Source organism: Mytilus edulis, chromosome 5 (assembly GCF_963676685.1).
Source record: "Mytilus edulis chromosome 5, xbMytEdul2.2, whole genome shotgun sequence".
Classification (NCBI taxonomy): domain Eukaryota; kingdom Metazoa; phylum Mollusca; class Bivalvia; order Mytilida; family Mytilidae; genus Mytilus; species Mytilus edulis.
In genome coordinates this window covers 86963583-87077991 of record NC_092348.1, presented here as the reverse complement: position 1 = coordinate 87077991, position 114409 = coordinate 86963583, and the positions used below count along the sequence as shown (strand labels likewise).

At 32.2% G+C, this 114409-nt stretch overlaps 3 protein-coding genes across 6 annotated transcripts; 1 reads left to right on the top strand and 2 right to left on the bottom strand.

The window, feature by feature from the left end:
- Positions 1–18783: 18783 nt before the first annotated feature.
- LOC139524712 (uncharacterized) lies at positions 18784–106543 on the bottom strand. Of its 4 annotated transcripts, XM_071319730.1 has the most exons (84): positions 106322–106543; positions 105611–105823; positions 104618–104848; positions 103987–104199; positions 103534–103761; positions 102831–103070; positions 101484–101714; positions 99022–99261; positions 96975–97205; positions 96614–96826; positions 95886–96116; positions 95226–95438; positions 94346–94573; positions 92421–92660; positions 90185–90415; positions 89131–89370; positions 86611–86841; positions 85800–86012; positions 85020–85250; positions 84293–84505; positions 83494–83721; positions 83040–83279; positions 82387–82614; positions 81813–82043; positions 81085–81315; positions 80190–80384; positions 79566–79796; positions 78937–79146; positions 78218–78445; positions 77435–77677; positions 76307–76537; positions 75601–75795; positions 74620–74847; positions 74054–74266; positions 73191–73412; positions 72425–72628; positions 71967–72197; positions 71293–71505; positions 70524–70751; positions 69845–70057; positions 69104–69331; positions 68462–68674; positions 67696–67923; positions 67038–67238; positions 66159–66386; positions 65465–65677; positions 64710–64940; positions 63864–64076; positions 62969–63193; positions 62312–62524; positions 60048–60275; positions 59246–59458; positions 58266–58496; positions 57789–57995; positions 56529–56756; positions 55971–56174; positions 55462–55683; positions 53893–54105; positions 52631–52858; positions 50132–50344; positions 46884–47111; positions 45975–46184; positions 44918–45145; positions 44305–44517; positions 43698–43931; positions 42900–43010; positions 42107–42247; positions 41500–41709; positions 40490–40720; positions 39225–39437; positions 38748–38969; positions 38047–38265; positions 37460–37675; positions 35377–35586; positions 34577–34792; positions 29497–29712; positions 29029–29262; positions 24996–25025; positions 24223–24422; positions 23502–23654; positions 22834–22981; positions 21093–21251; positions 20313–20357; positions 18784–19077 (listed from the first exon to the last, which is right to left on the bottom strand). In XM_071319730.1, exons 1-84 carry the CDS (start codon positions 106395–106397, stop codon positions 18902–18904), a joined length of 17673 nt encoding a protein of 5890 aa, XP_071175831.1. In that variant the 5' UTR covers positions 106398–106543; the 3' UTR covers positions 18784–18901. The 4 variants fall into 4 exon arrangements, with proteins under 4 accessions (XP_071175831.1, XP_071175834.1, XP_071175833.1 ...); XM_071319733.1 differs by lacking the exons at positions 84293–84505; positions 85020–85250; positions 85800–86012; ... (3 more) ...; positions 92421–92660; positions 94346–94573; XM_071319732.1 differs by lacking the exons at positions 86611–86841; positions 89131–89370; positions 90185–90415; ... (3 more) ...; positions 95886–96116; positions 96614–96826.
- LOC139522617 (N-fatty-acyl-amino acid synthase/hydrolase PM20D1-like) lies at positions 47419–48954 on the top strand. Its single transcript, XM_071316084.1, has one exon. The coding sequence runs from the start codon at positions 47419–47421 to the stop codon at positions 48952–48954; it is 1536 nt and encodes a 511-aa protein (XP_071172185.1).
- Positions 106544–106819: 276 nt separating the features above from the next.
- On the bottom strand, positions 106820–109009 carry LOC139525289 (uncharacterized). The gene is made up of 3 exons (XM_071320492.1): positions 108742–109009; positions 107908–108135; positions 106820–107106 (listed from the first exon to the last, which is right to left on the bottom strand). Exons 1-3 carry the CDS (start codon positions 109007–109009, stop codon positions 106820–106822), a joined length of 783 nt encoding a protein of 260 aa, XP_071176593.1.
- Between the last annotated feature and the right edge of the window lie 5400 nt (positions 109010–114409).

Sequence of the window (114409 nt, the reverse complement as noted above, 5' to 3'; positions counted from 1 at the left end):
AGCTGAATGAGAATGTTGATGAGGATGAAGAACATGATATTAATTTTGATAAAATTCATCCAGAGAATATTGATAATATTCTAAATTCTTCATTTACAGAAGACGAAATTTTGGCTGTTGTGAAAAAAAACTTAAAAACAATAAAGTCTCTGGATATGATAATATTATAAAAAATACAATTCACTTTATGGTGCCTATATACTGCAAACTATTTAATATAATATTAGATTCCGGAAAAATACCAAGCTCTAGGTCAGAAGGTATTATCCTACCAATCTTTAAAAATAAAGGTAATATTTATGATCCAAGTTCATATAGACCTATCACATTAATAGTGTCTTGTTTGGGTAAGACTTTCACTGCTATCCTGAATGAAAGACTTAGCAAATTGTCAGATGAGATAGGATTAATAACAGAAGCTCAAACTGGTTTTAGAAAAGGATATAGCACAACTGATAATATTTTCATTTTGTATGCTTTAATTTCAATCTACCAGTCACTTGGCAAAAACATATACTGTACCTTTGTTGATTTTTCAAGGGCATTAGATACAATATCGAGAGCCTCATTATGGATTAAGTTACAAAATGCAGATATAACTGGAAAAATGTTCAAAGTACTGCATAGTTTATATGATACTGTTAAATCTTGTGTAAAAAGCAGTCAAGAATGTTCTGCATTCTTTATGTGCGACATAGGAGTAAGACAAGGAAAGAATCTGTCTCCTTTCCTTTTTGCAATATATTTAAATGACCTAGAAGATTTCTTTATCCAAAATAATAATTGTAGCTTAGAAAAAGTTGAAAACTTATGTTTTGATAATCTTGATATTTATGTCAAAATATTTGCATTCCTTCATGCTGATGACACCATAATTCTTGCAGAAACACTGACCGGAGTCTTTACAAAACGCTTTGGATATCTTTGAAGCCTATTGTACTAAATGGAAGTTGAAAGTGAACTTGAATAAAACAAAAGTTGTAACTTTCGACAAGAGAAAATCCAAACATAACGTGGCCTAATTTTAAAACTTTTTGGCAATAATCTAGATATAGAAGACTCTTACTCTTATTTAGGAGTGATTTTAAGTTACAATCAGATGGTTCCTTTGTTGAGGGGTTGTAATTTAAAAATACCCATAGAAACCGGAAGGGGGACAAACATTCCTAAAGAAGAAAGAATATGCCATTTATGTCATATAGGAATTGGCACTGAATTTCATTACCTTTTTGAGTGTCAGTTTCCGACAGTCGTAAAAATACGAAACACACATATAACCTATTTACTTCACTAGATATCCATGTTATCAGAAAATGATAGGCTTATTGTCACTAAGTAATGTAAAAGTGTTAAAAGATCTAACACTTTTTATTAGTAAATTTAAGAACATTTTGTAAAATGCATTTTTTATGTGTTTTCCTTTGTTATACCCACCATTGTTTTGTATTGTTTGTATATATGTAATTGGAATTCCAATGGGGACTAACTGTGCACCACTTATTGCGGACCTGTTTTTGTATTGTTATGAGTTACAATTTATGACTAAAATTAGCAAAGACCCATCAAAACAACATTTGATACAAAAATTTAACAATACTTTTAGATATTTGGATGATATATTGGCTCTAAATAATGACGACTTCAGTATGTATACTAAAGAAATTTATCCTGTAGAACTTACTTTAAATAAAGCTAATGATAACAATGACCACTGCCCTTTCCTCGATCTTGATATCTATATCATAAACGGGAAGCTTAATACAAAAATTTATGATAAAAGAGATGATTTTTCATTTCCTATTGTTAATTATCCATTTTTAGATGGTGACGTTCCCTTGTCACCATCTTATGGTGTTTATATATCTCAACTTGTACGATTCGCTCGTGTATGTAACAATGTATTAGATTTTAGCGAGAGAAATTTATGTATTACTGAAAAATTATTACACCAGGGTTTTCGATATCACAAACTGGTCAAAACATTTACTAAATTTTATCACCGGTATAAGGAAACAATTCGTAAATATAACTCAACATGCAGACATCTTATACGTTCAGGTATTTCACATCCAAAATTTTATGGAAATATTCTTTATAAAGCACAAAAATGTCAGTATTCTCCTCAGAAACTAACAAAACCTTTAAATAGACTTATTAAAAGGGGATATAGTTACGATACTGTTGTCAGGTCATTAAAGATTGCATATTTTGGCTTTAACATTGATTCACTGATAGGGTCTTTGCATCGGAACTAAACACATTTATTTCTTTAAAAAAAACAGTTGTTGGCATGACACGGGTTATGTTCTTCTCATATATTTTATGATAGTATGATACTAAACCCCTAACGGGAGGGATTGTACCTGATATTCATATGATGAAGACATAATCTTTCAATCAGTTTAATTGAGGTCTGGAGCTGGCATGTCAGTTAACTGCTAGTAGTCTGTTGTTATTTATGTATTATTGTCATTTTATTTATTTTCTTTTGTTACATCTTTTGACATCAGACTCGGACTTCTCTTGAACTGAATTTTAATGTGCGTATTGTTATTGTTTTACTTTTCTACATTGGCTAGAGGTATAGGGGGAGGGTTGAGATCTCATAAACATGTTTAACCCCGCCGCAATTTTGCGCCTGTCCCAAGTCAGGAGCCTCTGGCCTTTGTTAGTCTTGTATGATTTTAAATTTTAGTTTCTTGTGTATGATTCGGAGTTTAGTATGACGTCCATTATCACTGTACTATTATGCATATTTTAGGGGCCAGCTGAAGGACACCTACGGGTGCGGGAATTCTCGCTACATTGAAGACCCATTGGTTGCCTTCGGCTGTTGTTTGCTCTATGGTCGGGTGGTTGTCGCTTTGACATATTCACCATTTCCTTTCTCAATTTTATGTAAATATTGTATTCCTCTTGTTACACGTATGTATTGTGTCTGAGTGATCAAATAAAAGTTGAAGTTGAATGCTATAATTATTATGCAAGCTGGTCAGATACATCCCATCTACAGTAAGTGGTAAAGTACAGAAATGCCAATATGATCCATTCACGAATAAACATAATTTGAAGACTACTTATATTTGATTTTGATTTTATGATTTTGATTAATTATCCCTGGGAACAGTATACCTCAATATATATGTTCCTGATTATCCCTATACTATGACAGGTGAAAACTGTGCACTACAAAAATACAAAATACTAGATCTACGGAAATAGCATAAAAGATTGCTATGAAGGTAAAAAAAATAAAATAGTATGACTTTTCCATATGAAAGTTTCAGGCTCTAATCAGCCTCTTGTATTAAATTTAATCAGTCATCTTTTCTAAAAATCGATCAGTGAGTAAATCAAATGTCCCAAATTCAAGTAAGAGTGCTAGAAAAATTTAACTGATATAATTACACCGCCGTGATTTGAGCGTATTTTTTTTCCTTCTGGATGTTGAACATTTGTGCATTGAAAATACAGGCTTTCTAATGCTGACCATGACTTAGAAAAGTCTCTACCAAAGATATCCAATGAATATACTGTCCCGAAAATCTCAGTGCAATACAGAAACAATAAACACATTTGAACAACCACGGGGTGTATTGTGATATATGTAAGATAGCAGGAAATCATGTTTGAATAGGGCATATAATTTAGAGATTACATGACAATTTTGATAAATAAACGGCCGATGGCGAGAACATAAAGTAGTTCGCATAAGAGATCAGTTTTATTTTAAGGATAAATAGACTATTGTAAAAATCTTAATTGTTGTAAAAATATAATTATTTCCGTACTCATGCATACCTTAAGTACAACAAAATTGGTTTTTTTTTACGTTGTATATTATTTTATTTGGCTGCATTTTGTCCAAGTTAATGGTTGTCTTTCTGATATTGTTTCAAATCAAACCTTGTTTTATACATTTTGTGTTTACATGTTCATTGTATATCATAGATCAAACTAATTCGTTCAGTGTATGTTCACTTGTTTTTGCCAATATGACGTCTTCTGATTGAGCTAAGCCATTGATATCTTATAGTTTGAATGGTTCTATACACTAGTAATTTTTTGGACCCTATAATTTATAGCTTGCTGCATGTTCGGTGTGAGTCTAGGCTTTGTATTTAAGGTTATACTTTGACCTATAATGCATGGACTGGTTTACTTTCACAAATTGTGATTTGGATGGAGAAATGTCTCATTTGCACTCGATTATACCACACCTTCATATATCTATATATCTGTAAAAAAAAAAAAAGGCAGAACACACACATTAGCTGGCATAAAAGATTTTGAAATTATGTATGTCGCTAAAAGCAGAAAATATATAAAGAACAGCATCAAAGTTATCAATACTTGACGAAGGACGAAGTTGATGTAGATTGGGACTACCATACTAACGTTAAATAGTATAATAGTCCCAGATGATGATAATAAAAACAATTGTTGCTATATGTATTATGCTATGGTATGATCATGTTATTAAATGCCCATTTTCCAAGACTAGAACCTTAGCAATTATATAAAGTAAATCGTTAAAAGGACTGTTAAAGAAAAAAAATCATTGTCTTGATTACTACCGGATTTAAAAAAATATTTGTGCAAAAACATTAAAAGGAGATGGCTAAAACATACTATCTTCATTTGTCGCTGGAATTGGTCACTAGCTTGCTTGTAGTGTGAATATACGGTAAAACAAACTGATATAGTGCGATCCTTTCTAATTATTAGTCAGTGGTTCATTTCGATGTTTAAAAGCTCGTATAAAGTCAACAGGTATCGTAAAATGATTAAGATTTATTATTCAAGTATTAAGTAAAACCGTGGGAATTTCATCTAGAAGCTCGTCATAAAATGAATAAGGATCACATGTAGAAATATAGAGTTATTTTGTTTCATATAAAGGAAAGTCCGAAATAAAATCATTTAAAGATAAGATCTGTTTAAACTTTTATTTTTTCATGTTTGATTACTATTATTAATGTTTACGAACAAAGATCGGTGAATGAAACCATAAGCAAACATATATAAAGATACAGATTTAAGAAACGATGTAGTAAGTCTATATAATATGACAACCTATAAGGTCTAAGGTTAAAATGCCTAGAGATCTGATTATATTACTAGTTTTTTTCAAGGTGAGATACGGTAGAGTATGCTTCAGTTCATCACGTTACATACTTTACATTTATTTTTTTCTCTAAATTCCAAATTCAAAACAACGGAGGACACACTGAAATGTCTCGCCTGCTTCATTGCTTATGAATGAATGATGGCATGCGAAACGTAATTGAGACCCAAGGTTTGAACTTTCACTAGAAGTATAAAAAACCTTAATATTACAATGTTTCGTAAGCAAAGGACAAGTTGGACACCGTGTCAGATGGACATGTAAATCTTACAATTACTCCATATACCATATATAGTTGATCTACAAATTTATTTAAAGAAACAGAGAAATATCACATTCACACAAAGTAAACCATGAAAATGAGGTCACTTTTCTGTTTAGTCCTATTTGACAACTTTGGAATTATTTAAAATAGTTTCAAATCATGTACCAGTTGACCCATAGTTACAGTACTGCGAAACACTTGTCAATACTGTTGGCTAACTTGAAGCGTGAAAATAGTCCGTCAGATCATAAAAGTAAAATGATATAATATTTCCATGGTCAGATAAACTATTTATAGGTATGATAAACGGAAATGCACTCCTGACAACTATTTTAAACACGGGAGATATAGCTTACTTACTACTTAAAACAAGCTGGAAAATAACCACAGGCTACTTAACAACACTATAAACATTAAGATTAATAATGAACCATAAAAATGAGGTCAAACTTCGATGAACCCTTACAGCCACAGCACATCTTTCATTTTTCTGTATACCAAATATAGGGAAAACGGTAGTATTACATTTTCCCAGCATTAGGTTGGCCTTTTGTGTACCCAAGACAGGTGAAGGAAGTCAAATTAGAAGCGCTGATTGGATGTAAGGGTACAATATATTGTTTTATATATCTATGAATAACTACAGTGTGTTAATTTACAATATAAATTTTAAAAATCTATTGAAATATTTTCTAGAGAATTATTCGAAAAGGCTTCCAAAATTTCATAAATTTGGTGCCAAATGACGGTGGGCATGGATAACATAAACCAGCTCCGTTGGAAATTGGTCATGATACTATTTGGCTTCAATTTTTAGAATACAGTAATAAAGTACTAACACCCAGGGGCGGATGCAGGAATTTTCGAAAGGGGGGTGCTAACCCAGGGCAAAGGGGGGGGTGCAGGGGGGAGGGGTGCAAAACATATGTCCCGATACAAATGCATTGATCGGCAAAAATAAAGGGGGGGTGCGCACCCCCGGAACCCCCCCCCCCCCCCCGGATCCGCCACTGACACCACACATAACTGTTTTATCCAGGTTTTTATTATGAAAACTGGTAAATTTAGAAAAATGTTAGTATTGTCGCCTATGGCAGAATAAATAGTACCGTTTTCCCTATAAATTACCTTTAAGTTACAGTATTTGAAAACTGGTCATGTAAACTTAAACCAATCATTTAATGAACACAAAAACAATGAAATTCCGGTTTACATACAGGCTTACATGTAAAAGCTAACAGTGAATCATCAGACTGAGATTATACTCATGATAACACAGTATTCTCAGATTCAGTTAAGTTATTTCTTTAGTATTCGGGAAACTGGTGTAACTACAAAATAAACGTTTCATTAACTTGTCCATATATTGTTTGTTGATATCAAAATAAAAGCGTTTATTATTTGCTTTAAGTTTGGTCAAAAAGGATAACACAAATACCGAACTCCAAGGTAAACTCAAAAAGGGGGAGAGTTCATTAAATACCGAACTCCAAGGTAAACTTAGAAAGGGGGAGAGTTCATTAAATACCGAACTCCAAGGTAAACTTAGAAAGGGGGAGAGTTCATTAAATACCGAAATCCAAGGTAAACTTAGAAAGGGGGAGAGTTCATTAAATACCGAATACCGAACTCCAAGGTAAACTTAGAAAGGGGGAGAGTTCATTAAATACCGAACTCCAAGGTAAACTCAAAAAGGGGAGAGTTAATTAAATACCGAACTCCAAGGTAAACTTAAAAAGGGGGAGAGTTCATTAAATCTGACAAAATACCGAACTCCAAGGTAAACTTAAAAAGGGGGAGAGTTCATAAAATCTGACAAAATCAAACGCTATCAATCAACGGAACAAGTGGAAACCAGCTGTCATATTCCTGACTTGGTATAGATGCTGGTACATGCTTTTTGTTATGCCCCACTTCACCCTGTCCCGTTGTTTCCGCTATACAAAGTAAAAATACCAAATAAAGTTCTATATACATATATAGTGTCAAGCACTTCCTCCGTTATCTAAACACAGTCATGTTCTTATTCTATAGCACATGAGGTTATTAATATTTTTTGCATTCTTAGCCGAGACAAAATACAGATAGTTAATGAGATTACAGCCGATTTCATGGCAAACAAATGTAATATCTTTGGTTAGCTTGCTTGCTTACAGCTTTTACATTAATGCTAGCAAGACAAATCTTTGTTTGGTTTGCTTGCTTTGTTTGTATCAATGTTTGCTCAAGCATGGTAATTAAGATAGGCGGGGCTTCAGCTTGTATACATCATACTTAAATTTTATTGGACGTTATTTTGGAGGTTAAGGACACTAAATTTTAAAACATCACATGACACATATTCTCACATGTTTCCTTACCTGTAAATATACAATACAGACAGGATTCTACTTCGTCGAAATTATCTTCCTATTACGCCAGTTCATTTTCACAATCGTAGAAATGGAAGACAATTTTTTTTTCGGAGATCCAACTTAAAGACTGTCGTTAAGCACTTTTAGTAAAATAGCTATTCGAATACACCTACTCTGATTTTGTGATCCATTGGATAGGTATTTCACTTGACCCCTATATTTCATCTTTTAGTACGGTGATTTTTTTTTATGTCAACCTGTAGCTTTGCTATATAAAATGATAGAGTCTGAAGTGAGATGATGTATCAAATACTCTTGTTTTGTACATTTTCAAGACAAAATATTCATCTCAAACACACCCTAACATAAAAAAGGTGCACTCGATTTTCTCTTTTCGATACAATTGTTTCCCATTTTTTGGAATATTTTCTTGAGTTGCATAATCGAAGGACAGACATTGAAATAACTGACTGAACTAATAGATTGATATGTTATAAAAACAATATTAGGTCAATTAATGTTGAAGGCCAGTTTCTCAGCCTCATACAAAAAAAGTTTATATTTTTCTTTCATTGATAAATTATTGTATTTTTACAGGTGAGAAAACATGTGAGAATATTTGTCATGTGATGTTTTAAAATTAAGTGTCCTTAACCTCAGACATAACGTCCAATAAAATCTAAGTACGATGTATACAAGCTGAAGCCCCGTCTATCTTAATTACCATGCTTGAGCAAACACTGATACAAACAAAAGCAAGCAAGCCAATCAAAGATTTGTCTTGCTAGCATTAATGTAAAAGCTGTAACTGAACTGTGAAGTTATTATTAGGTAAACTATCCTCCTTTCGAAGTAGCCTAGTCATACAGACTAGTGTAGTTTACATAACCTAATAATGACTTCACGGTTCATCTTACAAGCAAGCTAACCAAAGATATTACCTTTGCCTACACACTCAATGAAATCGGCTGTAAATGAAATTTCCGTCTTGTCCTTATGATAATAACGCAATTTATAATGTTGAATAGCGAGAGAACATGGATTTATTTGCACTGTTTTGAATATTCTAATTTGACATTTTATGCACATGTATACTGCACGGTGAATTACAAACGCACTGTATAGATGTTTACTGCCATAGGACTCTAAAAGTCATTGACATAAAATAAATTGATAGAACAACCCAATCTGAGTAATCTTGAGTTGTTATGTCATACATGTTATACCCACTTGTAAAAATCGAAATGCACAGATTTAATTATATATTTAACTAACATATTTCTGTAATAATAATAATTGTACCCCCCTCCCCCCCCCCCCCACAATCAAAAAAGAAAACAAAAAAAAAAACATTTACACACAATTCAAACAGTAGTCAGTTGTATAGCAGTATTGGATGTAAGAAATGTGACGAAGTATAGCAATGACTAAATTGACAAAATTTTGACTAAAAAAATATGTACCGTGTTTATGGTTCGCCGATAACGGAACTTTATAAGCGAGACGTAGGCATCATGTGTATAGTATTTTAACCAGATTGTGGTTTGACCCAGTCAGGTTTCAAAGAAGAAGTCCGGCAATATTTGATGTACAATTTTCCTCCTGGTGTTTCGCACATGAATAACTCGAGTCTACCTATAAATATGATATATTGCCGAATTTGCATTTTCTTTAACACTTGATTAATCTATATATGCATGTTTAGTCTCGATAACAGATTAATGTGCATTCATTTGTAACGAAAAATAGAAGTTTAAAGTTATGTATATGACAAAATGTGCAGCATTTTCGACTTTATTCGGCTTCGCATTAAATGCATGGAAAACGACATAACATGGGATCTAGATGAACATGGAAAATTATTATGATTGCAATAAAAGAAGTGAAAATCATTCAATCAACCGCCAATAAAGAAGCATCATTTTTATTGCAGTTCTTCATTTCGAAAATTGGACGTAATTTCAGATATTCCAGGCGCGTAGCAACCCGTACGCAAAAACGCAGTTGCGTACACATCGAAAATCGCACAAAAATAAAAATATGGTAAATCTAGTAAGAATAAAACTAAAGTGATGAAGTTAATAAAAAAAAAAAATTATACAAATATGTTAATGATCACTTTTTAGCTATATTCCTGATATTCCAAATTAACTGATGAAATAAAATATGACATTCTTAAGAGACCATGGACATCAATTCATTCTTATGAAACTGATAATGTATCTACCTTTCGTCGATCATTTGATAGCAGAGTTGAATACAAGACTTCTGACAGCAGAGCCACGTTATGCCGCACAAAAGTTAATCCCAAAAAACATTGACCAACTTACTTTAGCTGTTGGGAACATAATCTTTAATGAAATGCAGATGATGCCCATGTTACAAAAGACGAATTTCCAGAACGAAATTCGGAGATGGTTAGCAAATTGGACTGGATATTTTGATAACATTCCTAACAAGCTGCTGAGGAAACATTAAATGTTATAAACCAAGGATACCCGGGAATCTTTCAGATACTTAATGTATTTGCATGTATGCCGGTCTCGACGGCAACGCGGGCAGAACGGTTAGTACCGTGAGAAGAGTGAAGACCTAGTTAAGAAATACAATGAAAACAATTCATTTATCTGGACTCGGTTTTTTTAACATATATTAAGAAACAAATTAAAACAGACACGGTTTTGGACATCTTTATTAGAAAAAAAGAAAGGAAATGGGCATTGATTTTTCAGAATTAACTTTGAGAGAGAAAAAAAGCTGAAAAGCACTGCTTGTTCACTCATAAAATAAAACATAAAGATATGTGTTTGATTCGAATTTTTATTTATGTATTTTCTAAATACAAAAAAAATACCATTTAAGTTGCACAATGTTGGTTTAGAAATTAATTTGTTTTCTAATGTAAAGTGGGTGCAGCATGATTAGGTAACAAATAAAATATACCTAATCAAGCCATTTTAACCCACTACACATAAGAAAAGAAAAAAACAAATTGTTAAGCCAACAGTACGGGTTTCTTTGTTTTTCTCTGATCATGTATTTCCAAAGTTGATATGTTTCTCCTGAAATTAAGATTTCTGTGAGGTCATTTTAAGTACCCGAAAATTGCGAGAATGCAGGATTTTGCACGATTTACTCAAGAGCTTCTGGGGGCCTTCAGCGGCCCCCAAACCCCTGGCCGTATGACTACCTTCTCCGGCATTGCGTACACATCAAAATTGCCTAGCTACGCCCCTGTATTCGGTGTAATTTACACACAAGACATGGTTACCTTGACACATATAGCATGTTGTTGTTTGTGTATATACTTTTCTGATGCATATATATTGAAATAAATGTATGTTCAAATAACTCTCTTATCACAGTATTCCCTATAAATTGTATGGTTGCTAACTTCATCTTCCGACAGATTGGCGTAGCAAATGTAAATATTATCGTCCTTTAATACAAAACAACAACGGTTGGATATCACTGAAAAATATCTTCTATAGTCGACGCTATTTACTGCCGCGTATAATTGAACTTTTGTGTGGAAAAAGGTTCACATCATCGTTCACAAAGTTGCAATGGTTCCACGGAACCTCGTGTCTCGCCAGCAAGTGCTGTTGTCAGTGTAACTTTTGAAACATTATGTTGACAGTCAAAAACTGTTGACCGTCAAACATTGACAATCGGAAAATTATCCATACCAACCAGATGAAAAAGATTTTAAAAGTCATGAACAGATCATAGTATGGCCTAAGCCTTTCCCTGTATGCAATGTACCTCCTCTGAATTTACCACTTGTAATTTTTTTGTTATATTTAAAAAAAATAAGCGCCTAGAATATTATGAAAACAGTGTGCCAGTAAAGATTTTTTTTCGCTTTATCCTGCTTTATGACTCTTCACAAGCTATTTTTACTTAGTTTTAGGGAAACAATTTACGAACTTAAAATGAAAGGCCCCCGAAGTTGAGCATTTTTTTGTGGTTTATCAGGCTTCGTTTGGCTATGATATCCCAACCGAGCTATTTTGACTTCGTTTCAGCGACACAATTTTCAAACCTTAAAATGAAAATGCATAACTTTAATTATCAAATTCGAATTATTATATCGTAACACTGCTTATTTACACTGAAATTTTATTCGGTTATGCTTTGTTAAATGCAAGGCGATTTTTCTGTGCCCGTACGAATCCAATCTCTTTAGCACTTCTATGCATTCAATATTGCCAACTGAACAATGTCACTTCTATGTATGTGTAGCATAGCCAGACCACACACCATGCTTTCCGTCATTGTTCATCTGTTCAATGCTTCAAGGCGCCGTAGTGCAGAAAACAATCTCTCGCAGCTATAAGACCCAACTGGCAAAGCTAACAGAAGCAATAGTATTTGTTTTATATTTGGGTAGAGCTGTGTGTGTTTGATTGCTTGCTCTATTGCATATTTTGACCCAATCTAGCTCCTAAATCAAATGATAGACGTAAAAGTAACAACCATGCAGTGCTATTAAAATAATGCATGATTTTAACTCATTTTTATCTTTTCAGTGTTCCCGCAATAGGAGGCAACTGCCTACATGCCACTATGTAATTAACGGCCCTGAATAAATATATATATTTTTTTAATTTTAAATTTATAATAAATTTAAAATTAAAAAAATTAATTAATTAGCTATAAATGGCCAAGGTATGACAAACTGTGTCCAAAACAGTTCTAAGTAGAAAACTAACGGATTGATTTACACTATACAGCAATGAATAAAAGATACATTTCACCTACAACAATCAACAACTGGCAACACAGGTTTACATGTTAATTCCTGGTTTGGGACAGAAAAAAGAATGTGTCAGGGTTTAACATGTTGTGAGAGCAACCATATCCCAATTGGCCGTGACATTGTTGTTCATGATAACACAATACTAGCATAAGAAAAAAATATGCAAACGTCTATTGAAAATAGATTGTCTGAGCAGATCGGCACTATTCACAAATAAACAATTAACAAAGGTAAAAACAGGGGGAAGGTCTATTAACAGGACAAATAAAACCAGGACAGTTATTTTCGATACGTTTTTATCTGTAACTTTTGTTTTACTCAACATATTGTTAAAATTTAAATTGCATAATAAAGAACATGGTATTTACTTATATTATTTGCAAAACATATAAAAATAAATAATAACTAAGTTAAAAAAAATCTGCCAGGACAGTTTAATTTTATGAAAAAAATGGCTGAAATTGCCGAGAAAAGTTTACTTATAATTGAAATATTTTTCCCAAAACAACTGTCTGGCATAATATTTTTGTACGATTATAAAGATTATGAAATAATCATTCTAAAAATCTATAATTTAATATTTTTTTCAGCTTTTAAAGGTAAAAAAATCTGCCAGGACAGTAGCCTTTCACGTTAGAAATTTTGTTGAAATTATTCCAAATACAAATACAAAGTTAAATAACTTCTTCAAAATAAATGTCTGGTAAACAAATGTTAGTTCAATGGAAAGTTTAGAATATAAGCTTTATGAAAATATAAAATTATATGAACTTTTATGTCATTAACACCAAAAAAATCTGCCAGGACAGTAGCCTACTCCGCTAAATTTTAAGAAACAAATGGCTGAAATTGTCGAGAAGAGCTTACCTATAATTGTTATATTTTCGACAGTACAACTGTCTGGCATAATATTTTTGTATGATTAGAAAGATTATGGATAATGAGACATAATAAGTAACTGTCCTGGCAATTTTTTTTATTCACTTTTTTTTCTTAATTTTATGATTGGGTCTAGCTTTTACTTAATGGTAGTATCAAAATTGTACTTTAGACAATCGCAAAAAAAAACTATTCCAATATTATATTTATAAAAAAATAATTGCGTTGTTAATTTCTGCAATTGATTCAGAAATTTAACGGAGTAGGCTACTGTCCTGGCAATTTTTTTTGGCTTTAAGGAAATAAATGTCCATATTATTTTATATTTTCATAAAGCTTATATTTCAAACTTTTAAATGAACTAAAATTTGTTTACCGGACTTTTATTTTAAAGAAGATATTAAACTTTATACTTTGATTTTGAACAAATTTCAACAAAATTTCTAACGTAAAAGGCTTCTGTCCTGGCATATTTTTTTACCTTTAAAAGACGAAAAAAATATTAAATCATAGGTTTTTAGAAAGATTATTCTATAATCTTTATAATCATACAAAAATATTATGCCAGACAGTTGTACTGAAGAAAATATAACAATTATAGGTAAACTCTTCTCGACAATTTCAGCCATTTGTTTCTTAAAATTTAGCAGAGTAGGCTACTGTCCTGGCAGATTTTTTTGGTGTTAATGACATAAAAGTTCATATAATTTTATATTTTCATAAAGCTTATATTCTAAACTTTCCAATGAACTAACATTTGTTTATCAGACATTTATTTTGAAGAAGATATTTAACTTTGTATTTGTATTTTGAAATAATTTCAACAAAATTTCCAACGTGAAAGGCTACTGTCCTGGCAGATTTGTTTACCTTTAAAAGCTGAAAAAAATATTAAATTATAGATTTTTAGAATGATTATTTCATAATCTTTATAATCGTACAAAAATATTATGCCAGACAGTTGTTTTGGGGAAAATATTTCAATTATAAGTAAACTTTTCTCGGCAATTTCAGCCATTTTTTTCATAAAATTAAACTGTCCTGGTAGAATTTTTTTAACTTAGTTATTATTTATTTTTATATTTTTTGCAAATAATATAAGTAAATATCATGTTCTTTATTATGCAGTTTAAATTTTAACAATATGTTGAGTAAAACAAAAGTTACAGATAAAAACGTATCGAAAATAACTGTCCTGGTTTTATCTGTCCTGTTAATAGACCTTCCCAAAAACAGGTATACATAATAAAATCTTCCTCTAGATGGTATCTCTTAGATTAGCTTTTACACGAAGAATCTTTTATCAAAGTTTCGTAAAATTCCATGAAGTTTCGAAATAGGTCATTGATGCTTTCAAAATAGTCTCTAAATGTTTCATCCAAAAAGAACTTACTCCAGTTATCAGTTAATTACGAAAAGTAAAAATGGCGGGGAAATGGAAAGTAGATCATAGGTCCTTGATGATCTTTTAATTTTTTTCTGTTATCTAATATCAAACTATCATGTTATCTTCTTCAGATATTGACAATTTCTGGCATTTTTTAAAACAATTATCTTGAGGGACAGGTTACCTTAAAAATGAAAATCTCCAAGTCATCGGTGAACTCCCTTTTAGGAGTGATTCCCCTTTCAATTATATTGTTCATCCCATTTTTCAGCTCATTTACTGGTGTTTTCTTAATCATCTTAAAAATAGATATATAATCATAGAAACAAGAATATGTCCAAAGTACACGGATGCCCCACTTGCACTATCATTTTCCATGTTCAATGGACCGTGAAATTGGTCAAGTCTAATTTGGCTTTAAAATTAGAAAGATCACATCAAAAGGAACATGTGTACTAAGTTTCAAGTTGATTGGACTTCAACTTCTTCAAAAACTACCTTGACCAAAAACTTTAACCTGAAGCGGGACAGACGAACGAACGCACGAACAGACTGTAACGTGTAACCGGGTGATCAATGGATCCGTATCTGAATAAATCAGGATTTCAAGTGTTCAACTCAATTTTTCACCACAACCAGTTGTCCTATTCAAAACAATTAACACATCCTAAAATTGATTCACAACAAAAACTATATACACAGCACAATGCACATAAATCAAAATGCAAGGTGAAGTACCTCATTCACTATGTATAGACACAGTGTTTCATAACAGAATATATACACAATGTCACTATGCAATCACTATGCAACATGTATCAGACCGATTTATTCACAATGTCACTAACAGATTACTATGCAACATGCATACGGCCCTTTATTACACCATGTCACCAACAGAATTACTTTGCAACATGCATCAAGCAAGTATCACACAAAACGTATGAACACAAAATCACATATATACAACTTCTATTTACAACGTCCACCAATATTTAATATCACCTTGTTAGTCTGCAACTAACCACAATAACACAATGACACAATTACACTTGCACAATGTTTCAATTCACAAGGAATATATATATAACACAGCTGAACTCACGCACTATCCCTTTGAGTTCCCACACAATGAATATTATCCAACTGGTAAGGTTTAACACAGTGCACTTTCACTAATACACTTCCACAATATTACAACTTGCAACACCAGCAAGTAAACACCTTGTATTCTCACTAATACAAATCTATGAAGTATTCACACTTCCACATAGTACAACTTGCAACACCAGCAAGTATACACATTGTTTTCTCACTAATACAATAACCACTTATATATATATATCAGATTCACTTTACAGATTGTATCACAATCACTATTGCAATATTCACATATAAATCCGAACACTATTTATATATCCTTTGGAATCACTTTAATTCACTCTACTTACCAGTTGGAAAATAATCCCTGATGTTATCACTTCAACGGTCCACATAAAACTGACAAAGTTTCAACAACAAATGGAAGTTTTTAACGACATTGACTGGCTATACAGCCCTTGCACGGTCGGTTAACAAAGTTTCTCTGCCTTGAGCTGGCTTATATACTACCATATGGAACGGTCCATTATACGTGAAGGGGTGAAAATCAAGACTATACCAATTTTAGGGGTGTTTTTAGTAATAGATGGTGCTCCAACTATGGAGAAACTTGTATACATATAGAAGCACAATTAATAAGGAAAGACAAATGGAATTTCACATCGAAATAAATAAACTATGACCAATTTTTGTTACAAGACGAACGGCCGAACGCACAGACGGACACTTATATGGACAAACGGACGCACAGACCAGATTACATAATGCCCCTCTACTATTGTGGAAGGGGCATAAAAAGAAAATTTGTCATGTCATAAAATAAAAAGACTCAAAAATAAGTCTGTTAGTCAACAATTGTTTAAATATCTGTTCTTACATGTTCCATACCTAACAAATACTTTTGAATTCATTTTAACTATATAAAATAGTTGGAATAGCTATGACAATTTGAAAATATGAGGTATGTAAAGATGTAATGGGGAGGGGACAATTTTCTATAAAAGTTATATTTTACCAAGTTCTAATTAATGCATTAATTATTACTATGTAGTTGCTAGAATAGGAATGACAAAATGGAAATGTGAGGTCTATAGAAAAGGGTGTGTGTAATTCATTTTCAATGAGGGTCTGGGATGGGGGGGGGGGGGGGGGGCTGTTATTCTGTAAACATTTAATTTTCACCCCTTTTTTCTCTAATCTTTAAAAAATAAACCCCTTTTTTTCTCTAATCTTCAAAAATTTAACCCTGTTATTCTTTAATCTTCATTTTGTAAGGGCATTATTCTTTAATCATTTAACCCCATCCAAACCCTCTTCAATGGTAGAGTTCAAAATACCATGGTGAAGTAAAAATGATTAAAAACCTTTTGTAACATGTTTTTATCCTACTCAATACACATCTATACATAGTTTGAATTGCTCTGAACTTTTAAAATTTTAAGGTCTTCAGAGCGGGGAGGGGTTCCATTTTCTATGGTAGAGGGTTCAAAATGCCATGGTGTTATATTCCAATTAGTATCTTATATGAATTAACCAACCCGTGTTCAAATTTTCAAAGGGTTTCAAATACTATATGACACTGAAAAGTCAAGCCATTTCCAATAGATTATTTAAGTTTTTCTTACATTGTGTTGTAAATATAAAATTATGTGGTGTGGTAATTTACACCATTGTCCCAAGTTATGGGGAGGATTGATTGCTCACAATTATGTGTATCTACTCACATTCTATGTGTACTGGTCCCAAGTCAGGAGCAAGTAATTCAGTGGTTGTTTTTGGTCAGTTATACTGTTTTTGTTGTTGATTTTTGCAGAAATTAGTTGTTTTATTTTTCATTCGAATTGTTCTACATTTGGTCAAATCGAGGCTTTAACAGCTGACTGTAGGGTATGGGTTTTGTTCGTTGATGAAAGCTAATATGGTGACAGATAGCTACTTAAACAAACTTCATTTTTATTCTGGGGGATGGAAATCATACACTTCATTACATATATGATTATTCCAATCACAAATTCTTGATTTTATTGACACATATATTTTTAGTTCTATTCTATTATTAACTATGATAGTACAAATTTGTGGATCAACTTCTATCAGATGTTACTGTCCCTAAAGGATAAATTTTGAGTTGATTTTTTAAATTTGTCTTGAAACATATAGAAAGGGAGACACGTTTAAAAGAACAAGAAATGAAATTAATGTAAAATGTCAGAAAACAGCTCAAGGCTACCAATGGGTCTTCAACAAAACGAGAACATTACCCAACCAGAAGTGGGCTTCAGCTGGCCCCCTTAACAAAAATGTGTACTAGTTCAGTGAAAATGGACGTCACACTAAACTCTGACACATGTAAATGAACCAATATTAATAAAACTTACTAGACTAAAAAGACCAGAGGCTAACTTGGACAGGAGCAAACATGCAGCAGAGTTAAACATGTTTTGTGGGATCTCAACACTCCCCTATACCTCTAGCCAATGAAGAATAAACAAACATAAAGCAATACACAGAATACACACTGGCATCCATCCATCAGGTAACAATACAGATATATTGGACAACACATCTAAAAGTATTATAAATAGATATAAGAAGATGTGGTATGAGTGCCAATGAGTCAACACTCCATCATGTCTCAATTTATAAAAGTAAACCATAATAGGTCAAAGTACAGTCTTAAACACAGAGCCTTGTACATGCTTTCTTTTTGCATGTGCTTTTAAAACTTTTACTGATGATCACTGATGACTTGAATAGGACTCATCTAAATCAGTTCATTTTCAGATTTATACACTATAGTGTAAAAGTGTTCATTTTTTAAAAAGTAAAACAGTGATTTTATTCAAACAGAGAATACTGCTAAAAAAAATCATTCTTACATGGTCAAAAAAAGAAACAAACAAACAATTACAGTTCTGCCATTTTATTTCACAATCTGTCACAGAACCAGCATGCAGATTTCATAATAAAAACGAACAATAAATAGACAATAATATAAACACGATGAAGTCCTGAGTAAGATTGTTTATGGTATGGAACAATTAGATTTGTAGTCACACACTTTAAGATCACTGTTCCATTTCAGTCCTGATGGACATTTACGTTTGTATGTGATTCCCCAGTTACATGTTATATATCCAAAGCAGTCATCACAGGCTCCATAATATCCACTGCTTTTACCCTTACATGAAGTAATACAATCTGAAATATAAATAAAAACAAATTAAAACTAGAATTTGCATGAGCTGGTAGGCTAAGCATACTCAACTGACACACTCATAATTCCTAAGTATACCCTACTAATACAGCAAAGTATCAGTACACAGGATGTAGGTCTCTAACCAATATGAAAATTACTCTTGTATTAAAACTGAGTCCCGCTAAACTGATCAACAACTATTCTGTTTAGGTGTACTGTAGAAATGCGATGAAATAAGAAAATCAATTTTTAAAAATAAAGTAAAATTCAAAGTATAGAAAAATTCAAAATTGATTTCTGACCTTAAATACTAGCACATTACAACTAATTTCTGTCAAGGTGTAGGTTTTTAAAGGGCACACAAATTGTGTGCAACATTCAGAAATAAAGCTTATGTAAACCATTTTCTCCTTAAATGATTTTATTTATTTAATCTGAAATAATTTGTGCCATGAGGAAACAATGCTTGTTTTAACCTTTTCATTATAATTATTCTTTTCAATTCAAATTCTTTAAATATTTTTTCCAAACTTTTTCCAAGGTATATGTTGCTCAAGCAAAACAGCATGATTCTAGCACCTCAAGAGAGCAATGATTTAATTTTACAATTGAACTGGTTTGCATTAATAGTTTTGTTAAAAAAAATCAAAATAATTGGTCAATACATGTACTTTTGATTTTTTGTAAACACATTTTCTTAATCTGTCCATCATATATCTATACATGTACTTCAAAATGAATCATAGATTAAATACATACTGAGTAAAATATACAGAGTGTTAATATACTGAAAAAAATACTTTCCAGAATGGTATATCCTAATTTGAAGCTATTGTATGCAGCTTGTTTGAGTAGTTTTATTCATTTATAAACTGTACGATAATTAATATTTTGTTGCTTTCGTCTCAGTTTCAAATTAGAAAAAAACATTTACAACCATACTATTTATAAGCCTTAAATCAATACATAATATTTTATACAGTTTTTTAACTGCATATCAAATGGATATTTCATCCAAAATCAATAGAATATAATAGTGTTTGTAAACATTTTATTAATTTTTAATGGCAAGAGAATCTAACTGTTACAATTTTACTATTGGTGTTAGCTGCTTTTATTTCTAGAGATTGTAAGGTGTAAAAAAGTATAATAAATTAAATTTAAATGAAAATTTAAGGTTTGGTTTCCAGTAATTGGTATTGACAACTGTATAAAGATTTAAACTTTAGATACATACCAAATTTTCCTTTGCCACTGAGAGAATTCTGTCCTGTTGTTACCACTGTAATATAAAATAAATTCAAACTTAATGAGTGTTCTCAATCTTTACTACTTGTAAGCATTATCAGTGGCAGATCCAGGGGGATGGGGTTGGTGTTCCACGGGTTGGAATCCCTTTTTTATTGATGATAAAAGCATTTGAATTGGGACATATATTTGGAACCTCCCCTTTATTCTGGATTAGGAACCCTCCCCCTTTTTAAAGATGGCTAGATCCGCCCTTGATCATGGAATTATATAAATTATACAAATAGCCAATGCAACATGGCAGTGGAACCTTTTTCGAATGAAGTACAACACATTTAATGGCCCTTTCAGATGAAACACTTAGGGAGCAGTCTCCTATCTGATACTGTCACATCACAAATAACAATCATTGGCAATAATATGGTAAGGAATACAGTTGAAAATAAATCTTAAACTTTTGACAGTCACAAATGAGTTTTTTTTTATAGAGCAAGGATGTTCTTTAAAGTGAGGAATCACATTAGTTATACATGTACTAACACAGCAAGTATTTGTATCAATAACCAATTTCTTTTTACTGTTTCTTTTTCAAATAATCCTATTAACATCAAAATATATCTTGTTTGCTCATCTAAAACTAGTTACATAAGATGAATAACAAATTAAATAGAATACTACACTAGCAGCTTTTTCTACTCCCCCCTATTTTTCAGGTGTTCATTTACCAGCCAATTGAACCTTAAAAATCAACAATCAACCAATCATTTACCTGCAATAGGGCCCTGTGTAGTGACAGCAGCTGTAGCTCTCTGGGTTGGTGATGAAGTTGTCATGGGAACGGCTGTAGTAGGTGATGGTGTTGTCATGGGAACAGCTGTTGGTGCAGATGTACTTAGAGCATTGTTATTCTTGGATCCTGTTTTATTCCCTGTTTATACAAGAGAATAAGAGTTTTATAATCTTTTGTAAATTCATTTTTTTGGGGTAGTATTTTTGTATATTCATTTGTTATAATCTTCTATTGGATAATCATGTGTTGTTCATTAATTCAAATTCAATGATACAAATTTAATTAGTTGAAAATGTGCTTTTTTCTGGATTTGAACCCTCATCATTAAACTCATATACTACAATTCTAAAGTCAAAAAATAAAAAAACAAATCAATTAAATTTCCCCATATATGTTAACATACAGTTGTTATAAAATTTTCTTTAAGATAATTAATAAATTTTACAATGTTTATTATCAGTTTTATAAGACTTTTGATATTACATTAAATATCTTTCGATTAAGTTCAGCAGAGGTTCACAATTTAACATTGAATGTTTGAAATGAAATGTTTAAGATTTTTTTTTATTTATACATGTAGTACTGAATCTACTTTTAAAGTTAACTATACAGAAAAGTATTTGTAAAACGTATAATTACTGCCTGGATAGGGTGTGACAAATATCCTTGTTAAGTCTGATGTTATTTTCACATTGACAGACATACTTATGGATTGATAAGTTGAAAAAGAGGCTTATTGTTAAACACCCATCTCTCACACGCTCTAAAACTATCTAATTAGTTGCAAAGTAAATAAACTAAAAGTCTATGTTTACAGGTAAATGATGAATTTAAACCAAATAGAATTCAAAATATTGACATGGAAAAATTAACAGACAGCAGATAAAAAGTAAAAATTAGAGAATATAAATATCAGGAAAAGAATGGTCCAAGATTTTCAGGAAATATGGAACTTTTAAAAAGTTCTGAAGAAGAATCAAAAAGTTTTTTAAGTGACATGATCAACCAGTCTAGAATGATGGATAAAATCAACCTTCCATAAAAACAGGAAAATATAAAAAACACTTTTCTCACAAAAACAAACCCTATTATTATATCCAAAATCAGGGAAGTCAATAGAATTTCTTAATGCAGAGAGAAAGGCATTTCCTATGATTTGTAAGTCTATATTTGGAGATAAGATTGTGATGAATTACCAATAGTTGATTGATGATATTCATATAGAAGCTTAAAGTGAGTGCTTATACATCTTACAAACGTAACTCTAAAGACTTTTCCTTACAATAAACAGAGATACAATCAATAACAAAAAGAAATTCCAAATGGTTAAAATAAACCTCAAGATAGATATCCTATAAAAATTGTGTAGCAACATGACATAAACCCTAAATTTTGCAGGAATATGAAGGAGGGCTTGCAAATAGGTCCAAATCAATTATAATGAAAACAAGGACACCTATAATCTATTTTGAGTCTATTTTGATGAATGATATGCTCTAAGTGAAATCCTGCTTGTCTATTCATTTTAAATTATGTCAAAACTTTATTAGGTGTATTTAGAGTAGGGTGCATAACTGTAATCCAAGGAACAAATGAAACAAAAATCTCAACAGAAAGTTAATTTATTGTTCTTTTCAATGGAGTCCTTTATACTATATATGTGTCCCCATATGTGGCAGCCATATTGTTTTACGAATACTTATGGCATCTGACTAATTACCAGAATCCAGAGCACATCCTATCAGATCAAATCTCAATGCAATACGATTGCTCCATTCCAATGGATTAACACGGATACACTTGGCGATTACGGGACAATCAAACATGTTACTCTGTGGGGTATTCTCATCATCATTGCCTTTGAAGAACTGTAGAAAGTAAAACATCTATTACTACTATTACCAATTTTCTTACGTTTTAGTTGTTTACAAATTTAGATGAAAAAGATAGTCAGACAATAACAGTAACAATGTCTACAACAAATTTTGTCAGATTTAATTCTGGTAACATACTAGATAAGAAATTGCCATGGTCAGGTTCACTAGTTTGTAAATGTGTGTTTGTCTTATAAAAATAAAGCCTATGGGTTTGCAAGTTTTGAGCAATCTGTTCATATCTAATTGCTGTAAAGTATAAGATTTTTGCTTCGTTGCTTTAAACATAGTAACAGCAACATTGTTTTTTATGTCAAGAACTTTTTATTACGGGGTTAAATTGGCTAATCAAACAATGAGTGTGCCTTTCACATCTATATTGGTGTCTTGTATCACCTATTTGTGCACTGGATATTTTCCTGCATTTACCTTGATCACAAAATTAGCAAAAACAACTACCACACATGAAAATTTTTATGTTTAAAAAAGAAGAACAAAGTAAATGTGTACTTACAGTATCAGAGGTACCAAGTTGTCCGACTGGTTTCCAGTCTGTTTTACAATCAAGACTATACATGACCCTGTATTTAGTGGTCCATTGTTTACAACATCCATCACGGCCCTGTGTTGTAATACCTCTAACTAAACTGGGACTTGGCAACTCAACCTTAACAAATAAACTTATGTTTAAAGTATTGCTCTGAAAATTCAAATGCTTTTGTCTGTATTATAGGGCAGTGCAAATCAGTGACTTGAAAAACTTAAGTCAATGAAAGATTATGATTTTATTGTTAGAAATATGTTTTTAAGAAAAAAGATAACTTTAAATCATAAGGGAAAAAAGACAATTAATAAAAAATAAGAAAACACATCTAAAAAGGGACCAAGAATATTTAAACAAATATTAAAAAGAAGAAAACTGAAAATAAAAATCAAGAATGTTTCTGAATTATCTTATGAAGGACAGCAATAATAGTAGTCCTGTAACATATCATAACTTTTATACTTTACTTATTCATATTTAACTCATACCTATTATTTTGATTGGAATTTCTCAAAAGTTAACAATTTGTTTTCTATTCACAAGACAAGAAAAGAGGAGATTTTCCCTGGCTTTTACAAGTTGTCTTTCTCTACATTTAAATATCCTTGATAGAATTTTGTAAACATTTGAACCTTTGAACAACCCACAGAGTGAAGCATTACAAACAACCTATATAAAGGACTAGACTTACCTGGATATATTGGTCCACATCATTCTTACCGGCGACCCAAGCTCCTATCAATGTCTTGCCTGTATTGTCCATGACTTCCTTGTTATTAAGTTTGCCTCTGGCAGCTCCATAGTCACTGAATGGATCACCACTACCAAACTGGGAAGAAGATGTCAGTTTATCTTCTGCTACACCCGAAACCAACGAATTCTTACATACATCTGGTGAAAGGGATTAAAAAATACATGTAAAGGAAATATATTCATATGAATAGCACATACATACATAAGTATTTTAGAAAAAAATATCAACACTTTTATATGCACAACAGAAAAATTGTATGCGAATAAATTTCAAAAGTGAACTTTAAATACTTTACATTACTGTAGTAAAAATCCGACTATATAGATAAGTTAATTTTCACAATTCAATTCACTAGTTCAAGATGGCAGAGGACTTTTCCTTTATCATAAATATATAAAAGTCTTGTTTTTCTTATAGAAATTAATTTGGTACTAAAGCTATTTCCATTTATCAAATTTTGCGATCAATAAATTTTCAACTTAAAAAATTCTTATCTGATTAAATAAATTACATAGTAAAACAAACTATTTGGTTTAATTACATATAAAAGAAGGCTTTTTCGTTATTTTAGCTAATTTTTAAAGAAGCATTTACTTAGATTATTTAGTTTTATATTAAAAAGTTTAAGAGACAAGCGAAAATATCATTCTTGGCTATAATATGTGTTTTGGAGAATATATTATTGTATCTTAATAAAGTATAATAATTACCTTGTCCTTTGTTGAAAGCCAATAACAAACCTGCAAAATAAATAAATAAATATTAACATATTTCTATACTTGTATAAAAAAGGGCAAAATCATATGCTTTTCGAAAAAATACCATAATGCAGCAATGTAAATGCCAAAAAAAAGAAGAAAAAAACAACAGTATGTAAAATTTTAATAACTTTGTTATTTCACTTTGTTTTAATTCTGATGTTTGTTTTTAAAAGATTTCTGGTTAATTTGAAATCAAGTTTGATATTTTTTTTAAATATTTATCAAACTGTTAATTCTATATAATTTTTTTTAAAAACAAATTGCAGTAAAAACTTTATAAAATCAAAAGATAAATGAAAATAATTTAAAATTTAACAATTCCTCATGATTTTTAAAAATAACAAACATACCCAATAAGAACAAAATCCTCAGCATTGTTTATATTTCGAAAGACGGAACAACTTTACTACTTATCTTACTTCAGACACTGACGAAAACTTAAACTTCAGTCAGAAATTTCTAGTCTTATAGTCTTGTGGCGATATTTACAAACATGAAAGCTTCCTCCCTTAATAATTAATTACCCATTTATTAAATTATGATGATATTCAAACAGATAAATTTCAAATGAGAGGAAGTGTTAAATGGTCATTTGATAAAATCCATCTTCTTATCAATGGATATAAGTTTGTTTACTTTGTTTACACAAACAATTAAATACATATGAAACTATTTATCCTAAAATAAGGAGTAACTCTACACCCAAATGAAAACCAGAAAATGGAAAAATGACGTAAAATTGTATAGAAATTCATTTTCTTCGTGAATGGAATAAGTGACAATGCGTCAAGATTGCTACACCCGTCTTAAAAGCAAACGGATGATTAAATGAGACTGCATTCATTAATATAACATATCTGGCTTGACAAATATTTTCTAAATTCCCACTTAATAAGAAAGTTGTCAGATTTTTAGATCTTTTATACACCCAATCGAAATAGTCATCATGTTTATCATTTACTTTTGTGCCAAAAATTATCAAAACTTGTGATGATCATTCTTTTGTTATAATAAATATTTCTAAATTGATTCAAATGATAATATTTCATTTATATATCAGGTAAGGAATTTCAAATATTTTGGTTTATGGATTAATTAAACCAATTTTTCTGATTTTCAATAAAAAAAAATATAATTAAAGTCTCCTGCTTTTTTCAATCTTGCACACCATACAGGGCTAGGAAAAAAGTGAGTTCCCACTCAAAAAATGTTCTATCACTTCAACTAAAATCAATATTATTAAAAAAAATATTACCAAGTTAATTTAAGAGCGATTCTTATAAAATTGATACCATAAGATGTAGAAATGTCTGAAGTTTTATTAATTATTTGGCCATGATTTTTGTAAGGTTCTTTTTCATTATTTAATGCACAAATGCAATTTTACGATTTTTTATTTCGTCAGAATACATAGCAAATTTTTCAAGAAATATTTTTCTTTGTTTTCGCCTCATCAGAAAATTAAAATGATCATGAATAATATCATGGCTAAACTAACAATAAAACTTTAATAAATTTCTGCATCTTACAGTATTTATCTTATATAAATCAGTTATGTATTTACTTGGTAATATTTGTTTTTAAATATTGATTTTAAATGTAATGTTTTGAATGCTGTAACTTTGTGATGTGAGTGGATGTAAACAGAGTGCTTTTATCTTTTAAACTGTATCATTCTACTCAAATCATATAATAATTTACATAACATATAAAAAAAAAAAATCTGCTAAAATGAAAGAAAAAATCAGCGCAAGTAAAATGCAGATCGTGTAAATGCAAATAGGCAATTTTTTGAGTGGGAACTCACTTTTGTCCAATGACTTCACCATTACCCTTGAAATATAAATTAAAACTAGATGTGTCAAAGTGACACGAATGGCCCCGTCCCAAAAAGTTGAAAAATCTGCGATTTCAATAACACATGTGGACACAAACATGATGCCGTATAGAAAAAAATCTGTTTATCTGTGATTTTCAATAATTTATCAAAGTCCAAAGCCCGTAATTTTAGCAAAAATTAGCAGAGCGGAACAAAACTTAAACTTGATCTGTAACTCATCATGGTTAACTCACATACCAAAAATCAGCCCAATATCTGAAGGCGTTTAGTAAAAAAGTCCGTATAATTGTAATTTTCAACAATTTCTCAAAGGCCAAAGCCCTTAATTTCGTCAAAAATTAGTGGAGCGGAACGAAACTTAAACTTGATCTGTAGCATCATGGTTAGCTCACATACCAAAAAACAGCCCAATATCTGAAAGCACTTAGAAAAAAGATCCGTATAACTGTGATTTTCAAAAATTTATCAAAGTCCAAAGCCCAAAATTACAGTAAAAATTAGCCGAGCGGCACCAAACTTAAACTTGATCTATAACTCATTGTGAGTAACTCACACACCAAAAATCAGCCCTATATCTGAAAGCATTTAGAAAAAAAGTCTGTATAATTGTGATTTCCAAAGCCCGTAATTTTAGCAAAAATTAGCGGAGTGGAACGAAACTTAAACTTGATCTGTAACTCATCATGGTTAACATACATACAAAAATCAGCCCAATATCTGAAGGCGTTTAACAATTTCTCAAAGTCCAAAGCCTGTAATTTAGGCAAAAATTAGTGGAGCGGAACAAAACTTAATCTTGATCTGTAACTCATCATGGTTAACTCACAAACCAAAAATCAGCCCAATATCTGAAGGCGTTTAGAAAAAACTCCGTATAATGGTTTGTTGCGGAATGGGAATTGCGGAATTGCGGAATTTCGGACAAGGGTAAAACTATATGGCACCGACAACTTTGTTGCGGGGCCATAAAAATATCTGCTGAGCAGCGTTTGTCTTCAAATCATGTGTTCTTTCAAACAGAAATAATTTATCTTAATATTTCTGTCTATAAAATAATTTCTTTAAAAGAGCATGGTATTGGTTGCATCTAAATAATCTGGATTAAAAAAAAAAAATTGCATTATTGTAACAGGTTTTGTTATTACAGTAGACTCTGGGAAATAGGATACCCAAAATGTCAGCATAAACTATCCCATTTCTAGATATATTCAGTTTAAATAGACAATAAATCCATATTCATGGAATTTTTCGCAATATTTATTTAACCTAATCTTAAGATGTTAGTAGCCCTTAGCACTGCTATATAAAGGGGTTAAGTTGATTTTTTTCTTGATTTTTCAGGTAAATCACCATGATATTTGTGCAAAAACTTGTCAGCTGATTATGCATGATGTTATGCTCATGTTTGTTTTCTGTTTTTGAATCCTTTGTATATTATAATAAATCATATGTACTGAAATACTTAGTAAATAAATGTCTATCATCAATAGAAAATTCTTTTATGCAGGTTTAAAAAACCCATATCTGTAAATGTTTAAGATATTAATTGAGCTAATAATCATAATTAAACAACAAAGCACTTCCATACTTTCATAAATAATCTGGAATTTTTTTTAAAGCTTATTGACAATTTTTTTTTACTGCACATGATACATATAGGACAAACAGCCATGTAATATACATGTAGTAAGGAAATCATAAAAGTTAAACTAAAAATGATGTTTGAAATTACAGATTTTTGATAATAGATCAACAAAATCCTTAACATCTCAAATCTGTTTACTTCAACTATAAAAAAAAAAATACACTAAAAAAGGATTGCAGAAGAGAAATCAAACATACAATGGAAGTTTTTAATGACTTTGATTGGCTATACCGCCCTTGCACGGTCAGCAAATAATGATTTTTATCACTCTAAAAATACCTGTCCATTAGCAACACTGAGATTTCATTTCCAAGTTTGATATATTTAAAAGTATTATTCCATCTCTTCCAATGAAAAGAACTTTCAAATTTTATATTACCATGTATAAATTTAAAACACAACCATATTCTGATAGTGTTGTTCATTTTAATATTTCTGTTATCTTACTGTAGTACTTTAAGGGGAGACAAATTGTTTTAATATTTCTGATATCTTACTGTAGTACTTTAAGGGGAGACAATCCTTTACAATCTGTTCAAAGTACATTCCCTCTGAGCAATCATCTATAGCTACAGTTCTCTCCCCTTCACATGTGATGTACTGGGTTATCCTCCCTGGATCTGGATGCCAATGACGCCCATCAGACAGACCAATGCAGGAAGGTAGTCGCAACTGACAAGGGAGACAATTCTCACCATCGTCTTGGTGACATTGATTCTGAAGATATTCACCTACCGGTAGACAAAAATGTATTAATTATTGAAATTTTGGCAAAAATCATTTCAATGTTTTCTTCTAGCAGCAAAATTATGGTAAACTTATATTTTCATTTAAGTAATGTTAAACTAACTGTCTGTTTGTTTTTCAATAGAATTTGTTTTGACTATACAGCTATAAACTGATAAACAAAAGAACTATGAAAAGTAAATTTTGATTCAATTATCTTCTTAGAGCATATTACTTACAAGGGGCCTTTGGTTCATGTCTTGGTCCACAGCTGACCTGTGTAAAGTGTTTACATGTTTGTGAAGAGGCATCGTATAGTTTAGGGTAGGCACATTCTCTTAGGTAACTTCCTGTCATGTGGTTTATTTCTCCACATTGATAGAATTGGGCACAGTTATCTGGACTTGGTAACACCAAGTTAGCATTGCTTCTACAATAACTGTTGATCATGTCAGCTAAAAAATAAAAGTGACATTATACTAACCAAAAGCTCTGCCAACTAAAATTATGAAAGTAAAGAATCTTTCAAAAGAGATATATATATATATATATTAAGGATGGGTCTCATTGGGGTCTAAGCGTGCCACGGGATTGCCGATTTTTTGTAAGGGTAACACATGAAAGTCAAACTATTGTGCCGTGAAAACGTGAAATGAAGTCTAGTGGGACACAGGAAATTACAAAAAAAATGAGAATTGCTTACGTACATAGCGTAAGCAGGATACGGGGAATCTGACAGAACAGTAAGCGGGATCTAGGATCAGAACCCCCCAATGAGACCCCCTATAGGGAGTATTTAGTGAATTTTTATTGCCATCAACTGTTAAATATGAGTTACCTCCCTTTACTTACCATAATTCTTAGTTAAATTTTTTGGTATATTTCATATTAAAGGGAAAATTCACGATTTTTTACTTATGGTTTAAATATGTTCATTATGACATAATATATATATTCACAAAGTTTTATCGCTATATGTGCAGTAATAAAGGAGAAATTCAATAATTAATGAAAAAATATCAACTACTTCCTGTAGGTCGTGACGTTTTCTCCTGATTTTTGCATGCCGGGATTTAAAATACAATCATTAAAAGTCTTGGTTTTTAATCATATTTTAACGTAATCGTAAGCGCGCCGATGACTTATGCTTTATCTAATAACCATCCGATAATAAGAAGATAAAACGCACAGACGTTCAATTGTACTCATTCGTGAGATAAATTATCTATGTTAAACGTATATATTCGAATAATTTTTGTAGACAACACAAAAAGTTATAAATTTATTTTTAATAATTGCATTTTCGGACTGATAAGGTGAACAAATTAAAGTACAATAATCTGTAAAGACAATATGTTGGTGTACTGTTATTGACCTTTTACTATCTCTGCTATGGCTAGGTTTATACGATGTGTGTATTCACGGTTCTGTGGCAAAACTCGTAGATGGCTTGTTGAAAGGTAAATTGTTATTTGCACTTCGGTATTTAACCACGCCTCTAGGGCACACCTTGCCAGGTGTGACTGTCTATTCGGATCAGTGGTAGCATTTAATACACACGGCATTAAAAATACATATTCAAGTTGGTGACAAATAAAAATTGGTCGCCGTGGAATTATTTAATTATATTTGGTGCTATTATTTATTTGAATTCAAATAAGTTAATTTACTAAGAAATACACAATTTTCGGTTAAAGACGGGAAACTTAATTCATATGTCAGAATGAAATGATATACAAGTCTTGTCCTTGATTTATGTCTCATAAAAAAGGGGGACTTAGAAATTAGAAATAGCTTTACTAAATCATTTTTATTTGTCTTTATTAGGCGAAAAAATGTACGAGAACACTTACATTTAGACTTTTGAAAGCCATGTATTAATTAATATATGAAACTATCTGAAGATAACTCTACCGAAGCGGAATATAATATGTACGAATCAAGAAAAAAAATATTTTTGTAATGGAATCGAAAAATTACGAATAAATATTCTGTTCAAGTGTGATAAACGTCAACCAAATTTATTCATAATGGGGAACGTCCTTATTAAAATCTGAGACAACTATAATAATCGTCGTCTCCCAACGTATATATATACTTAAATAACTATTTGATCAACGATGTTTAAAATTAAAAGACAACGAATTTAATGTTATCTTTCCCTATTTTTGAATGTTATTATAAGTCTGTTCAACTTGCAAGAATACCCCTAAAGCGGACAAATATCCGACAAGCAGTTTATTCTTTAAATTGCTGTCATTGAATATCAAGAAAGAAAATAAATCCCGAAATTGATACTCAATAGTTTTCCTAGAAAATATTCACATTCCTTGGGGATTATTAGTGTACGTCCAGTTGCATATATTTTACATGAATGTTGGAACAATTGTGATGATGACGACTGATTTCGTCCTTTATTCGAGAACAATTTAATTGATATATAAATCTGTGAGTTTACTATGTTCTTAACTTCGATGAACCAAAGCAAGTTATAAATTGACCTGTATTTAAATCAAATTGTTTCTTTTTTTTCTTCTTCTTCTTTTGGTATACAATAGTCTATCGAATTCGTTGATTACATACTGTTGGCATACATGGACTAGTCTATTTACAAAACTTTTACCACAATTTACACAAAATGTATGTTTCTTTCTTATGTTCAATGTATACATGTATACATATTTTAAATTGCGCTACTGACTATAGTTCCGTAACTTTCTACCAGGCGTATGTATACACGAATCGTCGACAAGTGCGCACATTTTTTTAGATCAATAATTCTGGTATGTTCCAATCTGTCCTAAACTATTGACAACGAGTATATATTACATTTTCCCAAATTAACCCTTGGAAAAATATGTAAATAGATTTGTATTTCTTCAATTATTTTTTTTTGTATTATTTTTTTTTTATAAATAATATTCTTTACACCAGAAAATGTTATTTATAAACAAGCGTATGAGTTCAGTAATGACTAGTATATTATATCACTTTCGGACACGCAAGACAAAAATGTATATTATACATGCACCTGATAGTTCAAAATGGAAAGTTATAAGTAACGGTCGTGTACACTGATCAATACCTACAGAAGTGAAACGATGCATGAACTTGCAAGCCCGCCGGACAGGAAATCGATTGAATACCTGGACGTGTCACCTTACACCCCTTCCAATACCTTTGGGAGTAATACCTTTAGCCATGCTGGTGAATCCGAATTTATTTAAATAAAGTTTATTACTTGAAAGAATTATGAACGAATTAGATTTTCGAAAACAATTTCCACGGAACACTTATTTATCATTTTATGATTTGAACTTTGACTTTTTAACTAATTACAATATTATCAGTTTAAAAATAACAGACTATATGGTTATTTAAAAATATAAGACCATTTTCCGTATCAAGTTAGTCAGTCAGATAAAACAACCGTACGATTGACAAGATATCGACACGCAATTTACGACTACATCTTTTACTGTAGTTTTGTTCCTTTGTGGTTTATTGACATATCGGGATTTTTCATCGGAGAAGGTGACAAGATGGCGGAGAGTAGAGAACTGATACCCAAAATTTAAAATCGATGGTGATCTCTTATTTAGCGGAATAAAACTTTAATATCTATAAATTTGAGCATTTTTATACAGAATGGACATAATATCAATTTTTGATTTTTTTGCGAAGTTTCCCTTTAATATCTCAACATATAATCTAACCAGATGCTCCAGGGCGCAGCTATATACGACCGCAGAGGTCGAACCTTGAACAATTGGGGCAAGTATGGACACAACATTCAAGCTGGATACAGCTCTGAACTTGGATTGTGATTAAATAGTTGACACAGCATAGTTTTCTGACACAGAATGAATGTGGTCTAATGAACTTAAAATTTGTATTTGCTTTTTAGCAATTCACTATGCTGTTGAATATTAATCCTCTCAAAAAAAAAGTTTGAAAAAATTTTCTTTTTATTTCTGAAATCTGAAATGGGAAAAATGAACCCCCCTTCCTAATTTTTTTTCACCTCCCCCTTTCCCTTATTCCAAAACTGATCTCAATTCAAATTTCTAATGGAGTTTGCAACAATAACTACTCATTTAAATACATCTTAAAATATTAAAATATAAAATGTCATACAGTCATGGTTAAAATTAATATTAATTAATAGTAACTTATAAAAAAATATATGGGGAATGTGTCCAAAGGGACACAGATGATGCCCCAGCTAGCATATAATGTTATAAAGGGACATAACTCAAGAACCGTAAAAGTGAAGCTGCCAAATATTGAACTTGAACTGAGTTTAGAGGTAATAAGCATTATATACACATTTAATTAAATTTAGTTGAGACAAATCTAAGTTAAGAGAACAGAAATGAAAAAAATCTTTAATTTTTCCACTTGTAAAGGGGCATAACCCTAGAATGGTAATCAAAGTGCTTGTAATCACTGAATGGTAAAGATTGCTTTAATTTATCAGTTGGTAGTAAAAGTGAATATTGCATTTTATATTGTATATAGCATTGATTTTTAAAAATTAATTCAACTACTATTCTGAACAAAGAAAGATAACTCCAATATTCAAAGAAGATTTCATAAAGCATTGGTTTTAGATGATTCAACAACCATTCTGGACAAAGAAAGATAACTCCAATTTATTGTCTTGAAACTACAAAAATGCTTGTTTTTGGCCCTTTATTCCTAGACTGTTTGCCCCATAACCCTTAAAATATATCCCAACCTTCTACTTATGGTATTAAACATTGTGGTACAATTTCAGAACAATTGAAATCCTTATACACAACTTATTGTCCTAACATTAGATAAATGCTTGTTTTGGACCCTTTGGGCCCCTAATGCCTAAACCTTAGGACCAACAACCCCCAAAATCAATCCCAAGCTTCCTTTTGTGGTTATAAGCATTGTGTTAAAATTTTATTGATTTCTTTTCACTTATACTAAAGTTATTATCCGGAAACCATCCGTCTTCAGACGAGGCTGATGACAACGACGTGATACCAATATACGACTGCAAAAACTTTTGCGGTTGTATAAAAATGACAAAAAATGACATCATATCTTCTAGCAATTTTTTGCAGATAAAAATTGAGATCATTGAAAAACTAGGTGGATACATTGTCATTTTATCAAATTCAAAATTTCAAGACACTAACATTGTCTACAAGAGTAACCATAGAAATCTGAATTACCTTACTCCTCTCCTTCTACCAATGATCATCTCTTCCATATGCCATACCTTAAGAGCAGACAAGATTTTTAAAATAGGGACTGTCAGACACAATTAATTATGTAACTTACGTGAACAAGCCCTGCATGTCTTTGTACTAGGATCAAACAATCCTGTATTACAATGTTCAGTAGATATAGTCCTGCCATGATCACATATAATATAGTCTGGTGTCATTGGTCTGTCAGGGTAAGAGTTAGCACCATCAAAAAGGCCTACGCAACTAGGATGAGACTTCTCACATCTACCACACCCCACTCCTATACACTGGGTCTGTAGGTATTCACCTGAAAGATTTTACAAAATATCAAACAAAAGTAACTTTTACAAAATTGCATTACTATACACATGTATCTCAGTATATCTCTTTTTTTGCAAGAACATCTTTTATACAAAATATTAAAACTGAAAATAGAAACTCTATAATAAAAGTTTAGTTTGTTTGAAATCATTACTAGTATCATAAAATTTTTAAGATGTTTTGTTTAAAAATCAAAAGATTTGAAGCCAGTTTTATAGGTGGGAGAGTGGTTGAGTTTAAACCATTGAATAAGAAATTCAATCATATATTAGCTAATCAGGAACATTTTGCTTCAAGAAGTGGGAACTACTAGTGTTATGAACATAAAGGTATATCAAAACAAAACATTAGCCATATGCAGTGTATTCATTATAATTTGTGTGATTTTAAACTTTGTGGATTTTATTGGTAATGGTGAGAGAAATCACGATAATTGTCATATGTCCATGAAAATTCGTATCCTGGAATATAATGAATCCACAGTACAATAGGTGGTTTTGAAAGTTGCACAACAAATAAAAAGAACTTTCTTATCCATACAAGTTTATGCATTAAATTGACAGAACTTACAAGGTGCTTTAGGTTGATATCTAGATTTACATTCCACCTGAGAGAAATGTTGACATTGCTGTGTATCATCATTAAACAGTTGTGGGTATGGACATTCCTGTAGGTACTGTCCAAACTCTGTTACTGGACTACTACAGTCATAGTACTGGGCACAATTATCTCCCTTGGCTACCAATCCTGAGGACATACTACATACAGATGGCTTCTTCTCTGAAATATGAATCACATTGGTGAGTCTCACTATCACAGTGAAAAATAGGCCCCTTCACGGTTAGTTTGGCCATATTGGATAGGGGCAGATTTTTTTGAAAGAGGTGGAAATAGTATGAAAGTATTGGAAATCCTATGCAAGGTTCAAAGCAACTGCTCAGTTTTAATAATGATCTCCAATATTTTCCACACTATATTTACCTCAAAAATGAAAATCTGCCCCCTATCCAATATGGCTGAACTAACCGTGAAGGGGCCTAATAAATAACTTGCTGCATGCTGTGCAAGTGTTGAAACTCAAATTTGAGTTAAAACTTGTTCTATCAATATCCTAAGTTTTTCTATATTCTATCGTGAAACAACAACCATTTTTTTAAGAGTGCTCTGTGAGTAAGGGTACAAATAGTTATGCTTAAGAAGCAAAAACTTCTGCTAGATGAGGAAGATAAAGACTAGGTAACAAGTAACATTTGTCTGTCAATTATAATTTGTTTTTATTATTATTATTCTCAGGTCACCTATTTTCCACTTGTAATTAACAAAAGACAACAATTGGTTTGTAATTTTGTCATGTTGTATTGCATTCTAATAAAAGATATAAGAAATTTTGTAATTGCACACTTCCATATACTGTCTGTTCCAACGAAGCATTTTCTGATAAATAAAGCTGTCTGGTATGGGAAAAAGTGTATATTATCAGCTTATATTGTTGATAATAATGAGGATTGATCACTGAGGGGTTACGTCCTATTGGTAAGTTCACAAATGGTTATGATTTCGCGAGATTTCGTTTTCTTTCTTTTTTTATCTATAGTACAATATTAAAAAGCTTGGGGGGGGGGTAACAACTTAATTTTTATTACATATATTTGTATATAAAGAAGGTATTGGACATTTCATGCCAGTTTGGGAAAATTGGAGATTTTTTTTCTTTGTAGGGACAATAGTATTTTTTGAGAATCTGGTATTTTGGGGGAATTCAGACGTTATAGTACAGATATAGGATTCTTAAAGGAGAGGTTGAAAAAGTATATTATTAACAAGTGTAACCATATCTATTGAATGAAGAAAGAAAACACCAATGAAACCATCAATAAAGGGAGCTACTATTTGATTTTTATTGGGGAGGGGCTAGGATGAAAAATGTTGTTCTGCATTTTTTTAAGTTGAAATATCAATCCTGCGTTTTAATTTTTTCACTATATTCGGTCCTATCTTTTTCATTGAAAATAAAAGACCAAGTAAGAAGTTAAAACCAATAGAAACACATCAAAATAATGTAACTTCATGCCAACCATCACTTAATATTTTTTTCTCAAATATTCAGTGAAAGTTTGGCCTGTATTCTTAAACTGTATCACGAGCATGATATTTATATTTACTTCATATAAACGTATTTCATTTTGAATGTTAAATAAATTATCTATTTAAATAAATATTGAGGATATTTGAATATAAGCCTGCTAATTCCCCTGTATGTCATTTCTTTTTGACAAATAGTGGTGTTCATTAATGCTCATTTTGTTTAGTTTGAAAATCACACTGTTTTCAGTAATACCAATATATCGTTACTGCTAAATCGACCTTCTAAAATTTCCCTAAATTTGTGTCCGCCATATTGGGATGATCGTTGACGGGAAATTTTAGAAGGTCGATTTAGCAGCAACGATATATTGGTATTACTGAAAACAGTGTGATTTTCAAACTAAACAAAATGAGCATTAATGAACACCAGTGATGTTAAGCGTTACTATCACTATCTTTATAATGTCGCATATCTATGTAGAATATTGAACTGTACAGTAGTGTTTTCTTCAGAGTTAACCTAGTCTTATCACAACGTGAAATACACAACTCAAAACCTAACACATACCATCAACACAGTGTTTCTTGTAAGGATCAAACACTCCTGTTGTACACTTGTCTACAGACATGGTCCTGTTTTTATGACACACCAGATATGACTGTGACCACAGTTTAGTAGCTATAGGATTGTTACCATCAGGCAACTCTCTACAGCTGGGCAGTCTCTCTACACATTCTATACAGCTAGGGTCAGTGCCACTACATAAATTCTGCAGATATTCACCTGAAAATATAGTTTAAAATTATAAAATTGAAATGTCTTAACTTGTGTTTCAATATTTGTTTGTATAAAAAGGGTGATATGGTATGCTGGTTAATGAGCCAGTCATCAATACAGTCATTTTTGTTGTTGTTGAAATGTGTGAAGACAAATTTCTTCAAATAAATTTTATTGAGTTCTTTAAAAAAATTGTTATTTATTGAAGTCCATACTGCTCAGATGAAACAGTTTGAGTCCAGTAAAGCTTTTGGTAAAATTGAGTACAAATTGATCACTTGAAAAAAATTGCTAAAGATATGTATAGTTTCTCATGGTAAAGGTCCAGAAATTGAAATTATAACAATTATCAACAAGCAATATTCCATTGTACATACAAGGTGCATATGGTTGATGTCTTTTGTCACATGTCACATGTTCAAAGTCGTGACACTCCAGAGTATCTGTAGAAAACATCTGTGGATATGGACATTCTTTGATGTATTTAGTGACAGCAAAGCCTGGGCGTTTTGTTGTACAGTCTATAAACTGGGCACAGTTGTATGGGTGAGGTCTGGCTATACCTGGGTACTTGTCACATACATCATCTAAAGATTCTACAAAATAGATAGGTAGTCTTCAATCAATTTTTTTCTCCATATACATTAAAGCCTTATTCATTGTTTTTTTTTCTTATAACATAATGAAACAATCAAGAAATCATTTTTTTTGGCCAAAATTTTTCACTAAACATTGTTTGTAATTTGGAACCCTCAACTCTCAAAATGTGAAGCACTTTGATGAGAAATACAAGAATGACTGATAAACAGTTTCCTTTCTTTAACCTCAATTTCTGAACAATAAGAAAGCACAATTCTATATTGCTTTTACTTTTAAAGATTTGTTGATCCAAATGTACTGTTTAAGAAATATAGCAGTTCTATAAGTAGACTGGTCCTGCCTAGTGATATCCTTAATCTAAAAAGATATTGGCTGATCCATACAAATGGCAACCATTTTTTTTTTTTTTTTGGTTATCTTATCTGTTATGCCAAATATACTCACAAAAAAACATTATTTTTTTGAATTCTTTTCTTACCTTTATCAACCTGTATGCAAGATCTTGACACAGGACTAAATATATAATTAGATTGACAGACTTCTTGTGTGATTGTTCTGCCATCTTTACACATGACATAATGGGCAGATAACTCTACACCTGGTAAAGAATTGGCCCCATCAGGTTTACCAACACAGCTGACAAATCTCTCCTCACATGGAGTACAATCTGATGTATGACACTTGTTCAGTTCATATTCACCTGTGAAAAAATATTAGAGATTTATCAGTCTAAAAACAAAAATTTTCATTGAAGTGAAAAAAAATTTCAGCACAATTTTTGTATTTAAAAAAACATTGCAAAAATTACTGAATTTACAGTTAATGGAACCAATATAACATTGTCAAAATTGAACCATTTAATTTATTTTGAGACCTTATTCCCACAGTTCTTCCTTTGTGCATCCTTTTATATTTAGTATGTATATTCCCTAATTTAGATTCTATGCCTACTTACATGGTCCCTTGGGTTCACTCTTTTGTCCACAGTTGACCTCTGTATAGTATTTACACTGTCCAGTGCTGAGATCAAATAATTTTGGATAAGAACATTCCTCAATATAACTCCCCAGTAAGGTGTAAATATTACTACAGTTATAGTACTGTCCACAATTATCTGGATGAGGGAGAACTGCTGTGGGGTTGTGTTTACAGTAGTCAAAAACATTACCTAAAATTGATAATGTAAAAGTTAAGATATATTCAAATCAAACAAATGGATATGGTTAACAATTTTTTATATATTTTTTAGAATGATAAATAGTACAATTTGTATGATATGACTTCAAAGTAAAGCATTCCAGCATCGATTTTGTACCACTTCACTCAGGATTAAAAGATTTTTTGTATGAGTCCAAGACTACAATCACAGATTCCATTCCATATTTTGTATGTATAAGTTCATCAATGAAATTTCTATCAAAAAGATTTATCAAATGCCTCTCTCCTTCATAATAAATCTTGTATTCAAGTTACAGTATATTATTAAACACTGTGATATTGTTTTAAACCAACCTCGAACAAACATGACTTGAAGTTACTGTTAAAATCTACTGGGAAGAACCATGACTTTAGAAACCTGTCGAAATCCACTTGGAACAACCACATCCAAAGAAACTGTCAAAATCTACTGGAAATAACCATGACTTTAGAAACCTGTCAAAATCCACTAGGAACAACCATATCCAAACAAACTGTTAAAATCTACTGGAAATAACCATGACTTTAGAAACCTGTCAAAATCCACTTGGAACAACCATATCCAAAGAAACTGTTAAAATCTACTGGGAAGAACCATGACTTTAGAAACCTGTCAAAATCCACTTGGAACAACCATATCCAAAGAAACTGTCAAAATCTACTGGAAATAACCACTACTAAAAGAAACTATCAAAATCCATTTAGCAACCACGACTTAAAGAAACTGTCAAAATCTACTTGAAATAACCATGACTAAAAGAAATGATCAAAATCCATTTAGCACAACCACAACTTAAAGAAACTGTCAAAATCTACTGGAAATAACCATGACTATAAGAAACTGTCAAAATCCACTTGAAAAAATAATGACTCAAAGATACTGTAAAAATCCACTTGGAACAGCCATGATTTATAGAATCTGTCAAAATCAATTTAGAAGGCACTTAGAACAACCATGAATTATATATTAAATGCCAAAATCCAGGTATGTACAAAGACCCTTATGTCTGAAAATTGTCTTACCAACAATTGTAGGATTAACACAGAACCTCTGGTCAGGATCAAACTTTTTGTTATCTGGACAATCAGTTACTTCTATGGTTCTGTTACGATGGCACAAGATAAACTTTGGTGTCCATAGTTGTCCAGCGAATGCATGACGTCCATCAGACAGACCCACACAGCTTGGAAGTCTTTCTATACATGGTTCACATTTATTATCTAAAGCCTTGCATTTGTTTTGATCAAATTCACCTGAAAAAGTACATTGGAAGATGGTCAAGCAGAAACATTTGTTTTTGTATGATAATTGATTCAGTTTTCTATATGCATTGGTATACTTAGTCAAACCAGTTTAATGTTTCTGGGGCCTAAAATAAAATATTGTTTGTTTCCCCAATCCCGACCGACCCTGCAAAAACGGTCCTACTCATAAAATTTTATTGTCCAAACTTAGTCAAATATTATTTTATTCATTTCCGATTTTCATGCTTACCAGATCAACCGGCATTGTTCCAGCTTTTAGGAAAAAATAAAATTATTTCCCTACCTACCTACCCACACCTGGCTTGGCAGGGTAGGGATTGGGGAAACAAACAATATATTAATTTAGGCCTGGGGATGAAAATAATAAGAATAGATATCTAAATAGAAACATCCTCAACGAGATAAATGACATCTTTTTCATGAACGTCTATTTTATTCCCCTATGTAAATACTAGTTACTTAACTTTTCAAATGCCCTTATTTTACTCATTCTAAGATCCTTATCTCACTCATTTTAGATGATACCAGTCTTAAAGGGACATAACTTTCAAATGTCAGTCAAATATAAATAGCATTCAACGTAGAGTCATTCAATATCTGACTAGTTACTGTTCAATATTACTCCATGAACATGTGTGTTGTGTTCATGTAAATTGATAATAGCTGTTTTCTGCTTTTTGTTCAGGTTGTTGTGTCTTTGACACATTCCCCATTTCCATTCTCAATTTTATGGACATTTTATCATATGTTTATCTTATAAAACTTACAAGGTGCTTGTGGTTCATATCTCTGTCCACACTGTACATATTCAAAGTTCTGACAGGACCTATGCAGTGTCGAGTATAGGAATGGGTATGGACACTCTTGTAGAACTGGATGATACTTGTCAGAACAGTCGTAATACTTAGCACAGTTTGTGGGATGTGGAGCTCTTCCATTCTGTTGGTTATGACAAATGTTCATATATGTACCTGGACCTGAAAATTGAAAATGGCTGTTTTGAAAATGTTAAAAAAATAAAATGTTAATACACGTTAGATAAATAGATCTCATTATTATATGCAACTGTCACTTTCCTTCTGAAAAATGAAACTTATCAACTTTTCATCTATGAACTCATTATTATAATTTTGGGTACCAATTTTCGCTGATTTCTAAAATGTAGGGAAACCATGATTTGAATCTTCAAAGAAGTATAAATTGACAATAGGCTTGTATAAAGTTCAGCAAAATAGCAAAATTAACAGAATTTCTAGAAGTTAAAATTTCTCTACAACTAAACTGCTTTAGCTCATGTAAAAAGTCATTGGTCTTGATTCCCTACAAACCGAGAATCGTTTACAGTAATTCATTTAGACATGAAATAATACTTACGTGGTGTTGTATTATAATGACACCCTGCCTCGTCAGATTTATCACTGCACTGAATACGACCATCACATCGTGACAAAGGACTTAAACATTGTCCGTTATCACATCTCCATTCTCCTTCAGGACAAACTGTCTTAACTACACCTGAAATATACAAGTAACACATTATATTCAATATAACATTGTGACTAGAGAGGGAGTCAGAGGGGTCCTGATCCCGAAATCCCAGGCTTAAAAACATGGAATCCCCAGGTTACGAATTTAAAAAAAATTTAATCCCGACATCTAGTAATTTGAAAAAATAATTCACAGTTCCTGAGAGGATCAATCTCAAAATCTCAAGCTTCAAAACACCTGATAAAAGTCCTTCCCATCCCAAGCTTAAAAACACCTGATAAAAGTCCTTCCCCCCCTCTTACTACCCTGTCGTACAAAATTTAATATTCAGATTCTGCTTTTTTTTGGGGGGTCAGATTCCTGTATCTCACTTATCACTTTAATATTAAAGCTTGTAATTTCACAAGTCCAGCCCGATTTTGTTTCCCATTTACACACTTAATAATTTAACTTTCACATGTAACGCTTACAAAATAATCAGCCAATCATGAGTCACGCATAGACCTAAGTGAGAATAACCTAACAAGTGGAATAAGCATGATGCTGAGAGGTGACACAAGCAATTCTACAGAATACCATTACAACTAAATACTTTTATACTGTCTTCTGACCTCTAGTTATTTGAACATAAGAACTAAACACAAGTAAACTATGATTTTTTTCTGTAATAACAACTTACAATTAATTTCGTCTGAGCGATCAGAACAATCAAACTGATTATTACATCTGTCTGTGACCTGTATACATTGTCCATTGTCACATTCAAACTGATCTACACCACATGTTGGCACTAAAAAATATCATATTCAATCCAAATTATATTTAATCCAACTTAGAAGTTTAGACATCTATTGATACATAATAAACAAGAATGTTACCATCATATCATTTTTTATGTTCAATGGACCGTAAAATTGGGTTAAAAAGTCTAATTTGGCACTAAAATTAGAAAGATTATATCATAGGGAACATGTGTACTAAGTTTTTAGTTGATTGGACTTCAACTCCATCAAAAACTACCTTGACCAAAAACTTTATTCTGAAGTAGAACAGAAGAATGAACGAACAGACGGATGAACAGACCCACAGACCAGAAAACATAATGCCCCTCTACTATCCTAGGTGGGGCATAAAAACATTTTATAAAAATTCTAGAAGCTCAAATATCAAAAGCATAAATTACATGAAACAAACATACCTAAAAGATATAAAGTCCAGATATGGATTTAGGAGGGGGGGGGGGGGGGGGGGCAAGAGGGGGAACGGGGTCCCCCTTTTGTGTGAATAATTTGGTTGATTTATTTGAATTACTGAAGCATGACTGGAGCGAACCCCTCATAGGCAGTCAGTGGGACACTTATGAAAATATCTGGATCTGCCAATGAAGTCTTTAATTCTACATATTAACTAAACAGGATTCAGATTTTAAAAACATAAAGTTAAATCCTTAACCAATTGTAAATATCTGGTTGCTTACCTGGAGTGGTGTGCTGTTCTACCAGACATCTCTTTGTATGTTCATCAAAATATCCCATAGAACATTCTTTGATTTCCTTGGTCCTTTCTTTGTAACAATTGATATATTTGGTCCAATGTCTATGTCCAGGATAGGCATTGTCCCCATCAGGTAGTCCCAAACAACTAGGTAGTCTCATTGGACATGGCAGACAGGACTGGTCAGTTGATGGACACTGGTTCTGTAGATACTGACCTGTAAACACACATGAAAAGCTGTATACAGAGACTTACTACTAAAAATTTACCAAAGATTTTTAACAAAGAGGACGTGTTATGAATTTATTTATTTAAATAGGAATTGCCATTTTGGTAAAAATTTGTTTTTTTACACAAATCAAGTTTTATCAAACATTCTTGTTTAAGTGCTTAAATTTGTCCCATTTATTCTTCCCTTTAAAGTTATGGTAATAAAATACATATATTTGGAAGGAAATTACTGGATAATTTTATAGAGACCTTTACAAAAATATTCTATAAAGTGTTTTTTTTTTTAAAGAATTCTGAGTTTACTGAAGACATATTTTTTAGTGATCACATGATTAACTTTGCAATTTTTAAAAACTTACAAGGTGCTTTAGGCTCAGTCCTGGCTCCACAGGTCACCTGCTCAAAGTCTTCACATCTGAGAGTAGCTACAGAGAACAGCTTGGGATAGGTACATTCATGTAAATAGGGTTGGTAAATAGAGTTACGATTAGAACAATCATAATACTGGGCACAATTCACCTTGTTTGGTATTCTAGCAGCAGGATGATGTGAACAGAATGTTGCAATGTTGTCTAAAAATAAACAAAAAAGTCAGATATGTATGCATTCAAATGAAAAATGCTTGAAAAATATATAATGAAAGCTTATATCATTTCATTAACACCAATCTAAATATTTAACAACAACAAAATTTTAACAAAAACAGTCAAATTAAGGTAGTTTGAGTTTCTGAAAACTAATTCAATAATATCTTCAAAAATACAAAATTAAAGACACTTTAAACTAAAATATTTTGATTTTTTTTTTTAGAAGGTATCAAGAGTTTTAGCAATTTTTAATGAGTAAATAAGAAAGAGTTTTTTATTGCAAAGAAAGAACGAACAAACAAACGAACAATTATAAAGACCATCATAATTTCGACTTCACTTATTCTCGGGTTAGGGATGGTGGATTAAAGTTTATTTTTTTTACCTGTTCCCACTTGTGAACTGCACTTCCTGTTTTGAGGATCAAAGAAACCAGAACTACATTGTTTAATGGTTTTAGTTCTATTTTTGTAGCAGACAACATAATGTTGTGACCAAATTTTTCCTGCAAATACATTGTCCCCATCAGGTAAACCAACACAGCTGGGTAAACGTTCTGGACATGGTGTACACTTCTCATAGGGATCCAAACATAAGTTCTTTTCATAGGAACCTGGAGAAGAAAATGAAAATAGAGCATATTCATGCTTTTAAGTTAAATTAAGTATCTTTGTTCTGAGGATGCTTTCTAGATATGTTGTAATAAATACTTTTTGGTTTAAGAATATTTTACCAAGTATTATTCAATATACATTAGAATCATCTAAAACTTGAACTTTAAAGATTAAACTATCAAAAAATCAAGTGTTGGTATATATGTACAGCATCTGCCTGTTCAAGTAAGAAATTACAATAAAAGCATACTAAAAATTATTAATACTACCAAAAATTATTAATACTATCTTTATTCACCTTTCAACAAGCTGAGACAACACTCATTACATTAACCTCAACAAAAATGTTATATTAGCAAGAAAAGTCGAAAAGTCAATTAAATATCAATTTCTATTCTGACAGTGTCATGAAAAATATTGACATTAAATATTAGATATAAATATTGAAATTCATTTATCTTCAACCTTTGGAAATAACTGTAAACAAGAATATATCCCAAGTACATGGATGTCCCATCCACACTATCCTTTTCTATGTTCAGTGGAAAACATAAATGGGGCATAAAAGTTAAACCTAATACACATAAAAATCCTCCTTTAAACAGTTTTCACCCTATTTGATTAACAGTTTGTACATTGATATTGTTTGGTTAATTTAGTTTTCATATATAACTTTCAATTTTACCAAGGTATATAAAGTCACCCCACTTGATTAACAGAAAATAGTTCTTACATTGATATTGTTAGGTTAATTGCAGTTTTTATTTATAACTTTCAATTTCACTCTGATATATAAAGTAAAACATGTAAGGACAAAACATGACTTACATGGTGCCTGGGGTTCTGGAACTTTTCCACATGTGACTTTTGTAAATTCTCCACATTCCAATGTGTCTGGGTTGAAGAGGTCAGGGTAAGGACATTCTTTAACATATCCACCAATACGTCTGGTATATCTACAGTCAATATACTGACCACAGTGGTCAGAACTTCTGATCAGTATTCTGGGATTGGTATTACAGAACTGATTACCATCTCCTGGTTAATTATAACGAAAGTTAGATGAATGGTTCTGTTATGTTCTTTGTATGTGTTTATTTGTTTAGGAATAGTGTGGTATGTTTTACTGTCCAATGTTTCCATTTTTTATGTACTTCTATATCATATTGAAACTCAAAACAAATTAAGTTATGGAAGAAATATTAATCATTTATATATATAAGAGTAAATATTTTACTGATTTCTGTCTTTCACATGCTTAAAATATACATACACACACAAAAAAAAATTAAGCTTTTTTATCCAAGTTAAATTTGTCTGGCAAAACAATTTATTCTCATGTTTAATTTATCTGGTAGCAAACTTTCTTCAATAAGAAAAATATCTTGTTAAACATACAGTAATTAATACATCATGCAAAATCTGATTTTTGACTTTTGTCACAGATGCGTATGACATTTATCTTTTAATTATTGACTTTAATGATCTTAGCTTCAAGAAAAGATGTTCAAGGATTACACTCCTTAATAACATTTTAGAATTTCATCTAGCAAGTATAAAAATATTGGAACAAGTAGTATTCTCATTTGAAAAAGAAGACAATTTCATGGCCACATGACTGAAGGGTTAGGTTGATTAAAAAGTAAATTTCAAACCCTGAAATATATAGTCTAGTTTTCTTAATTTTTAAACACATTTCAATGGTAGTTTTAAATGCAGTGTATCTGAATTGTATACCTGACTTGATAGCTGTTACACAAGCTTTTTCCCCAGGACTAAAATATCCTTGTTTACAGTGTAGAACATGTATTGTCCTATTACGGTCACACTGGACGTAATCTTTAGACCAGAGTCTGCCTGGAATAGGGTTGAACCCATCTGGTAGTCCTACACAGCTGGGAATTCTTTGAGAACATGGTGTACAGCTAGCGTCTGTAGATTTGCATAAATTCTGTTGATACTCGCCTGTAGAGAATAGAAATAAAAGTGGATATTGGTTATACCTTTACAGGAATGAGACAGCAACCCATTGACACAGCTAGTCTAGAGGTTAACATATCTATTTCCAACTATAAATCTGTTCAAGGTAAAAACGTTCCAATACAGTTCATCTAAGAACTATTTGAGGTCATATTATTAAGTTATACATCTTATTCTATCAAAATGATTTATGCTTTGGGCTACTTTTGATCAGCGTTTAAGAACATGCTTCCTGATGATATATATATATATATATTTAATATTTTCTGGGCATTAAAGAGAACAGGTTGTCATGGAATATATACTAACGTCTGTATCGTCTTTACCACTTTTCCTACTGAACAATGCATCATTAGAGAATATTGTTCATACCACTATTTTAATTCTTTTAACATTCTGCTGTGGTGTTATTACATATGTCACTGTAAGAACATTGGCAATTGGATATAAGTCTACTAAACCATGTCAAAATATCCAATCAAGTGAAAAGGATTTTGAAATAAGTGAAACAGTCATCAGTAGATTTCAACAAGCATTACAGTTTAAAACAACATTAGGTGAATCGAAAGAGTTTTCAAACATGATACAATTCTTAAAAGAAGGTTTCAAAACTATTCATAAATCAAAATATGTCACCATGGAGATAGTAGCAGACTACAGTCTGTTGTATACAGTGTCTGGGTCAAATAAAAGCTTGACTCCTTATATGGTATTAGGACATCTAGATGTTGCTACAGCAGAACCTAATTTTTGGACTCTGCCGCCATTTTCAGGGAAGATAAAAGATGGCTACATTTATAGCAGAGGAACAATGGATTTTAAGAATGGTGTAATGGGAATACTTGAAGCTTTGGATGATTTACTAGCAAATGGTTTCAAGCCATCAAGGACAATCTATATTTCTTTTGCTCATGATAAAGGAAATGATGGCCAAAATGGAGCAACAGGAGCTAGCCAATTGTTACAAGACCGTGGACTTAAAAAACTTGAGTTTATTCTTGATCAAGGCTGTACAGTAGCAGGTGAAGTTAGTGGCATAGCACTTATTGGAGTTACAGAAAATTCTATACTTGACCTAACTCTGACCGTCAGAGGTTTAGGTGGTCACTCTGCCTTACGTTTTGGACCTACTCCATTTGGTGTATTAGCCAAAGCAGTCTCCAAGATTGAAAATCACAAACATCCCAGTATGTTGGGACAAGGACCAGAGAAAGAAATGTTGGAAAAGATGGCCCCAGTCATGAATATATGGTTTAAAATATTATGGAGCAATATATGGCTGTTTAAACCAATAATAACAACTATGTTATCTATTAATCCAAAAATGAATGCCATGATTAGATCTGTACATAATGTCACCAACATTAATACAGAGCAAATGGATATAAAGAAATACCAAATAGCCGAGAATGTCACTGCTCATGTGACGATACATGTCCATCCATCGCAGACTGTCAGTAACGTAATAAATCATTTCCGTAGAGTCATCAATGACAAACAAGTAGAGATTTCGACTATGTACAGAAGTAGGATAGCATCAATGTCACCTTATGGTGAAGGTCATTTTGGATATCAGACGGTTTATAGAAGTATCCAACAAGTTTTTCAGCCATATTTGATTTCCCCTGCTATATTTCCTATAGAAAGTAGTTCTTCAAGATACCATATGTTCACAAACAATATCTACAGATTTAGTCCTTTAATCAATGATCCTGGGGATGATCAACGATTTCATGGTAAGAATGAGATGATTTCAGTGAAAAACTACAGCAAAACTATCAATTTTTATAAACATCTCATGGTTAATGCTGATAAAGCTTCAATATGATTTATAATGTAACATAATTATACAGACAGACTTAAATAATGCTAAAGTATTTTTTCAGTAAAAATAGTAAAGCCAAATTATTAAACTCTCTGCTCTCTTGTTATTCTACATCCTTGTTCAAAAAGTTACATTCCCAATTAAATAGACTTTTCACCATCAAACGAAAAAGCAACTGAAATGCACTTTTATTTTAGATGAAAAAATTTAAAAGAATATCTGTGCAATTTCGACAATTTGTTTCAATCATAAAAGAGGTTCTAAATTTAATTCCAGGCAGTATATATCATATATCATAAGTATTTGATTGAGAGAAAAGGTCAAATGTGAAGGCGCTAGAATGTCTGTGATTCTAATAAAGCTTTTGTTGAGAGCAATAACAGTGAAAATTTTATTAATTTTTTGTTTATCTGTTCATTATCAAGTTTAAATATTGTATTGAATATTATACAATTGCTGCCTTTTTCTATGTGCAGTGGACTGTGTAAATGGGGTAAAATCTCTTATTTGGCATTAAAATTGGAAAGATCATATCATAGAGAACATGTTTCCTAAGTTTCAAGTTGATTGGACTTCAACTTCATCAAAAACTACCTCAACCAAAAACTTTAACCTGAAGCAGGACAGACAGACGGACGAACGGATGGACGAAAGAACAGACGGAAGAACGAACGAACGGACGCACAGACCAGAAAACATAATGCCCATAAATGGGGCATAAAAACCTACTAAAATTTTATCAATATGGAATTACATATGTTATTCATTAGTACTATGATTTGGGAAGCATGTCTCCGTTTCTAAATCTGTAAATGGCCTAAGAAGGTTTTTTTTTAGACCAATTTTATGAAAATTAAGAAATATTAAGTGTGAAAAGCATACCATATTAACATGTATCCTCATTTTTTTCAGTTTGACTTTGTGGAAGGACTATTTTTTTAAATTATTAATAATCATTATTTCTATTGGTAATTTTTTATTTATTTACAAAACAATTGTTTAAATTTATAAATGAAAAAAATTTCAATGCAAATACTCATAATAATGAAATTAGTGAGATAATTATCATATATATAATTATTTCATTAACTTAGGACACCAGTACTTACAAAATAAACCTATGAATAATAGTGGTGCTAGATTAGTCACTTTGTTACCTCTGAGCCAATTATCTACTTACATGGTGCCTGAGGTTCATGTCTTGGTTTACAAACAACATTTTCAAAGCCTTCACATCTTAATGTTAAGGAAGAAAATAGTTCTGGATAATGACATTCTTCAATATATCTGCCATACTTTGAGTTAGGATTAGAACAGTTATAGTACATCGCACAGTCTCCTGGGTGCTTTACTATTGCATGTGGGTGCTGCTGACAGTAAACATCTATCTGATCTAATAAATAAATAAAATTGATATAGTTATTACGTTAGTCATATTGGTATTGCATATTTGCTTCAAGTTACTCTAGTTTACTGTTTGAGATATCACAAATTAATCCTGAAAACACAGTAGTTTGAAGCCATTCAATTTTTTTTATAAAGATCTTATTTCAGGCTTGGTTTGTCAGTTGTGATTCAGCTAAATATTCCAATTAGTTTCAATTAGTTTTTGTCTGTGAAGCTTATAGCTTTAACTGTTTTCATAATAAGTTCTGTCTAATTGTAACAAAGATAGTTATAAAATTATTATTCAAACAGAAACAAACAAGAATGTGTCCATAGTACACGGATGCCCCACTTGCACTATAATTTTCCATGTTCAGTGGACCGTGAAATTGGGGTCAAAACTTTAATTTGGAATTAAAATTAGAACCATCATATCATAGGGAACATGTGTACTAAGTTTCAAGTAGTTGTGACTATAACTTCATCAAAAACTACCTTGACCATAAACTTTAACCTGAACTTCGCCCTTTCATTTTCTATGTTCAGTTGACCATGAAATTGGGGTCAAAACTATAATTTGGCATTAAAATTAGAAAGATCATATCATGGGGAACATGTGTACTAAGTTTCAAGTGGATTGGACTTCAACTTCATCAAAAACTACCTTGATCAAAAACTTTAACCTGAACTTCGCCCTTTCATTTTCTATGTTCAGTTGACCATGAAATTGGGGTCAAAACTATAATTTGGCATTAAAATTAGAAAGATCATATCATAGGGAACATGTCAGGGCTTCCAAAACGGTCATATATTCCGGTCATTTGTATAATGTCCGGTAAAAGTCCGACTGGGCAAAGCATGAAACGGTCATATACTTTTTATTTTTCAAGGCTTTTTCGGTCATTTTTACATAATTCACGATCTTTTTGACCCAACCTTTTGCCTTTAACATCAACACGTTTCCGGTCATAAATGTGACATGATGATTAATTACTATCAAAACAACACCTACTTCAATACTTTCTAATTTTAATCAAGGCTAATTAGTAGTTGGACAGCTGAAATCTACCTGTACAGGTGACAGGTGAACTATGATCAGTACCGGACATCGTATAAATTGATCGGTTTAATCACAAATATTTTCTTACATTTCAGCGGTTTGTATCTAATTGATTTCGTTCTAAAGATTAAAATTATTAGAAATTAGTTTATCAAAATGATTTGATGAAAAATTTTAAGGTTTTAAATAAAAAATCGTCAGAACTATGTCGTATGAACTAGAACACGTGTGCTCATGTGCACAGATGGGAAATTTAATAATGCATCCTACATTTCTTCAAAAATGCTAAAATTATCAATGATACCTGTATCTAACGTTCAATTCAAGTATTTTGTTGAAGAAATAACGTGGAAAGAGCTTCTTCTCTCAGTCGTGCTTTGTAAAAATACACGGATTTTACGTATCCGTTTATGGTCCATGTTTTACCATTGTCAAGTCAACATCCGGTTGAAAACGAAAGTAGTTTTTGACAATGTCATTTTGCACAAATAAAAAGTCTATGGCAGATATGAGCACACTGATGTGCACACTTTGAATGATGCACTGCCAATTTAACAGTATCATCCTAACATCAAATTCATATCATATCAAAGTAAAGTTTAAAATCGTTTTTTTTTAATGTAATGTCAATCATTGGAATGGCCATCTGATTACCATAATTGCCTTTTGTGACTAAGTCTTAAGGGATTAAAATCGGGATCAGATATGAAATGTCCGGCTGGCTCAAATATTTTTTGGAAGCCCTGGAACATGTGTACTAAGTTTCAAGTGGATTGGACCTCAACTTCATCAAAAACTACCTTGACCAAAAACTTTAACCTGAAGTGGGACGAACATACGGACTAACGAACGAACGAAAGGACGAACGGAGGCACAGACCAGAAAACATAATGCCCCTCTACTATCGTAGGTGGGGCATAAAAATAAATAGAGTATTACACAAGTAATTTGTTTTATAGCTTGCTGTTTGGTGTGAGCCAAGGCTCTGTGTTGAAGGCCTCAACTTGACCTATAATGGTTTACTTTTTATAAATTGTTACAAGAATGGAGAGTTGTCTCATTGGCACTAATACATGTACCACATCTTCCTATATCTATTAATTAATGTACCTTAATGTTTCATACATAGCATTAAGGACTTTGTAGAATTAATGTTAAACAGAAACACACAAACATGTAAAAAAACAAATGAAATAAAGGGTTTAACACTGTGTAAAAAACCAAACAATATACCTGTGTTAACAGTATCTGAGCATGTCTTCTTCACAGGATCAAACAAACCCTGTTGGCAGACCTTCTCCTCTAATGTTCTGTTCTGATAACATCTAACATACTGTGCCTGCCATTTCCTATATGTTATGGCCTGGTCCCCATTAGGTACACCAATACATGAATGGTGGACATTCTCACATGGAGTGCATGTCAGGTCTCCTGATTTACAGTGATATTGGAGATATTCACCTTTGAAAAAAGAAATAGATATAACACTAAATAAGCAAAGAAATAATTGTTTTTTAATGTATTGTTTTAATCTACATCTCATTAATATTTTTCTTTAACAGCAAAACTCACTCTTGGTTAAATTCTGTAAATTCAGAAATTATTGTGATGTTTTTATTACTGCAAAAATTGCTTCAGGGTTATAATCGTAATTATTTAAACTTGCATTTTAAAATTTCTAATATGAATTAAACAGGATTTTTCTAAATATCGCAAAAATTCAAACCTCATTTCAGTCTCAAATGACATTAAAAGCACACAATAATTTCAGAATTTACAGTAACCTCAGTATCCTAATCATAAAATGTTGTATACTGGTTCTTACCTGTTAATGGAACATTTAATCCTGTTTCTTAAAAGTTGAAGACAATGCACCTTATGGCTATTTGTCCGCCATTACCGGACATCACGCAGGTTGCCGTAAAATTTTGTTGTCATAATACAAAATATCTGACGCCACAATGGAAAAGCGGTTGTTGTTTGACGTCAATAGTTCAAGTGGGACAGATTATCGGGTTAGTTGGGAATAGCGATAAGGTGTATGGAACAAAATCATAGTATAACACTATTGCTTAAGTTAATGTCTGTGTCATTTTGGTCTCTTGTGGACAGTTGTCTCATTGGCAATCATACCACATCTTCTTTTTTATAAGTCTCTTTTCAGTTTTACCAGAGTTTCTTTCTTTGCTAAAGGTGATCTGAGTTCTACACATATATAAACACATAATACAACTTTAATTGAATTTGTTATATTCATTGAATTCATAACATTTACTTAATTACATTCTAAAAAAAAAAGAGTAAGATGTGTTTGTTCGTTCAGGGAAACTATAAATATGGTGCAAGGAAGGTTTTACTTAACATTATAAAATAGACAGGTTAGATCTAATACTTAGCATTTCACTTAAAATAAATGCATTCGGACCCTATAACTAATTAAAGTTTTTGAATTCATACTACATCTCATTATTATATATAGTAAAATAGTATCTTACATGGAGCTTGTGGTATAGGTCTTTTGTCTGGTGTGACTGTGACAAATTCTTCACATCTATAGCTGACCGTGGAGAATAATTGTGGGTAAGGACATTCCATCAGATAATGGCCATTTGGTGAGTTGTATTGAGAACAATCAAAGTACTGAGCAGCGTTCAAGGAACTGGCTATTATACCATGAGGATTGGATTGACAGTACTTCAGTAGGTCTCCTGCAAATATCAAGAAGTTTTTACACTCATAACATTCTAAAAACTTAACATCAAGATATACTTTAAATTCATTATTATTTGTTGGATACCATTTTTTAGCCGATTGGGTGGATAACAAGAGGCTGTCACAACGACAGCAAACCAGATTTATTAACATTTATTTGTGTCCTGGCAATATCACAAGAACCATTACTGATGAATGGTGAAAGTGAATACCGTCAATATCAAATTTGACCTCCATTTTGTCATCAGTATCAACATATTAAAATTTGAAAAGCTTAGATTGAATGGTTCATGAGTAAATGAAATAAAGTGAATGGAAACACCATTTTACGATCTTTCAAGAACCATAACTCCTGAACAAAATCGTCATTATTAAACTTGACCTCTATTTTGTCATCAGTAACAACATATAAAAATTTCAAAAGATTTGGTTGAATGGTTCATGAGAAAATGCAAGAACACGACTGGAAACACCATTTTTCAATCTTTCAAGAACCATAACTCCTGAACGGTAAAAGTCAAAATCGTTATTATCGAACTTGACCTCCATTTTGTCATCAGTAACAACATATTAAAATTTGGGAAGCTTTGGTAGAACAGTTCATGTGTAAATACACGGACACGACTGGAAACTCCATTTTTCAATCTTTCAAGAACCATAACTCCTGAATGGTAAAAGTCAAAATCGTCATTATTGAACTTGACCTCCATTTTGTCATCAGTAACAACATATTAAAATTTGGGAAGCTTTGGTAGAACAGTTCATGCGTAAATGCACGGACACAACTGGAAAAACCATTTTTCAATCTGTCAAGAACCATAACTCCTGAACGGTAAAAGTCAAAATCGCCATTATTGAACTTGACTTCATTTAGTTGTCAGCAACAACATATTAAAATTTTAAAAGCTTTGGTTCAACGGTTCATGAGTTAATGCACGGACAACATTTGATTGCCGCCCGCCCGGCCGCCCGCCGTACATCCCCAAATCAATAACCGACATTTTTGTCACAAAAATCTGGTTAAAAATGAACCACTAATTGTAAATGCTTAGCGAAGAACAAATTTTGTAAAGGGAATTGTTTGCACACATTGTTAAACTGCAAAATTAAATATCCATAAAATATACATTTTTTTCTTTATCCATGAACATTGGTACATGTACCCACAAAAAAATATATATCCAAAGTATCCATCAATATACAAAATCTTCATTTATAGTCCATATTTATTCAATTTTACACACACAAAAAAGTTTTTTACAAACAATTTTGCAAAGAAACAAACTAAATTTTTACTTAAATAATATTTTTCATCACAGTTTCTCCAACATTTTACAAAGCATTCACTATACCTGGATGTAGATTAACTATACAAAGTCTTTCCACTGGATTAAATATTCCTGAAGTACATATCCCTGTGGACACAGTACGGTTCTTCAGACATACTACATAATGATCTGTCCAGGGTAAGATGGCATTACGTCCATCAGGTAGTCCTACACAGCTTGGATGTCTCTCAGGACATGGCTTACATGTTGTGGCACCTTGTCTACACAGATTCTGGCTGTATTCACCTACAAAAACAGCTGTATTAAATTCAGGGAAACCAATTTATCTGACATTTTTATATGATAATTTGAAAATGTTACTGTGTATCCTAAAATCTCTGAAAAGTTGTTTTATCAATGAAAATATTCAACCTGAGTAAGTTTCGAAACGTTGCTGTTGCAGTGATCAGAGTAAAAGAACTAAATGATATGTCCTGTAAGGCAGGCAAACAGGTTTAATTTATTTACCATTAATTTATTTTCTACCAAAATCATGAAAAACAAAATGCCCCCAATGTTTCAATTCCACTTACAAGGTGCTTGTGGTTCTGGTCTCTTTCCACAGGTAACATCTCTGTAAGTTTTACATCCCTGGTATACAGTAGAGTAGAGGTCTGGGTATTTACATTCTACCAGATATCCTGTGCTTGGTTTGGAACAGTCATAGTACTGGGCACAATTCTGTTGATTCTCAAACTTAAGAGTTGGATTGGCTTTACATATACTTACAATATTACCTATAGAGCACAAACAGTATAAAAATTTGAAGAAAAATAAAAAAAATACATGTACATCAATAAACATCATTGCTTACATTATGGTACTTTTAAGGCCAAAATATGAATGTAAAAGAATTAGCTATACTTTTAATTCATAAAATATTTTTCCACTTACAATAAAAAGTTAAACAATGTACTTGTGATCTTTATACATGTTTCATGATTCATTCTAATTATCTAGGTGTACCTTATGAATGATGTATTCCTCAAAAGACATTATACTTCAGAGTAAATTTGTTGAGCAGTTCTATAAATTTGTATTTCAAAAGGATGGTTTTTTTTTCAGAGTAATAATTTTATTAACAAACTTACTGAAATCTATAAGCAGAGTACATCTTCTATTAATAGGATCAAATAATCCTGTCTGGCATTTTGTCACTGATATTGTCCTGTTTCTGAGACATATCAAGTAATCAGGTGACCAATATTGACCAATTACAGGCACATTTCCATCAGGTCGGCTTACACAACTTGGCAGTCTCTGAGAACATGGTTTACAATTGGTGTCTCCAGATCTACACTGGTTCCCCATGTATTCACCTGTCAAGTAATCCAGAAAATTTGTAGAGGTTATCAATTCATTGGTTTTCCTGTTTAAATGGTTTTACACCATAGTCATTTTTGGGGCCCTTTATAGCTTGCTGTTTAGTCTGAGCCAAGGCTCCATGTTGAAGACTGTACTTTGACCTATAATGGTTTGCTTTTGTAAATTGTGACTTGGATGGAGGGTTGTCTCATTGGCACTCATGCCCCATCTTCTTATATCTATTTACCTAGAAGTACCTATTAAGGTTGATGAACCCCACTGTTAAACTAACCATTAAGTAACCAATATTTGAGAGAGGACATCTTGGATTCCTTGTTTGATTTATGATTTGGTATCATATGTTTATTCTTCTAAATCAAAAAAACTTTAACATAAAAGGAAAATCATTTTCAAGGAAATGCTCTTGCCACAGTTTGTTCTTTAAGTTGTAAATGGCTTGATTCATCAAATTTGCATGAAGCACAACAAAAAACTAACAAACACAATAGACACAAAGTACTAATCAAAGAGTACTTGCATTTACTAAAGCAAGTTTAAAGCCTGTTACAACTAATAAATAAATCATGTTTACCAAGAATAAAATATCAATCAGTACACCTCCAAAAGATTTAGTTTTAAGACATCATAAATAGTAACAGCATCATTACCTTGTGCAATGTCAATATAAAAGTACTAAATATTGACAGAATGTAGGATCATATGTTTTTAATAACCTTATAGCAATACATATTTAGCTATTGAGAACATCTGACAAGATATATGTAATATTACTTACATGATGCCTGGGGTTGTGGTCTCTGTTGACAATTAACCAATGAGAATCTCTGACAAGACATGCTATATTTACTACTACTTACATGGTGCCTGTGGTTGTTGTCTCTGTTGACAATTAACCAATGAGAATCTCTGACAAGACATGATCGATATATGTTCTATTACTTACATGGTGCCTGTGGTTGTGGTCTCTGTTAACAATTAACCAATGAGAATCTCTGACAAGACATGATATATGTAATATTACTTACATGGCGCCTGTGGTTGTGGTCTCTGTTGACAATTAACCAATGAGAATCTCTGACAAGACATGGTACTGAGTGAGAATAGATCAGGATAACTACATTCTCTCAGCATGGAACCTTTCATATAATCTTGACATGTATAGTACTGGGCACAGTTAGTCATGGATGGCATAACACTGCTTGGGTTTGCTTGACAGAACTCCTTCATGTGTACTAAAATATATCAAAATCACTCATAAAGATAACTTAAGGACAGTTTTTGAATCGGATACTGGAGTGTAGATTATATGCACAGGTATCAATACAATCATTTTTAGATTAATCATTTAAGCTTTGCCATTTGAAATTACCCAACACATTTTTATTGATTTTTGCATCTGCACTTTTTCAAGAATTTCTTTTCACATCATTTTTTTCATCAATTTTTATAGCCTAATTATATATTTGAAAGTAAAATAAGATCCAATGGTGAGGAATACATACCAGTATCAATATACTTGACACAAAATCTTGTATAAGGATCAAAGAAGTAACCAGTATCACAATGGTATACAGACAGTGTCCTGTTTCTGTAACACATGATGTAGTCAGACTTCCATTTCCTGGCAGGGAACATGTTCCTTCCATCTGGTAACCCAATGCATGACGGTAATCTTTCAGGACAGGATACTGTTTGCTTTATTGATCCTATGTTCTGGTTTTGCATGTACTCACCTACAAAGAAGATACATCTTTAATCATTTTTAATATCTTGTTGAAACTTTATCTCTAAATATAGCTAAATTTGATTGTCTCATACAAAGATTTAAATAACTAGTTAATTTTCTAGACCAAACGCAGTTACATCCTATAAATTTGACCACATGAAAATGACTACTGTGGATTTATTTATTTTTGTGGGTATCAATTTTCAAGGATTGATGGAAACTTGCATTTTAGTGGATATTTGGATCTGTGGTTTTGCCAATCTCTGCATGCAAAACTAATAAAAAATTTATCATTCCTTGAACATTCAAATTCCTGGTTCAACTGTACCCACAAAACACTTCGAAAATTGGTATCCAACTAATAATAATGAATCCACAGTAAGTGTATCAACATTGTTATCAAAATAAACTTTTATCATAATTATTTTATGATATAAATTAATATCATCTTTTCACATTAAAACGAAATAGCTCATACATAAGGGTTTATCATTTTTTATAATGTTTTAGCTATGGGCTGAAGAAATAACCACATTCAAATGAAAGTTTACAAAATAAAGGTTAATGAATACAAATGGGTAAAAAATGTTATATTACCCTTGATTTTTGAAAATTAAAGGTATGTAAAATACATCTTAAAATGTTATATCTCTTTATACAATGTGCCTGACATACACAGTTTTTAGCCTAGTATCTTTGAAAGAGTTTTTTTTTATAAAGATAAATCAAATACAGGAAATTGATATCAGAACTTACATGGAGCTTGAGGTACAAATCTTTTCTCACATCTAGCAGTGGTAAAGTTAGTACATGTCTTTATAAGAGATGAGAACAGTTGGGGATATGTGCATTCCTCTAGGTAATGACCAAACTTGCTGTTTCTGTCTCTACAGTTAAAGTATTGAGCACAATTGTTTGGATGGGGTAGAACAGAAGTTGGGTGTGTCCTGCAGTACTCATCTATATTGTCTGAAAAAGAATAATAAATGTTATATTTCATAGTTTATATATTTGTAAAATTGTAAATAAAATGTTTTCTATTTATTCAACTGCATGAAATTATACCACAAGTTTAAACCACTTTCAAATATTGCTATCACAGCCCATCCTACTCTAGTTGTTCATAATAATTTCAAATAATAGTCACAGTTTTACAGGTAATGAGCAGCTGGGCAGTGGTCGTTACTGGAACAGGAATTGCTTCTTAATCACCTGTGATTAATCCCTATACTTATAGAATATAGTTCTTAAATGCTTTTTTTAAGGTCTTTAACTTGAACTTTAATATTTTGAATTTTTAAAAAATGCATACTTTATAAATATAAACTCTTCAAAATGAGAATCTATACTTTTCTAAGCCTCTCATCTAATTTGGCCCCAACTTTTACCATTTTACCCCTGAAAGATCTGTTAAGTATTACATGTAGTACGACAATCTTTATGAAGTTGTATAATTTATGAAAATTAGCACAGTTCATTGCATATTTAGTATGACTGTTTGCTAGTTGTACAAACTTTGTCAGAATGAATTTCTCTGTTCCTGTTTCATTTCATATACCTTTGTCAATCTGGTTGTCACATGCTCTCGTTAGAGGATCAAACATTCCTGAGGCACACTTATTGACCTTGACTGTCCTGTTTCTGTAACATGTGTCATATTGATCTGACCAGCGATGACCAGGAACAGCATTGTTACCATCAGGTAGACCTCTGCAGCTGAACAATCTCTGTGAACAAGGGAGACAATTCATACTGCCTGGCTGACATTGATTCTGGCTGTATTCACCTGAAATTAACAGCATATATTTTTTTTATAAATATAAAAATAAGTAGATGTCGTTTGATTGCCAATTAGACACCTCTCCACAAGAGACCAAATGACATAGAAAATAACACTTATAAAGATTTCAATAATGTAAATACAATGTTGGATTCCTGTATCTTTGAAAAGGGGCCATCATCACACACATGTAAAAACATATGTTTATTTAAGGCTTAAATTAAAATATTGTTTGTTTGCAGTTTACCGACCGACCCTTGAAAATCCTCCCGACTGTGAAAATTTTATTGCTTTAAATTTGAAGAAATTTTTTTTAATACTTGTATTGACGCGATCCGGAACTTTGGGTCCTTTCCAGAAATGATTTAAAGTCTGGGTCAATTACGCATTTCAAGTTCGGTTTTTCTTAGCTTCCCATCAAGCGTTCATGTGACCATTTAATGATAAAGCACATGGACATTGTTTACAAGTATCCATGAAGTCATGGGGGAGTACTTTACGCTGCCGTCTCGTGTCAATTTTAAGACAAATAACAAACAAAAAAGTCTATTAGTAAACTGTTTATACAGATTCAGGCACATGTAATGATGTGTGATGATATTATTGACGATGATGCAGCGGATATTCATAACTGACACGATAACCATTCTGTCTCAAACAAATCGGGTACAGTCAGAATCTGTGGAGCCTGACTTTATGGAACCAATTTCAGTGGTTAAATAATTCGACAGCAGCTTGAAGGATGGCATATTTTCTACAAATCGTTCTGAAGACGACAAAGATGAAACCACTCCTCCGTGACTTAAATCGTCATGGATATCTGTAAACACACCTGTACGGAGGAAGGGCTCATTTGAAATGTTAATGGATATAGATCATGCCAAATCAATAAGAAGCAACCCTAACTACACAAAGATGTAGAGAAAATGAATGGTTAGCTTGAAAAATAAATATACTCTCTCTATATTAAATCTATCTTCGATTGCAATGAGTATGCTCCTTTAGGATAAGGGGGGCTGCCCCACTCATTGCAATTATTCTCTTTCTTACAATATTAAATATACCCAAACTGTGTGGCCTGTGTGAATTCAATTTAAACATGTCCTTAGGAGCTATGCTGCCATTTTTTTTTATGCATTAAAAACATTTCAGTACAGACCATTTACTTTTAATGGGGACCCGGGTGCTATGGATTTCACCCCATACTTTAGATTTCTTTGGTTTTCATTAAAGCCTGGCAAAAATATAACCTTATCACATATAATTAAATATTGTTAGAAATATGAAAACAGTCGAATGTCTTAATACTTTTTTTTCAAGTTGCCTTTTTTCAATTGAGGAAGATTCAATGGTTATTGTTTTATTATTAAAAATACACTCTTTAATACATTGTCTTATAAATCTTTAATATCTATATTTTTCTGATGAAAATACTCTACTCATGAAAACATTCTAGTCAAGAAGCACACATGTCTGAATATATTTCTTTAAAACAGTTCTAGTCATAATGACATTCCTTGTTTATAAGTGTTCCAGTATTTAATAATTATACCATATTTTATGTCATAAATTGGATAATGACACTATGTTAAAGTTTCAGTTTTGGTTAAAAAGTTTTTTTATCTGAAAATGCCTGTTCATTTGATGTTGGTTTTCAGCATGTCCAGTGTTTGTTGTTTTAAAATGTTTTTTTTTTCTTCACAAGAAACTTGGTTTAGTTTAACTGCTTGTTTAAACTGTATTTTGGCTGATAAAATAAAATATTTTTCCTACCTACCGACCCTTCAGTCTGAAGGTACAGTCGGAAAACTGCAAACAAACATATTTTTAAGGTTGGCCTAACAGATGACTTCAATGAAATATGCTATATAATTTATTACTTAACATTACAGGTCTCTCACATCCATTGGTATAATGGTAAATTCCATGTTTTCCTGACATTTTTCTGTAAAATTATCGGTTTGTTGTCCATATTTTAATTTTTGATTGTATTCTTTGAGACTTGGTCCTGTGTTTTTTTCCCAATATTTCATATATCTTACATGGAGCTTGAGGTTCCTGCCTGATACCACAAGATACAGATGTGAAGTTCTGACAAGAATGTGACACTGTAGAATACAAGTCTGGATAGGTGCACTCCTCCTGGTAAGTAATGGTATCAAACTTATTGGTCGGACATCGGAAGTACTTGGCACAGTCAGTAGGGTGGGGAAGGATAGTACCTGGGTAAGATCTACAGTAGGATGGGATGTCAGCTGAAATAAATAAATTTTAGATTAAAATACAACATAACATACCACTGTAATTTTAAAAGTATATGAAATACCTTAATCAGAGGCAAACACTTTGAAAACAAGATTTGAGCTTTTAAAAAACAAAATGTTTGCAAAATTAAAAGATTTGTTTAAATATAAATCAACTGAATAAATCTATAAGACTTAAACGGAAATTGCAAAAATATGCCATCTGATTTTTCAGTTTACTGTAATTTGTATTTATGAAAAATAGTAAATTATCAATCCACTAGATTTTGGATTGTCTGTAGAACTACAATGAGACCGATTTCAAAGTATGTTATTAATTAATCTTATATTGTAAGGCAGCAATGTTTAAATTTCTATGAAATTCCATATTATTTTCATAAATTAGTATCAGCAAATCATTTTCCTTTTGCATTAAATGACTGTGAATCTACTTACTGACACCAACATTGTCTGTACACTGATGAAGATGTGGATTGAAGTAACCAGAGTCACACTTCTGTACTATTGTCCTCTCGTTGACACACACTATATAGTCCTTCAACCATGACCGTCCAGGGAACATGTGATGTCCATCTGTCTGACCAATACAGCTAGGTAGACGTTCAGGACATGGTGTACACACAGCTGAAGTACCATCACATACATGGGCTCTGTATTCACCTAATCAAATCAAATCACATCAAGTTATGAAGTTTTAAAGGAAACATTGAAAATTGTATCTTTCCCTAAACTTTAACCATCCATCTTAACACTTGTGAACTTCTTGTGAATAAAGGATATTTATTGCTTGCCTAAAGAAAAAATCTCTCATCAAATTATTCATGAATGACAACATTGTTTTACTTACAAACAAGGATGAGTCCATAGTACACAGATGCCTCATTAGCACAATAATTTTATATGTTCAGTGGACCGTGAAATTTGGGTCAAAACTCTAATTTAGCATTAGAATTAGAAAGATCATATCATAGAGAACATGTGTACTAAGTTTCAAGTTGATTGGACTTCAACTTCATCAAAAACTACCTTGACCAAAAACTTTAACCTGAAGCGGGACAGATGGATGGATGGACAGACAGACGAAAGAACGGACACACATACTGAAAACATTATGTCCCTAAGTGGGGCATTAAAAGATAAATACATATAATAAGATTTTAAAACAACCAATTTTAAAAAGGTATACAGAGTCTAGAAAACATATAAAGTAATGAAGCTGCAAACACTGTTTTCTAAAAAGGCGAACAATATTTACTAAAGATGATTTATCCCATATACAGATCTTATCAATTTGACATAACAAAATCAAAACTGTAAAAAATAAACATACATGGAGCTTTAGGTTCATGCTTGGCATCACATGACACAGTCTGGTAGTTCTGACATCTCATGGTTACTGGAGAGAATAGATCTGGGTAGGTACATTCTTCAAGGTAACGTCCATATCTAGAGTTGACATCTGAACAGTTGTAGTACTGGGCACAGTTAGATGGGTGTGGCTTTAGTGATGTAGGGTTGGCAGTACAAAAACTGTCTATGTCAGCTAAAATGTAATGATGTAAAAACTTGTAGGCATTACTAAAGTATAAAATTTGAACTATACATGAAAAATACAAAAAATGCAAGGAGTTCATCTACATTTTACACATGATAAACTATGTGAATCATTTAGGAAAGAGAATTTCAAATAATAATAATTTTTTTAAATTCTATCATGAACTGGATTTTTCTAAGATTGACTGTCTTAAAATTATATTTCACATTGCAAAAATAAGTTGTGTATTTTTCTTATTCATTATAGCATCTGACATGATCTTTTGGAATGTCTCCTGGACTTTTTGTGTTATTGGGTCCATGTCTAATTGATGCATATCTCACATCTTCTTTATTCAAGTTAGATATTCATATAAATATATATATGAGCAATCACAAAAATATGTTCACTAGAGGTAAAAAAAATTAAAAGTCATTTTTGGGGCCCTTTTAAGCATGCTGTTGAGTGTGAGCCAAGACTCCATTTTGAAGACCATACCTTAACCTATAATGGTTTACTTTTACAAATTATGAATTGGATGGAGAGTTGTCTCATTGACTCTCATACAAAATCTTCTTATATCTATTAACTTATTTTATCACAGTTTGTAGAATATATTTTTAATGTGAAATATAGACTTACTGGTAGAGATCTGATTGGTACATTGTTTACTATCTGGGTTAAAGAATTGACCCTGTGGACATTGAGTGACAGTGACTGTCCTATTTCTAAGACATGTGATGTAGTCATGTGACCATAGTTTTCCTGGGAAAGAATTAGAGCCATCTGGTTTACCAACACAACTGGGCAGACGGTCTGGGCATGGCACACATGTAAGATCAGTACGGCTGCAAATATTCTTCTGGTATTCACCTATAAATAACAAGTATCAGAATAAATCAATTGCAGTAGCGTTAGCCAAAAAGCTTTATGAGTTCTAAACTGTAAAATAATGATGACTTATGCATTAAATTGGAAACAATGTTACTTCTTGACTTTAAATACAAAGTGACACTTCACTTTCAATTGGGAATTTAACGAGATACAATTGAAAAGGTGACCGATAAAAATATTACTAATTCAGAAATTATTGTGGTGAGGTTTTAATAATGTTTTTAATGTGACTTGATTTGGTGAGGATCACAATAATAAGATCTGTATGCAGACTTTCTTGAAATCACAACAAATAATCTTGCATTTTTGTCCATTTTTCAAAAAATCAAAAATAATAAATGCATGTAAAAATTTCAGAATTAACAGTATTATTATGTTTACTAAGACTAAAATAAAAACAAAGCAAAGTTTTCACTTTGTCCAATTTTAAGATAAGGTATTCACTGTCATATTAAAAAGATGATATGATAATAATAAAACATATGAAAAGAAAAGTAACATACAAGGAGCCTGAGGTTCTTTTCTCGTTCCACAGTTGACTGTTGTAAAGGATTCACAGGCTTTAGTAGATGTAGAGAAAAGGTCAGGGTATGTACAGTCTCCTGTCTGACCTATGAACTTTGACATCTGATCTCTACATCTATAATACTTGGCACAGTTGTCAGGGTCAGGTAATACATCATTAGAGTGGACTTTACAATAATCAATTACATCAACTGAAATAAAAGGGAAAAAAAATATTTACAGCTATCCAAATGACTGAATATTTTTTTTAATAGAAACTGATATTTTTTCATATTTTATAAATAATCTACTGCAGAATTTGAAAAAACTTATCTGTATATTTGAGTAACACTATATTGATGATATAAAGACACCAACTGTTAACCAGTTTTGGTTTGTGATTTTTTTACAATTCTGGACTTTCTCATTATAATCAACCCTCATTTTTTCTTCAATTGAACTTATATACTTTTAAAAAGTCTGTCTTATAGTCTAAATTTCATATAAAAAAATAAAACACATAAATAAGATGGTTTAACTTTAAAAAAAAGTCAGTAAGATGTAACCCTTGGTACCGTTATAATACTGCATTAAAAAGGAATCATAAACAATAGCTTATTCAAATAAAGCAATTGGACTAAAAAAGATTGGAAAATGTTTTAATTTTTCAAAAATTCTAAAAGATATAAGTACCTTTAAGTACTGTAACAGTACATGTTAAAGTCCTAGGATTGAAGTATCCTTGACTGCACTTGTCCACATGAATGGTTCTATTCTTATCACAAACAATGTATTCTATCCCCCACATGTGATATGGATGAGGATTAGACCCATCTCCTAGTCCTACGCAGCTTGGCAATCTTTCTGTACAGGGCTGGCAGCTTATATCTCCTGGCATACACAGGTTCTGTTTGTAGTCACCTGAAATATACAACAATTACTGTTAATTCAGAAATTATTGCATGCATTTATGTTTGCGATTTTGTCATATTAGACAAAAAGGTGATTTTTATCTTTGCGATATTGAGAAAAAACCTGTTAAATTCATATAAACAATTTCAAAATGTGAGTTTAAATTAATGTGAATACAACCCTGTCACATTTTTTGCATAAATAAAAACATCAAAATAATTTCAGTTTTCTGTTTTACTTATAGTGGTACTATACTTATTAATTTCAAGTAATACACATCACATAAATTAGTATCTATTTTATTGGAATAAAAACAAAGATTTCAGTTTGAAAGTTTAAAGAACAAAGGTAATTAAAATGCACAAGTTTCCTAATTGCTCCTATTTTCAAATGTAAAAATACAGAAAAGATATACTCAAGACAAAATCATACAAATATTCAGATGGAACCATATATCAAAAGCATGTGTAATGTTTTGAAAGTTTTCAATAATGAGTAAAAACCCATATTTTATAATATAATCCAGTTTGTAACTAAAAAGCATGAGATGGTAATAAAATTTTTGTTGAGTTAAAAATAGAAGATATCCATCTATTTGCCTTGTAATTCTTTTATATGTTTTTAAAGACGAACAATAAATGTGTTTTTTAAGAAACTTACATGGTTTTTGTGGCTCTGGTCTTTTTCCACAGGTGACTGATTTAAATGACTGACATGTTTTAGAGACAGTTGAATATAGATCTGGGTATTTACATTCAACAAGGTAGTGTCCAGTTCTAGAACAGTTGATGTACATGGCACAGCTATCTGAGTATTCCTGTATCACAGTTGGATTAGCTCTACAAAACTCATCTATATTTTCTGGAAAATATATAATTTAACAGCTATCACATCACAACAATATCTTAAATCTTATTTTTTATACATTTCTATTCACTGTATATCTAAACTTTATGAAAAGGATTTTGAAAGTTTGCAGTTCATAATATTTCACTTCTATTCTTGTATTATGAATATACTAGCCTCAAAGGCTGAGTGGTCTAAGTAGTAACTACAGTAATCACTAGCCAATCAACACTGAGGTTGTGAGTTTGAACCTAGCTACTGCGGGTGCATTTTACTCCAATTTCAATTAACCAGGATTGTCACTTTTCCTATCGAAGGTCAGTGGTTTTCTCCAGGCACTCCAGCTTTCTCCACTAATAAAAACTAGCCACCACGAAATAGACCAAAAGCGGTGCTTAAAACTGGCAATAAAACACCCAAAATCACAAAAAAAATCGTATTATGAATATCATTTGGTGTACTTATAACTTACTGATATTTCTAGCACTGATACACTGCCTGTGATGAGGATCAAACACTTGGTATTTTGGACAGTGTACTACTGCTACTGTCCTATTCTGTTGACATTGGATGTACAGATCAGTCCATAACTTCCCAGTAAATGCTTGTTGTCCATCCTGTTTACCAATACAACTAGGGAGGCGAGATGAGCAAGGCTGACAAGTGGGATCATTATAACAACGATTTTGTGTGTAGTCACCTAAAATCAAACATTTGGTTAAAGATATCAAACTGACAATTCATAAAGAGTTTCAGTCCTTTAGAACATCTTGGGTTTTTTTTCAAATTATTTCTCAAATCCTTCAATGTTTGACATATGCTACAATATTATTATTATTGTTAAAAATTTAAAATTGAGCCTAATGTGACAAATATCATTTATCAATTATTTAGATATATATGGACATTACGATGTTTGTTTTCTTGTTTTCTTGTTTTACAGTTGTCCTTTTGAGGCCTTTCAAAGCTTACTACACAGAATTTGACCATTGTTGAATGCTATACTGTGCCCTATAGTTGTTAACTTTTTTTCTATGTAATTTGGGTATGATGGAGATTTGTCTCATTGACAGTTATATCACATTTTATTATTTTTATATGTTTGAGAGTTTTAAATGTAAATTCTAAAATGGTATTTTTTTTTGCAAATTCTGTACATGGGAGACAACTTTGAAATAATCATACTTTAAAGAGTCATTTAAAAAACCCAATATATTCAAGGATTGTATATAACTTACAAGGTGCCTGATGTTCTGGTCTATCTTTACATGATACAGAAGTAAACCTCTCACACTGACTAGTGACAGTAGAGAACATATCTGGATAGGTACATTCCATCACATTTCTACCATATCTAGTCAGTCCTACAGAACAGTTGTAATACTGGACACAGTTATCTCCCTTAGGTATAACAGCTGTAGGATGAGCTTTGCAATATTCTGGTACTGTGTCTGAAAAATAGGAAAACAAACATTGAAAAATGACTGCATAATCAATGCAAATGTGGCTTATTATTCAAATATCTATGGAAAAGAGAATTGATTCTTTTTTTTTTAATTTTGTCTCTAAAGAATAGTGTAGAACAAAAAAAAAAATTTGGTATAAGAATTGTTATAAGTGTTGCCTTGTACAAAAAAGAGTAAAGACTAGGCCCATTAAATTGAATTAAAACTCAGAACTGTCTCCCTTTGTTCACATCTACAGCCTTCTCAAACGAATGGTACTATCTTACAGAAAGACAAAATTGTGGTCCCTATATACTACTCCAAAAATATGTCTTTCTTAGTAATTTCTATTTTTGCATTTTTTTTCAGCAAATGTACTTTTAACATAAGACAAAAAAAATATCTTTTTTTTTAACCACCATTGGAAGCACTTACTAGGTCCATGTTGAGTTGTACATTGTCTGCTTGTTGGATTGAAGTATCCAGTCTGACATTTACTGACTTCTACTGTCCTGTTTCTGTCACACCTTATATAATCCTCCATCCATTGTCTACCAGGGAAGCTGTGTAGACCATCAGGTAAACCTCTACAACTAGGCAGTCTACCAGGACATGGTATACAATTCACATTAGAGGTCAAACACAAGTTCTGTACATATTCACCTAAAATGGAGTAAACAATCTTAATAAAACAAGAGTACAATCAAAACTTCATGCTCAAAAGATTAATATGGTATATTTTTTTGTAAAGATTTCCTGTTACTTTGTAGCCTGATGTTTTTATAAAGTAAGGCCTTTTCGTAATCATTATCAAGTGCAAAGACAGTTTAATTTTTTCGACAACTAAATCAACATTTCTGTAAGATTTTCAAAAAAAAATATACTGTAAACTTACCCATTTTTGCAAGCAATTTATTAACACAATTTTCACAAACAAACAAATAATGTTTACATACTAAAATTGTCAAACATATTTCAAACTTGGTCTTTTCTTAAAATTAAATATGACAACACATTCTAAAAATAGTGAAAATATGTTGCCATCAAGTAATCTAGAAAGGGCTTAAACATAGAAAATGTATCTATGAAAAAATATTTGGTTTACATTATTTAACTAAGAAGAAAAAGATTTTTTGCAATAAAAATAAATTTCCACATGAACATTATGATACTCACAAGGTGCTTGTGGCTGATATCTGTTTTGACACTGGACATTGTAGAAAGGTTCACATCGTCTGCTCGTGACAGAGAATAGATCTGGGTATTTACATTCTGATATCTCCATGGATCTGTGTGTGGCTAAGAAACTACAGTTGAAATAGTGTCCACAATTGGCAGGGTCAGGTAACACAGCATCAAGGTGAGATTGACAGTAGTCAGGGATGTCCACTACAAAAAAATCATAAAATTCATGTGTATTTATTAAATTTATATTTACTTGGTCTAAACACTGATTGAAGTTTTTATTCAATATTAGTAACTATAGATCATTGAAAAACAATTCTATTAAAAAAAAAATCATGATAACGTATTGTAATTTTTTTCAAAGTGAAAATCTGAACTTTTCCTAATCAACTAAATTGATAGAAGTCTTACATCCAATCCCTTTGTTTGATATGACAAAACCCATGTTTTGCTATGGGAAACCTACAAAATATTTTAAATAAAAAAAAAATATAGATTGTGAACAATTTCATATGTAATGAATTTCTTTCTTTCAAAATCCAATCACTGGTTTCCGAAGGAGTTGAAGATACAAAAAGTTGACAAACTAATGAATAAACAAAGAGACAAAACAACCACTATATGTGCTACACTTCCATCAGCACTGAGTATGACAATTAAAACAATGTACCTCTATCTACTGTTTTTACACATAGATGTTGTCTTGGATGGAAATATCCATCAGGACATTTTTCCACAGAAATGGTTCTGTTCCTGAAGCATCTGATATAGGAATCAGTCCATAGCTTTCCAGGGAAATAGTTGACTCCATCAGGAAGTCCTACACAGCTGGGTAGACGGGAGGAACATGGCTTACAGTTGGCATCATTTGGTTTACAAAGGTTTTGCTCATATTCACCTGAAAATAGAAGTTCTTACTTTCAATAAAGTTAGTGAAATCCAGATCCTTAGGCTCAAATATAAATCAATAGCAATGAAATCTAATATTGTAACATATGACAAAACAAAAATTGAATGGTTTGCGAAATAGTTTTGAAAAAATACAAGATGTCCAAAAGGGATTTAATTCTGTATAGACTTCAGTTACTTAATGCACACTGCCTAAAAATTCAAAATACCAGGTATGAGCCAGGAAATCAATTAGTGTAGGTAACTAAATAAAATACATTGGAGAATGTATCCATGGGACATAGATGATGTCCTTGCTTGCAAATAACATTATAAAAAAGGGACTAACTCAAGAACATAAAAATGTTGCCACCAAAATTCGAATTTGACCTGAGTTTTGCAGTAATATGCATTCTGTATAAGTTTTTAACATTTCTAAAGTTAGAGAATGGAAACTGATTTTTGAACATACAGACCAACAAGGATAAAGCTTAATGTCCCCTCTGCTGCGGTGGGGGCATAAAAAGTCGGAAAATACAAATGTTACTCACAAGGTGCTAAAGGTTCCTGTAGAGGTATACAATTAACTGTAGAAAAGTTTTCACATTTGAATGTTACTCTGGAGAAGAGATCTGGATAGGTACACTCCTTTATATAGTCCCCATAGGGTGAAGATTTGGTAGAACAGTCAATATATTTGGCACAATTTGTAGGATGTCTTTTCTTAGTTGTTGGATTGGCAGCACAATAACTCTGCAAGTTTCCTGCAAAATAATGATATGATACAATTAGTTCACATCAAAACTGAAATAAAATTACCAAAATAAATATCTGTATTTAATAGGTCAATGTAGATAGTTGCAATCAATGGTCTTTTAAATTGCATCTAATGTAAAATATTACATAAGCCTTTGAACCAATCTAATCTTTCATATAAAGCAAAAGTTTGTATTTCTAAATTTCTGTTTTTAAAATTGAGGATCTGAAGAATAATGTCAACACTGATTGCAAATAAGCAAAACTTAAATTGATGTGAATCAAACACATTTCTATGCAGCAAAAAATGAACCAAAATCCCTGTCTCCATGTCAGAATGACTTTATCTCAAAGCAATAAAGCAAAAAAGTGAAACTAAACTTTCATTGTCATATAGCTGTCAAAATATATTAAACAGGGAGGAAATTAAAAAAAATCAATTAATGGACTCTAGTTAATTGCCTTGTACCTTGTTCAATCCTGTTAACACACTGCAATCTACTTGGGTCAAACACTGACCCTGATGGACAATGTCTTATGGCAATAGTTCTATTGGTCAGACAAGTAATGTATAGGTCAGTCCACTGATGTGCTGGGAATGGACGATCCCCATCAGGTATACCCACACAGCTAGGTAGTCGTGATGGACAGGGCTGACAATTGGGGTCATTAACAATACACAGGTTATGGTTGTATTCACCTAAAGAAAATTTATCAAAAGTAAGTCATTGCATTTGTATGTAATAAAGCTCATAAAACTGGTAAATGAGCAACAGTGTTTTTCTGACAAAACCAAGATCTCTGAACATACAGATTAAATTTATGAGTTTTTATTCAAAAAGCTTGCATGTGTATTTCATAGGAACATGTTTTTTACTAGAATTTTTTCCTTTTTTCAAAATTAAAATGTTACAGCTTCTATCTTACATGGAGCTTGAGGTTCTGGTCTCTTTCTACAGCCCACCATCTGGAACCTCTCACATCTCTGTGTAATGGTGGAGAACAAGTCAGGATAGGTACATTCCTTCATATACTGTCTGGTAGGGTCAGAACAATTATAGTACTTGGCACAGTTTGTAGGGTCCGGGATAATAACAGCCGTGTTAGCTTTACAGTATTCAGGAACGTCAACTGAAATAGCAACACATAAAACAGTTTAAAAAGTCTTGAAAGTCTGTGATATACAACTGAAAGTGTGAGCTACTAATGATACCCTTGCCCAATTATTTCAGTAAACAGTAAGTTGTTTAGGGATAAATCTGAAAACACATCACACAGTGTAGCCGACTTATATAAACCCAGAAACCTAATTTCAGAAATTCTTGTAATGTAATTCTTAAGAAAGATGCAACGAAAAATAATCATGGGACTGAAGGATGAACTGACAGATAGACAGATGGATGGACAGACGAATGAATGGACGGATAGATATAAAACAGTATACCCCCTTTTTAAAGCAGAGGTATAGAGAAGTTGGTTGGCCTTACAAAAGGGAGGGGCATTAACTGAACTATATTCAAATATCTATAATATCTAGAAGTTTGTAGGGTCTCGGATAATATCATCCATGTTGGGTCTTACAACAGCCAGGGAAATTAATGGGAAAAGCATGAAATTTATGCAGTCATATTCTAAAAGGAAGTTTACAAGTAAGAATAATAACTTGTGGAATATCTCTAAATGGAATGCTCACCAGAGACAACATCCACCATACACACATGTCTCCCTGGATGGAAGTATCCTGTCGTACATTTCCTGATATTGGTGGTTCTATTTTTATAACAAGTTACGTATCCTGACTTCCACATCTGAGCTGGGTAGGCATGGTTACCATCAGACAGTCCCACACAGCTTGGTAGTCGGTCAGGACAAGGTTGACATGATGTTCCAGTACAAAGGTTCTTCTCATATTCACCTTCATGAATATAAAACAGGTTGTCAGTCTTTAAAAAGATGCATCTCTTACTGATAATGTGACTTCATGATTTTGTAGTCTTTCTGTGTAACTGATATAACTATTATGACAACTGGTTTATCTTCTATAATTAAGATGCATAATTATAGATAATTGTTGGTTATCTCAACAAAATTGAATTTCTCGCTTCAGCTGGTGTGTCGAAAGTGATAAAAGCAGTTGAGTTGAGATGACCAATGATAATCTGTTTATTGCTGTCTTAACTATGAAGATGTTGTTAATTTCATTGACAACAGGCATATATCTATTATTAATTTCTATTGATAGTTTTTCATATCACTCTACTGAGCTGAGAAAAGAAATTATCAGTCAGTAAGACCAAAGGAAAATTTCATGAAATAGCGATATTATTTTACATGATAATGTAGACAGCAAATTGTTAAATAATACCACACGATAGCAAAACAGATTTTTTTTTTTTTTAACTTTTTTTAGTTCCCTTTTACCTTAAGGCTTCATTTCGATATACTTTAAACTGTAATTCTATTCAATACATATGCAACTAGTACCAACTTTTCGCAAGTATGCCTTTTTAATCATTTCGTTTTTCTGTAAGGGAATGCATAGATAATAGTACTTACATGGAGCCTGCGGCTCTGGCCGTTTCATACATTTCACTGAGGTGAACATCTCACATCTTTGAGTTACAGGTGAGAACAGGTCAGGATAGGCACATTCTGTACTAGTGGTCACAGTAGACAGGTTAACCTGAGTACAGTTGTAATAATGACTACAGTTATCTGGGTCGGGTAAAATGTCTAATGGGTTGGCTTTACAGTAGTTCTTTACATCAACTGAAAAATACAAAAACATTTAAGCAAAGCTTGCAGATTGATTAAAGAAAAAAAAAAAGCTTTATGCTTAGATCAATTATTAATATCATAAAATAGCAAATATAATATATAGTAAAATTTTGAACAAGCGTCTAATTTTCTCTTTTTTCGAAGAACACTGTATTCTACATGAACATTTCAATGTCTGTTTAAATGAATTGTACTAGGCAATAAAACACAAATAATGTACTCAGTGAAGATTTAACAGCAATTCCCAACCTCAAATCAAGAAAAATACATAAAAAAGTTAATGGACTGAGACAAGTATATTAATTGACATAAAACAGTAGATATCGAGAAAATAAATATATTACCAGGTTTGACTTCTATCATACACATCTTCTGTACTGGATGGAAGTAACCTGTGGTACAAACTTTCACATCAATGGTTCTATTCTTATAACACTGTATATAATCAGTCTTCCATAACTTTCCAGGGAATATGTTTAGTCCATCAGGTAATCCAATACAACTAGGAAGTCTCTCTGGGCATGGCTTACAGTTGGGGTCTGAGACTGGACATTTGTTCTGGTCATATTGACCTATTGATTATCAATTATTATTATATGAGATAAGCACAAAACATTGTATCAATAATAAGATAAGTTATAAATACAGTCTGAAATCTAATTTCAAAACAAAAATTAATTCATGACATTGGTGTTTTTAGCCTATACAGTGTAACCTGCCTAATCCGACACCTGAGTATTCCAACATTCTGCTTTAACTGACACATTTTCATGATCCCAAAATATGCCTATTCTTGCAGAAAAAACCTGAGTATTCGGACACCCTGATAAATGTGACATTTTTTTTCTGGTCCCACAGTGTGTCGGATAACACAGGTTACAATGTAATTTCATTTATATTTGCTTTTATGGCAATGCTTTTTGAAACTTCAAATTAAACAACCTTTAAACAGTCTTGAATTAAAAATTTGTACTTGCTACCACTTCATGAAACACACAAGTCGTTAGCTCAAAATCCAACAAAGAAGTTGAAGTAGAGTTGATCAGAGTTACATGACAGACAAACTGGTAAATTAAATATTAGATTCACTATATTGGATAAGGACAAAGTAATGTATCTTCATATAATATTAGAAGGTCTTCTGAAATATGTATTTTATTCTTAGCTTGGTGTTAATTGAATTTGCCCAGCTATCCCCTCCCCTCTTTACACCCTAAATAAAAAAAAAATCAACAATTTGTTCAACATTTCAAGAGGTTGTACCTAAAATAAATACTGCTCCCAAAAATATGACAATTTACCATGTTTACAACGTAAATACTTACATGGAGCTTGTGGTTCTTGTCTTTGATCACATGATACAGATGTGAACTTGTCACATGACAATGTCGAGGGGTTATAGAGGTCAGGATATTTACATTCCTCATGTTTTGTAGAGGAGCAGTTATAATATTTAGCACAGTCACCTGGATCTGGTAACACTGCTGTCCTGTGGGCCTTACAATACTCAGGAACATCAACTGAAACATAACAAATAATTACAATGTTGTGAAGTCAATTGATTGTTTAAATGTTGTTTTTCAGCTGGTCAGAATTCATTCTTGTGACAAATCAGAAAGCAGGTATATTTTCAATTAATCAAATGAATTATTATATGCAATAAATGCAGACAGCTCTCACTAACATGTATAACCACCCTCCAAACACACATTCTTTTTGTGCCTGTTCCAAATTAGGACCATGTATTTCAGTTGGTTTCTTTGATTCATATTTGTCATATTTGTTTTTCATTTGTTTTGTTATAAATAAGGTCTTTAGATTTCCTCGTTTCAATGGTTTCATATTTGTCATGACTGGCTTTTATAGCCACCTATATGGTATTGGGTCTGGGTTTTCTTTTCATTGTGAAAGGCCCTACAGTGACCTATAATTGCTTATTTCCACTTATTGAAGCCTAGTGGACAAGTGTCTCATTAGCAATCATACCATTTCTACTTTCTTTTTACATTATATAAAATTCTTATTCATTACCTGGAATAACTTTCTTCATACAGCTATTGAGTCTGGGATTGAAATACTCATTATTAGCACAGTCTGTAACATTGACAGTCCTGTTCTTATAACAGACAATAAAACCTGTCATCCAGAGCTGGGTGGGTACTGGATGAGGTCCATCTGATAACCTAACACAACTTGGTAGTCTATCTGGACATCTGGTACAGGATAGATCCCCAGGTGTACATATATGCTGCTGGTATTCACCTAGAAAAACAGTAGATATATACAAAACAGTCTCAACACAATGCATAAATGTTGCCCATATCAACCCTAACAATTATTTGACTCAATAGGTATAAAATATTTGGATTGTTCTGCCATCATTCTGCCACTCAGAAAAAGTTCTATCACTTTGAAAAAACATATCCTGATCTTAAATATGAACTCATTAAAAAGCATATTGATCTTACAATGATTAACTTAAACATAATAAAACACAAATGAAAAATTTACCATTATGTTTCTTTTAGTAAGCAACCTTTGGCAGACAAACTGAAATATATATATTTTGAGCTTATGTTTACCCAACTAGAATGAAATTCAAAACAGTGTGGCTGTGGCCATTGATTGACACATTAAATTCATCCATTGACTGGGACAATTTAGGTGAACGTTTGTATGTAACGACCATTGATCACTATGTACTTTTTAAAGACACTTAAACTATGGGGTCACCAAAGGTTCTCAACACCTTAATAAAGTATTTCAAAAACCTAATCAGAAATAACACGATGTTTTGATTTATATCAATTATATAAATCAAAACATAAAGGTTATTCCTGATTAATTTTTTGAATTATTTTATAATTAAAGGCGTTATGAAACCTTTGGTGACCCCACAGTTTAAATGTCTATCGTAGGTACGTCGTGAACAGTGGTCGTTACATACAAACGTTCACCTAAATTGTCCCAGTCAATGGATGAATTTAATGTGTCAATCAATGGCCACAGCCACACTGTTTTGAATTTCATTCTATAATCTTAGAATCCTTATAATCTAGCAAAAATGTGCTTAAAAGGCAATAAAAAACAGTTAACTATCAATAATATACAACTAGAAAAGAATAAAACTAATTTAATTATACATTCTTAAAAACTTACATGGAGCCTGTGGTTCCTTCCTATTTGGACAATTAACAGTTTCAAACCCAGCACACTGCATGGTTGTTAGATCAAACAAATCTGGATATCTACATTCTATGTGATATGCTGATATCTTTAGTGGTGACATTGACCTTTTGGTGCCATGACCAGGAGACATGGAGCAGTTATAATATCTACCACAATTATCTGGATCAGGTAACACATCACTTGGGTTGGCTCCACAATAATCAGGAATATCAACTGAAGTTATATGTGATGCATGAAATGACTGAACCAGAGTAGAAAATTTACATCAACTTAATATTAAACAGGTTAAACATTTTTATTATATTCAAGCAACTAGAATATATTTAGTCTGTTGAGTAGAAAAAACAACATAATCAAAAATATTAATACATTCAATTAGCCATTTGTTTTTCTGATCAGAATGGTTTCACTTTTTTTTTTTTTTTTTTTTATCAAAGAGCATTTTACAGCAGACTATACAATATGGGTGAAACAAATTGTGGAAGCCAAACAGTTCCCTGTATTGTTAACATGAATGTCATTTGTTTTGTGTATTGGAAATTGTATTGCATGTATTGGTATGTGTGCATGAGATTTAATTCCTAACATTAGTTAAATCAAGGAGTAGGATTTCAATGATATATATATGCATACAGGTAATCTTCGAATTCCATCATTCAGCTAAATTTCTTAACAGAAGAACTCATAAGTGTAATAAATTTAAATTATACCAGCAATAATTTAAAAGTAAAGAAATGTTCTTTGCTCCATTACCTGGGATGACTTCCTTAGTACATATCATTTTCCTGGGATGAAAGTATCCTGATTTACAATGTGTAATTTCTACAGTCCTATTTCTGTCACATCTAATAAAGTCAGCCTTCCACATTCTCCCAGGGAATGGATTAGTACCATCAGGTAGCCCTACACAGGAAGGTAGTCTGGTAGAACAAGGGGCACAACTTGTGTTAGACTGCTGGCACAAATTCTGTAAATATTCACCTGAAAGGGAAAATAATGAAATGAGAGCACATAGCTTTGTAGGACTGAAAGTTATCTTCATACCAGGGATTCATCTATTTTTTAGTCGGTACCAATTTTCATTGAAAGACGAAACTATGCATTTCAGTCTGCATATATTTTTATAAAACATTTTAATTTTGATTCCTTTGTTTGTATGAAATAAAGGAGAATTTGTACCCAACAAATAATAATGAATCCACATATAGCTAGTATCCAAAATGGTCATATGGCATTTCACACACAAATTTCTTTTGATATTTGATATGGTATATAATGAGTTTGGTGTAAAGATTTTTAAAATGTGAAAGGTAATTTTGCCATGTCCAAACAATACCATAGACCATTAAAATACTATCTATCTAGACACAATAAATTGATTGCTGATAAAATGTGGCGTTTGTGAACATGTCAGTGCTAAATTATAAAAGATAATTAATTAAGAGTATTCTTTCTTCAATGATTAGACTTACATGGTGCCATGGGTTCATGTTTCTGGTCACACTGGACATTATAGAACTCTTTACACTGACCAGTAATAGGGTCAAACAGGTCAGGATATGTACACTCCATCAGGTGGTGACCATACTTAGTAACAGCAGAACAGTTATAATACTGACCACAGTTATTGGTGTTTGGTTTTATCATTGTTGGATTAGCTCCACATACATTATCTACATTACCTGAAATTATAAACAAGAAAATAAAGACTTTGAAAGATGTTATTAAATTTCAAATTGGAAATAACATAATGCTGAAGAAAATATTGTGTTTCATTGTTTATTGTCATATTCAATACCTTCTAATTAGAAATCTGTAGGTAGCTTTAATATATGTGCCTAACTTAAAGGTGACATTAATTATAAAGTACTGACCACTTATTTTTCATTGACAAGGAAATGCTTTCAATTTTGAATGCCAGATTGAACATTTCCCAGTAAATAAAACTTACCTGTATTACTGCATTACTAAAATCTAGGAAACTTTTCAAAAATATTTATCTTGTTTTTCAGTATCCTGCACTACTTTTTTCAGGTGGACCTAGCCGATAGCCTTATTTTTTCAACAAGTTAATTTAATTTTTAACAGTATGGTAACTCACTTTTAGCCACTACTGACATACACTGTAGAGTGACTGGATTGAAGACTGACCCTGGTGGACAATCTCTAACAGCCATAGTACGATTATGTAAACATGTGACATAAACATTGGTCCAAAGGGCCGTGGAAACTGGTCGGTCTCCATCAGGTAACCCACGACAACTAGGTAAACGTTCAGGACAAGGTTTACAGGATTGGTCACCTGGTGGACACAAGTTTTGATCATATTCACCTGAAAACAAAAAGTAAAAGAGTCAACCAAGTAGAAAGATTATACAAAGTTATGCTTTTGCTTTAACACTGAATATCTAAACTTTCAACAAAATGTTTGCCAATGGGAAACGGTCCTTTCTATCATTCTTTTGTTTTGAGTGAATTTTCAAAAATAAATTGTTTATGGTAGGAGGGGTTTTATATACCTGTAGTTGTTTGGTTGCTGCCTCATTGGTTTTTAACCAACATATACTTTTATTCTTACTTGGTTCTCACAAATTAATTTATTAATGGGAGACTTTGAAGCAGCCAGTTTGTAATTCATGAAAAAAGTCATCTTATACATTCACTATAAATTATTAAATTTCACCATCTTCTAATCTATAGAACAGTATAATGCAAATATACATACAAGGAGCTTGTGGTTCTTGTCTACCATCACATCTAGTGGTCATGAAGTTTTGGCACATCTGAGTCTGTACATTGTACAGGTCTGGGTAGGTACATTCTGTATGTGTACCATCAGTACAGTTGTACAACTTGGCACAGTTCTGATAATCAGGTATCATAGAGGTAGGGTGTACAGTACAATAATCTTTCACATCCACTGAAATGGTAAATATTATTGTAGTATTCATTAGCAGTCTTTTTCTTTTCTTCATTCATACCTTTTAAATTTTGTTAGATTTTTGTATTTTACACGTTTCTGTATAATGGTAAAATTAATTGACACTCATTTTTGCTGATGACTGAAATCACAATTCTCAAGAAATCATCAAAAAGATATATACATTGTATCTAAAACATACAAATCTGTTGCATGCAATTATGTTCACTAATAAAAAAAAACTCCATAAAAACTCCATAAAGTAACATTTTTATATCACAACTCCATAATGGCTACTTCTTAAGGACGACATCAAAAGATCAATGTAAGATAAAAAACTTAAATCAAATAGTTTGGGGGTTGGGGGTCAACATGACTGCAAGTTTTGTAAATCCAAAATCGATTTTACATATATCCATATAGTTAAATCAATGTTTCCTAAATTAAGTTAAGAGAGGGGTAGGGGGTCAGTGAAAAAACTATGTGAATTTAGTTTTTTATCCTACATTGAACTTTTGATGTCGTCCCTTAGGCCTACACAATTTCTTCATCTTTTTAAAAAATATAAAAGTAATAAATCAAACAAAATTAATTATAAATTTTCTTGATACCTTTTTTATGCATTGGATTTTTTTTTAAATTTTTCTATGTATTTCATAAATTGAAAGTAAAATATCACATTATTTCACAAAATTTATACCTGGTTGAACTTTATCAGCACATTTTAGTGTTCTAGGATTGAAGAACTGATTGAGTGGACAGTGGTCAACCTTCATGGTTCTGTTTTTATAACATTGTATGAACTTGTCCTCCCACAAGTGATTAGGGAATGGCTGGAATCCATCCAACTGACCAACACAACTAGGTAATCTGTTAGGACATTTGTCACATTTACTGTCACCAGGGTTACATAAATTCTGGATATAATCACCTGAAAAAATCATCAATGAAAGAACCCTTAGAGAGCATGCTCAGATACACATTGATCACAACATAAAGAGAAAAAGGCTGAAAAAAATGGTCCTATATTTCATTTTCGTCTTATAATCAATCTCTTGGTGTAGACATGTGAAAACCGTAATTCATTTTTATTGTTGGGTTGATGTTACTCAGTCTTTAGTTTTCTATGTTGTGTTTTGTATACTGTTTGTCTTCTGGTCAATTTTTGCCATGAACTTGGCAGTTTTTTTCTTGGCTATGAGTTTTAATTTTTGGTATCTTTTGCATCTCTCTAATGACAAATCTATTTTGACTCTCAGCACCAAACCTCCTTAAATAATAGGCTTCTGGTGCATCCATATGTATATACAATTTGTCAACATATTTGAATTTATTGTATTTAACTTACATGGAGTGGAAAGGGATTAATATAAGTTGCAAAACTTGTTTCCCAATCCAATATAAATAAATATGTTTAAACTAACTTACATGGAGCTTGTGGTTCTGGTCTGTCATGACATGTCACTGTTGTAAAACTCTGACATGTCAACGTCTGGGCATCAAACAAGTCAGGATATTTACACTCAGACATGCCACCTGTGGTCATGGCTCTTGTGGTTCTGTTTTGGTTTACTTTCGTACAATCAAAATAATGTGCACAGTTATCATGATCTGGTATTATCTCCCTTGGATTGGCCTTACAATATGCTGGTACATCAACTATAATACATAACGTAGAAAGTTATCAATCTTATTGAATGCTTCCTCTAATTTTAATCAATATATCTGAGTAAGTTGGAGTTGATAATATGAAAGTTGTTGTATTTTACCAGTATATTGTTCCTACTTCAAACATTTGTAAATGACATAAAGATCCCCATTGATATAAATTTAACTAAATTAAACAAGCTTTGACACAAATAAAAGGTAACTAGACTTTCCAAGACATCAAAATAGTATTGTGATATTTATAGTAAGACTAGTATAATTTGAGATATTCAACAAAATTAGTTTTATTTAAGCAATTATTAAAAAGAATATAAATTTTTCACTGTTAACTCACCATGGTTAACAATTTCTGTACAAACATGTGTTATTGGATGGAAATATCCTGTACTACATTTTTTTAATTCCAAGGTTCTGTTCTGATAGCAAATAGCATAATCAGCCTTCCATTCTCTACCAGTAAACATGTTGGGACCATCAGGCATTCCAACACAAGATGGAAGTCTGTCTGGACAAGGGGGACAACTGACATCACCAGGTTTACACAGATTCTGTTCATATTCACCTTGAAAGATACCAGACAGTTGTATAATCACAAGATATCTAATATAAAAGCGCAAAAAGGGGGATTTTCCAATCAGAAAAATTTAAAACTAGATTAGAAGAAAGGACCTCTCACTAATAGAAATGTACTGTGAGGCATGTCCTTTTGTTTTTAAACATTTTTCTATTGTAAATTTCAGAAAATACAGCAGTAGATTTAGAAAATTGCACTAGTGGTATAAAAAAATAAAAAAAAGACTTATTCTATCAGAGAAAAAGAACTTGAGAAAAAATATCTTTAAAAATAAAAGATGCAAAGTAAACTATCCAATGGTCCCATGCAATATGTGTGTATATTGATACCCAGGTATTCATCCATTTCTAAAAGCAAATATAATCTAAATGTTTAAAAATCAAACTAAATTTTCTGCTTCAATGAATATTTACATGGAGCCTGTGGTTCTTTTCTTTGTTTACAGTCTATAGATGAGAAGTTAGCACACATTCTCCGTACAGGATCATACAGGTCTGGGTAGGGGCATTCCATCTGTTTCTGGCTCACAACTACTGGAGTACCACTTCTGAAGGTTGTAGCCATGGCAATAGAACAGTTGTAATAATGAGCACAGTTGTCTGGATCTGGTAAAATCTCTGTTGGATTTGCTTGGCAATATTTGGGTACATCAACTGTTAGTTAAAAAATTAAATGTATATTTTTGTACTTTAATATACTGTAAATTCAGAAATTGTTGCGATTTAAATGCGATTTTAATTTTTACGATTTTGAGAAAAATCCTGTTTAATTCATTTAAAATATTTCAAAATGCGAGTTTTAATTATTGCCTTTTCATCTTTGTCGCATTTTCGCAATAATAAAAAAAATACCAGTATGTATTCCTACCTTTTGGAACATCATCTTCACATTTGCCTGTTCTTAGATTGAAGTAACCATGACTACAGTGTGTCACATTCAATGTTCTGTTCTTGTAGCAGGTAATGTAATCAGCCTTCCACAATTTGTTCGGGAAAGGATTGGCTCCATCTGGATGTCCAACACAGGAAGGTAGACGTTTGGGACAGGGGGGACAATTTGGATTTGTTATGTTACATCTGTTCTGTAAATATTCACCTGAAAATACAAAGTAGAGTCTAGAAACTACCTTCAGACAAGCATTGTTATATGAAAGCAAGCTCAGTAAAACATTTTTTTTTTGTTACAACTATTAAGCCATTGCTGGAGTTCTCTGATTCAATTGTCATTGGCAAGCATACCATACATCCTAATTCATTTATAATACATAACGGGTACTAGGTACTGTGGATTCATATTTGTGTGTACTAACTTTTGTTGATTTCTTTAGTATAGAGGATTCACAAATTTAAGTGTTCGGTAAATTATACATTTCCATAAGTCTTGTATGCAAATTTCTTTGAATCCATGAATTCAAGTATTTCCTTTATTTCTCTTATCATTTTGATAATAATACTTGGTTCATCCCTGTAAGTTTGACCATAATATCTAAATGGGCATACACCAAAATTTAACAACCATGAATTAAAATAAAAATTCAGGTAAAAAATCTTGTTCTATCTTCTTTCATTGTTTTTTATAAACATTGCTTGCTGTCCAGTACATAACAAAGAAAATATTGCCATTTCTGACAAAGAAAAACTAATTAACAAGTTTACTATATACTTACATGGGGCCTCTGGTTCGTGTTTTGATTTGTTACACTTGACTTGTTCAAAGTCTTTACATGTCAGACTGACATCATCAAACAGATCTGGGTACTGACATTCCTGGAGATGATGACCATATTTGGACATGGCTGAACAGTTGTAGTACTGACCACATGTGTCTGGGTGTGGCACTATAGATGTGGGGTTAGCCAGACAGAAGGCATCGATATTTCCTGGAAAAAATTGCAAACAAATTTTATAGTGTAATTCTTGATTTTTAAAGAGAGAATGCATAAATTGTTTTCTGGAAAAATATATATCTTAACAGCTGATGTAGTGATGAACAGTATGAAATAGAGGTATGGCAATGATTAAGAACTAGTAATAGGGACTTGATAAATTCTGTTTAAATTCAATTTTCAACATCTAGTTTACTTCAAACTGGTGCTACATGAAGTAATGTTACCAATTCTTTCTAAAGCAGTTGTTTTCAACAAACATCTATGACTGCCTTACATAGCTAACAGTTTTGACCATGTCTTTCAAAAAAATGCTTTCACTAATTTTTCTGCTTTTTTTCATCTCATTATTTTTAATGAACAGGTTTAATCATCTACTTTACTTTAGCAACTTTTTCTATATAGTTTACAAGGACAAGATTATAGTAAAAAAGATGTAATTTTTCATTCCTGTTTGCCTTATTTTTTTCTGACATTATCAATAGAGACAAGAACAAGTATAGCTCACCTTTTGGTATTTTACTGATACAGTGTAACTGAGTAGGATCAAACACTTGACCAACAGGACAGTGACGGACAGCCATGGTCCTATTAATCAGACATGTGACATACAGATCTGTCCAGAGAGCTGATTGGACAGCTTCGTCACCATCAGGTAGTCCACGACAACTGGGTAAACGTTTAGGACATACTTCACAGTTCATATCTCCTGGCTTACACAAGTTCTGGTCATATTCACCTAAGGAATCAAAGATTTGTTCTACATTATAATATAAATGTTTCAAAAATGGCAGGGAACTTAATGAATGACAAAAACTATCTAAAAACAACAATCTTAAGGTAGCACTTCTGTAAATATAAGCAATGCAAATACCCATAGGAACTCTCTTTACGGCTAAAACTGAGCCACTTTTACTATAAAACTTCGTCAAAATTATATCCTAAAATGGAAATTTGATATGCACTACTATTTTATTCAGAGGTCAAAACATAGGCTGTGTGGCATATTTTCAACATTTATATGCCAAGAACTTCTAAGATTTCAAATTTATACTAAAATTTTGTACTACTTGTACCCCTCCCTTCACTTTGCGTCATCCTTAAAAATCATGTTAGCCTCTATGCATGTGTACTTAAATATACTGGTAATATTTCCATGTTATATCTGGGAACCAGTAAGTAAACAAAACAAAATATCGTTGAATATTACATGTATATATGTTTAATTATAAGTACAATCAAATCTTGTCATTTTTTCAGATTTTAAAAGGGAAATTATTAAACTTACAGGGGGCTTGTGGTTCCTTCCTGGTTATACAAGACACATTTTGAAATTTTTCACAGCTCTGGGAAACGTCAGAGAATAAGTCAGGATATTTACACTCTGATGTAACTGCTGTTTGAGTGGCCATGTTCTGGGAACAATTGTAAAACTTGGCACAGTTTGTAGGGTCTGGTATCATGGCTATTGGGTGGACTTTACAATAATCTGGTATGTCAACTAAAATAGAAACAATTTTACAAATCATTACAGCTTTCAAGATGAGGTTAACAATCAGATGTCAACTGAAATGGAACATACAGCCTTCAAAGTGAGGTTAACAACACTCTGGTTCCTGAACTGACTGAAAACCAAATTTCTCAAATATTTATGCAATTTTCACATTTCTCAATCTCTAAGAAAACTTTGTACTTGGAAAATTATTGGTTGAAATTCCTTAGAAAGAAACAGATTCTACCCCAACAGCTCATGTATTACAATATTTCTCCACTCGCAACAGTTAAATTTCATATTCTTGTTATAATATAACATAAGAATATAAAGTATATTCCCTATTGGAATTTTAAAAACAAGGAGTTAAATTTCAAATAATTAAAAAGCTTGGCAAGCCTCACATTTTAAATATAAAAATCTTCCCGCCATCAGTAGAGAAATATCTTAAACGTTTGATGCAGTGGTTGAATCTCTTTATCTAATTCTTAAATTTTCTGAAAACAGATGTAGATCTTTGTATAGTTGGTAGGCGGTACTACCAATGCTGCTCTAATGTCATCAAAATAATATTTTAATGCACCTGATATACACAGAAATTGCTTACCAGGTTGTACAACTTTCATACATTTGTTCAGTCTAGGATTGAAGTATTCACCAGTTGGACATTTTGGGACGGCCATTGTTCTATTTTTATAACATCTGACATAATCTGCTTGCCACATCTTGGCAGGGAAGGGATTTAATCCATCTGATTTCCCCACACAAGATGGAAGTCTCTTTGTACAAGGATCACAGGTTTTGTTGACAGCTTGACACAAATTCTGTTGATAGTCACCTGAAATATATTTAAATTTGTATATTTAAGAATTATATGTCTTTTATGCACACCTTATCAAATATTATCATACAACATCATTGTAATAAAACTTCTATTATCTATTCTTTGTACTCTTGTTATCTTCAATTTGTACTTTTGTTATCTCCATGTTGTCCTTTTGTTATCTCCACTTTGTACTCTTGTTATCTCCACTTTGTACTTATATTATCTCCACTTTGTACTCTTGTTATCTCAACAGTGTACTCTTGTTATCTCCACTTTAAACTTCTGTTATCTCCTCTTTGTACTTTGGATATTTCCTTTTTGTACTTATGTTTTCTCATTGATGTAATTTTGTTATCTCCTATTTGTACTTCTATTATCTCCTCTTTGAACATTTGATATCTCCTCTTTGTACTTCTGTTAGCTCCTCTGTACTTCTATTATTTACTCTTTTTACTTCTGTCATCTCCTCTTTGAACTTCTGTTAGCTCCTCTGTACTTCTATTATTTCCACTTTGTACTTCTGTCATCTCCTCTTTGTACTTCTGTTAGCTCCTCTGTACTTCTATTATTTACTCTTTTTACTTCTGTTAGCTCCTCTGTACTTCTATTATTTCCTCTTTGTACTTCTGTCATCTCCTCTTTGAACTTCTGTTAGCTCCTCTGTACTTCTATTATTTACTCTTTGTACTTGTCATCTCCTCTATGTACTTCTGTTAGCTCCTCTGTACTTCTATTATTTACTCTTTTTACTTCTGTCATCTCCTCTTTGTACTTCTACTATTTACTCTTTGTACTTCTGTTAGCTCCTCTGTACTTCTATTATTTTCTCTTTGTACTTGTCATCTACTCTATGTACTTCTGTTAGCTCCTCTGTACTTCTATTATTTACTCTTTGTACTTCTGTTAGCTCCTCTGTACTTCTATTATTTACTCTTTGTACTTGTCATCTCCTCTTTCTACTTCTGTTAGCTCCTCTGTACTTCTATTATTTCCTCTTTGTACTTCTGTCATCTCCTCTTTGTACTTCTGTTAGCTCCTCTGTACTTCTATTATTTCCTCTTTGTACTTCTGTCATCTCCTCTTTGTACTTCTGTTAGCTCCTCTGTACTTCTATTATTTCCTCTTTGTACTTCTGTCATCTCCTCTTTGTACTTCTGTTAGCTCCTCTGTAACTTCTATTATTTACTCTTTGTACTTCTGTCATCTCCTCTTTGTACTTCTGTTAGCTCCTCTGTACTTCTATTATTTACTCTTTGTACTTGTCATCTCCTCTTTGTACTTCTGTTAGCTCCTCTGTACTTCTATTATTTCCTCTTTGTACTTCTTTCATCTCCTCTTTGTACTTCTGTTAGCTCCTCTGTACTTCTATTATTTACTCTTTGTACTTCTGTCATCTCCTCTTTGTACTTCTGTTAGCTCCACTGTACTTCTATTATTTACTCTTTGTACTTGTCATCTCCTCTTTGTACTTCTGTTAGCTCCTCTGTATTTCTATTATTTCCTCTTTGTACTTCTGTCATCTCCTCTTTGTACTTCTGTTAGCTCCTCTGTACTTCTATTATTTCCTCTTTGTACTTCTGTCATCTCCTCTTTGTACTTCTGTTAGCTCCTCTGTACTTCTATTATTTACTCTTTGTACTTCTGTCATCTCCTCTTTGTACTTCTGTTAGCTCCTCTGTACTTCTATTATTTACTCTTTGTACTTGTCATCTCCTCTTTGTACTTCTGTTAGCTCCTCTGTACTTCTATTATTTCCTCTTTGTACTTCTGTCATCTCCTCTTTGTACTTCTGTTAGCTCCTCTGTACTTCTATTATTTACTCTTTGTACTTGTCATCTCCTCTTTGTACTTCTGTTAGCTCCTCTGTACTTCTATTATTTCCTCTTTGTACTTCTGTCATCTCCTCTTTGTACTTCTGTTAGCTCCTCTGTACTTCTATTATTTACTCTTTGTACTTGTCATCTCCTCTATGTACTTCTGTTAGCTCCTCTGTACTTCTATTATTTCCTCTTCGTACTTCTGTTAGCTCCTCTGTACTTCTATGATTTACTCTTTGTACTTGTCATCTCCTCTATGTACTTCTGTTATCTATTTGGAATTTTTTAAAGTAGACACATTGAGAAAAAAAAATATTTGTGGAAGAATGAAAGTAAACATATTGCTCCAAAATTGCTTTTAATTTTTCATTCAACAAATGGTTTAAACACTCTCTTTCAGAACTTTGATAATACTTAAAAGTTTTAATCATGTTTTAAAATTTTTTTTATGAGTATCCACTTATTGTGAAAGTAATTTACTTACAAGGAGCTTGTGGTTCAGGTTTCTTACTACAGTTGACCATTTCAAAGTTGTTACATTGTTTAATACTGTCATCAAATAAGTCTGGATAGTGACACTCCTTCCTGTAATTTCCTTGAGTCTGACCTGCTCCTCTGGTTATGGTGGCAATGGTGGGATCAGAGCAGTTAAAGTAGTGAGCACAATTATCAGGGTCTGGTAAAATGGAGCTTGGATGGGCTGTACAGTAGTCCGGTACATCAACTGAAATATAACAAAGTAGTGTGCATGATTGTAATTGGAAATTAATCATGTGAACCAGGAAAAGTTATTTATGTTTATCCTATTTTATCAGGACACAATGTGTCAAAAGTGCTTCAGTTGTCCAATGGCTACCTGCTGGACTTGAGTGGGATAAATGTTTGGATCAACCCTTAGCTATGTCAAACCATAAAACTTGTATTTGACCTCTCTCTAAGGTGTATCTTGATGCATGTCAGATGGGTCTATAACTTATGTCATTTTAGTTCAAATCTAAAAATTTGGATGAGTGTTCCTAGGTAGATGTGTAGTTTGTCTTTTCAATAATAATAGAAGTCAAAATCAATTTCTATGTATGGGAAACCGAATAAAAATTTATATAGAAGAAACCCAATGCCAAGTCATATAGGACAAGAATGTGTCCATAGTACACAGATGCCTCACAGGCACTATCATTTTTTGTGTTCAGTGGACGGTGAAATTGGGGACAAATCTCTTTATTGGCATTAAAGAAAGATTATGTCATGAAGAACATGTGTACTTTTCAAGTTGATATGACTTCAACTTCATCTAAAATTACCTTGACCAAAAACTTTTCCCTGAAGCGGGACAGACGGACGAATGAATGATTGACGGACTAATGAATGGACGGATGAAAGAACTGACAGACAAACAAATGGACAAATGGACGCACAGACCAAAAAACATAATGCCCATTAATGGGGCATAAAAATCTGTACATGTTTGGTAGAATTTTGTCAACCTGATTTCATAAGTTGCTGATTGAACAAATTGATATATACAGAAAAACACTTACCGGGTTGTACAACTTTCATACATTTATCCAGTCTAGGGTTGAAGTATTCTCCAGTTAGACATTTTGTGACGGCCATTGTTCTATTGATATAACATCTGACATAGTCTGCTTGCCACATCTTGGCCAGGAAAGGATTTAATCCATCTGATTTTCCTACACAAGATGGAAGTCTCTTTGTACAAGGCTCACAGGTTTTGTTGATTGCTTGACACAAATTCTGTTGATAGTCACCTAAAATAATGTGCATTTTGTTGTTATACAATAATATAATTATAAGAACTGCCACTATGCAACAAATTTTTACAATTAACTTTACTGAATGTGTTTGGTTTTTTTTTTAGAACATTTATCTATTGTTTTCTTTAAAAAACTAGAGGCTCTAAAGAGCCTGTGTCGCTCACCTTGGTCTATGTGAATATTAAACAAAGGAAGCAGATTGAAAATTGACTACAAAGGTCAATAACTCCTACAGGGGTCAATTGACCATTTCGTTCATGTTGACTTATTTGTAGATCTTACTTTGCTGAACATTATTGCTGTTTACAGTTTACCTAAATCTATAATAATATTCAATATAATAACCAAAAACAGCAAAATTTCCTTAAAATTACCAATTCAGGGGCCACAACCCAAAAACAGGTTGTCCAATTCATCTGAAAATTTCAGGGCAGATAGATCTTGACCTGATTAACAATTTTACTTCATGTCAGATTTTCTCTAAATTATTTGGTTTTTGAGTTATAAGCCAAAAACTGCATTTTACCCCTATGTTCTATTTTTAGCCGTGGCGGCCATCTTGGTTTGATGGCCAGGTCACCGGACACATTTTTTAAACAAGAAACCCCAAAGATGATTGTGGCCAAGTTTGGATCAATTTGGCACAGCAGTTTCAGAGAAGAAGATTTTAGTAAAAGATATATAAAATTTACGAAAAATGGTTAAAAATTGACTTTAAAGGGCAATAACTCCTAAAGAGGTCAACTGACCATTTTGGTCATGTTGACTTATTTGTAAATCTGACCTTGCTGAACATTATTGCTGTTTACAGTTTACCTATATCTATAATAATATTCAATATAATAACCAAAAACAGCAAAATTTCCTTAAAATTACCAATTCAGGGGCCGCAACCCAAAAACAAGTTGTCCAATTCATCTGAAAATTTCAGGGCAGATAGATCTTCACCTGATTAACAATTTTACCCATGTCAGATTTGCTCTAAATGCTTTGGTTTTTGAGTTATAAGCCAAAAACTGCATTTTACCCCTATGTTCTATTTATAGCCATGGCGGTCATCTTGGTTAGTTGGCGGGGTCACCGGACACAATTTTTAAACTAGATACCCCAATGATGATTGTGGCCAAGTTTCAAATAATTTGGCCCAGCAGGTTCAGAGGAGAAGATTTTTCTAAAAGATTACTAAGATTTACGAAAAATGGTTAAAAATTGACTATAAAGGGCAATAACTCCTAAAGTGGTCAACTGATCATTTTGGTCATGTTGACTTATTTGTAGATCTTACTTTGCTGAACATTATTGCTTTTTACAGTTTATCTCTATCTAAAATAATATTCAAGATAATAACCAAAAACAACAAAATTTCCTTAAAATTACCAATTCAGGGGCAGCAACCTAACCAGGGAATGTCAGATTCATCTGAAAATTTCAGGGCAGATAGATCTTAACCTGATTAACAATATTACCCCATGTCAGATTTCCCCTAAATGCTTTGGTTTTTGAGTTATAAGCCAAAAACTGCATTTTACCCCTATGTTCTATTTATAGCCATGGCGGCCATCTTGGTTAGTTGGCGGGGTCACCGGACACAATTTTTAAACTAGATACCCCAATGATGATTGTGGCCAAGTTTGGTTAAATTTGGCCTAGTAGTTTCAGAGGAGAAGATTTTTGTAAAAGTTAACGCCGGACGCAGGACGACGACGGACGACGACGACGGACGACGACGGACGCCGGACGCCGGACGCCAAGTGATGAGAAAAGCTAACTTGGCCCTCTGGGCCAGGTGAGCTAAAAACATATGCAATTCAAAAACCTAATACTCTTTCTTTTTCTATCTTCATTCTTTAAATCAAATCCTTGTAAAATATGGTACTTACATACAAAGTTATACTGCCTTTATTAGCTAGGGGTAAGGAAGAAGCAACTAATAGTATCTGTCCACCTAGAAAATTAAAGACATTATTTTTTTTTCATCACATGTTTTTCAAATACTTACAAGGAGCCTGTGGTTCAGGTTTCTTACTACAGTTGACCATTTCAAAGTTATTACATTGTTTAATACTGTCATCAAATAAGTCTGGATAGTGACACTCCTTCCTGTAATTTCCTGGAGTCTGACCTGCTCCTCTGTTTATGGTCGCCATGGTGGGATCAGAGCAGTTAAAGTAGTGAGCACAATTATCTGGGTCTGGTAGAACGGCGCTGGGATGGGCTGTACAGTAGTCTGGTACATCAACTGCAAAACAAAATTAAAACATTGCAGGAAGCACAATTATCTGCGTTTTATAAAATGGAATGGGGATGGGAAAATTTAAATAAATTGATCAAGCAGTAACAAATATTCTTTCCTAAATCTTATCTTAAAGAACTATGCATGCAGACCTCTTTTTAAAGCTTATTAAACATGTCAAGTTATTATTAAATCAAACATGTTATTAAACAGGCTGGCTCATTGATTATGATGTCACATCATATTCCTCTTGTGTCCATTCTAAGAAAGCAAGTCATTTCGTTTCCTGACCATTTCGTACCTCTGCCATTTCATACCCAAATCTGTGATTTCGTACCTAACATTTACCATTTTGTACCCACGATAATATCCATTTTGTACCCAATGGGCCAAATGCATCATACCTCATGGACTTAATACATGTAAGCCATTTCCTATCATATTTTTGTACAGTTTTTCATGTTTTTAAAGGTTTTTTTTGGTATCAGAGGGTAAACTGAAGAAGATGCAAAAAAAGCAGGCTCGTACAACACGGAAAGCAACATTTGACCACCGGCAGAAGTACGTTGATGTTGATATTTGTGTAAGCCGCCTTTAACATCTCTATGGACGCCTTGTGTACAATCCTGATTCTCAGTAATGACATTATGAATAGAGATATGTGCAAAGTGCCTTGACTTTCCTTGTATGATAAACCAAGACATGTTACACATAAAAATGAAATGCCATGCATAATAATCTTCCATGAGGTACAAAAAGCCTACATAGTAATCTTCCATGAGGTACGAAATGGTATTACATATCAATCTTCGATGAGGTAGGAAATTTCATACATATTAATCTTCCATGATGTTTGAAATGGTATTACATATAAATCTTCCATCAGGTACGAAATGGCATACATATTAATCTTCCATGAAGTACGAAATGGCAAACATATAAATCTTCCATGAGGTACGAAATAGTATTACATATAAATCTTCCATGAGGTACGAAATAGTATTACATATAAATCTTCCATGAGGTACGAAATAGTATTACATATAAATCTTCCATGAGGTACGAAATAGTATTACATATAAATCTTCCATGAGGTACGAAATAGTATTACATATAAATCTTCCATGAGGTACGAAATAGTATTACATATAAATCTTCCATGAGGTACGAAATGGCATTCATATTAATCTTCCATGGGGGTACAAAATGGCATACATATTAATCTTCAATGAGGTACAAAATGGTATTACATGTTAATATTCCATGAGCTTCGAAATGGTCAATGTACGAAATGGTCAGGGTACAAAATGGTTTTTGCCTTTCTAATACTATTTAGTGGCTGGTTGGCATTATGAATTCTAATATCATCCGCTTTTTAACAATCAAAATATCAAATGTTTGTCCCTTTTATTTAAAATACTTGCAAGTCTAGAAAAATAAGTCTTGGATAAAAATCATAGTTCGTACTCAGAATGAATCTTAAAGACTTTAATTTTAGTTGTTTCTTGGTCTTTTCTACATATAAATGATGTACAGAAACATTGCATTAAATTGTGTATTAATATTTTACAGTGACTTGTTCCTTGCTGATCCCCTCTACCGCATGGTTCCTTAGCTGATTTGTTACTAAAATTTATTTGTAATGGTTGAAACCTGTTCAGTAAACACAATGATTAGTGGTTATCTGTTACCTTTAGGAACAGCATCTTCACATTTGACTGTCCTTGGATTGAAGTAACCATGGCTACACTGTGTCACATTCAATGTTCTATTTTTATAACAAGTGATGTAGTCAGACATCCATAGTTTGTTGGGGAATGAGTTGTCTCCATCAGGATGTCCCACACAAGATGGCAGACGTTTAGGACAGGGGAGACAACTAGTATCTGATGCATTACATCTGTTCTGTAAATATTCACCTGTGAAAACAAAATTTGTCTTTAAATATAAAATTTGCAGCACATTTAGACATGCATTATTAAATATGTAAAGATGTAAACATGAAATCACCTTATGCCATTAAAGATTAAATGTTTATTGATCTAAAAGTCTTTCCTTTTAAACACCTTTTTGTTTTAAACAGATCTTTCAGTTTGGTATTCTAGTATTTTTTGTAGATCTTTTGTGTTCAGAAATATTTAATGAAACATCAATCAAATCTCTGTGTTTCTTTTAGTTTCAAACTCTAGATCTTTAGTTGGAAAATTGTGTAATTATTCGAAATCTGCAAGGCAGATTAGATCACATATAATTGGTAGTTGTTGATTATTTGTCTATTGCAATATCTTATAATATTGTTCTGTGTTGTTTATTGTGTGTCACAATGTAAATATGTTTGTGTTGCAATAGTATGTAATTACTGCTTGGCAAATAAAGAATTCATTCATTCATTCAATTCAACACTGCATTTTGCCATAGAAAAATTAGGCATAAATTTGAATGGTTAATGGCATAATGATTCTAAGGATTTGTTGGATCTTAATTCTGGACATTTAAGAAAGCATAAATGCTAATGAATCTCTATCTCTTGAATTTAAAGATATAGTTTATTGACTATGTTAAAGTACTTACATGGGGCCTCTGGTTCATGTTTTGATTTGTTACAATTGACTTGTTCAAAGTCTTTACATGTCAGACTGACATCATCAAACAGATCTGGGTACTGACATTCCTGGAGATGATGACCATATTTGGACATGGCTGAACAGTTGTAGTACTGACCACAAGTGTCTGGGTGTGGCACTATAGATGTGGGGTTAGCCAGACAGAAGGCATCGATATTTCCTAGAAAAAATACAATAAAACTTAAACTCACAAGAACCTTTTGTTTTAGGACATATTCAGATAAATGCTATTGCCATATATATTACAATCCACTACATTTTATAAGTGCAATACAAATTTTAATGTTATTCGCCTGAATTTTAATAGGATGCTTGCAAATACCCAGGCAGATGGAATTCTCTAATGACAAATACACTGGCAAAGAAAAGAAAATCTTAATACATACCAGTAGAAAATGGTAAAAAATATCATGCCTCATCCAATCAAAATACAGCAATATCACACAAGGTGGAATTATATAGAAAATCTGCTGGTCTTCAAATTATTTCTATTGAAAAATATTAAAGCATGTTGGTCCTTTGTAAAATGTTGGTGGTCAAAACCTTCAGAACCACCACTTTTTGCAACATCTATACAATACTTGTAAAACACAAGGTAGTAACTAACCTTTAGGTATTTTACTGACACAGTGTAACTGAGTAGGATCATACACTTGACCAACAGGACAATGACGGACAGCCATGGTCCTATTAATCAGACATGTGACATACAGATCTGTCCAGAGAGCTGATTGGACAGCTTCGTCACCATCAGGTAGTCCACGACAACTGGGTAAACGTTTAGGACATACTTCACAGTTCATGTCTCCTGGCTTACATAAGTTCTGGTCATATTCACCTGAAGAATAAAGTATTTAACCTTGGTTATAAATTTATTCACATCTATTCTAAACTCTGGAAGATTTACTGCTTTAACATATTGTTTAGACACATGTCTATTGTTTAATGTTATATGACTGTTTATTGACCTCTATACATCATTTTTTTATTTTTGCATTGTTTGGTTGCTTTCTCATTGACATACATCTACACATTATATTATTTAAAGTATTTAGTCTATTAATTACCTCCTTTAAATTTTGTCATAGCAACAAATATAAATTTCAAAATTTCCTTCTATGGATATCATTTTAACCTTACATCACAAAAATGTTGAGTAACCCACAATCTGTGGATCACAATAAAAACATGCCTCAGCAATCACAAGCAATGTATATGTAATTTTTTTTTTAGATGTCCTTATGAGGCAGATATCAAACACATCAAATTGAAAATATACATAAAAAAATTATCCTCAAAGAACTCTGATTTTATCTTATTAACTTCAATACTTACAAGGTGCTTGTGGTTCCTTCCTGGTTTTACACAACACATTCTGGAATCTTTCACAGCTCTGGGAAACGTCAGAGAATAAGTCAGGATATTTACACTCAAATACAACAGCTGTTTTAGTGCCCAAGTTCTGTAAACAGTTGTAAAACTTGGCACAGTTTGTAGGGTCGGGTATTACGGCTGTTGGGTGGACTATACAATAATCTGGTATGTCAACTGAAAAAGAGACAACGGATATTATATATTTAGTGTGGCACAGTTTGTAGACTTTCACTGCAGTCAGAAACAACATATTTAAACTCTACAATATGAAATATATATGGACTGAGCTTTTTGAAAAAAAATCAAAAGAATAATAACTGACCTGGTTGTACAACTTTCATACATTTGTCCAGTCTAGGATTGAAGTATTCTCCGGTTGGACATGTTGTGACCGCCATTGTTCTATTTTTGTAACATCTCATATAATCTGCTTGCCACATCTTGGCAGGGAAGGAATTTAATCCATCTGATTTCCCCACACAAGATGGCAGTCTCTTTGTACAAGGATCACAAGTTTTGTTGACAGCTTGACACAAATTCTGTTGATATTCACCTGAAATAAATAGTTCATAACCTCACTATATTGCTGCTTACATTCATTTAAAAAAAGATATTGTTTTAACATACATTTATCATCATTCATAGCTTCTGTGTACCTTTTACTTGAATTTGTAAGGACACTTTTATATTTTTTTCCTTTTCATATTTCTAGTGCAATATATTTTATTCAAACAGTGATAACAAAAATTATACATCAGCACTTCCAGATTTTTCTTATTTATATTTTTGTTTTAAATTGTTATATATATTTCAAAATTTAAATAAAGAGCTGCTGAACCAACGCCTCTTATGTTTTGTGCTGGTAGAGTTCCCTTAAGTGGATACCAGATATCCAGATATCCACTTAAGGGAACTCTACCAGCACAAAACATAAGAGGCGTTGGTTCAGCAGCTCTTTATTTATCTTTTGATATTCCATCTGAACCCCTGCATCCCCGGATCCGCCTATACCACACAGCGCCGACCCCACGGCCATCTCTATACCGAGCAAGAACGAAGAATTCCAAGAAGCCAACAAACAACTGATACCATCAATTACTGCCAAGAAACCACCAAACAAAAGGAAACTTATATGAAGAACAAACAGAGGACTACATTTCTACAACAGGACGGCCAATATATCAAGATTTATATGTACCATCATTCTGTGCCATCAGAAAATTAAATGTAAAATTATTTTAGTGTGAAACCTTAAAAAGGATCTTTCAAAAGTCAATGGAGATGACACAAAACAGCCAAGATAGATTTCCAGTACTATTTTAAACCTGCAGCAAATTAAAGTTAAAAGAAGTAAGATACAAAGAACATAAATCCTTCCCACCACCATTTCCAGTTCAACCAACATTGCCAAGAAATTCTGCGACAGTAAACCACTTTACGGCATTCCCGACGCGATTGGAAGTAGTACCTCCGGCCAAAGGGAACCCAGTCGAAGTGGTAGGGGTGTGCCCTATTAGTGTTGTCCAAATTAGGAAGAAACTTTATAAAACTGTACACTGACATTGTACTTACATACATGTTACACAAATTTAATTTCTATTTAAAAACACATTTTATTTATACACTTACCATTATAATAGTTTACAACCATTTTAAAGTTAAAGACAATTCGAAAAATTATAGATTAACTCTAAATTTAGTAACTTCATTTGCATTGCACTATGTTTGATTCATTTTCTGTTCAACATTACATAATGATATAGAGTATCCCACGTGTTGTTGTCAATGTAGCGATATTTCAAAATTGTGTAATTAAATAGGCAATAAATCCAAACAAGATTAATATGGCCATTGTTTACTGTTACTAACAGGAAGTCTAAATATTTCAAAATATGTTGCTAAAACTAAATTGTATAAAATTATTACAAGACATGACCGTGATGAGTCATGAGAATATGTTTTTAACAGGGATCATCAGTATGATCAGGAGCCTGTAATTCTGTCCAAGTCGTTGGTTGCTATCATATTGTTTTTTTTATAAATCTGGACATTGGTTTCTTGTTTCACATTTTGTCTTAGAGGGGTCCTTTTGTAATCGACTATACAGTATCGGATTTGCTCTTTGTTGAAAGCACTACAGGCATTTACATGCATATCATTTAGTCTTAGTAGAATAGTAGTCTTATTGGCATTCATACCACACCTCCTCATATCAATATTTAACAAATCATGTCAAAAGTTATTTTTCTTTTTCTCAAATAAGTTAGAAGTGTCCCATACAATACACATGTAATAATGTAATTTTTTTTTAAAGAAATTTATTAATTAATCATTTTTTATATTACTAATGTTTTTCATCATATACTTACAAGGAGCTTGTGGTTCTGGTTTCTTACTACAGTTGACCATTTCAAACTTATTACATAGTTTAATACTGTCATCAAATAAGTCTGGATAGTGACACTCCTTCCTGTAATTTCCTGGAGTCTGACCTGCTCCTCTGGTTATGGTGGCTGTTGTGGGATCAGAGCAATTAAAGTAGTGAGCACAATTATCTGGGTCTGGAAGAACAGCGCTGGGATGGGCTGTACAATAATCTGGTATGTCAACTGAAAGATAACCAAGAAGTGTTACAGAGAGCACTATTGCCTGAGCTTGGTAAATTGGCCATACTGACCTATTCACAAATTTAACATGCAATACATGCATAGTCATCAGACAATAACAAAGAAACTCTGTTATACCAAAAATCAATGACTTTTCATGAAAGGTTCTCTTTGTTTTAAAAACTCTTCAATCTATATAGTTTGTTTTAGATTTACAAATATTTAAGCCTTGAGCATTACAATGGATTCATACAAATAAATGGAACATGTATCACAAATAGATAAGTCCTTAGCTTCACACTTCATTGAAACTTTCAACTCTTATTTAACTATCATTGGAGACAGAAAGAGGGATACAGACATAAGCGCTTATAAAGAGAAACATATCAATACTTGTTTGAATCTCAGGGTAGGTTTTGAACTTTAGCCATTCAATTTTCAACACTTTATCTTAATTACAAATGTAACAGGACAGGATAGCATGATTCTATTGCAAAATCACTTATTTCTTATTTCTCCCCATGGGCTAGAAACAGGAACCTATGTATTACAAAGCAGCATTTATACTGACTGAGCTAAAAATAAGAGTACTTCCTAAGCTCGACCAAGGATCTAGTAGACTAGGCCAAAATAAAAAGATTGTATGTTTGCCCAAACGCGACCGACCCAAAATAAACCCGCCGACTCAAATTCTTTTTTTGACGTTTTTTTGAAGAATTTTTTTTTTTTCAGATTTTTTTTGGGTCCGCTCCGTCATCGTACAAAACTTAATGTTTGTCGTCTTTGCGTTTTAAAGTAACTGTGAATAAGATTAAAAGAAAGCGTATAAAAGACGCAGTTAATCGATTCGATGTTCTCTGTTTTTATCTTCTGATTTAACGAACGTAAAGAAGTAAAACATGTGAAGTGGCACAGTTTTTTTTACGCTGTAGTTGTCTGTACTACCAAACCCTTACCTATATGCTCAATGTTAATTTCATCGTGTTATCGAATATCTGATAAGAATATTCAGGTAGATTTGTTCAAAACCATGTGCAATCGAATATTTTCAATGTTATTCTGACAGGAAATGGATCCGGAAGTTGCGAATTTACAATCTTGCAAGAAGATTTTGTTTTTACTGAATAAAAAGGAATTATTTCTTGATAAATTGTTGTCTTTAATTATAATCTTTCTTTATCATGTAAATTAGATGCCCTTTTATTCAAATAGTTCAAATTTACAAGTCTCATTAGACAAGATCAGTACGTTGCTGTTTGGGAGAATTTGATAAAACTATAATTGTTCACAGAATCAGAAATATAATCTTAACTGAATGTAACTCCCTCTGAATAATTTATTGCAATATAAATCCCTTTTGACAAGAGAAATCTGACTTTTGACAGAAATATTTTTTTCACATGTGCAAAAGTAAAAACATGTTATGGACGCCATATTGGATTTTTATACAAATTTGTGAGGAAGCCTCTAGAACCATGACCTAAAAATAAATAGTCTTCAGAAAACGTTAACTTTATGCAATTATATTTTATCAATAATGATTATTTTCAAAAATTTAAACTTGATTATTTAAAGAAATAAAATTATAACAAATACGTTTTTAGTTTGGAGATTCTACAGAACATGCTTTGATCTATTTATAGCCAAATTAGTTAACCTGTGTGATAATGTAAATACAAATTTGTTTTCAAAACATAAACAAGACACAAACTAAGGATGATAGATAATAATTCATATAAATATTTTAATAGAAATAGGATTTAAAAACTGCAAACAAATTTAATAATTACATACTCAGCTGATATTTTTTTTACACAAACATCGTGTTGATGGAACTGTTGAAAATCACTTCATAAATCCACCAGCACTTTCACACAGCTAGCAATTGTCAGTGTTATAAACATCTCAGGATACAAATCATATAGTAGACTAATTTATTTATAGAGGTTTTAAATTCATGGCTTTTGGTTTTCTCTACAAAGGTTTGACGGAAAAAAAAGCCATGATATACTGTTTTAAAATCTTTTAATATTTTCATGCAAATTCTGATAAAAAAAAAAAAAAAAAAGAATTTGCCTACCTACCTACCAACACCCAGTCATCATGGGTCGGGTTTGGACAAACTGAAATATTTTTAATTGTGGCCCTACCACATTTATTAAGGAAAGCAATCCGATCACAAAAATATAATTATTTCAATTAATGTTTTACTGAGAAATACCTACCGGGTTGTACAACTTTCATACATTTATCCAGTCTAGGGTTGAAGTATTCTCCAGTTGGACATGTTGTGACCGCCATTGTTCTATTTTTGTAACATCTCATATAATCTGCTTGCCACATCTTGGCAGAAATGGGATTTAACCCATCAGATTTCCCTACACAAGATGGAAGTCTCTTTGTACAAGGATCACAAGTTTTGTTGACAGCTTGACACAAATTCTGTTGATAGTCACCTGAAATAAATAAATACATTACAATGAAAAACCAAGAAATTTGATATAGTTCCACAACAACTGCACATGATTTTTGTCTTTATGTTAAATATCTTATTTCAAAACACTCACTTACAAACATCACTACTCTTTTCTATTGTACTGTAAATTTTGAAGTCAGGAGATGACAGAAATGCTAATAGAAAGTTGAGACTTAACATGTATAAACTAACTGTGGATTCATTATTTTTCCGGGGGTAATTATCTTATGCTCGTTTCATGGATATAGAACCATTTATTTAAGCCAAGCCGGGAAGAACATATAAGTGAGTGTAAATGTTTTGCACAGAACTCACCCAAATGCAATGCCAATTTTGGTTTGAAATGAAAGCTTGAAGCTAGGTATATTTTACTGTTTATGTACTAACAAACATCTGGGAACCAGTTGACTCTTGTATGCAATTACAATTATGTTAAATTTTTCAGGCCAAGTAAGGTTAGGTAATGTTTTGTCACTTTATATGAACTGAAAAATTGATATGAAGGCCAACAGAATTGGTGAATTTATAATATAATTACACCTTATATAAGAAAGCCAGATTTTGATTGGTTGATACCCAGTGTATTTTTTGCATATTCTAATATTTTTCCTCATTTTAAAAATAGTTGCCTGTTTTCACCACTGCCAGTGAATTTGCATTTTGAATATTCCTTTTTTACACTCTCGAGCATCTCCCCGCCAAATTTTTTTTGGATATGACATAACCTAAAAAAAACCTAGCTTAAGCTTATAAGTACATTCATAATTCCCGCGGTTCTATGATAATATCCTCTTATCCTCAAAATTATGCATCAACATGTTAATGAATTACAGCTTTCAAATAAAAATAAAATTTATCTTCACCTGTACCAAGAGTTTAAATCCAAACCTACTCAGTGTAATTTAACCGATATATCATGTTATGGAGGAGTATTTGTGAAAAAATACCAGTCTTGGGACCGAATTTTCCTCGCCTGGTGGCTTGGGAAATTTTAGTCCCTTGACTAGTATTTCTCGCAATTACCCCTCCATAACATGATATATCTGTTCAGAAAGCAAGGGAGCCAAGATTTATTTTTCTATTCAAGCATACTTACAAGGAGCTTGTGGTTCTGGTTTCTTACTACAGTTGACCATTTCAAAGTTATTACATTGTTTAATACTGTCATCAAATAAGTCTGGATAGTGACACTCCTTCCTGTAATTTCCTGGAGTCTGACCTGCTCCTCTGGTTATGGTGGCCATGGAGGGATCAGAGCAGTTAAAGTAGTGAGCACAGTTATCTGGATCTGCTAGAACAGCGCTGGGATGGGCTGTACAGTAGTCTGGTACATCAACTGAAAAACAAAATTAAAATCAACTATAATATAAATTGGTTCTGATGAACAAACCAGATCAACTGAAAAACATCCAAAGATTACATGCTTATTAATGTAACGATTATGTTTTGCACAAAGTTCAAGAGGTTATCATAACAATGTTTTAAAGCTCTAGAACTCTGTTTCTATGAAATTGAAGGTTTTTTCTTTTAACTTGTTAAATTGGTAAGCATTTTTTTATATTAATGCGGAACCAGAATAAAAGAAATGATGTCACATATATAAAAATACATCAACTGCCCTTTTTTGGCAGGAAATTTAAAATAGCTTCTTTTAACTAATATATAATACCAAATTAATAGCATTCTGACGTTTTTTTTAATTAAAAAAAGTTTTATTACATTTTACTATGTAACAGACTCTGTAAATAATAAAATATGGATTTGCTTTCCTTCTCCCTTAATTAATTCCTAAATATTACCTTTAGGAACATCATCTTCACATTTGGCTGTCCTTGGATTGAAGTAACCATGGCTACAGTGTGCTATATTCAATGTTCTATTTTTATAACAGGTGATGTAGTCAGACATCCATAGTTTGTTTGGGAATGAGTTGTCTCCATCTGGATGTCCAACACAGGAAGGCAGACGTTTGGGACATGGAAGACAACTTGGATCTGATGCATTACATCTATTCTGTAAATATTCACCTGTAAGAAAAAATATTAGAGTAACATATACATTAATTTGTTTATATACAAAACGACAAACTAAAATGTGACTAAAAAGTTTCATTATTTTCTTTTCTGCATTAAGAACAGTACATTAATCTACTTGGAGAATAACACAAAATAATGTTTTCATTAATGTTTTCATTTTATGAAGATCAGTTGATGTTTCAATCAAATTCATCAGTGCTGGATAAAAGTACTTACATGGGGCCTCTGGTTCATGTTTTGATTTGTTACACTTGACTTGTTCAAAGTCTTTACATGTCAGACTGACATCATCAAACAGATCTGGGTACTGACATTCCTGGAGATGATGACCATATTTGGACATGGCTGAACAGTTGTAGTACTGACCACATGTGTCTGGGTGTGGCACTATAGATGTGGGGTTAGCCAGACAGAAGGCATCAATATTTCCTGGAAAATGTTCCAAACAAATTCTATTATAGGATTTTTAATTTTTCTTTAAAAGAAAAATGTCACACTAGAATTATCATCAATGCTTTTTTTTGTCTACATTTTAAAATCATAAAGGAAAGCTTAATTGTTTTTCAATCATTCACATGCTTGCAATTGTTCTTTTATAAGTAACTGAGAAATTTAAAGTACCTTAGCTTGGTAAGTAATCATTACCAATATTATAAATCCATCAACATCATGCGTGTAACATCTTTCCCAGAATTCTCTAACCAGATCACTTAAGATCCCATAATGTATGGTTGCAGAGACAACTTTAACAAGCTATCAGAAAATCTTGAACATTTTGCTTGTAATTGTTAAAAGAGGAAAAAATAAGAGAACATTCAAAACTTTTAACTATTAATTACAAATTTACCTTTTGGTATTTTACTGACACAGTGTAACTGACTGGGATCAAACACTTGACCAACAGGACAGTGACGCACAGCCATGGTCCTATTTATCAGACATGTGACATACAGATCTGTCCACAGAGCTGATTGGACAGCTTCATCACCATCAGGTAGTCCACGACAACTCGGTAAACGTTTAGGACATAATTCACAGTTCATGTCTCCTGGCTTACACAAGTTTTGGTCATATTCACCTGAGGAATAAAATAATTATAATATATCTGCATTATAAGACAAGTACATATAAAATATTTTTTGTAATTTCTCTGCAGTGATTTAATACTTTCTCACTAAAATAACACTTTTCTTCTTTTACAATTTTCTTCCTTGTGCAAATCAATGCAAGTTTTACACTATGGCATGAAGCATAGATGCCATATGAACAGTGCCATTGCAAAACCAAAACAACCTTACAATTTGTTTTCTGTGTAAAAACATGATATTTTTAATAATGATGTCTTTCATTTAAATGTGGATTCAGTTTGACAAAGCTTTGTTTGTAAGAACGGAAAGAAATTGATGGAATCAGCCTTATTCATGAAAATTACCTCATGTTTATTGGTTGTTGTTTGTTGATAAGGTTCATACATGTTTTTTTTTATTCTCGTTTTTATATAGATTAGACAGTTGTTTTTCCTGTTTGGATGGTTTTACACAAGTCATTTTTTAAGTCCTTTATACATGTAGCTTGCTGTTCAGTGTGAGCCAAGGCTCCGTGTAAAAGACCTAACTTTGACCAATTCTGGTTTACTTTTATAAATTTGACTTGAATGAAAAGTTGTCTCATTGGCAACCATACCACATCTTCTTATATCTATATACAGTAAATTTAAATCTGTCAGAAGAATGAAAATACATGATGCAACAATACATTATAATTTGCATCACTTTAATTGACTTTAAAGAACAGTACACAAGAAATGACTTTATCCCTATACCTAAAGTTGTAAACTTACAGGGAGCTTGTGGTTCCATCCTCGATTTACACGACACATTCTGGAATCTTTCACACTTCTGGGAAACGTCAGAGAATAGATCAGGATATTTACACTCTGATGCTACAGCTGTTTTAGTGGCCATGTTCTGTGAACAGTTGTAGAACTTGGCACAGTTTGTAGGGTCAGGTATCATGGCTGTAGGGTGGACTTTACAATAATCTGGTATGTCAACTGGAATAGTAAAAACCATAGCCTTCAAGGCGTAACTCGCAATAAAATGGTATGATAACTAAATAAGGAACAAAGGTGAACCTAACAACAATCTGAGATTGTCATAGCTGTATAATATAAGTAATACAAAGCAAACCTATATATTAACAAGAATAAGTCCATAGTACAGGGATGCCCCATGCGCAGTATCATTTTCTATGTTGAGTGGACTATTAAAATGTGGTCAAAACTTTAATTTGGCATTAAAATGAGAAAGATCATAGCATAGGGAACAAGTGTACTAAGTTTCAAGTTAATAGGACTTCAGCTTTATCAAAAACTACCTTGATAGACATAAGAACAGACACACCAGACCAAAAAACATAATGCCCCTCAGTGGGACATAAAAAAGTCAGAAGATATGATTAACCTCATTCCAAAACTTTCATTCATGAGTTTTAAAAACATAGGTTACAAAATATCCTAAAAAGACCTGTTTCAGAAGAAATTATGACTTACCTGGTTGTACAACTTTCATACATTTGTCCAGTCTAGGATTGAAGTATTCTCCAGTTGGACATTTTGAGACGGCCATTGTTCTATTTTTATAACATCTGACATAATCTGCTTGCCACAACTTGGCAGGGAATGGATTTAATCCATCAGATTTCCCCACACAAGATGGAAGTCTCTTTGTACAAGGATCACAGGTTTTGTTGACAGCTTGACATAAGTTTTGTTGGTATTCACCTTAAAATCAAATAAAATATGAATGCAAAATCCAGACAAATAATTCAACCATTTATTTCTTCTTGTTTCCAATTTTATGTATTGTAGTAATTAAACCATTTCAAGATGTTTCTGTCACTGGCCAGATGAGTTTCTTTATCATTATTCAGGGTTTTTTTTACAAACATGCATCTGATTCTCAATAAAACTTAATTTCTCACGTATTGTTTTCTTCATTTAAAAAATGAAGGTAAACTTCTAATGTTTTATCTTCATCCTCACTTCATATTATTTATATTGACCAGCTAAACAAGTCAAAAAAAATAATAACTTACAAGGAGCTTGAGGTTCTTGTTTCTTGTCACAGTTGACCATTTCAAACTTATTACATTGTTTAATACTGTCATCAAATAAGTCTGGATAGTGACACTCCTTCCTGTAATTTCCTGGAGTCTGACCTGCTCCTCTGGTTATGGTGGCCATTGTGGGATCAGAGCAGTTAAAGTAGTGAGCACAATTATCTGGGTCTGGTAAAATGGCGCTGGGATGGGCTGTACAGTAATCTGGTACATCAACTGAAATATAATGAATATATGTGATAGGTTGATGACTTCTTAACATTCAATTTTCTTGGTCTGGAAGAATAAAGTAGTGAGCATGATTGAACTTTGTCTGATAGAATATTAGTTGATGGTTTGACAGTAATCTTGTACATGTATATCAACTCTAAAAATTCAATAATAGACCCGCCTCTATTTCTTGATATTGGTGGACAAAGGTGGAGTGCACTGAAAAGAGAAACTTACATCCTTTGAAGGGAAAGTTGACTTCTTAGGTTTGATAATTAAGTTCTGTTAAGGCCCATCACATTTTAAAGTTTATAAATGTTCCTTAATTTGGTTTTGGAAATTATGTTTTTCCAGATAACCTTGTAAAAGGAATAAAATAAAGTTTGAAAATGGGGAATGTGTCAAAGATACCATAGAGCAGAGCACAGCTGAAGGCCGCCAATGGGTCTTCAACAAAGTGAGAAAATCCCACACCATATTCATCTGTATATCACAAATGATATTGTTTTTAAATAATGACAAGTATTTGTAAAATTCTTGTCCTGAATTGGTTGATATTATCCCTCATCTGTGTTCATCTTGATATATCATTATCAACTTCAAGTGAATCACTCCATTCACTCTGGTGCTCCGTTCATCTGGACCTATTTAGCTTTGAAGTCACTGTGACTTGAAGACAGTAAAAAAGTCTGTTCTTTTCCTCTAGATTTTCAATGTGTAGGAATTTTGTTTCATGAGTTTATACCCCTTACCCCTTCTTCATCATCAATAATTCAAAATATGGATACAAAATTAACAGTGGTTTACCTTTATCTACTTTAGTTTTACATTTCTGTTCGTTAGGATGGAAATATTGTCCTTTAGGACATTTGACCACTGACATTGTCCTATTTTTATAACATTTGACATAGTCCTCCATCCACAGTTTGCTAGGGAATGGTTGACTCCCGTCAGGTTTCCCAACACAACTTGGCAATCGTTTTGGGCATGATATACAGCCTGGTTTACCATTACACAAGTTCTGATTATATTCACCTAAAATAAAAAAGAGAAGTCATATATATATTCAGATGTAACATTATAATTCATACAATAAGAATACTAAAGTTTCGGAAATATAATATAATACTTTTTTGTTACTGTAATCATTGTAACTACAGGTATATTTCTAAGGATGTTTAAAGCTGTGGTTAAAATATGGTACTAATTTATCAAATATGTTGATGGAATAATCAATTGCTGTCTTGGATCTTATGAAAAGTGTTCATGAGTGTACAGGATTGTATTTTGTATGAAAAGAAATTATCTTTTATCAACAAAATTTCAATGAGGAAACTATTCTGCTGAAGACATTCATTTGTATAAAGATATATAAACTTAACAAAATGATATCCAAAATTGAAACAATGCTTTTACCTGGTATAACAATGTATATATACATTTAACCAAATTAGGAAAAGAAACTTCTTCACCCCAGTCACTTGGTAGCATGAGTCCTGCATGGTTACAGAAAGATCACTGTTGCCAGTATTTCTGTATGAAAATTCATGCATTAAGCTGTGTAAAAATATTTCAAAATGAAAAATATTTACAAAAATATATGACCTAATACAAATTGAGATGTTAAAAATTCATACTTACATGGAGCTTGTGGTTCTGTCCTATTGTTACATTGTACACCAGTAAAATTTTCACATTTATGAGATATCTTAGAGAAGAGATCTGGATATTGACATTCATGGGCTTTGTTTCCATCTGAACAGTTATAAAACTCTGCACAGTTTGTCAGGCTTGGTATTACTGCAGTGGGATTGGCTTTACAAAAATCTGGTACTTCCTCTGAAATATACAACATTTGTTTATTCTGGGTCCAAGGAGAATATCTACTTTCTTGTTTAGATTGATTCATTGATGGTTACTTTTTAAGTAATATCATATTTCGAATTGAAAGACTATTAATTTAGGTCTACACATTGTATGTCACACTTTCTTAATACACATACAGCTGTTTTACAAACCACACCTTTTATGGGAAGAAATTTAATATTCATATTTTGGTTCTAAATTATGACCTTTCTGTTTCATCTGAAAGAGTCACAACTCGAGAACGTTGCCAATATAAATACAAGTAGATGGGGCCAAATTGAATTCTGTGGAAGACCTAAAGTGAAGGGAGAGGTAGTACAAAATTTTACATGTTTTTTTTGTTGGGCGCCAATAGTAATCAGAGAGCATAGTTTCATTCCAAAATCAATCACAGTACCAGCTGTTATTCAAATCTGGTACATGTCCCAGGAAGAAAAAACAGTGGTGCATCTAGACATTTTTGAGAGGGGGAACACACAGACTGTCATAAGAGTGGCCTTTTCCAGTGATTCCCTAAAAAATAAACCAAATTTTTCCCTCATAAGGGTGGGACCTAGGGGCCCTAAAACCACCTCTGTTCAGGTGTTCAAACTGAGCTAAAGATGTATTCCACTAGCACAGCTGATGAAGGGCTGTTTTGTATCTAGAAAAGGGAGGCACCACTAAATCCACAGGCATTTGTTTCTATCCACTGGGATATCACATGCCTGTGGGTGGATCTACTCTTCATAATTTAAAATTTTATAAAAAATATCAATTATCTACTAACACCCCGTTCACACTAGGACATTTTTATCGATTTAAAATAGACCGGTTCACTTTAGATCGATTTAAGGGCCAATGTGAACGCTGTGAATCGATCTTCAATCGGTCTAAACTAAAACACCAAAAGAGGTAGTTTAGTTTGAATTGATCTAAAGTAAACCGATCTTACTTTAAACGTGAACGCAGAGATCGGTTTAAACTAGTACCATTGAATTGAAAATAACTTATGCGCATGTATAGCGGCAAAATATCCCAGAGGTTCGTTGTTTAACCCATATTTCTGTTAACAGGCCTTTAAAATAACTGAAAACATGTTGTCTTAGCTGTAGCATAGATTTGCAAAATCTGTGTCTTTTTTCTTAGATATTTTTTTTTCTCTTTTCAGGAACCACAGTATTTTGTCATGTTGTAACTTTGTTGCTAAAGATATTTTTTTCAAATTTAAAGAAAACTGCAATTACACCGTATCACAAAAATTTTAACTTGTGATTCAAGATAAACAATAACTTTTACTTTCTGTCAAGTATGTGTATCGTTGTATTATACATGAATTTGATAAATCAGTTCTATTTATACACAATGTTTACAGTTTTACGGGTAAAAAGGTCAGACAGATTGCGTTTTTAATTGTAATGTGAACCTGAGACTACTATAACACAGTTTTATAGTAGTCTCAGTGTGAACGCAGTGGTTCAGATTAGACTGATAGAGATCGCTATGATTAAGGATAATGTGAACGCTAACTGGTTTTATTTCGATCGATTTAAATTAGATCGATTAACAAAAATGCTAGTGTGAACAGGGTCTAACACTACTTATGACTTACATATCAACATTAGTGTAATACATGGTAATAGCACCCACATTGCTGGACATGTGGAGGTAAGAATGAATGTTGACCTAATAAATTCTTGATCGACTTGAAAGAACATACATTGCATCAAGTTGTCCAGTGTTAGGAGTGCCTGCTAATAACATTTATCCTGATTTAGAGTAATTTCTCGCAATTTGATTGGCTGATATTGTCCTAATAAATTTCAGTACAATTTTTTATTACGTCAATAGGAATTATCTCCCTTATTTATTACGTCAATTGGGACTATCTCCCTTATACCATTGACCTAATAAAAATTAAAAATGAATTGCTTCATAGTCCTAATATTTTAATTTTTCACAGTTTTAGATTAAATATCTAAAATATATTTGGTTGATATTGTCCTTATATTGAATTTAAATATAATAACATGTAATATAACAAAATCAGGATAAATTCGTTACACAGTGTTCAATTGTCCTAATACGGAATTTATCGGGTCAATAAAATTCATATCGGGTTTGGCTTCGCCTCACCCGATATGAATTTTATTGACCCGATAAATTTTCGTATTATGACAATTACACACTGTGTAACTAAAAGTAGTGATGAGGTAAAAATGAATGTTGACCTAATAAATTCTTGATCGACTTGAACGAACATACATTGCATCAAGTTGTCTAGTGTTAAGAGTGCCTGCTAACAACATGTAGTGAATGAGTATGTTACCTTCATCTTCGTCATCTACAGTAAATCTGGGCTACTCTGCAGTCTTGAACTTTCAAGGTTGGGAATAAACCCCCTGTATGGTGATTATACCTGTATAGAGATATAATCCTTCTTTAGAGGGATAAAATTATCCCTCTATAGAGGCCTGGGGTATTTTTGTTTGCACTGGATTTAAAGCAAATTAGGGCAGAATGGCATTTTCTAGTTATATTGGCTATAATCTCTAGCATTATATGTATCAATATATGCACTTTACTAAAATTTGGGATAACCAGTTTTCTGCTAAAGTGACAAAACTTGCAATCTTTTGTATACCTATCTGAACACCTGATCAACATCAAAAGGAATAGTTGACCTTTAAATTTCATGTTAAATCTAACAATAGAAATTCTGTTCAGTGAGGCATAAGTGAGTAGAATTTACCTGATCCTCACAGCTTTCAATCATGGTGAACAATAGATTTTATATTTAGTCAGATAAGCAGCAAACTGGACATGTGCATATTAAACTAAGTACATCAATTGGTACATCAACTGTTGGAGGCTACTGCCATATAAATATTAAAGTAGAGAATGCCATTCTGCCCCATAATTTTGATTTAAATCCAGTCTAAAGAAAAATACCCCTCTATAGAAGGATAATTTTATCCCTCTATAGAAAGATTATCCCTCTATACAGGTATAATCACCATATAGAGGGTTTGTTCCCAACCTGTTCAATAATGAGCCATTGCAAGAAGGGGAAAGTAACGAACTTTCCAGTATGAATTCGACTGTGGTTCCTTTTAAAATTGTCAAACGATGATGACTGATGTACCCATATTTTGACTATTATATTTATTGTGTCTGTTTATTTAACGCATCAATGTAAAAATATCGGAAATTGATGAGACTGTCATTAAAGTGAGAGGGTTAGCGCTATAGAACCAGGTTTAATCCACCATTTTCTACATTTGAAAATGCCTGTACCAAGTCAGGAATATGACAGTTTTTGTCCATTCGTTTTTGATGTGTTTTGTTATTTGATTTTGCCATGTGATTATAGACTTTCCCAATTGATCTTCCTCTAAGTTCAGTATTTTTGTGATTTTACTTTTTGTTTAAGTTTTTCTTTTTCTTTGGTTCACTGTCTAATTCATTTAGGATCATTTAGTTCAGATATTAAATTGATTAAAACAAGGATGTATATCTGACATACATCCTTGATTCTAATTAGGAGCTATTTCAAGCTAACTGTTCAAAGGAGTAGGTTCAGTAAGACCCCTTTTTGGCCCCAAAATATAGCAGTTTTACAAAATTGTTAAAATGTAAACTATTAGTTATTTATTGGACACTAGCATGCTTATGCTAGATAAATATGGGCTGTTTTTGACCATACAATGCACATATATCAGTACTAGCACCATTAAGTCATGCTAAATTACTGAAATCTTCAATATTCTAGCATTTTAATTAAATTTTAGACGGTTTCCGTGTAAAACGAAAGTTGCCGCATTCGTGTTCATCCTTGATATTGAAATGTAAGTTGTATTTGATGATGAGAACATAACATATATAAAGGTTGAGGATGAACACGGATGCGGCCACTTTCATTTTTGACAAAAACCATCTGAAAAGTGACATTTTTCGGCATATTTGGTAGAGTTTTCATATTTCAGCTTGAATTTGGTCGTTTTTAATGACCAAATTAGTTAAAATCTTTCACAGAAACTAATTGAATCAAATAAAATAGACACTTAAGTGTTTAAAAAGTGGTCAAAATCTTTCGTTAGACGAACCTGAAATTTGAGGCCAAAATCGGTCCTTACCGGACCTACTCCTTTGAATGTCTTTTTTTTTTTATTATTTTCTTTTAGGTTCTGCAGAGACATATATTATGTAAATGCTCTTTTGTTCCGACGTTGGAAAGTTCCGGGCGGAAAGAACTAACTAGTCTAGCCGAAAAGTTCCGGAGGAACTTAATAACTAGTTACTATGCTCTTCCTTTGGTTTAAAAGTTCCACCGGAACAAAGTGACTAGTTGAAAAGTTCCAACGGAACATATCAACTAGTTAGAATGTTCCTTTTTGCCAAATTAGTCAAAACTGGAACTAACAAACCCGGCAGCCCAAAAGTTCCCTGAACGGAACTTACCAACCAGTCACAAAGTTCCATTTGGAGAATTGATGCAAAGTAAAAGCGTAACATATTATATTTGAACCTTTCAAAGGGGAACCAAGATACTGATTACAAAAGTCAAAAGGAACATATCAACTAGTCACAAAGTTCCTCTTTGGGAAATATATTAAGTCAAAACCGGAACTAACAAACTAGCCCAAAAGTTCCTCCTCATGTGGTTACTTTTAAAAATATCAATTTCAGATTAATGTATAACAATGAATTACAACTTATTTCGTTATGAAGGCAACATTCTGACCGAATTAACTAGTTGTTCTGTTCTGCCAGAATTATTCAACTAGATACATTGTTCCGGGAACTTTTTAACTAGCTACTTTTTTCCGGAACTTTTCGACTGCACTCGCCAATAAAACAACTAGTTGGAAAGTTCCATCGGAACGAAATAACTAGTTGAAAAGTTCCGCCGGAACAAAGTAACTGACGGAACATAGTGGCTGCTATATACACATGTATATATGTGTATATATGTCTCTGGGTTCTGCAACCTTTACGTGTTCCAGACATATAATTTAATATAATATAATATATTACAAGAAATATTCAATTGCACAGGATTGTCCCTTTTTCAAATTGGTTTACATTAAGATCCAAAGGGTCAAAAATTGAACTTTGTTTCATTTCAACAAAAATTGAATTCTTAGGATTCAAACGCATTGATCTCAGGAATTTCTTCACTGTCGTTCCCTCAATAACTGCATTAAACAGTTTCTAATCATTATTCATTCGAAACCATTTTATTATACCAATGTCTCACACACAACATAATATAGTATACTGTTGTCTATTAGTCCATCATCCACACTTCAGACAATAACTAGAAAACACTTCCCCCTACTTTCAAGAAAATTTGTTGAAATGTTTATATCTATTGACATAAGCTCCACATCGATTTTATAAATTTTAGAATTTTCATTATCATGTTATGAAGAGAGATTTTATCCTTAAAAAAGAGAGAATT

Bases quoted from the DNA above. Each gene is read 5' to 3' on its own strand.
- LOC139522617 (XM_071316084.1), top strand. From the start codon at position 47,419: ATGGAATATATACTAACGTCTGTATCGTCTTTACCACTTTTCCTACTG.
- LOC139524712 (XM_071319730.1), bottom strand. From the start codon at position 106,397: ATGGCCGTCTCAAAATGTCCAACTGGAGAATACTTCAATCCTAGACTG. The intron at 104,200-104,617 runs GTAAATTTGTAA...AACATTTTCCAG, and splicing joins TGTCAGTAAAATACCAAAAG to GAAATATTGATGCCTTCTGT. The intron at 39,438-40,489 runs GTAAGACAATTT...TATCAATTTTAG, and splicing joins TGTTAATCCTACAATTGTTG to GTAATGTTTTTGACTACTGT.
- LOC139525289 (XM_071320492.1), bottom strand. From the start codon at position 109,009: ATGAATCAATCTAAACAAGAAAGTAGATATTCTCCTTGGACCCAGAAT. The intron at 108,136-108,741 runs GTAAGTATGAAT...TTTTTATTTTAG, and splicing joins GACAGAACCACAAGCTCCAT to GTGAATATAATCAGAACTTG. The intron at 107,107-107,907 runs GTAAACCACTGT...ATTATATTTCAG, and splicing joins TAAAACTAAAGTAGATAAAG to TTGATGTACCAGATTACTGT.